Raw genomic sequence first — 124,822 nt, 5'->3', positions numbered from 1 at the left:
ACCAACTTGCTCATTGTTTACCATGGTAGCCAGAACAGTTGTAGTGAATGAACAGCCATGTTAATAGTTAGGTGAGTAAATAATGAATAATATTGTTAAACTAAGAAAAAAAATAGGCAAAACAGCCAATACAGGGGTTCCTCAGGACCAACAACCAAGACCACAGAACCAGCTGACTCAGGGGTGTCTCAATGCAGTTCTCATCCCCAGGCATGTCCTCAAGGGTTTTTTTTCCTAAACATATTGCATCCTGGACCAACTCCTCAGCTGGGATTGCAGCACTAAATTATGATTTGCACATTATGATTTTTTTCTTCTCTTGGACTGATTATTCATTCTTATGGATAGACGGGGTGGTAAAGAGACGTTTTTTTGTGGTAGTTGGCTGCCTGGCGTACAGTGCATCTTTTTCCAAACACTGCTGACCGAGGACACGATGTCCAAATCAGGTGCAAATACACTGTGATTCATTCATTTTTGTGTGTGCATGTGTGTGTGTGAGAGACGGGGGATGGATGGGAGGGGGGGGGGTTCAAATACTAAGTATTCATAGCGACAAGATTATGTACAACTCAGCTGCATTTCAATTAGTGGTGCTTAATGTCGTATAACGAGCAGTGTTTATGCTGCGTAACTGCGTCATTAGAGTAGTAGTAATGACGATTAAAGTCTACAAAGAGTCTGTACAAGTTTGGATTTTTTTATAAACCATGCAGTGTATTTTAAGTATTTCTACAGAACAATCACCATTTTGCCACATTAATAACTATAATTAGCCAGAAAATATGTGGGTTTTATTACAATATATTTAGTTTTTTTTTTTAAACACAGGTCTCAAGAGCTGAGCTAAGAGTGTAAGCAGGTTCTCTACAGCACAGTATAGTATTCACGCTGCCACTTTACAAGGTCACAAAGAAAATCCCCCTATAGAGAATTTAGTTTCTGTCAGGTTACCTGCCCAACTCCACATCCCTTGATAGCCACAACACACAGCAAGAGCGATTGAACAGCAAGCTTGTTCTTCTCAGTCCTTGTTGTGCCTTGTTACTTCGGGTGCTTTGCTCTAAGCCATGGCAGCCAGGTCCGCAAAACAACAACAATGCCAATTATGTGTTTCTTTACTTGTTTCATGTGCCAGCACGCTCACCAAGACAATACCAAACAGTATTCTTTTCCCTGTCTGTGTCTCCACCCCCAATCCAAAAACTAGATCAAGCCAAGTTTCAATCCTGTCAGCTTGCACCTCAGTCCACAAATCTCCTTAAGTCTTACAGTTTCATCCAAGATGTCACCTATATACAGGACAGCACTGTCTCCTACTTACTTACTTAGTGTTACAAATGAACTTCACATTGTGACGGGTACTGTGTGAAAGCCAGTTAATGACACAGGTGAAAAAGTAAGGCAATACTGAACATCTTTTACTCAACTCAAACGTAGGGTTGCTTGAGTAAAGCTGAATCACTACAACCACAGTTGATTCAGAGTTACAATGAGAAGTTTAGACTTAGAGCTAAAGGGGCACTGAACTGTTTGAGGAGAGTGTTAGCAGATGCCAGCCACGATACTGAATGATTTGTGATTGTTTTGTACTTTTTTTTGTCTATGCCTTTACATCTTCTTCTGTCTTGCAATTATGAATGATTTGTAGTGCCAAGATGTAAAACTTTCTGTGTTGTTTGTGTCTCGTGTGAACAATACATCCTTTAGCCAAAAAAAACAACAATAATGCCTGCAGTTTGACTACAACATGGGAGAAGTTGATGACAAAATGTGCAAAAAAAAAAAAAAGCAACGTTAAACAAAAAATCTGTTATGTTGCATTTTCTTACAATGGAATGATGAAACAGGCCCAATCTCACTTTTGAAAAACTTCACTTCCTGGTTTCTCTACCAAGCTTCCAGCATGCCTTTTAGAACTCATCGTGACGTGACCCTCCATGTTAAAGCATGTTTAGTGCTCTCAACAGCACATCAAACCCCCCTCCTACCCCTGGTTTCTGCATTAATGTGTAGCAGCGGGCCACTTGTAGTGTGTTCCACCTAAGTTTAAGTCATTAACCATCTGTGTGAGAACAGGGGCAGTATGTTCAGATGATAAAACGGTGCATTTTACTTTGAGTTTAGTTAATAACCTGGTGCTGAATAAATACATTTTAAAAGGTGCTACCACACTGTGGACTACAGAGAGTCCACTTTTTTTGGCTTTCTGAGAGCATAGCCTTCCAGTCGACTGAGAAAGCCTTGCAATCCGAGAACAGCTCGACAGCCAGCACCTCAAAACCACACAGTTTACAGCAGAAACCCAACTCACAATGGTGCCATTTTGATTTTCCAGTCTGCACAAAAACACAATAGTAACTCTGGTTTCCACACATTCAGTATATTTTGTTTACTTTTCCCGATTTTCAATCTGCACTAGGATTATTATTTTGTTAAATCTGAGAGAATGAAACTGGCAGATGATAGAAATGCATCTTTTTAGCAAAATGCACAGGAGCACAAATGTACTTCTGCTACCGGAATTTGGATATATATATATATAAAAAAAATATATAGAACGTGATTGCTGTGTTGTAAATTCCTGTCATCTAAATGTCCTTAATCTGTGTGTACCTATTTTTTTGTTGTTATTGTAGAATTTGGCTGTAATATTTTGTTTAAAAATGGATTTGATATTCCAATGAAGCGACTATGGTTGTCATATTAATTGCTGCTGATTTCTGAAATTGTTATCAAAAGGTGTTTTTGGGAGTATTGTTTTTGTTTTATATTGAGTCAATTTATAGATTGTGTTAGCTTGTTGGTGTATTTACACAAATGTATCAGGATACTCCCCTAGGCTACATGATTTATTCGGGGTATTCACAAAAAAGTTGGCACAATGTTAAGTAATCAAAAATTTGGCTACTACTATATGTAGCGTCCTTATCGGAAGCGGACTCAACATACAACCCATGTTGTGACACTGAGAACATTAATGAGGAATGATTTCTTTGTTGTTAAATATAAAATGTAAATTGTTTCACGGAAACCCCGTTCTTTCAAAAAAAACAAACAAAAAAAAAACATACAAAAAAAACAAAACAAAAAAACACAAAACTGATGTCCAGTATTGTACCTACACCCTATTTTTGGGAACAATATGAATATTATTAATAACATATGGTGCTAAAGTTCTTTTTGTATGTTTTGGTTTTTAGATGAAAAGAGAAATATTATGCTGAAAAATGTAATGTTAAGCCTTACTGTAGATTCATATATCAGACTGTTCATCCCTGAAGAGAAAAATAAATATAGTATTTGAAAGTGCAATATAACAGGAGTGTATTGACATTATGTACATCTTTTTTTTGGACTACAAATGATACTGGATGTAGAAAAAAAGTGGAAAATTAAATTAAATATTATTCATTTTACATATTCTCCGCTGATATATTTAAGCATTAGCTGCACACTCGTATTAATGTCTATATGCAAATGATTAATTCTGGTGTATTTTCATATTTGAACACAGACCTTTAAAGTATATAGTGTATACTAAAGTATATATGTTATTTGCTTTAATTAGAGTCTATTGTAATACAATTATCTTGAAAAGGGCAAGTATGTCTGGAAAAAAACAGAACAGTTAGCAACCTGATAAGTTAGCAAACAAAAAAGAAAAACTATGAAAAAGCTGTTACACTTTTAAAATATGTAGTTACCTCAAAGCCTTGTCTTGATATATCTTGTTTTTCATTCATGTCAACAGCTTTGAAGCCTGTAGTGTCACGGAAGCACAAAGCCTCCCTCCCTCCTTCATCCCTCTGCAGTGCACAGCAGCAGCAGCAGCTGCCTGCTGCCTGTTTTGGTTTTGTCCAGAGCAAAGCATGCTGGACCACAGTTCAACGCCCAAAATGGCGGCACGATTGAAAAGTTTTCACTGTTTTCTCCGAGTTTGTCTTCTCTACAGATTATTACCGTAGTCGAGTTATCTGCCTGGAAACACGCAGCTTTTACATTTGGTGCCACGTCGCCATTGTCCCCTAACAGCAAAAAAAGGAATAAATTCCAAATTAGGATGGAGTTTTGCTGTCAGCTAAAAAATCTGGCATCTCTTTACCAATGCTAAGCTGCGCTAACCTAAGCTAGCAGGCTAGCTACTGTCAAATGAGTGCTTGGCTAAAAAACAAAAAAACAAAAGCTTCGCTTGTGCGCCCGGATCGCCTGGATCTCAAAGCTGAACTGAATATGAAGAAGAGAACATTTACATAGAAATGGAGGATGATGTGAAAAAAGTTAAAAAGGTAAGTTGACACTTGTAGAGCCAGTTGGCTACATGCTAACCGACTAGCTTAACCTGTTTGCTGGCCGACCAGTCGAGCAAAGTTTAGCAGCTTTTAGCTGGGCAGCAGACAGAAGCAAGGCACGTATTAACTGTGTTTTATATTAATCAGCGTCATATATAACCTACCGAATGGATATGAGGCAAACTTACAGTTTAACAAATTGACGTTAGGAAAGTTTTCATAAGTTCCCGTCTTCATTCGATAATCGTAGTGTCATGTCTTATTTTTTAACAGCCATGTGAACTCGCCTATTAAATTAATAAAGCGTTATTTCATGTGTTTACTTTATCATTCCTGAATTGTAGTAAATGCGCTTCGGTCGTAGCTATATTATTAGCATGTCACATAATCCGAATTGGGATCTTAAACGGTGAATGTGGTGCCGTCCTGGCGTGTCCCTGCAGTATATTCAGGTTGTGACCACAGGCGTGGGTCATTAGACCTGTGTGCTCAACATCAGCTGTCATCATGTCTGCCATGCTGAAGGGAAAAATGACTTTTTCATTGTGTGCCACTAATCTCTCACACAGCTCACTGATCCAGTTTAATGTGAAGACTGATCTGTTCACAGATACTGAGCAGATGAGTGGCAGGATTTTGATCTAGTGTGTGTATCAGAACACACACCTCTGGTTTAACTCTGTGGCATATGAAGAGCTCAAGGCCTCATCTGCAAAATTAAAAGTGAAACGTCTGAGATCTGTGTTACGTTTGAGGAAAACAGACAGGCCCTGCCTGTAGATTGAAAGAAAAAAATGGATGATGCAGTGATTGTGTGAAAGGTTTATTGGGGAAAGAAAGTGTTGTTTTTTTCCCCCAGCAACTGTAATTAATTCAAAGTGAGCATTCAGTTTAATAAGTCATAACTCTAAATGTCAGATTGAGTTGCTGCTTCACTTGTTGACTTGATTTAGCAATGTTTAGCTTTAAGATGTCTAAGGTGCAATTCTCATTTGTGACACTAGGTGCTGATAGTTGATAGCATTTGGTCCAGAGGAACCTTTTTAACAAACTAAATCTTTTTACCAGGGCATTGTGGGACAGAAAAAACGTATAGAATTACCTGTGTGTGTGTGTGTGAATGAAGGCCATCCTCATTCACTCACTGATTCTTGTCATCCATGCAATATTTTACAAAATGAGTGACTCATGTAGCTTAATACTGGATGTAATAGGATCATCCTCTAGTTATCATTTAAGGTGTATGGAGTGGAAAATGTAGGTGTGGCATACATCCCTGTCAGTAGATAAAATAGGTGCTGGTCATTATTTCATTGGATTGTTCTTTTTACACCTGCTCTGTGCATCCTTGCTTTGTTCTTGAGTGTGAGAAGGTCTGTCTAGGCTTGTCAGCTTGGTCCTTCGCCACACAGGTTCTGCACTTAAGCTTGTTCACCAGAAGGCACTTCATCTCATGGCCTTTCACTGGGGTCATCTATGGTAGCTCTGGAATCACATTTCACAAGCATAAAATGTTAATGTGTTTGTCTTCAAGGAGTGGCATGGTGTTGAATAATGTACAGGTCGTACAGGTAGTCGTTTTATACGGCATAGAAGCAGGAACCAAATGATGGGTCTAGTTTTAAGAGTTGTTTTTTTTTATCTTAGTTGATATTATGATTGCCGATCAAAACCTGTTTGTGAGATGCATACCATCCTATAGAGGTACATTAGATTGCATGCCTTTATTTTATAGTCTTTGTTTAATCTGTTGTATGACTGGTTAGCAGCAAAGGAGGATGTAAAAGTTTCATTCATTCATTTCTGTGGTTTAGAAGTGATGGATTTTCAATTGTAAAGTTATGAGAGTCTAATGGAAGGAAACAGTCGTAGTTATCTGAATGTTAAGCGATGTGTGGCAGTGATGTCTGTCTTTAAAATCTGTCAGGGGGTTTTCAAAACAACGTGACAAGTCTTCTGCGCGTGTCATGGCAGGAAGTTGTGGCCAGTCCCCTTCCTGTTCTTGTGCCTGAGTTGACAGTCAGAGACACATCCCTTCCTTTGTGTTGGGCTACACCCCTCACATACACAACCTGTGTTTGATCTTGTATGTCTGTTGCCAGTTGGCAGCTGTCATCGTGTGTGTATGAGTAGAGGCAACAGGTGACCAGTTTAGACAGCGCTGCAGCATCTGTGGTCAGGCTGCTCGCTCGCTCGCTTGCTGTTGAACAGGCAGCCATTGAGGGTGTGTGGGCTCATGGAGAACGAGGTATGCTTCTCAAACGGCTTTGAATCTGAATTTCACTGCTGCTTGTTAATGTTTTCCTGTTGGTGTAGTTATTATATTATGGTGTCATACTGTATTGCAAAATGCAGAGTTTGCACTTGCTACTGTTGATATTTAAGCAACATCGTGGACTTTACTTCTGCTGTGCCACTGCCACAATGAGAGGGAACAGGGTCAGCAGAAACTACAAGCATGCACAGATGTACGTGTAGCCACAGTTATCTATCCGCACAAACTGAGAAAATGTTGACTATAAAAGCATTGGTTACTGTTGAATTGTCACACGGGCAGGCATCATCATGTTTCTCTCTTCCCTGATGCGCTCTTTGTCTTTGTTCAACAGCCTGGTATCGTGTCTCCATTCAAGAGAGTCTTCCTGAAAGGAGAGAAGGGGAGGGACAAGAAGGCCCAGGAGAAGGCCACAGAGCGCAGGGCCCTTCACACCTTCTCGCTCTCTCAGCCTGACCACCGCATCGACCCTGACATCCTGCTCAATGACTACATTGAGAAGGAAGTAAAAGTGAGTGTGACTAACGAGATGTGAAACCATACATTTGAAATATTGGGCTATTTGTAGCTATCATTACAAGTGTCATTTTGTATGACAGCAGTGCAACAGCCAGAAATAGGGAATGAAAAGTAACATCCTGCGTTAGTTGCAGCTCTGTATGTTTTGTTTGCTGCATTATCGGATGATGTTTTTTTTTTGTCTTCAATTAAAAGTATTTGGGGCAGTTGACATCAGTTCCAGGATACTTGAACCCATCAAGTAGGACTGAAGTCCTGCAGCTCATTGACAATGCAAGGGTAAGTATATGAGTAAGAGGATTTAACCTGCACCTTCCAATTCTTTCCTCTGTCCTTCCTCAGACTCTTTTTTTTTTAATTAATTAATTTAAATGGTAAATATTTGCAGAAGTCTCATCAGTTGGCTGGCCAGCTGACGTTGGAGCAGGATGCAGTGGTGAGTTTGTCGGCATACAACATCAAGCTTGTGTGGCGTGATGGAGAGGACATCATCCTGAGAGTGCCCATCCATGATATAGCTGCTGTGTCCTACATCAGGGATGACTCATTACACCTTGTAGTGATAAAAACAGGTAAGGCTAAATACATACATGCGCTCCCTAAATTGATTTTCTAGACAGAAATTAGCTGCAAGATAACACATGAATAACATCTTCGTGTGTCCTTCAGCCCAGGAGTCAGGAGGATCCCCCTGTCCCAGCTCATGTTCTGATCTCAATAAGTCCCAGACCCGGAGCTCCTTGTCGGAGAGTGGAGCTGTGCTTGTAGAGCTATGCTGTCTGCTTGTGCTGGCAGTCGATAATAAGGTAATCATTAATATGTGGCAGAGGAGCTGGAGCGGTTCCATTTAAGTTACATGGATGCATAGATAATAAGACCCAAACACTGTGATGGTAGTTGCAAACTGTATTTGTCTTCCAGGCAGCTGCAGAGGAGTTATGTCTTTTGCTTAGCCAGGTCTTTCAGATTGTTTACACCGAATCCACTATCGACTTCCTGGACAGAGCCATTTTTGACGGAGCAACAACACCTACCAGACACCTTTCTCTATATAGTGGTAAGGAAACACTGCTATATCAAAGTGTTTGTTGTTTTTCTGAAGCCATTGAGCTTTCAGCATCAGTTATGACTGTGGAAATGTTCTTAATTCTGAAGATGACTCTTCAAGCAAAGTTGATGTCAAAGACTCTTTTGAAGCAGAAGCTGGGACATTGTAAGTTACATGTCTGAGGAGTTCCACATTAAACGATTTCCATTTTTGACACTGTGATTAAAAAAAAAGTGTTATTTACAAAGAATACCCTCTCACAGTCCTTTTAAGGTTCCTATGGAGACAGAGGGAAACTCTCCATCAGATTCCACCCCAACCTCCCCTCAGACAAAAACCGCCAGTGAAGGAGAGCTCAGTACCACTGCTGCAGAGCTGCTGCAGGACTACATGACCACAGTATGATGTCATTTTTTTGTTCCATTTTTATCTGTTGTGTGAATTTGTTTTTGAAGCTGTATTGATTTTTGTTTCGATTTGTAATTATGTTTCCTCTTCTAGCTGCGGACAAAGCTATCATCACAGGAGATCCAGCAATTTGCTACTCTGCTCCACGAATATCGTAATGGTGCCTCCATTCATGAGTTCTGCATTAATCTGAGACAACTCTATGGAGACAGCAGGAAATTCCTCCTCCTTGGTAGCTAAAGCTCCATTATACCAAGCAGAACATTGGTTTAGGAGCTGCATACTGGTGATGTGTACACGGTGTAGGTTAGTGCTAATTGACTTTTCTCACCCCTGCAGGCCTGCGTCCCTTCATACCAGAAAAAGACAGCCAGCACTTTGAGAATTTCCTCGAGACTATCGGTGTGAAGGACGGCCGAGGCATCATCACAGACAGCTTCGGCCGTTACCGACGCACAGCCAGCTCCGCCTCCGATTCCACCACCAATGGCAACGGAGCAGCGGGAGGAAGCGGCGACAGTGCAGCCTCAGATGAGGGTCAGGAAACGTCAGAGGGTGATGAATGGGACCGCATGATCACCGATATCAGTAACGACATCGAGGCTCTAGGCTGTAGCATGGATCAGGAGGGAATGACGCCTTGATGTAGAAAAACAAAAAGGAGGGAGGCGGGTATACAAGAGCTGAGGAAATAAACTGATGACTGGACGGCAGGATCAGATGAAGGTGGTCCTTAGAGCTGACCTAAGATTTGGTTATAATTATTTTCCTCTAATTATCAAGAGGACGTTCCATAGTCCCCACACACTCAAGGAAAAACCTCGACTTGTTACTATCAAGTCAACAGATGCACTTATGCAGACCTTGTACATGCAGTTGGCTTGTTTTGCATTTCAGACAGATTCAAAGCCTCTGAGTTATTTTTTAAAGGGTTTTGTACTCATTTATTGGCAGTATCTGCCACTGCTATCAGCAATGTAGCGAGTATCTCCACTCTGAGAACATTTGCGTTGCGAGACTCGGGAGACTTCCTTACAGGACTGTGCACATGTTTTTGACACATGTGGCTGTCATGATCCGTGTTTTGTATTAGTATAAATCCATCAGCGTTGGTTTTCTTCATTTATTTCCCTTTTGCTGTTAGAGTGTAACATTTTGCTATATATATATATTATATTATATAATTTTGTTTCCAGTGTACTGCTTTTTTTTACACTATCATTTATCATCAGTGTTTACTCCTTTATATATTTTCACCTTACTCAAACTGACCAAGGAAATGCTGTAAACAAATCCATGTAGAGCAGCTGATGAGAGGGGGGGGGCTGTAATTGACAAAGCCAGTCGGCTGATGTAAATGTCTGATTTTTAGATGTTTGTTTGTCTCATGCAGGTCATCTTGTAATGTCGTGTGACATCACATTTATTTACCTTTACACTGCAGTACTGCTGCCAGCTTGTCTGCCACTCACAGACAGGTGATTATGAACTGTAACCACAGTTGTTCAGTAAATCATGGTTATTAAATAACAGGCAATTGACACTGACTGTAAGTTTTGTTAAAACACGGTATTGTCCCTTTACACCTGTCCGGTCTGACATACAGTTGAAAAGTGGTTCTCTGACTGCTCATTTGCTTGGATGCACCTAAGCCACAGCAGAACTTTCACTCAGAGTTTCATCAAAGCAATCAGGCTGGATGCCGCTGAAAGCCCTCAAAGTTAGGGATTAGCTTTGTGAGTCCTGTGGACGGGAAATTGGCAGGGCGGCTTGAGCCGAGCACATTCCATTCTGTAAAGTCCCTCAGCAGGCTTGCACAACATGTTCTTCATCACAGGTCTACTTTTAGTAAATATAAGTCAACTAAACAAACTGGAAGCAAAAAAGTTACCGTCTGGTGTGTGGGTCGTCTTGTAGTTGTTGTGAGATTGGAGCAGATAAAGGTAAAGAAGGGCACGGCAGTGACTGAAACACTACACCTGGGCTCGGATAGCCTCTTTGGCTCGAGTCACTGTCTTCCACAAAAGAATGAGAGAAGTACACATCTTTCTCATCACACTAACACACTGCTGTTTGGCAGGAGAGAGTAAATGATTGTTTTTGGACTTGTAATTGGGCTGTGTCTGTTTCCTAACAGTACTTGGAGGAATCCTAATTGGCCTCCTGTAAATTCTCATCTTAATCCAATTTTACACTGAACAGAGAATTACTCAGTATGGCACCTCGTTGAAATGAGTAATTATTAAGCAGATCAGTTGGTCTAATTAAGTCATTAAAAGATCCCATGCTGTTGTATAAAGAGTTTGACAATTATCTGCGCAACAACGACTGGAGCTCCCTGTAGAGCCTCCATCACCTTGCATGAGCTAAGTACGCCTCATGTAGATAAATCAGATGGGCTGATTTAACATACATGTTTCCCAAAAAAGGATCAGTGGGTAAGAAACTGTAAATTTGTACTTATTATTAAACTTATTATGATGTACTTTGCGGCTTAATAACTAGGATCTCTGCACTGAACAGCATTTATGCTTTGACTCAACTCTTATTAGTTTGAACAAAAATCTAAAAATGAATATTCCACTCAGGAAACAACAGTGTAAGCTATATTTTTTTCACTCCTGGGTGTGTTTAATATGTGTCCAGGATCTTAATCAAGTCTTCCTTTGCCCTTTATAAATCTATTTTCCACAAACCAATCAGTGTATTATCATCACTCCAGAGGTTTAATAATGTGGTCCAACTTACATGGCCCACGTCTCTGCCGTGTGCCTTGTTTCCATCCGAACTGCCTGATTCAGCTCTTATGTCCGCACTTTTCAAAAATAAAAGAAACAGTGATTTGAAGATAGGATGATAAAATGTTTTTTTTATCATCATATCATGCAAGAAGTGAGCCAGATTGCTGAGTTAACACATTAACTGAAAGACTGTTGGCGTCTCATCCTGTGATCTGTGATGTGCTAAGACACTCCTACAGAAAGGGCTCGGCGTGAGATGCAGTCTGGGATGCTCGCCAGTGTCTGTGGTTCACCTTGCTGAGGTTTCCCGTCAGCTCTTCATGCTTGCAGTCTTGGTGAGAAGCGCCTTTCTGTGGTGTCACATCTGTTATATTTGTGGAACAGGAAGGCAGCTACATTTGCAGTCGTGAAGCGTCTGGTAGAATCATTTGGTACATAATGTGAATGCGGGACAGTCTCTTTAATTCTCTGAAAGCAAATGGAGATCAGCGTGACACCTTTTCATAATTGTGGTCTGAAAAATCGCCCCAAATATAACAGATTATTTAACCCTCATTGTGGCCTAATTTTGAACATACCAATAGTGTCTGGTCTGCACACTTGAGCTGCAGATATAGTGCCTAATTTTATGCTTGTCAAGCCTGATGTTAGCCCTGTCATTTTGTCATGCAAATGAGAAGGGCTAGGTGTGAAATTAATCAAATGGCCGACTCCAGGCACAGCTGTTGGGTTAGAACTGGAATCACAAAATAGTTTTTTGTGTGGGGGAAAAAAAACTGTGTTTTTGGATTGTTTACAGTATTTTACATGAAAAGATGAGACCACCACCTCGGTCACCAGCAGCCTGTTGGAAAACGTATGTGAAGGCCCCTTTTCACTAAAACTGTGTTGTGTTTTTCAAGCAGCAATAAGCTCAAATAAAGCTGGTGCTCATGCATGAAAATTTCAGGCTCAGCAAAAGTCATTCATGACAGGCTCTCCAGATGGACACAGGGGATCTGCAAAAAAGGAGGTGGTGGGGGTAACACTGACTTTCACATGCCAAATCTCACGACCTCTGATCCCGTCTTCACACGTACCCACATCAAGCAAGCACGAGTTGTTAGGATTATGTTTACATTTTTACATTTTAACAAATTATGTTAAACACCTAAGCTCCTTTCACACAGCATAAAAATGTTGATTTATTTTAATTTTACTATTTTTTATTGTCAGTAGGCGATTCCTGTGAAGCAAAACATGCTTCTAATCTGAGATTACAGTTTAGAACCTGGGTTGCTGGATTCCCTGACAGCAGTTTCAGACAGAAGGATGCTGTCTAAGCTGCAGGTGATCCTGGAGAACAGCTTCCATCCTCTCCACAGCGTGCTGCTGAGGTGCAGGAGTACTTTCAGTGCCAGACTTGATCAGACAATCCGACCTAACACACTGTCTTGTTAATTATATCCATATTGGATTTATTGTAGACACTGTCACTCTTTACTGCACACAGTATTCAGGTTGTATGTTTTATTTTTATTCTATTTTTACTATTTTACCTTATTTTATATTTCTAACTGTTTTCTAACTCTGTTTTTGAGTATACATGGAGCACCTGGAATACAAATTGTATAATATTAGTATCAGTCATTTATTGGTCAGACTCTGATTATTTGGCTGTGTATAACATAGAAAACACTGAAGATATGAAGAGATTTATAACAGGATAGAGATAACATAGCAGCCTATAGCTAGTAAACTGTGTGTACCTCATCTACCAGATCTGTTCATGCTACAGTGACCACTTTAACACACAGTATACGATACACTCATGAGAGACTTCTGTCTTTCTCAGTGTTTGAGTGACAGGTCTGTGAGTGACAAGAACACCTAAACAGCTAGGTTGTGTTGTCAAGGCAGCAAATTAGAGGTTGAAAAAAAAATGAACCATTTGATACAGCATGTTTTGCCGAACCAGTTTTAAAGTATGTTCCAGGTGATTATAGGCTTAGTGACAGAACATCTAGCACACAGCAGTTTGTGTTCTTTGCCAGATGGCACCGTGCCTCACTGCTCAGGGGACACTGTTGGAACAATCTGTGCAGTACAAGTGGACACTGGTGTTGCTTCTCATCATTTCAAAAGTGCTAATAAGAATTACGTGTTTTAAATTTTGTGTTTTGTTGTGCTCGGCAACAGTCAAATACATTTTTCTTGTGCACTGCATGACCCTAGTTTCCTGCTTCCTATTTTCCAAAATGCAAACCCCCCCATAACCCAATTTCTGTTCCTCAAATATGTCCAATTATAATAACTCAACAGAACAACATAACATAACAAGATGGATCATAAGAGTTTCTAGTCATTAGCTTTTTACTAAGCAAGGATGCATTGAGCTCTTCGTTGAGCTTTCTGCTCTAATTTTGAGATTTAAAGGTCTGTTTGAAACAAAAGCATGGCTCAGTTTCATGGATGAACACTGGAGTATTGCTCATTTAGATCTCTGTGACATGATTACATAGATATGCTGAGACAGTAGTGCAACTGGAAAATGATCATAAAGATCATCTCCAGCATATTTTACAAAATACTTTGACACGGATTGGGTGTACAGTTTAAAACACTAAGGCATCGTTAAGATACAGGAAGTGGAACGAACAATATTGACAGCCACTGAAAGCATCATACATATCCTGTATGTTAAATATTTAAAGTAATTGATGAATCCTGCTTTGAGTCTGACAATGTACACTGATCATGATGGTCTAAAGGTCGATAATCTGCTGCAGTTTAAAGCTGCTGTATATGCAGTAGCTGCCATGTAAATATCCACTATAGTCAAACTCTTTGTGAATAATACACATTGTCTAAATCTCTGGATTCATTGTCACTAGCAGAGTGAGAAGCGGCGAGAGTTAATGTTCATCTTGGTGACGCCGATGAGCCTCAGCGGGGCCGAGAGGCCGAGGCCTGGGGTGACAGGGCATTCGCACAGCAGGTCCGCCAGCTCATCCCGTTCCTCCAGGCCGAAGGTGGCGTCGTTGAGCATCCTTCGGTGCAGGTGGCACGTCTGCTCAATCTTCAGCTTGTTGATGTCGTTCCGCAGACGCATGAGCTGCCTCGCCAGATGCTGGTCCTGCAGGCGCATATCTGTCTGCAAAAAAAAAAAAAAAAAAGGGAAGGAAACAAATGTGGGAACTGAAAATTTTGTCTTAAACTTTCAAAATAATGCTTGTTTGAGCCTTTTTTCAAAGATGTTTGAATGGTAATTTCTCTGTATTATCTTGTGCACGTCCAAATATCTGTACAAAGATCATCTTTGTGTGAAATGTTTGCAGCCACATAGTGTGCGAGCATGAGTCGACCTCTATCACTGCCTCTTTGTGAGCTCGGTGCGAGCTTATGTGCATTGTGGCTGAATGTGCAGAGTAATTGAGCAGAGCAGAAATGTTAACACTGTGTGCAACAAAGCCCTGAGTCACAGTCAATCACACTCTTCTAACATGAATGTTAAATTATAATTAGATAAGTAGCCTGCATATAGATATGTACGAATATTAATGAGATGTTTGGACGACATATAAAGAAGCCTCACCAGTTCTCTCCTGAGCCAAGTCAGAGCTTCATCCATGTTTTTAAATCCTTTCAGAACACCTGATGACAATTTGCACTGCATCACATCTGACTTCACCGCAGCCTCTTTCGCTTGTTTTCCTTCAGGCTTCACGTGAATCGGGTCTGTCCCGGCTCCTGCCGCTCTGAAGTGCTCCTTCTCCAGCCGGGCTTTCCACTCCAGGTAGGAAGGCCTCCTGGTCTCCAGTCTTAATTTTTCCGTCAATGCCTTTAAACTCATGAGATGGTCATCTGTAGGTAAATCTACCTCTTCCCTGCAGTCAGCATCCTCCTGGACACTGTCCACCACGATCTGTGGAGCTGAGGGTGCATCCATCGTGAATCTGCTAAATGTTTTAAAGTTAAATCACCATAGTTGTCTGTTTTCCTGCTTCCAGCTTCGATTTACACTTATCTCTGAAGTCCGTCTTGTGAAATTTCCAATGCAGATGAGCTTTATATCTGTAGAGAGAAAACATGCAAGCACATGAAACACATGTTTATAATACCAGGGTGGACTTTTCCCCCAATGATGAGGCACGAAACCATCGTGACAACCAACAAATTTGGCTTCATTTTATTAGAAAATTATAAAAAGGTGTGTCCCTGGGTCCCTTGTCTCGGATTTAGATGAAGCATTTGGCTTTTCAGCTGTCAGATATTAAATGATCAGCACATTGAGGGAACACACCTCTGGGATTTGTGTGTAATGGAAACAAAGTGTTTCCATAGCAACAACACAGGCACTGAATGAATGAATCAGCAATTTTCCACTCTACTGTCCACAGAGTTTATTAGTAGACCTGAAGGGACAGACGGGAGAGAGGAGGGACGATGGTGGTCGATCAGTGTCTTTCATAGGACCACAGTTGACAAAATAAACATCATGCTTTGTTGAAGCAGACTTTAAACTATGCAGAGATAATAAATCAGGGAGGATGGATGGAGGGTCATTTTGGTGGAGTCACCCCCTGCTGGCCATTCAAAAGGTTGCAAATTTAAAGCCCTTTCACACTGCTAAGTGCAAATTCTGGCATGGAGATATTTTAATTGAATCCAAATCTCAGTTTTAAGAATTACTAATAGGTTATATTTAGTATTTGTGTGTGATTGAATGAAAAAATGTCACAAACTACAGCCTTAAATACAGTGCCAACACACACACACACACACACACACACACACACACACACTGGAAACAGCAGACCTTGTGGTGCTCCGTGTCTTCTTACGAAGTCTTTAAGCACTCAGTAAGTGGCTACCACTCAGTTATTCCATAATGGGCAGAGCAGACCTGTGGTGAAGTCACTGCCCTTGTATCTAATGATAGGTTTGGCTGTTTTTGCTCTTGGACTGTGCAGACAGAGTATAGCTATCTTATGAATGCCTGCATGGGAATGGATCCCCCCCCCCTCCTCCTCTTCCTTATTCTCCACAGGAATCAATGTGTCTCTGGAGACCGCACTGTTACAGGCGAGCATTAAAGCAGGAGGCAGGCATTTTTTTTACAGAATTTGTAAACCTGGTTTAGCCGGTAAATAAGAATTGCAGAGTGAGAGGATGTTAAGAAGTGCATTGTATGCAAAATATTACATAACGAGCTGTGATCACAAAGTAGCAGCAAAAAAAAATTTGAGTAAAATAAATAAATATATTCATCACTCATACATTCCACTATAGTTTCAAACTAGCCACACCAATTTAAAATGTACTCTGTGGTTTTTGGACTGTGAAGGTGCCAAACGCTGGTCTGGCTGAAGAGCTCAGAGTGAAGTCTTGCTGCTCTTCCATCTAGAACATCCACTCAGTCATGTCTACATAACAAACACGACCGCAGTGTGACAGGCTTTACTCTGTAAGATAATACAACATACATACAGTGATCTGCATGCCTCAGAGTCATTTCCATTCACAGGGGTATATCATTTCAGTGCGGATGAGAATATGAGCATCAATAGGCTGTGTATGAAACACCCACTGCAGATTATTGGCTGGATGTTGTGGCAACACATGGTTGTGAGTGTTATGAATTCCTCATACACCACAAATATGTAGGAAAATTCACTTTTCATTGAGAAATATTTCTTGTGGATATATTTTAAAGGCATATTTTGTCTCATTTCATGAGAAGGATGATAAACAGCAGAACAATCTTTAGATTTCTGACTTTAATAATTCCCTGTACCTCTTTTTTTGCAGTGACTTTATCCATGTATGTGCAGCCAAGTGGTAAAAAAAAGTTGAACAGATCATGATGTTGCATTTTTATGCCTCAAAGGGATTAACCCCTGACATACTCCCTCAGTATAAAAGGTAACGGTAACATATGTGGCTCTATTTTCCCTGTAAGAGCGCCTGAAGTTGAACTTTACGCACGGATAAACTCAATGATAGTGCGCACAGATATTCATTTCAGCCTCCTTCTGCAGCCTGCAAGGTGACACCCGGCATCATCTGAACAAACCACGTATATGCGACTCGTTTACCTTTTACAAGAGTCTCCCAGCTGCGGTCCAACTTGCCATCCTGAATCCTGGCAGACGCATCAGTGCAGACCATCACCGACAGCCGCTCTCTCTCTCTCTCTCTCTCTCTCTCCTTCCCTCCCTGTGACGCTCCGCTGCTCCACGCTCCACTTGTTTTTGTGCAGAGAGCCACCGGAGGAGGGGCGGGAAAGTTGCGTCAGGTTCTGGTTGCTTGGCGACGTCCCAGGAATCCCTATATATCAGACTTCCCGCGCTGCATGAATATCATTACTGCGAGTGTGTGTGTGTGTGTGCGTGTGTCTGACAGCCAGGCAACAGCGTCACTCATACAAACCTTTATTTCCATCCAACAAAACACCACAGATTCTACAGCCTTTGTGTTAAAATAACAATAAGTACAAAACCACGTTTGTCATACAAAAAAAATGCATTATAAATACAAAGAGTTTCACATAACAAATATAAAGGATATACAAATTCAGTGGTACTAGCTCTGCACAACATTAAAGGTAGCTGGTAGTGATTTCCTTTGTAACATTAATAATAAATAAAATATCAAATCAACGCATCATGTAGATCCCACACGCTGATTGTGTTTTGCTTTAGTGCTGATTGTCTTTAAGAGCATGGTGTTACCATCACAATACATAAGGTGAAAAGCAGATAAGATCCTTGACATGCCATGTTTTATCACTTCCTTCATAGAGCTCTCAGTAAGCTGATGCTGGGAGACGGTGTGGGGATCATGGCTGTTTGAAAGATTGATTTAGATTGTAAAATATTGCACTCCACTCTGTTAGTGCTTTTGTTGCAGCTAAATGCTTCTGCATTTTCTAAAGTCATGCTGATCACCAGCCAGAGGAGCATCCTTAAACTGTATGAGAACCGCCTTTCAGGTCCAGATGCCTCACTTTAACCTTCTGAATGAATGTGACCCGGATGACTGACAGTGGTGGGAAGTAACTAAGTATTCGTACTTCGTTACTGTACTTAAATAGTGCATACAGTGTTTATAGGTATTTGATACATTTTATGAATACTTATCCATAGCTGGTTCTGGGTACTGAAAATGTAAATTAACTACACATGGTCCATTTTAAGATGATTTCTTTGATTATTTTAACCTGAGCATGTATCCTTTGCAATGGAAATCAAATATGTGAGTACTTTTAATACTTTAAGTACATTTAAAGGTAAGTACTTAAGACTTTTACTTAAGTAGGATTGCTGACGTAGCACTTCTACTTTTACTTGGGTATATATTTTGCTGAGTATTTGTACTTTTACTTAAGTACCAAGCTTCAGTACTTCCTCCACCACTGATGACTGATAATCTTCATCAACATATGAGAACTACCTCAAGATCAGCTCTCTGGTACTGGAAGCTGTTCTGAAAGAGAACTGGATTGTACCTGAACATCACCACAGTTCATAAACTTTAAATGCACTACATTCTAGCAACCTTAGAATGCTGTAAAATATATAAATTATATGTACATAATGTCTCTATGGGGGCTTGTTTCCTATATAATAAATGATATGTTACCTTACATTCAGAATAAAAGTGATTATTTTAAGAAAGTTTTATAAGATTGTGATATCACTGTCAGACATTCTACACACACAAAGTATGACTATAATCTATAAGGTGAGTTCCTCTATGTCATCATCAAAGGATGGGATGGCACGGATGGAAGGCCTGCTATCTGCAACATGTAGCGTGTTGACAGACGACGCTGGGGGAGTGGAAGAGCCTGAGTTGAAGCTGAGCAGTCTTCTTGAATGCACTCCGTTGGTGGTCGGAGGGCTGTTAAGGACCTCCATTTTGTTAGAGATGATTACACTGTCACCAGCAGGTATGGCCTGGACACCAAACAGCTGCTGCATGAGGTTGGACTTCTTGTCCTTCCCCCCTATTTTTTCTGTCTCGTCCTTTTCGGAGTCTACCTCTCTCAGATTAAAAACCCCAATTGCTTCTAATGCAGAGTTGTTTTCCTCTTTAGACGGAGGCGGAGAAAAACCAGAAGACACTCGAGAGGCTGAATTTCCAAAAGAAGGAGCGTAGCCTCCAAATGCCAAGTCATCGCTGGAGATTGGTGATCGTAGTGCTCTCCTTCTAATTCCTGTTGTGACAGCTCCACCCTCTATACCTGGTCTCCTCCTTCCGCCTTCTCTGTTTCCAGTCCGTGAACTGCCCAACTCCTCCGACTCTGTGAGGCTGAAAATGGAGGTGTTCTTCTGTTCAGGAGGATGTGGAGAAGAAGGGTCATCGGTACCTATTCTGGCTTCTGAAGGTCTCGACTCAAAAAAAAATAAGTCCTGGCCTTTCTTGTTTTGGTGGTCTATTTCCCGCATCTTAGCAAGCAGCAGCTCTTTTTTGCGGCGTGCTTCCTCTGCTGCATGCTGATTGGCCTGAGTTTCCTGGTTCCACCTTTGCACCTCTTCATGTACGTGACCACGCTTACTTTCATCCTTTTGATTCGAAAGGGGACTCGTCCCCTTTATGTTGTCCTTACCCTTTTGTTTGTCCAAGCCTGTGGACACTGGATGCTTAGTGTTCTCCTCAAGCACGTTCTGCTCCTGCTTAAATAGCTGTGTCTTCTTTTTCTCCTGCTCCTGCTCTCTTGCTGTCTCCCCCTCCTTTCTGACATGATTTTGAGGCTTGTCCAGCAGCTCTTCCCGTTGGTCCACTCTGTCAAGCTCCTGTTGACAGAAACAGGTTCAAGACGAGAAGAACCAAAAATAACCCAGATAGAAAGCGATTGTGTCCCACTTCTGGCATTGATACGGCACTGGTGGCCTTCATCTGTCTCTGATGAAATGGATGTGAGCCTCTAGTGGCCAACATGTAAAATAGCAAATGTGGCTCAAAATTCCCAAATTTAATGTGGGTCTGTTTTGGCTAAGATGTGTTTTTCTTTACACTGTATTTGGCCCTAAAGTGGCCCACATGATATATTTGGTTCATTTTTGGTGGAGATGTGGCTACTGGCCCGCTTGTGGCTGAGATGTGGCAAACAGATGTGCATCATTCGAGTGCCGCATAAGGCCCCGTTTACCGCTCTAGCCGGATTGATTTCCCCAGTGTGAATGGGGTCTAAGTGGGCAAGATAAGAACACAAAAGTGAGCCAGATTTGGGCCACACTAATTTTGCTATCTGGGAAGTGTGGGGGATTGAGGAGGTGTGAAAAGTATTACCTTGAGTGACAGGTATTCATCAGGTGGCTGCTCACTGTACTCATTTGCATCAGTGATAGCAGGAGGTGGCGTGGGGAAATCCAGACTTGACATCCTGTCTTCAGTCTGTACCGCTTTGGTGCTGTTCCTGCTGGGCACTATACATGAAACAACAGAAGTATTCAGTCACATTTGCTGTTATATACCCCAGATAATGTACAATATTACCTTTACGTTTTGTGCTGTTGTCAGCATCGTTCCTTTTTGAGGGTTTCACCATGCGGTTAGCGTAAATATTCTTAGCATCAAGCTCTCTCTCCTTCTCCTGATGGCAAATGAACAAAAATACAAGAGATGAAGAATTTAAAATTATGTCATGCAGAACGATAATGTTTGTTCCAGTGGATATTTTATGTCTGTGCACCTTGAGTTTATTAGTCAGTCGTTCCAGTTCCTCCTGCAGCGTCCTGATCTCCTCCTGAGCACTAACGGTCTTCTTCTTCTCTGCAACAAGCTGCCTCTGGTAACTGCTGCTGCTCAGCTCCATGCTACGCTCCAGATCCTTCACGTACACATGTACAAATGGTTTAAAGTAGCTTAATATTGTTTTGTATTCATGTGAGCCAGAAATATGAATTATAAGACCACTGGTAACGTCTTCTGCTGTCACAGAACAGCATATATTGAAAAATTGCTTAAAGGAATTAACATAATAATGATGGACATTATGAAATACTTATAAAATACTCTGTAAAATATTTACCTTAATCTTGCGCTCTGCCTCTTGTGCCCGTGCCTTTTCCCCCTCCAGCCTGCGGCTCAGCTCGCCTCGGTCACCTAGCTCCTGCTCGTCAACCAGTTTCTTTAGCCGTGCAGCTGTGGTTTTACACTTGCGCAGCTGCTCCTCACTCTCCTTCACTCGCCGCTCAGCCACTCGCTCCCGCTCCTGTGTGCGCCTCAGTCGTTCGCGGTACACCTGGATCTCGTTGGAATGGCGGGCCAGTAGCTGGGAAATCTCGTTTTCTGTGTCATCATAGCGCTGCAGGGCTTTTTCTTGACGCACCTGAAGCTGTAGCATATAAACAGGGACTCACACAATATGACAATGCTCCACTTATTGGGCCCCCAAATCCCCCGTTATGTTAAGGTACATTTTTACCCGTTTGAGGATTCGATTTTCTTTTTGCAGCTCATCAGTGCGCTGCTGTAGCTCAGCGAGGGCGTTATGCAGTTCATTGATCTTTAGGAGGCGGGCTGAAAGCATCCGCTTGGTCACTAGGTCAAGGTCTTTGGATGGTGTGGACTCTTTGCTTTGTGAACGCACTCCTTTGCGTTGCTGTTGGGTCAGAGGTTGGCCTGGTCGCAGTGGGCGAGACACACCCCAACGCCCCCCACCACCTGCAGGATTGAGAAAGACACATCAGTACAGATAACACACAGAGTTAGAGGTCATTGCTGAAACACATAAACAGATACAACAGATCCATCTAAGCTGTAACATATCTATAACAATGTCATTGCAGTAATAAAATACCAATTTCATTTTGCACAGATCATATGTTACAATCTGCGTTACACTGCCACCACCTGGACAGTTTACTTAACCTGGGAAGTTAGCTTTTCCTTATTTATCCATTCATATTTGACCTCTTTTGTGCTTTACATACCTGTTTTGTGGAAAGGGCTGCCAGGAATCCTCTTGGCCCGCACACCTCGCTGCGGGGAAGGGGATGGAGTCCTGGACCGGGAGTCGGGTGAATAGGAGCGATCTGAAGGAGAATTATTTTCATAATCCTCAGAGTAAAATGACCCCTGGCTTCTCCTTCCTTCATCATCTGATATTTGGTCCCGATCTGGATCTGAATGCCAGGTTCTGGTTTTCAATCTACTTTCGACAAGATCTTCCTTTTCGTCCTCATTGTGGATCTTTTCTTGAAAATTCTTTTTGTGCTTCTGTGAGGATGACGCTCGAGAATCTCTCTTTGTACTCTGTAGAGACTGACGGCTGCGATCCCGGTTGTCTTTATGCTGATCTGTTATATCTTCAGATTCCATGTTTAAGAAGGCATACCTGATAAAAACAGTAATAGAAACAGGAAATACTTTGAGTTATATTAGTAATTTTGCTGAGTTTGATTACCTTACCTGATGCTGCAGACCTACATTTCTATTGCACAACCAAGCAAAATTCTAATGAAACAGTTATAAGGCAGGCCAACTGGTCATGCTGACGTTTTCCCGTATTATGTGTCTTGGTCACTGAGCAACAAAAGACATGAGGTGGAATTTTCCATGAGACTAAATGAAGTATGATATCACTAATCCAAGCCACCATTTACCCCAGGGAAAACACTATACTACCCATACCTGCCCTGGCAACTTATTAAAGAGCCAGAGATTTACTTCTGACTGCAGTAGAGTGTCCATATAATTACACATATATTTAAAAAATACACAAAAGAGGAGAAATTTAACATTAAATACATCTAAGTTCTTCATGTTTTGCCACATTTTTACCATTAAGGTATATATTGTGCATTGGACAAGTGGAAACAACCATAAACAGAGCAACTTGTGCCTAATTTATTTTTGCTCTTTAGCATTTAGGGCAATGGTGAGGTTGGTAAGGTTCATGCAATCATCTGGCCCTATTATCATCCCTGACAATAGCAGAATCACTTGATAGGCAAGTATCTATGGAAACAACAGTAAACAGAGCAACATCCTCTTAAATGGAAAAGAGCATCACTGCATGTCAAGCAGAATGGACAGGTAAATAAAGAGCTGCTTCTCAAAACAGTCTCTATACTTTATACATGCATGTTTCCCCTGTAACCCTAAAATTATCAGCACTAAAATACACATTTAAAAAATTATTTTCAGAGGATAAAAACATTTGATTATAAATGATTATGTGTAATCCTATATATATAAATCAAACTAGGGTTGGGCGATATTGGCAAAAAAAATAATCACGATTAATTGTGGCATTTAGCCGATAATGATTAATTTGACGATTAATTGATGACAATTGCATGTTTTTGACTCTAAATTGGCACAGTGTTCTAGCATGATACCGACAAATCATCAGTCAAGTTAACTACTTCATTCTAACAGGTTAAGCTGGTGATTAGGCACCAACCAGCCATGGAAATATGTATTGATAATATTGAGGCACAAACTGCTTCAAAATAATAATGAAGCAAACATTTAAAGTAACTTTGTAATAATCAGTGATTATTTCAAGTTAAAAAATGTGTATGCGCAAATGAACCTGTGACTGGAATATGTCCCACACTAGTGCATGTTTTCACTCAACTCACACTAAACGTATCGCGGATTCTCGGCTGAGTGGAATTCTTTCCAATATCTGCTGGAGGAGACTTCGCTGTTGTAATGTTTCCTATGTTGCTGTGGAGTCCGTAAATAAAGATCGGAGTTCATTCATTTGATACGAGCAAAAATTCAGTTACTATGGCAACAACCAACGCGCCACGCTTCACCTAATGCATGTCGCGGCACTATATACAGCTGTAGTGTAGTGTTGTGTCCTCGTTGCGTTTTCTTCGGCTTTCTTCGTGCTCGGGCTTATGGTGACAGACGTTGAACTTATGTTAGGAACGTGCTGCTCCGCATTATTTAACTGAACACCACTGCCTTCCACCATTATTGTTATTGTGGACTCACATGTGCGCGGGTGATGGTGAGAGTACGCCGCACACAAAAATGCGTCATCATGACGAGGCACTAATCGCCGTAATCGATAAGTGGCAAATATTAATCGATTACAGTTTTTCTGACGATTAATTGCACACGATACGATTTTGCACAAGCCTAAATCAAACTAACTATAAAAATAGTAATAAATCACCCCAATTGACACCAAAAAAGACAATGTGCTTAGAATAGATATGTCAGATTAAGTGTCCCACTCACCACAAATATATGATATTATTCCAGTGGCCTCCTCAAAGCATCTTGTGCCTCATCGTGATTAGCTTTTTAAGTGAGTTCCTAAGAAAGTGTGTGCAGTAGATGAGAAGCTCTGCACCGACAACAAGTGTAAAACCAGATGCTCTGCCTTACTACAGAAGTATACTGTCCCGTTCTGTGTGACACGAACTGATTGGATTAAACTAGGCCGTGTGTTCTTGACAGCTGCTTTGTTCTTGTCAGACTGCCTGCCTTTAAAAGCCACTACACGTAGTAGCTAAAGCCAACACGTATGTCAATAGGCCTTCTGTTCGTAGAAGCATAGTGCGTATTGTCAAATATACGCTAACAAAGATAAAACAAGTGAAAACGAAAGCAAATCAAATGTACAAACAGTAGCAAAGGTTTCTAAAAAGCTAACGGTGCTACGTTAGTGACAGCTAGCTTTGCTATGGTAATGCTAGCATAACAACAGAAAACTATCAACAGGTTGGGTGTGTTATGGCGCTACCATTCGCAGCCTGTTGGTGCCTACCTGTCCGTTTTTGCCCTTATCAAAGCATTTCACTTACACACTTATTGCTTTAGCTGTATTAAAGTGAATAATCAGCTTCGTATTTAGATTCGAATGGCTAGTGTTAGCTACAAGCTAGCTTAAACTTTAGCCAATTTAGCTAATATTTCGGAAATAAACAGGCAGGATTGGCGACTTAAATTACGCTATCTTGTAATTATGTACAAGAGTTACAACAGCTAGGTTCAAACACAAAAGGTAACTTTACATACCTTATTCCAGTCCACGCCTTGAGGTTCGCTTTAGTGCAGCTAGCCGCTGACGCTGTACCATGGCAACCGCAGCATTCCCTGCAATACCAGTCAGCCGCCAGAGTGGCGCTGTCGTACCTGATGTCATCAGAAGACATCAATGATGATTAAAAGTTTGGATAAATTTCAAGCTCTACACTGATTGAAACGCTTTAAGTTTAAAACAGCATAATTAATATTAGAAATTAATTTCAAAATGTAAAACTAAATAGTCTTTTTGATCAGATACCAGAAAAACTACAATTCCCTTGTAAACAAAAAAACTAACAGAGAGTGATTGTCATTTACCTAAAGAAATCACACGTAGGAAGTACTATTCCTTTCAAAATAGTTGGTTCACTTTTGACAATAGAATTATGTATAAAATAAAACAATTCCCCTAAAATTCCCAGAACATTAAATTATTTCATTATTTAAATATTCATAGACATAAGACTACAAATTTAGATATTTAATAAAACAAGAGGTTGACTAAGGAGGTTTTATTTTTAAATGTTTACCGGAAGTTTATCGTTTTGTCCGTGGTATGTGACGTGCGTCTGTGCGCTGAGGGTGGATGAGTGTGAGAGTCAGCAGGGGCGCACGCTGTGTTATTATCATGGCTCAGTTTAAATGCAGCATGACGCGGGTCGTTTCTAATCTAAAGCGCAACTGAGTAGTTTTAACTGTTTATCCGTTCTGCGGGAAATAAAATAAACAAATCACCTGTACACGCTGCCGCCAGGACAGTTTTGGTTGGTTGTCGACTGGCTGCTGACATAAATTGTGGATTAAAATGGTCATCAGGGTTTACATCGCGTCGTCAAGCGGCTCTGTCGCGGTGAGTGTTTGAATCAGAAAACTTGCTGACAAGCTGCTGAGAAAGAATTCAAGCGTTTATAAATCTGTGTGTGTTATTATATAAGCAGCCTGTTTGTGCTTTAATCTGCATGCAGTGATTTCTAATCATTCAGCAGGTGCAGCGTTTTTGGAACTTCGCCCTCAGTTTTGCTTTTCAGGATTTATGTTTGTGTTTAAACAAGGCTGGACAAAATATCAGGAACACCCCCATATATGACGTCCTGATTGATAGACCCAAGATAATGTTGCACTTATCAGAGCATAACTCCAAAAAAAACGCTTTTATTGAATTAAATCTACAGTTGATCTTATGCTTAAACAATCTTTTAACCCCTTAACCTTTGTGCGGTTTTACGTTCTGTCAATCTGTGTAATTCTATGGAGTTCAATGGGCTTAAAATACAGATTTTTATGTCAGCATTTGATTTATTGTTGGACCGTTGTATTAAACAAATCACATTTTCTTTTATTTTCCAAGCATAGTTAACTTCTTTAAAAAGATATATTGCAGGAGTTAATATTATAATTTATAGTGTAATGTAGAGTTGTTGTCTGCAGATCTAGTCCTCGTCTCCTCGTGCCACAGTAATCCCAGCTGATATTAAGTGTGAGCAGAAAATCATCAAACAACACTCATGCATGGATGCTTAAAGACTTAGGTAACGGGGCGAATGAGTAATATATTTATTTTATCATCCTCCATGTCTGGAGGAGAACAGCCCAATCTTTGAGTGTTTACAAAAGAGGTATTTTTAACTGTATGACACATACGATCAACACACACAAACTGCCTCTTTCTCTCTCTCTCTCTCTCTCACACACACACACCATGTACAGTCCTCCACGCTTGAATAGCTCCACCATTTGGGTCAGTTATGTGAGTGTTGAGCTCATGTGAATGTAATTCGCTCTGACTGCTTTTGAATTGAGTTACAAGTGATTGAATAAAGAGGAAAGGTGAGACTGGATGCTTGGGCTGATTTAGACCGAGATATGGATGTGTGCATGTAAGTGAGAAAAGTCTGACGGGTGATATAACCTCAGACACATTTCTGTGCACAAGGGACAAGGCTGAAAGCCAGTGTTAACATGTCTGTGCAGTGGAAATCATCCTCGGCGAACACGGCTCATTGCTGCATACGCAAGTTAGGACCAAAGATTTATTCATTCATTTATGGTGTATGGTAGGGATGTGAGCAATTGATCTGTAATCTGACCAATACAAATTTTACGTTTATTTTGGAAATTAAGGATGTTGCATGAAGTAGAGAGGGACCATCCAGTTTATTATTAGTTTAGATTAGATTAGATTATGACACCTGTGATGGAATGCTGCTACCATCCATCCATCTTCTATTAACCTGCTTCATCCTGCAGTGCAGGGTCACAAGGGGCTGGAGCCTATCCCAGCTAGCTTCGGGTGAGAGGTGATGTACACCCTGGACAGGTCACCAGCCCATCACAGGGCAACACACAGACAGACAACCATTCACACACACAAGCACACCTACGGGCAATTTAGAGTCAACAATTAACCTAAGCATGTCTTGAATGTGGGAGGAAGACACTAAAAGGAATATGTAAACCAGAAAAGACGACAGCGCGTCCACATGAGCTCTCCACTGTTTAAATCAGCAGGTCAGTGGGGTGGAAATGATCAGCACAGAATGAATGAGAGAGATGCAAACTAGGTTATCCCCCAACACTTACATACAGTAGATACATGGCAGATTGATTCTCATTAAAAGAGTTGTAATTCCTTTTCTTCATGCAGATTTTGTTTAGATTTTTTTGTTTCTTAGGATTAGATTAAATTATTTTTTTGTCTTCTATGCCCGCCCCACCCACCCCGGATTAAATCTCTCTTAATCTAATCCCCACATTTCAGAAAGTGCTCTCAAACAATGCATGTGTACATCATGTGTGTGCACACACACACACACACAATCTAAATTCATCCACCCCCCCCCCCCACACACACACACACACACACACACACACACACTTTCACTCGCACTCACTGGGGGAACCTCATTGGTCATTTCACCTGCCTGTCACCTCAGAGGGCAGACGTATCATTTATACTGTGCTGTTCAGCAAAGCTGAGACAGGAAGAAGAAAAGCCGTCTAAACAGTGGTTCTTTGTGAAGTTTTAACCTTTGACCAGAACTAAACCATCATCTGTCTCTTCGGCAGTCCAGATAAAGCCTTTTTCATGACCTCACACAGAGCTTTTAGAGCGAGACAACAGATTACTTTCAGTGGAATTGTGGTGTTTATCAATAACAATCACTTTAAGATAGAACAACTGCATCACTGTGGCTGCCTAGAATCCCTATAATGTGAACATGTGGTAATATTTGCACAGTTGCTCCACTTTTTTTTAATCTTCAGCAGGATTGGATGATAGACAATACGCTTTTATTGTTTTTAGTTTTTTCACACTGTATTTCTTGCAAATAGTTTGAACTAATCAGTCTTTTGTGATGTTAATGAATGCTTAATTAAGCTGGACATGTTGGCGGGATTTCAGTCTCTATGACAGATTGTGTACATGATTAAAAATGAAAAGACTAAACCATGATTATATGATGCTCGATACTGGTGCTGGATGCTTTGTTATTGCAGTAATCTTTTACATTTATAGAAGCTGATTGCAGAGAACAGTCACAGGTCTAAAGATGTTGTTCATCATAGTGTGGGAGTTTTTTTGTGTCTCCTAAAAATATCCTTCGGTTTTCCTTTCCCACAAAATTCACAAACACTGTCATACACAGTGCAGAGGTCAGATCCACAGGGAGCTGTTGCATTATTAAGGTTTGCTCATACTTTGGGCTATCCTCTTTTTCCTTGAAAATTGTAACTCATCCCACCATTCACCTCATTTTTATTCCCTTATGGCTGCTTTCCATCAGGTGGTTGGCTTTTACTGATAAGGGCAGCCTCCATTACTGTCTGTTTACAGGCAACTGGTAGAAACAAACAGCACCAAACCATCTGTTTTGTCGTCACTTTAACAGTAGTATGATCAGTAGATATGTTTATTGATAAATAATTACCCTCGACTGCAGCCTGCAGTCCATGTACGATAACGTCATACTATAGAATAGCTTTCCATTTTTAAACCTAAGCCCCTCCACTAATCAATAATCCTTCTCAATGCCCCTACCTGCAGACCTAGTATGTACAGTACATTCTGTATGTGTGCGAGTGGGACAGAAAACCCCCTTTAGGGTCTCATAGGTGTTGGTTTATCAAACCAGCAGCAATTTAGGCACACGTATATCATTCTGTGTGTGGAGCCTTTATTTGTTTTAAGTTCACCTTTATTATTCTTTTTTTTCAATCAATTTCATTCATAAAACTCTTTTCCTTTGGTTCTGTCCAGGTGAAGAAGCACCAGCAGGCAGTGATTGGTTTCCTGGAAGCCAATCGAATCAACTTCCAGGAAGTAGACATTACCATGATGGAGGAGCAGAGGCTCTGGATGTACCGCCAAATCCCCAGGGAAAGGCAGCCAGAGAAAGGCAACCCACTGCCTCCGCAGATCTTCAATGAGGATCGATACTGCGGTGTATGATGGATGACATGCACACACAGCCTTGTACAGCTATCGTTGTGATGACATAATGCATTCCCTAGCCCCTTATCCTAACTTCAACCATCACAACTTAAAGGCCTGAACCTCTTCATCTAAAGCTCATACTAAACTTAACCCTAAAAGCACATTGAAATTTTGACCTGCTGTATGGTAAAACCTCTAAAACAACCGTTTAAATGTCTTTAATACATCGCTTTATTTATACCACTGGATTTACTTGATTTAACAACTACAACCCCCAGGCTAATACTTTACATCGGGGTTAAGTTACCTGCTGGTGAATGAGCTCCAGCATGCCAGTTTATGTCCTCAACTGAGACCGCACGCTACTCATTCTAATCCTGTCGTAATCCAGTTTCATGGATGGGGCAGATTATCTGCCCTGTCTGCCGTCACTCTCGCTGGCCAAGGTAATCCAACATTACTTTAAAATGTCATGGTCACGGAGGTGACATTACATTAAAAGTAGGACAAGGAGGTCTGTTTGGTGCAGATGTTTACAGCCATCTTTTAAAACTTGTAGAGATTATGTAACACTCAACATCCTCTTTTTTTTTTTCTCAGGACTATGAAGACTTCTTTCAGTCAAAGGAGAACAACAGTGTGTTCACATTCCTTGGGCTCAGTTCCCAGCCCTCTGTGAAAGTAAGTTCGCACCAAACATCGGTTTCTTCACACTGCTTGATCAGCAGCTCTGGTGTCTGCAGGCTGCCTCTTCTTGCACATCAGCTCTTTGGAAAGTGAGACACAGTGAGTTTGCATAAGAAGAACAGGCAGAGGAGTGATTTTTGAAAGATTACAAAATCACACGCACCACGGTGCGACCGTAACAGTTGTGAAAAGTCAAGGAGTTCTGTTTCTAATCATCACTGTAGACTTATTAGGTTTGTCTCCAGTCACATCATCTTCTGTTTCTCCTCCAGACTTTCATTAGGTTACTCTGTTAGAAGTGATTTGATTACAGTGGCAGCATGCTGCAGATACATTCAGGCTGGAAATGCTCCCGAGTTCCATGTTTAGTTTTTTATTTTATATGATACATGCTTGATCCATTTAGTTGAACCTCTGTTCTTTGTTTCTAGGATTCCGAGTCATAGATGAAATTGCTGGTGTGCTTCGTCTTGAAACTTGCATCCACTTCCTGTGCTGCGTTACCTGCTTTCCCATAATCCTTCCTCCTCTACACCGCCAGAAGCCTGCCGGAAGCCAGCCAGCGTGGATTTTCTCTGACTTTAGAACCTCCTGAAGCAACATTCCACCATCGCACAGGGCTCAGGTCAAGGTCGTGATAGGTGCTTTTCGTTTTTTTATCTTTTACTGCTTAGCTCGCAGTGACACACTCTTTCAATCCATGTAGCAACGTTTGTATCAGTCGACCTGTGGACAATCTAATCTGCAGCAGATGGGGGGAATCACTGTAGCAAAAGTCACACAGATGATGTGTGCATGCCTTACTGCGTGTCAATCAACAGCTGGTAACGACGGCTGTGTTAAGTGAGGGAACAGCGCTTAATGCAGCCTGAAACAACACCATGTGTGCGCCAGAGTGTGTCTGTATGTTGGCAATTATTTGACCACAAAACGAATGAGACCAAATGCTGAGAATTACAGATTAGCATTGCAAACATGCATAGCTTTTCTAGTATAATTTCACTGCCAGACTGCTACATGATAATTTACACACAAGTGGCACAAATGTCCACAATTCGTGATTTCAAGATGCTCATTATGATAAAAATCTAGCATTTGGACATATGATGATATTTTATAGTTTCACCTGGATTTCATGATGTGACACCGAACGACTGTTCAGTCAATTCACTGATGGTTTGTGCAAACGTGATTAAAACAGAAATAAACCTGTGTGGACTATTTTAAGCCATTGATACACATACACATGTGGTGCATTGGTGCTCTCTATAATCAATGCAATTGCAATTTCCCCATTGTGGGACTAATAAAGGTTTCTTAATCTTAATCATAGTCACCCATGTCAACAGTGGTTATTTAAGCAATGAAGACAGAGTTAGTAGGTCTTTCATATTGCTTGATATGATCGGTCCCTGTGACAGAAGATGAGGGATAATGTATTGCTCCCAGATAATCAGATGGCAGAGCTCTGCACCGACCCCCCTTTCTCTCATGCTGAATCTTCCTCCTGTGTGTTTTACACTCATATATCAGAAGTGACTCTCCTGTGCTGCCCACCCATTCCGTTCTCTCTCCTGATCACCAACACCAGCATTTTCTCCATAGGACTCTCACACCCTTGTTAAATTATCATGGATGAGTTGTTCATGAAGTGCACACACAAACACCATTGTCAGCCAAGTCCCTTTTAAATGTTGTGCCATTGAGTGAAAAGATATTTAACATTTTTTTTATCAAGTAAAGCAGGTTATAGGTGATATTTCTGTCAGTTGTAATGTTGCTATTTTTGCTGAACTGTATTTTCATGTATTGTCAAATGGTGACTATAAATTGGTAATAACAAGTCTGTTGGAGCACACAATGACGCACGCTGTGTAACACCTCTCTGCCTGTGAGTCTCTTTATAATTGTGAGATTGTCTTCTGTCTTCTGGCTTATCATAAATGTATTCTATGACACGTTACTGTATTTTTGCACAAAAATTCAGATTATAGTACTTTAATTTCATTTGCCTCTACTATTTTTTTATACACATACACAATATTGTTTCAGCTACCCTTACAAGTCACTCAGTATAAAGTAATGAAGGAACATGCATACAGTAAGATCAAGGCAAACAGGACAAAACGTACTGCAAATACAAGGTTGCATAGTGCCTGCAGATTCGAAAGCTAATGAGGGGGTAGTCAGTCAGGAAATTTGAGGTGATTGAATCATGTGAGGAAAAACATAACAGAGAGCAAGAGACAGTGGGGGGGTGATGGAAAATACAAATGCCTGCTAATGACTCAAGTACAGCAGAGACAAGGTGTTAACGCAACTTGCTGTAAAAATAGTGATGAGGCTTGTAAAACGGAGATTAACCCAACCAAGTAGCTGTGATGCCTTTAAATGAAAATAAAAATGTAAGTACCATGCCTGACAGTTAAACAGAGATTCACCGTTTGACATGAACTCCATTGTTCTATCTCGGAAGTATGAAGTATGATTTAATGTGCTGTTTACATGTGAGAATGTGTTTGCACTTAAGCCTGCCTCACATATTGATGTGGCTATTTTTGGCCTGCAATGTTCATCTAATCTAATAATTGCACACCTCTACTTATTGTATGCTGCTTCTGTATGGCACCAGGTCTTTCAGCAGTGTGCCACGGACATAAGGTCAGTGGAACAGTGTTTGTTGGGCCACCCAAATAAGTTGTAATGTCATTTCCCGACATTTCTCCGTTTGATGCATATCTCAAAGCCTGTAATGATTTACCCAGACATCAATATGTGCTTACCCTGCTGCCCTCTCTAAGCAGCTTATTCTGTCATCAGCAGAGTAATGATAGAACGTACTAAAGATTCACAAGTTTGACTGTGACACTTTAGTACCAAGAAATCTGGCAGCAGATTTTCTTGGTACATTCCAAATATTTGCTGATGTTGCATGCTTGTCATTGACTCAGAGGCCAGTACAGTTATATTTAAGAAAATTGTGGTTGCAACAGACACAAACCTATTTCACAATAGGGGGTGTTTCAGATCTGCATTCACAGTTACATAAAATTCTGGAGAAAGATCTAGTTCCATAAACGTAAGGCCAGGGAAACCAAAATTATACTTTTACCCTGATGAGCGAAAAACACACCCAGGTAAGGCATTGATATTTAAAATTAATGACTGATTGCCATGTCAAGTTAAAAGTTCAGAGTTCAATCTGGAATTATGTTTTCAAATCTAACATCAAGAAATTTGAAATGCAGCAATGGTTTTAGGATGAGGATTATGTAGTAATGACAAAAAACAGCTTAATGAGTATTATTTTGCAGTATAGTGTGTCCCTAATGCTGGGTCACATGTTCTGTGGAGGTTTTCTGTGCTGGGAGTCAGTGGTCAAGTTCAATTATTGACATCTGAAGGCAACAATAACAACAACAACCATCCCCCCCTGATCCTCCTGATCTTTTGTTACATTCGTCATGAACCATTATAAGTATTAAACTTCATGCTGTCCAGCATAATGTAAAATAAATGGTGGATTTTTGTTAAATATCTGATCCTTTTAAATGAAACAGGTATTGTGTAAAACTAGGTGAAATACCCCCTCATCCTCATGTCTTTAATGATTGATCAAAATGTCAACATGTATTCAGTTTGCAGTCCAAGTCCAGGCAGTCGTCCTTATTCATAACAATTAGCAGATCTTTACATGGGGCTCTGATCCTTTGGATTTTTTTAGATTTTATTTTAGATATGATTACATTTTTATTTTAAACTATTGCTTGTTTTTTTTAGCAGCTGATCCCAGACTGTGGATATTAAAGGTAAGAAGCCTACTTAATTTAAAAAAAAAATGGTTTCCAAAACTGCAAAGCGGAAAAGTAAGTGCAAAGAAAAAAATATCAATTTGAAAATTTATTTTATAGCTTCACACCATTTGACCTACTTTGGAGACACAATATGATCCTCATCATCTCTGAAAAACTACACGTTGTGTTTTACTTGTCCATTGGTGAGTTTTTTCTGTTTAACTTCTTGTGACTTTACTGAGTGCAAAATAAATGAAAAAAAGGGGAACTTCTTCATTTTCCTCATATGCCATTGCTTCGTCAATTTCTTTTCAGTTTTCATTGTTTTAAATGTCCATGACAACAAATGTCTTAACTAGAACAACATTTCTACTGTAGGTCTGCTGAGTGTGCTGCTGCTTACAGGTCAGTTCCATTTATGGTTTAATGTCTGATATATATGTACACGTTTACATCATTCAGTGTGATGCAGCATGCAGGGTTTTACTTTTCATTTCCAGAATGTGAAAAAATTAGGCTAGTGGGGCCGTCACGTTGCTCTGGCAGAGTGGAGATCTTTCACGAAGACTCCTGGGGAACAGTGTGTGATGATCACTGGAGCATTTCCAATGCTGACGTGGTGTGTCGAGAGATGAATTGCGGGACAGTTATCGAGGCCAAAAAGACTGCCTTCTTTGGAGAGGGGAAGGATGAAATCTGGCTGGATGACGTGCAGTGTAGTGGGCAAGAGCCCTCCATCATCAAGTGCTCTCACAGACCTTTTGGTGTAAACAACTGTGGCCATGGTGAAGACGCAGGTGTTGTCTGTGCAGGTAAGCCTGAGTTCATTCTTACTTTTCTTTACATTATGATGAAGTGTCAAGAACATCTTAATCAATATAGGTGGCCTTACAAAAAAATGGTCTCAATTTATTTACAAAGTGTATGTTAATTGTAATGAGATGCACCTATTCACCACTGCAAGCAGTGGCCAACATAATCTGTGTTAATCTCTATTTATCACTCATCATAACACATTCAATTGTATACAGCACTGATAATGACCATTCTGCATGGTTATAACTTTTAAATGTTTTAAAAACTTCGTAACAACCTCCAGGGCTGAGAAATGAACATGTAAAAAAATTCAGTTTCCTCTGCAGCCTCTTGGGGGCGGGCTCCAAAAGTGAGTCAATCCCATAGACTAGTATCTAAAAATGTAGGAGCCATATATTGTGATCGTGTACTAGTGTAGAGTTGTTTGTCTATTTGTTAGGTCTGGTTGTCGTGGTGATGGGAAATATTTGTGTCACGTGGGTGTAGGTGGTGACAGCGGGAATTTATAAAAGGAGCACTCACTCACCTGCATGGGGGTTATGAGGAGAGAAGGAAGCTGGGTGGCCACAGTTTTTGTTGACTGCACACCTTTACACATTTCATCCCTGGTCTCTTTCTCTCAGTTTACATGTTTTATCTCCGAAATGCAGTGTTATATCCCATGTTCATTTAGATAAAGCTTTATGATATTAAATAAAATAAAATATCAAGATGAAGACGGACTCAGCATCTTTTTTACCAGCTACCGCGCATCAGACAAATAGGCAGGGCCTATCCTTCTTCTCTTCTGACAACTTTTAGAGGATTTACTGGCAGTTTGATTTACAGTGTTGTTTATGCTTTATACATTTGTTTGCAGAAAATGTGCGGTTAAATAATGGAAGCCATCGTTGCGCTGGCAGAGTGGAAGTCTTCCACAATGGCCACTGGAGACAAGTGTGCAGCAGTGACTGGGGTCGTGAAGAGGCTGAGGTGGTGTGCCGAGAAATCAGTTGTGGAACTCCCATCACCCCAACTTCGCTAGTCTCTGAAGAGACACCTATCCTAAACGGAGTCAAAGCCAGCTGTTTTGGAAATGAGACCTCGATTGGACAGTGCACATTTCAAGACTTCAGAGAAAGCTGTACCCCGACTACTCTTTTCTGCGCAAGTAAGTCATGCATGAGTTCAGTAATTTGTGATAAAATTGTTTGATAGAAAGCCTCATTCTTGTGTGCTACTGAAAAGCAAACCTGGACTTTTTTGTTTTTTCACCTGACAGACAGTAAACCAATTCGTCTGGTCAATGGGACCAATCGGTGCTCCGGTCGGGTGGAAGTCTATCATGATGGACAGTGGGGAACAGTTTGTGATGACAGATGGGGCATGCAGGAAGCAGCTGTCTCGTGTCGAGAGATGAACTGTGGAACAGCTCTCTCAGTCAAGTACAAATCTTTCTTCGGCAGAGGTCATGATCAGGTCTGGCTGGATGATATCGAGTGTACTGGTCATGAAAAGTCCCTTGCTGACTGTCCTCATAGAGGTTTCGGAGAACATGACTGTGACCACAATGAAGATGCTGGTGTCATATGTTCAGGTAGAACACACTTTTTGCTGATTGACGCTCAGAGATTTATAAACACTTGGATAAAATGATGTTGGTCTAAACTACTAATAATGTGTGATTGCTTTCCAGAGTCAGTCAGATTGATCAATGGGACTGAAAGGTGCTCTGGCAGAGTAGAGGTCTTCCATAATGGCCACTGGGGGAAAATTTGCAATAATAACTGGGGCAATAAAGAGGCTACAGTAGTGTGTAAGGAACTCAGTTGTGGAGCTCCAAAAAACAACCAGGAAACTTTGAGCTTTGGCGACACCTCACTCAGAGGGTACATAAGCAGATGCTCTGGTAATGTGAGCTCTATCAGCCAGTGTGCACTTGAAGAACATGGAGGGAGATGTGAAGGGGTTTCCCTTTCATGCGCAGGTAAGATATGAGAAGTATAATATGTAACACAAAATAAGAGAATAAACTCCTTCCTGAATTGATCAAAATGAGTGTGTGTTATTAGGCACACTGTTTCTATCTAGTGAGAAGTGTCACTTACTTTGGGGGATGCTTGCATGTTAGTCCTGAATGAATGTGGTCCTATGGAGCTGTAGCCTAAAAATGAGCACTCAGTACACTTTAGAATGTTGGATGGCTCTACTAAAAATGTTCTCTTACAGAATGGGAGATTCTGATTCACATGTACATCATTTATACTTAAAGCACCAAAACCCCGACTGGAATGAGATATCTATTTCTACTCAGGTAATCCACCATTAAGGCTTGTTAATGGCACTGACCGATGCTCTGGCAGAGTGGAGATTCTACATGATGGCCAGTGGGGAACAGTGTGTGATGATGAGTGGGACATCAGAGATGCCCAGGTGGTGTGCAGATCCATGGACTGTGGAACTGCTCAGACAGTCAAAAATGGAGCTTTCTTTGGTCAAGGCCAAGGAGACATCTGGCTAGATGATGTCAACTGTTTAGGGAATGAGACATCCCTTATACACTGCGAACGTCCCAGTATTGGAGAAAATAACTGTGGCCATAGTGAAGATGCTGGTGTGATTTGTTCAGGTAGCGTTTCAGTTATCTATCTGTCATCTGATTACACATATGTATCTGTTGCTTTGGATTATTATCAAGATTGTAGAATACACCAGTCAGAACTGCACACAATATGAATTTATGCTATCCCTTTCTTTGCTTTCTAGCTGATATTAGACTGGTCAATGGGACTGGCCAGTGCTCAGGCAGGGTGGAGGTATACCACGATGGCCGCTGGTCATCAGCATTAAATGTAAACTGGGGTACAAATGAAGCTACAGTGGTGTGTAGACAGATGAACTGTGGAGATTCTGTCACACTATCAAGATCATATGGTCAAAGTGCAGACATGAGAGGGTATAAGATCAGCTGCAGTGGTAGAGAGAGCTCTCTCACCCAGTGCACATTCAGAGACTACATCAGGACTCCCCACGACCGTATTGAAGAGGCAGCTGTTGAATGTTCAGGTAAGAATTAAAATTTCAATGTGCATATTAATATTATTGTGCATATTAGACACTGTATCCAGCCCAGTCATGCAGTCTTAGAGAGATAGGAAGAGACATAAAACTCAAAAAATCAATTGTGCATGCATACCACAGATTGTATACATAGATAGTCAACAGGGCTGTTTTAAGTTAATGCATAGCTTGGCTGCTCCAATGGCTGCATTTCTTTACATGTATATTAATGTAACTATTTTATTTCCAGGGAATGTGAAGTTAGCCGGCGGGCCCAATCATTGTGCTGGAAGGGTGGAGTATTATGCGAAAGGCCAGTGGGGGACTGTATGTGGTGAATATTGGGACATAAATGATGCAACAGTGGTGTGCAGACAGCTGGACTGTGGGAGGGCTCATAAGATCACCACAATGAACGAGTACGGACTTGGTTCAGGACAGACATGGATTGATCATATTGAATGCAATGGAATGGAGTCTACACTGCCTCAGTGCCCACAGAGACCTTTTAGAGACAGAACTTGCAATGCCACCTCAGTTGCTGGTGTTGTCTGCGCTGGTAAGAAGCTCTTGTTTTTTTGCATTGCTTTTACCATGAATTATAAATGTGCTTATTGTTAAAGGTATGCATTGTTAGAGGTATTTAAATATTGTACATCACAGCTCTGTTGATTATTAGCTGTCTGCCATAACTGTGGCTACATTCCTAGTTTACTTGATTCACAGGAAGCTTGGAGGTCCGTCTGGCAAACGGTAAGGATGAGTGTTCTGGAAGAGTTGAAGTCCGTCACGGTGAGGTGTGGCAAACGGTGTGTGACACAGATTGGACCCTTAGTAAAGCTGAGGTGGTGTGTGAGATCTTGGAGTGTGGACATGCCATTGGTGCGCAAGGAGGTACCCATTTTGGCCAAGGAATCGGGACAGTGGTGGAGACTACTGGTCCATGTTTCAACAACACAGCATCTCTAAGGCAATGCTCAATCAGTGGTTTCAGAACAACAAGATGCGGGCATGAACATGATGCTGGTGCTTCATGTGCAGGTAGGTTATGTGGTCCAAATTCTCACGAATATGGGTCAGCCGATTTTACGTTAACATCTCTGTTTCTATGTAGCACAGATTCGGTTGGTGGGCGGCTCCGGTCAATGCTCTGGCAGGGTGGAGCTCTTCTATAAAGGCCAGTGGGGAACTGTGTGTGACGATGAATGGCAAATGAGCAATGCAGATGTGGTTTGCAGACAGCTGGGTTGCGGTCATGCTGTTTCAGCCCCTACGAGTGCCCATTTCGGTAGAGGCTCAGGTCCGATATGGCTGGATAATGTGGAATGTTCAGGCCAGGAGTCAGCTCTGACACACTGTACACATCCTGGTTTTGGAGAAAACAACTGTGGGCATGGTGAAGATGCAGGCGTTATCTGTTTAGGTATGAGGATGAACTCATTTAGAATCCTATTATATATTTATATTATGCTTTCTAAACATAATGAAATTGTCTGCTTCAGGTGCTCTGCAGAAGCCCCAGATCACAGTAGTTCCTGCTGCAGAGGTAAACTGGGGTGACAGAGTTGAAATCACCTGCACCGTAGTAACAGAACACTTGGGTGGAACATTCATACTGAAAAAGACCCAAGGATCATTTGAAATGGAGAGATTCTCTGAACATGAAGCAGCGACTTTTATCTTCCCTGCAGTAGACTTCAGCCAAAAGGGGTCGTACTTCTGTGAATATCACAAGAAACTGCCCAATCAAGTCATCTATTATCCTCAAGGAAATGTTGTTGATCTCTCTGTCGCAGGTTAACATTCAGTCATTTTGTGCTTATAGATTTATAGAATGTAAAATAGTTTTAAGAAGTGTTTGTGAAAATCTTTCTTTATTCTGCAGTGAAACTGGAGAAGCCAAGCATCTCCCTGACATCTCCTTATGCAATGGTGGTCTTCAGTCCTGACAAAGTGTCAGTCAACAAAGGCAACGCCTTCTCTGTCACTTGCTCTACTCACTCCAGGTACCCTGGAGGGTACTTCTTCCTGATGAAGTCCAACAAGACAGCGACTGAAACAAAGCAGGCATTTGGTCACTCTATCTTCTACTTGGCGACCTTTGAGTTTGCCGAAATAGACTATAAACACCAAGGAGACTACACCTGCATCTTTGGTGTTAACGTCTCATCATTGTCCTTTTGTTCCATCCCCTCCAAGTCACTCCAAGTCACTGTCGTCTGTAAGAACCAAAGAAGAAGAAAATGATCAGTTTTATGGTTGTTGTGGCCAGTTCAGTTCTTCAATAACTTCATGTGATCTTTAAATCCCTGCAGCTACCTCATCCTCATCAGTTGTCGGAGCTGTGGTGGGTGTGCTTGTAGTGTTGCTGGTCCTGCTCGTTGTAGGTTTCCTGATCTGGAGACGGAGATGGCGAGGTGCTGGTAAGATTGTTGTCTGCATCTTAGTGATCAGCTCAGCTGGGTTGGTTGTAGGAACTCTACCAAAAGTAAATGTATATTGAATATTTTTTTCAGCAGTTAGGGACAATTTATTACCTCCCCTTTCCTGTGGTGTGCCTCGAGGGTCCATACAGGGTCCTCTCCTTATCACTATATGCTGCCCCTCAGTCATATCCTGCACAACATTGATTTCCACTGTTATGCCGACGACATTCAACTCTATGTACCACTCAAAACCTGTAGCTCAGATGTAACACATATCCTATCCTGCTTAGCAGAAATCAAAAAAACTGGATGTCCAGCAACTTTCTGCAATTAAACAACACTAAATCAGAAATTAGCATTACACCTCCCACCCCCAACTCAAGTAATGTTGTCCACCTGTACTCCTGTCTTGGCATCTGGTCAAAATGTATGTGTTGAGGCCCACAACCTGGGTATCATCTTTGACTCCAAGCTTTTGTTTGACACACATGTAACCAAGGTTGTTCAATCGTGTCTCTCACAGCTAAGACAATTAAGAAAATCTGACCCCCCCCCCCCCCCAATTCTGTTTGAAACTGTCGTACATGCCCTCGTTTCATCCAGACATGTCAGGTATCAGTAAACATAACATAAACATAACATTCACAGATTACAGCTGATCCAGAATGCCAGGCTTTTAACTCATACCAGGAGAAGTGACCACAGAACACCAGTTCTATCTGCTCTTCACTGGCTTCCAATGAGAATTCATTTTAAGATTTTGCTTTTGGTTCTCAAAGCTGTGAATGGCCTGGCTCCCTCTTACATACAGCTCCTTTTAATTCCACATGAGCCTGAACATAGCCTGGCATCCTCTGGCAAGGCTCTCCTGTTAGTCCCCAAATCGGGTAATATATATAAAAATAAGGGTGACCGCGTCTTTGCTGTCTACACCCCCAAAATCGAGAACTCCTTGCCATCTCAGGCAAACTCTGCTTCACTTTTGCTCTAACTCTTTGTCCAGCTGGATAAACTGGAAGTTTTGATGGACTATGGTGAAATGGGTTCATTTATAGTTAAATACAATCTATGGTTCCCTACAGCCTATTTGGTAAAAGGCAGGTTTTAAAACCATCTTTAAAACCTTTTCAAGAAAGACTGATCTCATTGTGTTTACTTTTTAGGTATCATGGTTCAGTTTAGTAACAGGTTTGGAGAAGTGATAAAGCAAGGCAGGGAAGACAGAAGCAATGGAGCTCTGGATGGAAGGTAGGAAACATTTTGTGAGATCAGTCATGCCAGAGAACATTCAGTGTTAATGTGATATGTACAGTAACTGCCCTCCTCATCTCCTTCAGAAACCGCAGTACCCAGGCATATGAGCGCCAATACAGTCGCAGCCTGGAAGAGAAGAATACCGATGTTGATTCTGATAACACTGCAGAGAAGGTCCCTGAAGACCTGGCTGGGAGAGTGTGTTATGAGAATGAACCTCTTGTACTTTCGTGATATTGATATGACTTTGGCAGCCATTACAGTTGTGTATTTTTTTTAATTCACTTGAAGTTAAACACAATATGTGACCATAAAGCAGCTTTCTTAGTGCTTTCTTGGGCTTGAAATGGCATTTCCTTGTCATCTGTAACCACCCCCACAGTGATACTGACACAACCTGGGGTGCACTTCTACAATCACAGTGAGAAGCTAAGCTATTGCAGTTTAGCAAAAAATAAATAAATAAATTAAAGAGCCATTTTTTAAAAGAGTATATGGACATCAAGTAATGCATTAATTCATAAATATATAGCAGGCAGGATTACTTTAAGATGAAATAGCAATTATTTTGCAAGCATATAAGAGCCATAGGCAGGAAGTGATTATTTTTCTTGGAAATCCTTCTAATTACAAGGAAGGAATTGTAGTTCTAATCATGAATAGCATCTGTTACTTTTACTTGGTCAATGTGAGGCTGGTGGATAAATAAAATTGTATGTCATATTAGGGAGCAAATGTGTGTCATTCTTAAAATAAACTTCTGTGCTCACAGGCAGCTGTTATGACCTCAGATTGTCACTGTCCAGTGTGACTATATAGCTCAACATAGTGGCCAAAACATATTGTGATCCATTGAATGGCTAGCAAGTGCACAATTCTGACATTTCCTCACCAATTCTCTCAATATTAGGCTTCTCATTTAAAGGTAGGGTAAGAGATTTTGAAAACTCAGTTAGAGTCAGCCAGATTTTGAAAGTAAACACGCCTCCCAATCACATGGACGCGCATTACCTAAAGATGAGCTGCGGTCTGTGACTTCGGCCATCATGCACGTACCTCTCTGGAGCGCGCAGAGCAGGAAGAGAGTGACAACCAGCCAATACTCCACGCAGGGTCGTCCCGCAGGATTGGCTGATGTTTTTAGTGTTTTATAGCTTCCACAGATGATTAATATTCTTCATTTTAATGTGAAACTGCCAAACTAATTGGTTGCTATCAGATTGTAAAGAGAAGTTACACAGTAATTGCACTAAAAAAGTGCATCAGAATGAAATCTCCTACCCTACCTTTAAGACAACTAATTCTATTCTCATCAGCACAGAATATAGCAGTCCTCTGATTTGTCCACATGATCTTATCAAACCGGAAAGCAGTGACTTTCTCCTTGCTTCCTGGTGGTGGATTCCTGAAGGTAAACATTAGTCAATGTGAGAGAGGCCTTTAGCTGTTTAGCAGGTTACCCTGTGTCCCTTCGTAACCTTGCCGCCTATTACATAACTTGTTTTGGAGTAATCTTTGTTGATAGATCACTCCTGTGGAGGCAAACAATGGACATGAATATCCTCCATCTGTACACTGTGTGTCTGTCTGTCTATGGATTTGTGGAGTCCAAACTCTTTGAGATGGTTGTGTTACCTTTTCCAGGCTCATGAGGAGCAGCAACTGTTTGTATGAGGTCCTCAGAAATGTCCTTTGATCATGCCATTGTACACTCACAGAAACACCTGATGTAATTATCAGACTTTGATAGATCACTGTTGTTAAAGGGAAACAGAGCACCTGCTAACATCTTACATTGATTGACAACTCTGTACAGATGGAATTTGGAATTCAAATAAACTGCTAATCCTTCAGATTTACATGCTTTTGTCACTTACACTTATGTAGTATTGGATTGTTTTCCTGAACAAATCAATGACAAAGTGAAATATTTCTGTTTTGTTTGATTGGGTCAGGACTTGTGAAAAGGGCCTTATTTATACAGAAATATAGACAATTCTAAAGAACTTTCAAGCAACACTGTGTTTCCAGCTACAGATGTGTGACAAGCTGATATATCCGATAAAATCCTTGTACAGTGCAGTAAACGATACAATCTTTTTACCTGTTGAGGTGGAATAGAAGTATGATAAACTAAAAATACTCCAGTCAATGTGTGTGTGTGTGTGTGTGTGTGTGCCTTCACAATTGGTACAGACAGGCCACAACTGGAAAGGCAGTCAGAAAGTGGGTGTGTCCATGCATGTTGGTTAGCCGTGTCCAAACCTGCTCACCTTGTCTGCTGTTGCAGCAATCCAGCCCCACATACCTGCCCTTCTAGGAGGCTGGAACATTCTCTGTCTCTTCACTTCTCCCTGCACCTCTGCCAGTCACTTTTCCTCTCTGTAAACCTTTGCATGTGTGTTTGTTGATTGTCAGGTTATATTTCAGATTGCAGATATGCCAGTGATAGTGTATTTTACCAGCGTGAGCGGATCTCTGGAGGTACAGTATGCAGTCTTTTCTTTACTTCTTGTATTTTTTAGCTACTTGCTAATATTCTTGATCATTCTTTGCTTATCAAATTCTGTCCACTCTAGCTGAAGAAAAGGCAGGAAAAAATCTTCTCTATCCTGACCTCCAAGAAAATCCCATTTAAAGCTGTGGACATTTCTCAGGATCCTAAAGACAAGGATTTAATGAGGGGGAAGGCAGGAAGTCCCACTGCACTACCTCCACAAATATGCAACGGAGACGTCTACTGTGGAGTAAGTCTAATCCGCAAAACTGTTAGATGTATTGACAACTTATTTAAATTGAGAGGTATTATTGGATGTAAGTCATAGAAACAGGAGCAAAGCCTGTGGTAGTCTAGGGCGTCAACTCAGCGTAAGATAAATATTTACAGTAGGCTATATTATGCCTCCAGCTAGTTTGCACAGTCAGGCCTGATGCCAGAAATGAAGGCGTGCACGACTTTACTTGACTACCACACACAGGTATTGTGCAAACTCAATACAACTCACACACACACACAAATTGTTGCTGGAGACGTTTTACACAACACATTCCAGTTAGAATAGGTGTAAGAGTGTGCTGATTGAAGAGGCACATTTAATCATTTATGGTGTCATTAACATTATTTTTATGTGAACTAGCAGTGTGGCTAATAGATAGTATCAGCAAAGGAACTTGCATATCATGCCACTTCAGCCACCATCTTTGATGGGCAAGGTGGCGAAAGTCAGCTGCCAGGGAAAGATGTGAGACAGCCCACACTTGGAGATGGACCTTTTTTTTTACATATTGCACTTCTTTGTATTTGACAAAGGTTGCATGTCAAAAACTACTTAAGCAAAACGTATTGTGTTTCCAGACAGTGCTGTGTGGAATGTGGAATCTTACAACGTATAAAAACTCTCATTTGCCTCACTCACAGCAGTGTTTGCAGAACTGTTATATTAAAAATGTAAAATGTTCTGTTAACACCACAATGATAGTTCTCTGCAATATATTGTAATATTATGTTTGTAAGATGTGTAAAATATGCTCTCTTTTCTCTGTGCCCCCTCCCCAAATCCCCACACATTTTTTTTTCAGGATTACACTCAATTTGAGAATGCCATTGAGGAGGAACAACTAAATAAATTCCTCAAATTATAGACGAAAGAGTGACCAGGTTCTGCAGGACACTCGTCTTCAACACCATGCTCACCAAACAACCCTTCTGTTCAATTTGCACTCGAAATGGTCTCCATATGCTTTACAGAAACCCAGAGCCTGCCAACACTGGCAAGAAAAACAGGTTTAAAGTAAATGTTTTCTACTTTTGCATTTGTAAGAGAGAATATAATGGTGTTTCTGAAAATAAATAAAATTTATTTCATAAAAAACCCTTTGTTACCCTTTTCTGACTTGCCTGTACCAGTGGGATGGGAGGAGTCAGTTATGTGACTGTCTGGCCATTCATTTCAACCAAAGCAACAGACAAAGTTACTTTACTGTATGGTCGTGGACTGTAATCTGAGATGATGCAGTGAAATTATTTTTTTGTTTTTAAAGATCAATAATCTGCATAAACAGGAAAAGTCATGATTACATTCCATAATGTGACTTTATTCTTTCAGAAGTCTGTATAAATCTTATATAAACAGATTATTTAAATAAATATGAACTATAGAAGTCACTTAAGTCATACATTAATCACGATTTTGAGTAAACAGTTTTAAAAGGCAGCTTGTATCACTATTTTGAAGTGGAACTGGAACTGGAACAGGCAGCATGTCGGACGCCTCAGACGGGGCCCTGTGGTATTAAAGCGATGTCGCGGTCTTATGACGTCCTCTTTACCCGCTGCCCGAGAGGAGGATAGGGTGCGTTTCCTCACTTACCTGCACAATCTGTTGGATTAATCAAACATCGTACTTTATAAATTCATCGCAGTGAGTTATTTGCAATGGATAATAACTGTTTTATCATATCTCTTCTTTATTGTAGAACTTTAAGTCCACCATCCATCGTAAATCTACAATGGCCGAGGAAGGGTGAGCATGACAGTTCTTTTTACTTCTTAAGAGGTTTAACCAGCATACTTGTACAAAGATGTTACATTTATATGGAAAGATAGCTGTTGTGTGTCTACCAGCTTGGGAGCGAAGGCATTTGTTAAATTATTGGACTCTCAAACGTTATTTCATTTAAGCTAATCTGTTAGCTTAGCCGAGTAGCAGGTTTTAAGTTCTACTATGAATGTTTGCAGCATTTTGTGATTCTAGGCAACGTGGTATAAACACACAGAAGTGTAGTACCCTTACATGTGAGAATTGGTGACCTAAATTCTGGGTTTAAATCCAATTTAAAATATGAAGTGTGTTAATTCAGAGGGAAGCTTGCAATTGTGACATGTTATTACAGTTAGCATTGATCTGAAGTGTTCTGAAGTGTACTGAAGAGGCTGGTGTCTGAAGGGCTCATGTAGTTTGGTTTTGCATCACTGTCAGATGGAATGCATAAAATGCATCTAGTCCACAAATTGAGCAAAATGCAAGTTCCCTTTCTGTTATATAGTGAAAAAGTTTTATCTTCCATGTATTATGTTATTGAGGTGTGCTGGTTTCTTGAGCTCTGGTGCGTGAATGATGATTTCCATTCTTTTGTCGGATACCCCTTCACTCTACAATGAGTGAGAAAACTCATTCTGACATGCCGATTGCTCAGCCCCATCACAGTAATCCATTATGCTTGTGTTTTGTTAATGATCACATGCATTGTCCTTACTTGTCAATAGCATTGCTGCTGGAGGTGTGATGGATGTCAACACCGCTCTCCCTGAAGTGCTCAAGACCGCACTCATCCACAATGGCCTAGCCCGTGGTATCCGTGAGGCTGCCAAAGCCCTGGACAAGTAAGTTGGTTAGATGTTTTTTCTGCTGAACTGTAATATGTAGTGCTCAAGTTTTGCATAACTTCTCAAAAGGACTTAATTCGGCCTTCTTGTGCAGGCGTCAGGCCCACCTGTGCGTCCTTGCAGCCAACTGCGATGAGCCCATGTACGTCAAGTTGGTGGAGGCCCTCTGTGCCGAGCATCAGATCAACCTGATCAAGGTAATAAGTCAGCAGGAGAGGAGGGAATGCTTTATTCCTGAAGTCACATGATTTGAAGGAGGTAGCATATTGCTGTGTACTGTTGTCAGTGATGATAATTTGGCTCCCTCTACTGAACACCGTGAGGAGATTGCCAATGTCACCCTTTTTTTTGTCTGAGACACTAAAGTACAAACAGCTACTGCATAAGTACCTAATCTTAAAGCCTACACCTTCATATGCATCAATGACCCTGTTCATCAGGCAAAATGATGCCTACATTTTTATTCTATCTAGTAAAACTTGAGCATTAACAGCTGAAATGTGCCGTCTAACTCTTCAGGTCGATGACAACAAGAAGCTCGGTGAGTGGGTTGGTCTGTGCAAGATCGACCGTGAGGGAAAACCCCGCAAGGTCGTGGGCTGCAGTTGCGTTGTAGTCAAGGTAAATGATACTTCTTTTTTTTTACCTGCAGTATAGGCTGGAAAAGTTTTGATTTAGAACTAGATCTGCCAGTCAAGTGCAGGTGCTGTGCCTTGTGCCATGCAGCTGTTGTCGATGACTTCTGGCTAGATGACAGCCAGGGTACGAGCCCCGACATCCACTTGTGAGGTCTGGGGTCCCTAAGAATGGCAACATGCAGTAAAATGAATGAAAGTGTTGTGCTTTTAAAAGACATCATGTAATTGTCTGATTTGAGAAAATGTCAGACCTTCGGGTACTTTTGTTTTAAGTTTAATGGTGCCAAATAGGTGCCAATTTGAATAGTATAGCAGGGTTGGGTAAGACATTGCCTTTTTTTAATGCCCCTCCTACTTAAACATTTGACTAACCACTGTTAAGCTGGTATTTGTTATACATGTTCTTTGTGCAGCTGATTGACAATTAGATTTCAGTGGTTGCTGTCAGGTGGGTTGGTGCTAAACTCTTGTCTATTCATCAATCAACTTGAATAACTACACTAAACCAGTACTGCTGTGCCTTAATTATTTATATATCATACCTTCTGATCATGTAGGCTGTGTTCGAGGTGTCTTTCATCTGATCTGAGTGTATTCAATGAGTGTGAACTATCATTGTACCTTTCACTCAGTGCACATGTCTCATACAGATTTTTTTTTCTGCTTACAGGATTATGGCAAGGAGTCTCAAGCCAAGGATGTTATTGAGGAATACTTCAAAACCAAGAAATGAGACGTTAATAAAACGTGGAAATTAAGCAGTTTTGTCAAGTGTGGTTTTTACCTGTGAGGTGGCAGCTTTAATCTTGTTTGTGAATCGTACCATTATTTTGCTATGCTTGATGTTTGAACGGATAACACGTGAGTGATGTGGCATTTAAAAAAAAAAAAAAAACAAACACAAAATTCCATGCATTGTCATGATTGGTGGTGAAAGAACATCCCCATGTGCTTGGCGTGCTTGTGTCTGACCATTAGTGTTTTTGAGTTGTGACAAAAATGACTGTTTGAATGAGGACAAGATGGCCTAGTGCATTGCGTGTTTTTTAAAGATTAACTGGTTAAAATTACTGAATGGTGATAATGGTGTAGCCCGACTTGGATTCCATTAAAGAACATTAATAGCCTGGTTATGATTAAAAAGATGAGGCCTACTGATGAAACGTGCTGTGTTTGTCGAGCCATATGCTGCTTTGCTTTGATAAGGCATGAAGACCAGTGGTTTATCAATGTTGGTGGGCAGACAGAAATAATTAAAATCTTACAAATCAACAGATGTTGATAATATGCCAATTAGTAGGCTCTAAAGGCTTAGTTAAAGAATCTGTATTTTTTGTTAAGTTTTATGCCCTAGCTTTGCACTAGTAAGGGATAATGGACCATGTGGTTTAACCCTAACCCATATGTGGCCACAACCCAAAGTGATTGCTTCAATCCCTGCAAACGGTAAAGAATTTACATTTCAACCTTGTTTTAAAGATACTTTATCCCTGTGGAAAAACTTCTCGGTATTGGGTAAGCGCTTGGTTTAATATGGTGAACGTGTTGAAATGGGTTTTATAGATCAGAAACTGTTTTCAAGGGACTGTTGGACAGAATTGACATGTCTCGGCTGGTAGTTTTTTTGGTTTTTGGCATAGGTGAACTGGAGAGTCGCCAGGGGCAGCATCACATAGGGGAGCAGCATGAGCAGATTGGAAAAATGAAAAATCTGCACGGCTAAGCGGTTTTCTATGTTATTTATCATATCACTCTGTGGGGAAATTGGCAAATTGGTGCCCCCTGCAGCTGCAGGCGCCGCTGAGAAGGTGCTGTACACAGAAGCTGTGTGAGAAGGGGAGGGCGTGCAGGGGACGGTTCACCTCTGGTGCACAGCAGTTTTTTAGATGGACCTGGTCTAAGTATGTACTGTGTGTGTGTGGCCTAAGGTATGCTTTGGGTGTATTCTATGTGTAAATAAGTTCTTACAGCATTATAAGGTGATTAAAAAGAAGTACAGGGTGCTGCTTTGTTTGGTTTCCCCTTAACTTTCCCCTTGCTGAATTGAAAGCCAACTTCAGCATTGTAAATCTTAGGATCTTAGGCTTAACTAATTCAATGTGGTCTTTGAATTCTATTTTAATTGTAGCTAATCAATTGCATCAATCTCTATATTAGGCAGCAACTGGTGTAGTTCCTATTGTCGTAAAATTAAAGAAGATGCATAGGTCATTTGGGTGGGTTTTCGCCTTTATATCTACATACATAGCATTTTTCTGAATAAAGAGACATTGAAACACATTAAGGCACAACACATCATGACGCATATCTCCAACCCCCCCAGAAAGAAAATCAAAAATACAAAAAAATGGAAAAAAAACCCAACAAAATCCCCCAAATTTAATTTCCTCGACAAGAAATCCATTCACCAATGTCCTTTATTGTAAATAATTTACACAAAAAATCTACCACAGACTGCATTGATGTGATTATACCACCAGGAAGAAAACACTTAGAAAAAAAAGCCAATATCCCAGTATACATAATGTGGCCTGTACAGAGAAGCCTTCAAATTAATGTTTAGATGAGGATCATACATCCCATGTGACCCACTAGTCCTCTTTGTAACCCGGGTGCTGTGAAACATCCTCCTTCCAGGACTAAGGAAAGTCTTTTAGCTGTGACAGGTTGAGTCTGCTACAGCTGTGCGAACAGTAGACTGGGTTTTCACTGAGGTCTGTCCCCAGGGACCAGGAGAGCCGAGCAGGGGTTCATGGGTCGTCGACTTATTCCCCCACTTGTCCTCCACCTTCTTCAAAACCTCTTTTTTTCTTAAGACCGTTAAGTTTGTAAATCCAGACATTCAAAAAACAAGACAGGAAAAAAAAAATCACAGAAACAGGTGCAGTGTAGTATTTGTTCTTAAATAGTTATATAAAAGAAGGGGGCTGCCTGGCTGACCACGTCCATGGTAACATTGCATGAGTCCGTATTGCTATAGTAATAGTTACAGGTACTCAAACTCCAGTGCTTGGTGTAATGCCAGCAGGTCAGAGTGACTGGATATCCTCCAGAAAGGCATGTTGTGCTGTGGAGTGGACACACATGATTAAAATCAGATGTAATGCTGTCACGGTTACACACCACCACCTAAAAAAATCAACATGCAAGCTACACTACAGTAGCTTGCAGCAGTAGCTTGCTCGGCAATAGCACTGCAAACAAAATCCATGCAAATCTAAGGCTTGAGGGAAGAGTTTCACATTATGGGAAATAATCTTGTCCACTTGTGTGAATAATGTTAGATGAAGAAGAATTGAACCTGCCAGGGTGCTGAAGCTTGAGCTAGGCGATTACGAAGGGAATCCACAAAAGGCATTTCTAAAGCTCTGGTGTTTAATGCAAAGCTAAGCTATGCTAACTGCTAATCCTATGGTTGTGAGGTTGCATTTGGTTGCTTGAGACCTTCATAAAACAGTTAAAAATGGGGGCAAGTAAGCAAAGTCTTGCCTCTTCTAGTGCACCACTATAAAAGGTGGTACAATGAGGGCACGAGGTCCAATGGAGGTCTACTTAAAGGGGTCAGACTTTGCCTCTGTGAGAATCCTCTCATCTAACTGCAAGTGAACAAGAGTATGTCCCAAAATGTTGAGCCATTTTATTAAACAATCCCACCACCCTGCATCATGAATGAAAACCCAAAGCTGGAGAAGAGAGGACATTCTTAGGACATATGGACTCAGTTTACTGCGACTATATTATTATAATACAGCCAATTCATTATAGTATTGAGGTTCTTATGAGGAAAACATGACCCATGTCTGTGTCCTTAAAAAAAACATTTCAGTATATTTGACTGTTCAAAGTGCAAATTGTACATCTGCCGAGCCTCATTCTCAATTTTTCACTCTGACAGTTGCAATCAGAATTCACTCTGTAAAAAAAAAAAAAGAACAAGAAAACACAAGCTAGTAGACCAGAAAAATAAACGACCAAAAACCAAAACTGCTGCAGCAAAGAAAGGCAGGCTTCCTCCAATCAGAGCTCACACTGTGCGGCGTAGGCGGGGGGGTGGGGTCACGGTGAGGTTGCGGGTCCATTACCTTTTTGGCCGCCTGCTCCTCTTCCACACCGTCCCCAATTACAACATACACTACTTTCCTGCCAAACCTTTGCATTATGCGTTCAAAGCAACTCTCTTTTCCTGCAAAAAACAAATAAACAAGGGGAGGAAGGAAGGTCACAAGGTCAGAGGGGGTCGAAGTTCAGAAGTCGTTTGTTTACCTGGCTGGCGGCATGCTCTTCATCCTTTCCATCGCCAATCACAACATATGTAATGTTAGTGCCAAAGCGGGAGACTATACGCTCAAAACAGCTCTCTTTGCCTGGAGACAAACAAACGGCTTTCACAGGTTTTTTTTTTTCCTTTGTTGTGTAGATGGAAATAAAACACAGGAAGAGGCAGAGCTGTGCGCATCAGCCGAACACACACAAAACAACCATTTCCCTATGACAAACCACTCACTACGATTAATCCTGACACCCACATGGTGCATCCTCGGAGGTACTTCAGTATAATATAATCAATGTGGTTACCGTAGCAACCTGAGCTGCAGACATGCTTGTGAGGGCATTAACCTTTCTCCTTTCCCCTGTGTAGATGCACAATGTCTTATATGCATACAGAGACTATATGATGTGGTATCTGAACTCAAACACAAACGCCTTAATTTTCATGCGGTCGTCCCGGTTACCACGTTCAAGTCAAGGCATCCTGAGGCTGAACTGGGTGTAACGCAAGCTAACAAAGCGCCCAGGGATGGCCGCGCACACATTTGGTTTAAGTTTTCTTTCGTGAATGATTTGGCTCTCTCTGCTCCCTCCCTAATCGGAGCTGTTTTTGCTTCCTCTGTTCAAATCGATGGTTGAATATAAGTTAGTATTGGCCTCAGCTGCCAAAACCAGAATGTGGGTGTCCAGCCTGGGAGATCCCATGAGTGTTAATAGTTGTTCAATGCCAGGTGAGGAGAGATATACATGCTGAAAGCTGGTGTAAGTCTAGAGATGAACAAGACATATTAAAGGACCCTCTATTCAAGTTATTACTGTGGCTAATGAGGCTTATGCTAATGATTGGAAACTAGGTGGAATTTAGCAAAACTCAAAAAGCACTCGATCAAAGGCTCTATTCTGCAGACTGCTCCTTTTTTTCCTCATATCATTATGCTAACTTACAATACCCTGTCATTGGCTGGAAAATAAGTAGACACCCCTTAGTGCAGGATGTCTTTTTTGTCATCATTGGGTTAGTTGCTAAAGAAATATTTAAAACACACACTTTATAAAGTTTTAAGTCCTAGATTGAGTAACAGTCAGTGTAGATGTGTGAATGGGGAAAAGGTGTTTGTATCCAGCATGGCCTGTGCATTGCATTCATATCACAAAAAAGGTACGAAATGTAAGGTTAGTTAAACAAACTGTCCTGTAAATCTGTTATGATATTAATGCCAAAGCATTAATATCATAACAAAGAACAGGATATAAGTACCATATGTGATCAGTGAGGAAACACTGAGATAACAGCAACATGCCTTAAAATATACAGTCATGTTTAAAAGTGAGTACTCCCTTTTTTAATGTTTTGTTAAATCATCTCTTAGTTTTTAGGTGATCACACGAACAACAGCGTGTAACTTGTTTCACAAATATTATGCCAAAAAAATAAATAAATCATGCATACTAATACTAAGAACTAGGGGTGGAATGGTTCACAAATTCCAGGGTCATGGTTCTGAGGTCATGGTTTTCAGTTTAGTTCGGTTCACATTGTTGAGGTTTTTCTACTTTTTTTAATAGTCTGGAAAAGCCGGTGCTCCAGTGTTGCCAACTCCTCAGTAGGAAAGGTAGCTATTGGCTGTTTGAATTCAAACTACCACTGTTTTGTTTGTTTTGAATTTTTCCATTAAAATATGTTATTTACATCCCGCTCTGTAAGCTTTGACGGGACCTGCGACAGCTTTGTGCGCAATTAGACGCAGTGTGGTGTGGCTCTCCTCTCTACTCTTGACTGACTGCAGCTGAGACTGATCTATGTAGCTCCTGTTTGACTGACCGCGTGTAAGTGCTTTGGGACAGGGGAGGAGCTCACAGGACTCACAGGAGCTCCTCCTTGAGGACAGTAACTGCAGGGCGATATTTCACATCAGTCTCCAAAAGTCACCAAAGTCGCTAGATTTGTAGCTAGTCACCAGATTTAGTGAGAGAATCACCAAGTTGCAAACACTCTTTGTGCCAGTGGTAAAAAAATGCCTCCATGCGCATGTCCTGAACTGAACAGAACACATGCCCGAACCAAGACACGTCTACCAAACGATCCAGATGCCTGCTAAGTACAATACTACCTAGCTCCTTACTGCTTCCATAGGATTTATAGTGAGCTGCAGCAGGTGCTGCTGTGTGCATGTGAGATGGGTTAGTGTTACCCTACTGATGATGTGTATTTTGTGCCAACTACCCATGCTGACTTTCCTCAATTAAGGCAGACTATTGCAGACTTTGCCCAACTGTGAATTGCAGGTATATACTGGCAGAAAATCATTGTAGCTAGTGTTCAGCTTAAGAGGGCTGTGCATAAGTGAATGTGCAAAAGTCTCAATTAACTAAAATTCCTCCACAAAGATGTGAGAGACTGACGAAGTCATACAGGAAACCATTACTTCAAGCTATCAAGCTAAAGGTGGAGCTACAAGTTATTGAGTCATGGGGGTACTTAGTATTATCCATACATTTTTTTTTTACATAAAAAACAGAATTATAGGAGGAAATACTAACTTTTGAACATGACTGTAGCTTATGACAAACTTTGTCCACTAGAATATAAAATATTTATCAATATTAGATGATTGTTCAGAATGATTGGAATGCGCTTGTGTCTTTGTGTCTTACCTATTTTTGTTGCACTGTAAATGTTCTCAATGGGGAAAACTGATCCCAGACTATACAAGAGAACTTTAGCCAGTGCTGGTATGAGCTGCGTTGTGGTAACCAACACATTTACACAGTTACTCCTAAAGGGGAAACACAGAGAGAGAAGAGACGGTTATAATAATGCACAGAATCTGATTAATGAACAGAAGGTACAAAAACAGACTTTTGCTAATGAAAGGATGAATATAAAGTGGAACCTGGAGCTGATGATGGACAGGGACTTGAGTGCGTGGGTGAGCCAGGAGTCAGTCAGAGCCTCCACCTCTGCTCTGAGCTGCAGCCAGGCGTCTCTCTTAGCAGGACCCAGCAGACCTACAACACAGCAGCAGCTTTGTACACATGGGTCTTTACTGACATATCACATGTTAAAGCATCGGGTGAATGAGGTCTAGTTTACTCACATAAATTGCATTAAAACGTTAAATGGCTTTTGTATAAGATATATAAAATTACAAAATTTTATGTTGGGATCCCAGGAAAAAATATTGTTTTGTAGATATCAGAAAGAAATACAGATTTTTATTTTTATGATGAAATAACTCTTACATAACTACTTACATATATATACATATATATATATATATATATATATATATATATATATATATATATATATATATATATATTTTAGTAATGCCTGCAGAAAATATTTCCTAAATTACAAAAAAGGGGTTTAACTATATAATATATAGTATTTTTTAACCACTTTAAAAAACGGATTTTCCAGTCCTTGCTGAGAATGTACTGTACAAAAACGCACTGTACATTATTTCCCTCTTACTACCCCTACTGAGCAGTAAACTCAATTCTGATTGGCTTACCCCCCACATTGTTTTTGTATGTGCTATACAACTCTTTGACTCTTCTGTAGCGGAAGGCGAGTTTCCTCATCCAGTCGACCCCTCCACGAACACCCGTAGCCAGGCACAGGTTGGCGCTGGTTGCAGCTGCATGGAAGCCATCAGTTGCAAAACTGTAAGTACTGTCAATAATAATGATATGTTTTATTTGAAAAATCTGCTGTGGTTGAACAAAAACACATGGTTATTATTGTTGTTATTATTATTTTGTACTATGAATATAAACATTCATTTGTGGGAATGCAGTTCATTAATATCTTTCAAATGCAACAACAAACACTTTAATAATTAAATGTATTAACATGTAAACAGAAGGACAAGGTAAAACTGTATTAAAAATATGAAATGATGAAGAACATGTGACATAATCACCTTAAGTCCTGGCCATTGTCGTCTGAGGACACATCATCAATATGTACCTGATCACATTCCTGTTTACACAAATAACAGAATTACACTCAGTGCAGCACCTACTTGTCATGTTACACTATTTTGCACCACTAGAGGGCAGTAGTGACATTTACTTGACAGCCTGTCCTTAAGAAACTTAAGTAATGTGCACTTATCGTCTAATAATAAGCATAACATTTACATTTTTTTGTCTTACCTCCAGATCATTAAAGAATAAATGTGTGTCAGCCAAGTTAAAGATCATCTCCTCCATCCTCAGACCCAACGTCACTGCCATGGGAGGGTCCTGACAAAAGAGGGACATGACATCATCATGACATCACCATGACAACAACTGGCTGCTATCGGGCTTGTCCGTAGAACCCCCCCCAAAACCATTTTGTGCTCCACACAGATTTCCCAATTCACAACCCGCCCCCTCCTCATCTACAGAGTTGGTACGTTCCACCCATCACAGCAGATGCTGACAGACAAGTTGCACTTGTTCTGTCCCATCAACATTCCTCATGTTTTGGAGTGGGTGGGGGGTGTTTGAGAGGAGTGTGTCTCTTTATGTGTGTATTGGAGGGAGTAGGTACCCTCTATGAGAGAGTGTGTATGGTATTTGAATGTTGTGCATGTGTGTGTATGTGTGTGTGTGCAAGTGTGTGTGTCCTGCCAGCCTGGGGCTCAGCTGCAAAAACCATCATGTGTGATAGGTCAGCGAGGGTCGACAGCTTGCCGCACGATTCGCTGACGCTGTCAGACGACCAGAATAGAAAGAAACTAACAGGAAGGAGAGTGAAAGTGAGCGAGCGAGCCACATAGACATGGATAGAGAGAGAGAGAGAGAGAGAGAGAGAAGGCATTTCTGAGTGTGTGTGAAACAAAGCAGCTCAATTCTTCACAATGAAGTGAAGTGTCGGGCTCTTCAAAACCTAACTGTCCCTAATAGTGATAGCAGCAATTTCAGCAGCATTTCTTTTCCCTGCTCCGCTGTCACTCACAAAAGGCAACTCAAGTTTGTTTCTCAGGTAAGGATTATGTTGGCTACCAGCCAAAGAAGACTTAACCAGCATTCTTTGGGATCCATTAAAGCTGAGGTGGCTTTTATGTTGTTGTCAAGTTCAATCAATCATAATAAATTGCACCAATTTCTTTAGGCCTGGCAAGGTTCAACCTGGCAATTCCCACTCTCCACCTTTTACAGTGAAAACTCAGCGCTTCGTAATGATGTGAACATTACCCCCCCGGTTATAATGGCTCCTAACAAGCAAGAGGTGAGGAGTGGGATGGACGTATGTCTCTGTGTGTATTCGTGACAGGTCATTTGGAGCAGATGTATCCTAAAAGACGTGAGAGTGAGAGTCGGGTCTTGTGGTTTCTGTGTCAGAAGTGTAAACACTATTTTAGGAGAGGTGTGAACAGACACAGCTGCCACGATATTTCTCAGGGCAGCGGCGGCAGAAAATGAGGTGAAAAATGCTTCTGTGAATATTTTAAGGCAGATAATCAGAGGCGTATCTCATCATTTTTATTGCTAATAAGTCCATTTCCATGCATGCATTGATCCTAATTTGCCATTTTTAAATGCCAAAAACTACATTGGGAGATGTGTGCAGTAAATACAACTGGGTGTGCACACACACACACACACACACACACACACACACACACAGTGATTTACAACTCACCCGGGCCCTTCTTATACCCATTAAATCCCAATTGCCAACCATTAAATTTCACAACAGCAGAGCAACTAGGAAGCACATCAGTGCCCACAAACCCCTATCTTGTAAAAGGTCCGGGGCTCCAACGGCAAGTCTGGCTCCAAATTGTGAGTGCACTGTGCCAACTTTTGTTCGACTGCCAAACAAGAATATCAGAGCGGATTTAGGATGCAAAAAAAAGCCATACGGGCAGGGGGGGGGTGGCCACTCCGGTGCCCACAGGAAACGACATCACTCAATAAAAATCTGTAGCCTTGGCTGCATTGGATGATCCCAGATCAGAGCCAAGAACTATTAAAAAATAAAGGGAACTATAAACAGTGTATAGCTGTTATGTGGGAAGGCGAGACCACCAAATAAGTTCACAGAGAAAACTGGAATAAACAGTAATTAACACGTTAAACCATGATTAAACTGATGAAAGCAGTGACAGTTATTAATAGCTACATTTAAAGACCTGTTTTTATAATGTATGTGATCATCATCATAAATTGAGCAGAACATTCCTGATGTAACTCAGTAATCTGCTGAGGGAAATGAAGCTTGTTCACATTTTGTGACGGCATAAAAGAATGATACTTCAAATCATCTTTTGCTTATGTTGGTAAATTGCTTTCCACTGGAAATTATGTTGCATTCAATGACAAACCATTAACTTTCTGTTAGTAGTGATCTCAAAAAAGATTCTTATTATTATTACAACCTGGGTAGAATAACTGACTTTTTCAGTTTTCCTTTCACTTTATAAAAGTAGGAGAACAGGGTCAGTAAGGAGTCGATGTGGGGGCGGATGTTACAGTGTTTTTCTATTGTTTATTTCAGTCTCAAGGACGACTAAAGGATGCGGAGCACTGCTTGGATATATTACAAACTGAACAGCGTGTCCACTTGGGTGCCATCACTGCCAAACAAATACTCGTGAGTACTGCAGAATCATGAAGGCACACTTTGTGAAAAGGGCTTAATGTCCCGTACATAATATAAGGTATTGTGGTAGTCAAGTGCTTTGGCTGTTAAGCAAAGTGTGTATCCGTTGTGCTTTGGCAAACAGAAGTAGAGCAGCTTGGATATAGAAATTATACCAGAGGGTACAATAACACAGCAATACAGCACAATATTGAGAGTGACAGTGGAAAGAGTTTCTTACTTTGCCATATTTCTGTGCGTAGGAGCCCGTGAGCAGAGAATGGAAGACGATGATTGTCTCGTCCAGATCCCACACAAACACCCTCTGCAGGAAAAAAGAAAACAGAAACGTTAATATGTGCATGTATATCTCACACAAGTGATAAATCTATCAGACATCTTTCGATGTTTTGTACCTCTAGGTCACTGTCAGGGGGAGGGGAGGGGTTGTTTTTGCGGCCCCTGCCTCGAGTTTTGGACCCTCCGCTCCGGCAGGCTCTGTCATCCAGCTCTTTGATGGGCGTGGAAGGGCTCTGCACTGTATCAAAGTCCCCTAAGAGTGTGTATAAACACAACATTTCAAATTTACAGCTGATCAAATATCTGTCTTAATGCTGCACAAACTGGATTCACTGCATTATAGCAGTAGTAATGATGTGGTTTGAGTTGATCCCACAGGTGCTCTGAGGTTGTATCCACGTTAGGAAAAGCTATAATTCAGACTTTACATGGTAATCTTTTTGGGTTTAATAATTCAAGGTAATTGGCACGACAGACAAACTAAAAGAAACCTAAACGAAAGTACCATTGGTTTTCTGACAGATTTTACAATAATAATGTGCACGAATAAAGATTTAACATGAGACAGAGAGGATGGAAGTGTGCAATAAATTAAACAGGTTAGGTAATCTGACCCTTCCCGCTAAGATACTGTACAGCATACATGCACACATGTACACATTCTTGGTCACACACACACACACACACCCTCCTAACACCGAATGTTCCCACTGCTGCTACGTGGTAACTAGAACCAGACTCTAGGCTTTGTCTCTCATATTGTTATGTCTCAATCAGGGAGAGAAGGGAGAGAGAGAGAGAGTGGGAGAGGAAGGAGGGCAGCAGAGAGAGGGGGGATAAAGACACAAATAGTATGTGAGTGAAAAGAAAAAAAACACAGAAACCAGCTCTAAGAGAAAAGAGCAAATGAGAAACATTGAGAAAAGCAGCAGCCGGAGGAAAAGTACCAGTGACAGGAAGAATGATAAGCTTCTTTAATCAGACTTCCTTGAATTACAGCCAAGATAAACCAAAGAAAAAAGTTGGAAATGAAGTCATATTTATGAACACGCTTCAGCTCTTTCTTATATTCTCTTCTTTGCTTCTTCGTCTCTACATAACTGCAACAATCAGCATAACTTCTCTGTAATCAGAAAGTCTCGGAAGCTGTGTAAACACATGCTAATTGTCCAGTCAGTGTGTTAGTGTCAGGTAGCTATAGCTACAGTCTGAGGTGTGTTTCATCATCATGGCCTGATGTTCAGTTAACCCAAACTGTGGTATTTTTCTACTGGAAACAAGATTAAGGAAGCACAATCAGAAGAGAAATAAAAAACGGACATTTGTTTGCATATTTATGAGGTTAGAGCGGAGAGTAATTTGACTCGTTTATAACTAACCTGGGTGAAGTTCAGCAGCCTGTCCGGTTATGGCGGGGGCGGGATCCTGCAGCTGGTAGGCTGCTGTCGAACCTGTGCCATCCACGCTGTTGGAGGTCATATATGTCCCATAAGGGGAGCCGGAATAATACTGGGCGTACTGGTTTTGGCCAAACGTATATGAGGGATAATCCTGTAAAGAATAACATGAATCATGAGAACATGGAGACAAAGAGTGGCGACAACAAGAGGGGGAAAAAAAAGAGGCAAGAAAATTGAGATTTTTTTTTTTTTGGAAAGCTAGACTTCGGAGTAAAGAGTTTACAAGTGTTCCTCTACATTTCTCTCTAATCTTTTATCCCCTCCATTCTTTATTTTATATCTTCGAAAGAATTAAAGCCTTGTGTTGCTGCTTTTTACTGACCCAGTGGAGATGGGTGCTTTTATGAGTCAGCTCTTTTAAAACTGTCACTACATCCATCTCTAGAAGTCCTTATAAACTGGAACATGAATGCAGCACACACATGCACAGTTGGTCATGTGTAGACGGGCAGCAAAAAAAAACCTGCACACACACATTATATCACTGGACCTGCGTTAAACTTCATACTAAAATTTTAGTGAATGCCGTGATAGGGACTTGCATTTTGTCCCCATAAGGAAGGCAGGTCCCCTCTGTGTGACTGCTTAAACAGATTTATGTCCCCACAACATGAGTAACACAAGCACACACACACACACACACATGCACACACCATATTCTCCTTAATCCACCCACATGGGCCAAAAACCTTGACTTTCTTCCTGTAAACAGCCACATCTATCATAGTGAGACATTAAAATCCCTTTTAAGCATTTTACTACCACAATACAATTCATCATATGGACATAAGAGAAATATTCAGAACAAAACACTCTTTCACAAAGACTAATTGTCTGTTTCTCTCACAGGTTTTTTTCCCCCCACGTTGCAAGGTCGCAGTGTAATCAGATTTAGTTTCTTAAAGCTAGCCTGAACGAGGAAAGTTGCGTGGGAGCGTAACTGTAAAACCACTTCTGCGCTATAGCAGCTGATGTTTTTCATCTGAGCCAGAATGATGAGGAAAATGACATTTACTTACTGACCACAAAGAGCAAACACGTTAGCATGGTTTGATCCGCTTTGGCACAAAGCTTTTTTAGGAAATGAGCCTTATTATTGACCATGGGAATGTGAAATGTTTGTGGTTTAAAATGATGGACAAATCTGTTTTCATGCAGAGGCACATGTGTACCTGCTGTGTGGCAGTGTAGTTGGCGGGGTTGGACACTGAGTTGTTGGTGGCGTAGAGGCCTGAGGAAGGAGTGAAACTGGAACCTGGGTAGAAAAAAAAAGAAAAGGAACCATTAGACTACAAAATGACGCATGACACTCACTGTAAACTGTGTATGGGCGCAGATCATATTAAAAAAGCATGTTTGCTATGTTTGGTTAGAAAATCAACAGAAAATCCTGATTATGCACGCGGTGGTTTTGCAGGCTGCTCTGTGAACTGACCTGGCATCTGATAGGGCGAGTAGGCAGTCTGTCCAGGCTGAGGTGTGGTGAAGCCGGGGCTGTAGCTGAGGCCGGTCTGCAGAGGAGACTGACTCTGGGCCAAGCCGCCCTCTGTTTTAATGCCTGGAAGCATCACATTGAGGTCTGTGGAGAAAACAATAAAACATAGCGTGATGTTTGCACGTTTTGTTTTACATATGTAGATCATGGATAGATCTGTAAAGCCCTAACAAGTTTTAACTACAGTTGTTAAAGAAACCGAAAGCATAAAATGTGAATTCTTAGTAGCATAACAACCTTAGAACTCTAAATACATACATTACTTCAAACTATTAGTCCTAACACTGTGTGTGTTACCTCTATCTATCTTCATTTTCTGGATTCTTATATTAGTATATTTGTAAAATAGTGCTCTTTAAACATCCTTTGGCACACGACTTTCTTTTCGGGATTCATCTCATCTCATCTCATCTCATCTCATCTCATCTCATCTCATCTCATCTCATCTCATCTCATCTCATCTCATCTCATCTCATCTCATCTTTTAGGGCTGTTTGCACAGTATGCTGTGTAAATTAGGGAACAAATAAGCACTCATATGTGAACGTATGTTTGTTGATACCATAGGTGGACAGTCCGTAGGCCTGCCCTGTCTGGGAGTAAGCGGTATATACGGTGGACTGCTGCATGCTGCTGAACTGAGGTTGGCCGGCGTACGTCGGCATTGGAGGGGCTGCCGGCGTGGAGAGGATGTGCGGGTAAGGCCTGAGGAAAAGAGCACAGTGGAGACAGACAGCAGGTGAGGTAAGTATGATGAAGGCTTATACGTCTTTTTGTGTGTGTGTGTGTGTGTGTAAAACATTAGACTTACTTTGAGGGGTAGAGGGGAGGAGAGTACTGGTGTGCTGATCGAGGGCTGTACCCGCTGCTGGTGATTACTAAAAACAGCACAGTAATCAAAAACAACAGGGCAAAAACAGGTTACGCATGGTGTCAACTTAAATCTTCTGTTTTCTTTCACGTTTAACAAAACCACTCGTGGACAGCACAGATTCAAGGCCTCCAGCTTATTTGAGCCGTTCCAGTAAACATAATTTGAAGCACTGTGAATGGAGAGGAGCCAAGTTCCCCCTTTAGAGAGCACTGCAGTCCCTGAAACCCTTACAGCGGGCCTCACAGTACAACACAATTTCTGCTTGTGGTCAGTGAGATGTCAGAGCTCAGTAATGACAAACACCCTGCTGCTTCTTAACCCTTGTCTGTTTTGCAGAATGGCTTTGTGTGTGTGTGTGTTTGTGTGTGTGTGTCTTAATAAAATATCATCCCTCTGCCAGCCTTTGGTGATGTAATCCAAGCACAGTGGATTAAAGCTTTCAGCAGGTCTACCACTGAACTGAAATGGATGGGGGTGTTTGTGTGACTTTTGTGAGTCATTTGGATTTCCTTATAATTGTGTGTGTGTGTTTGTGTGTATAAGTGTGTGCTTTACCTGAGCCTGCGTATGTGTCCAGTGCCGTGTCGCCTGTCGTAGTGACTGTATCGCTGTTGTTCATAGGCTCTGTTTTCACTTAATGGAGAGGCAAAGGATCAGTGTTAGGTTGAGTCAGTAAAGACATTTGTTCACACACACTGACTCACTCACACACAAAGAAAACCTAAGACAAGCAGAAAAATACCATGCAGTTGCACCATGTGCACAAAGGGTGTGCAGGGTTCTCATTGCATTAACTGTTTGTGTCCAGCTGCACCACCTACCTCTCCATTATTTTAATGTTTTTATTAAATAATGTAAAAATATAATCAAGAACTCCACACAAACACTGCACAGCAAATAAAAAAAAAATCAATCACAGCAAGTCTGGCACTACTTTTTTTTTTGTAATACTGCATGAGCTCTGGTCTTGAATTCACACACATGCACCTCTGTACCATAGTCCTTGGAGCCCGGGACCGGGGGCGGGCTGCTGCAGCCCAACAGCCAATCAGCCGTGTTTAGAACTGTCATGCTTTCACCTATAAGGGCGCAAGGTGGGAGGAAGGTGATGAGGATACGGTGCACTGAGAACCAGAGGCAGGCCTTATATGGGATCACATAGTGTTATTTAGCAGACATTGTCATATAAATTATATTTGTCATGTGCTTTGTGCTGGGCTAAATAAAGTATGATGTTTAGATAGCTTAGCATGTTTAAAACATCTTCCTGGTGTGATATGATATAGAACCTGAGCAACCAAGCTCTGTGGAGTTACACTAACCATCTTCTATCACCCGATCAGCAACAAACATTTGATACGCAACAGTGTTCAATGTTTAGACTTTGTTTTGTCTTCCTCTAACTCCTGATGGCGCTAAAGCTAAATGCTAGTCTGACTTGCTAAAGCTAAGCTTGCTAAAAAGTTGTTGGTGTGCTACTTTATGGTGGTTAGAAAACTGACCTTTGCGTTATTTAACCCTTTAGCTCTGTCTTATTTTTCTGCTGGTTGTTACATTTCAAAATCTAACATAAGATGTGTACATAGCATCCAAATTGGACATTTACTGTGAAGATTCTTTGTACGACTGAGCATCCCCCCTTCATATGACACAGTATAAGTATAAAAATAGGTATAAAAATATCATAACTACTTTCACAGACTCTCCTCATGAACTCGTGTCAATTTAAACAAGTGAATTTTCCAAATAGCAGCTAATCCATCACAGATATATAAACGATGAGCACACACCTGTGAAACATCACGACACATGCTACATGCTGTTTTCTGTTGCTGTTACTTTGCTCTGAACATGATTAAAACTCATCATCAGCGGCCATCTGAAAAGTCCATTTAATCCAGGACAACTTCATTAATTCCTTTGGGGAGCAATACAACCCACTGGACAAGCTGTAATGAAGACAAATGAGTTGCTATGGAGATGGCCCGTGGGTCTGAGCGTTGGCTGATGTCAGGTGAGGGGAATGTTGGGTATGTAGTTTGTTTTGGCTGTGTGTGTGTGTAGTCCCAACTCTGCCTGCTTAAACCATTAGCTGTGAGCTCATCAAAAGTGATTTAATGTGCTCTAATATGGTCTGAATTTGCTGTCTGTCCACACTGAGCACGCCTGTTTGTGTGTGTGTGTGTGTGTGTGCGCACGCTGACACATCAATTTGACCAAAATGCGGCATCTCACTTTTTCCATTACATTACTATTAAAAGTGTTTTCCACAGCCTGTTAAATCAGCAATAGATGAAAAAATATCGCCCTCGACAAAAGCACTACATCCAGAGTCATTACTTCAAAATGCCCCGTCGAAAATGATTCCATGGGACAGAAAATAAGAGAGAGAGTGACAGAAAGGGGGGAAAAAAGGAATGAGGATGAAAAAAAAGGAAGAAAGAGTGGGACAAGGGGAAGAAAAAGAGAGGAGAGGGCTCACTGGTGTTGACATCTAAGAGAGCAGTGATGCTTTAATGCTCTTGTAGAGGAAATAGTTTCCAGTGGGATTTTGGACTCACACACACACACACACACACACACACACACACACACATGTTCATACACTTTGCCAAGCGGTTAGCAGAGGAGAGCAGAAGTGCTTCGCCGTGTGTTTACACACACATTCTCCCGTGGTTTACTCAGGAACTCGTGCCAGCGTGGACGTGTGTGTGTGTATGCGTGCGTTTGTGTGCGCACATCTATATAAATTCCTCATAAAGTGTGTATCTCTGCATGTTGAAAATCTGTCTTTGTGATGATTTTGCAATACATTTCATTACATTACACCCAAAGTGACTTTCAGGATGTGCATTCAGCCTCTGTTAAGACCATAAAAAGTTCATTTTCCCCTCTAAACAAACAGCAGAAGTTCAGTGGAGTTTGCATATTTTATAATTAAATTTAAGAAATGAGACATTATTACATTTTAACATGCGGTTTTGTTGCAGACGAAGGGTTTCCAGCAGTGACCCTGGTGCTCTGACTGATCTGTGTTGTACAGCTTTAAGAGAAACGTATCACTCGTACCAGCCAACAGACATTCACTGAGGCTGCTGAGGTCTGGAGCACTGTATTGATAATAAAAGTGCTTATAATGTACATGATTGCATAACTCAATACTTCTACTTTCTTTTGATTGCTGGTTTCAGTGCCTGTTTGGTGTTCAGAGGAGTAAATGTATCTGTTGCTAAGATGTTTGATCAGGGTGGCAAACCTGAGGATTTTTGAGTGGGCATCTATACAAGGTGTTACGGTACGGGAGCTCAGGGAAGGCAAAAAGGGCAAAGAAAGGTCCAGTCCAACTAATTATTAGCTTTGAGAAAACATGAAAAGGACTTATTAATTATGATTTTATATTTTTATATATATATATTTTAATATGAAAAAATGTCATGGTCATATGTGCAATTCATTTTATATCACTAAAATTACTATGAGAATTTTTCAAGAGTAAATACTGAACACATCTTTAAAACAAACTTTAAGGTGAAATAAATGCCTTTTTATATATGTTTTCTATTTTTTTCTATTATAGTATAGAATTTTTGGATCAGTGTAGCTCAAACTTCTGACACCAGTCAGCCCATAAAAATGTCTTACTTAAATTAAACTGTGTATATAATCCATACAAATAACACATACAGCAACTCTTTACAATCTTCACATCAAATTGAACATATTTTCCTATAATTAAGAGGTGTCCATTCATTTCCATGGGATTATTTTGGACATATATATATAAACAGATATCAGTGTCATATGATGTTTGTCAATTTCAAGATAATTTATCAAATAAAAAAGAAAAGACAATTGCCTCTACCAACATGACTCGCTATTATGATAATGTTGCTTATGTGGCATGTTTTTAAATTGTACTTCAGCAGATTGATTTAAGGATAATAATTATAGTATTTGTCTCATTCATGAATTAATCGTAATTCTTGTTGATGATTGGATACAAAATGAACACAGAAGTGGTTAGGATAAACTACCATTAAAGCCCGTTCATTAGTACAGCACCAAACTCATCCTCACCTCCTGTTCCATTGGTGGTGATTGAGGGGCTGCCAAGGTTGTTCTTGTCCAGCTTGGAGCCTGTTGAATCTCCACCTCCCACACGGTTATGAGGACTGGCTAGGTCCTGCATTTCCATAGACCTGAAAGGGAGGAGGAAAATAAAATCAGCTGCTATTTTTTTTTTGATAGACAGAAGTATGATTAGACAGTTGGAAATCTATGAGCAACTGTATGCACACACACACACACACACACACACACAGAAAGGGAGAGTCGTAAACTTCATGCCTCTCAGCACCAGTTAGCATGCATGTGTTCAGAGGTGCTAGATGTTGTCTGTGGGCCTGCTGGCTCTTTTATAGAGTGGCTGAATGTGTGTGTATATATAAATATATATATACTGTATGTGTGTGTGTCTATACACTTGTGTGCTCCAACACAAACCCACAGCCTGCCAGCGTGCTTTAGTTTTACAATGTGTTCCACATGCATGACCAGCACAAGCGGTGGTTAAGGGAAAGTATGGTATGGTTAAACAGATGATGATGAAGATGCATAAAGTCTGCTTTTTGGTACATCAGCAATTATATGTTTATTTGGAAGTCTATTAGTGTGTTACCATGGCAACAGCTACAATCTTTATAGCGTTAGTGAAGTGTTTTGAGTACATTTTCATGCATACACACTGTAAGAAAAGCAACATAAAACATGTGCTTATATGACTCTTCATCACTGTTGCCACAAAACCACAATTTGACATGTCCTCTGGTGGAAGACATAGTTTAATGTTGACTCAGACAGACCGTAGGATTGTGTGTGTGTGTGTGTGTGAGCCCTGATTCACACTGACTGCCCGCAGGTTGGTCACACTTGTGCTCTTGTGTGTGTGACATCAAAGTGAGAAATGACATGACAGATAGAAGCAGAATTAAACAAATGCGGGTTGCTGTCTCATGTGTGTGTGTCTGTGTGTGTGTGTGTGTGTGTGTGTGTGTGTGTGTGTGTGTAAAGAGAGAGAGTGTACATCTGCATGGCGGTCTGGAAGCAGGCCATCTCAATGCTATGGAGAGATAGCATCGCCACACATGACTGCAACCCACAGTCAGACTGACAGGTATAAACATACAGCTCATATAGGCTGCAAGATGGAGAATGCACAAAAGATAAACACTCTCAATCAGCTGTCTCTGTCAACTGTTCTTTTCTGTTTACAGATCAACACTTTGCTCTTCTGTACATTTTGGAATGAAAGCTCTGATCACTGTTTCAGCATCAACAGTGCTTCACTGCACACATGATATTGAGCCAACGCTTTCAACAAACAATAAGATACCTGCAGGCAGATGCTGAGAACTTTCACAGATTATGTTGCTTTTTTTCCACATTAGACTCGTTTTTCCTTTTTCTTTTGTCCATCAACAGCAGGAAATGAATCTCACTCCCCTTCTTGTTCTTTATTTTTTTCCTCTTTTTTCTCGGTTTCTCTCCTCTCAGGAAGCGATGGCAGGAGTTGGTGTTTCATAAACTCTTTTTCTGGTTTTCACATTATGTCTGCTCACTGAAAGGATATGCTGTCAGCTACTGAGATTTAAATGTACGTGTGTTACATGAAATAACCTGATTCAATTTTTTAATTAATTAATTTAATAATTTCTACTCCCTATGCTTCTATAGGCATTTCCTCCCTAAAATTAGTTTCAAAATAGCTGCACATTATTTTTTAATATTGACTCATAGGTTCAGTTTAAAATAAATGTGTGTGTAAAGCCTTTACTTATGTTTCTGCCTGTGTGTGTGTGTGTGTGGTTTTCGGACTCTGAGGTCCTGGGGAAGTGTTGATGACCTCATAGTGTCTCGCAACTGCAGTGAAACCTCACCTCTCTGCACCATGACCAAAGAACTAGGACACACACACACACACAAAACACACACACACAGCTCTTGATCATTTTTATATCATGCAAAGTGACACGTGTGAGCGTACCTGGCGTCTGAAGGGTCTGGAACATGAGATTCACTGTGTGACTTCTTCACCTGCGGAGACACCGGGGGGTTGGGGTGGGGTCGGGTGGGGGTGGGGAGGGGAAGGACGCTGTTACTAAACACCACACACATTACATGACACACATTAGAACCAGTGTTTAGTGTGTCATAAAACCCGCCTCATAAAGCAGCGTTTATGAAACACACACACACACACACACATTATATTAGTATCATGAGCTGTTGTGAACAACAACAAAGTCGATTTCTGACCTCAGCACAAATTCTTCCACAGAGGAAATAAAAAGAAAACAAAAAAATTGCAACACTTGAGATTTTTTCTTGTTAATGAATCACTATCCTCGGTCAGTAGGCGCCATCATCACAGGGTTTCCTGCAGCACTTTATAGTTAGGGCAGCCGCCTTGACAACAAATGCCCCCCCGCCTTAACATTGTCACCCCCCCCCCCCCAAAAAAATAAAATAAAAATAAATTCTGCTACATCCACACATGCATAGACAGTAAAATAAGGCTGCGTCTGTTAGTTAAATATGTCCTTGCAGGGCTGCAGCTTTCTTTTACTCCATTCCATACATTTAATTCCAAATAAACTCTCCACTAACAGGCACACAACCTCTTTTTCGTATCGCACCAACACACACACACACACACACTCATGCATGCTCACCCCCTCCCAGGTACGCACACACACTCACTGCCCAGAGACATGCCCCTCTTATAACATCTGTTTCATTAAGATAGCCTATACACAATACATTTAGGTTTTGTGTAGTGTACACTAATGGCACAGTAATCCACAACCCCCCGCCCACCCACCCCCGCACCCGCTCCCAGGGTCACCACCGGCTAACCCTGTGTCGTCATGACAGAAGTGCTAACTGGCATCTAAGTGACAGATATTAACTTTCTCTCTGTGTTACCCGTGACCCTTGCTCCATCCTGAGCTCCTGCCGTGCTCTCAACCCCGTCAGACTTGAAAGGTCATGGCAGGGTCATGTTAGGTCGCAGCGCAGGGCTCCCTGTTCACTGTTAAACGAGGCCACAGTGGACGCTAAATTGAACTTTGGTGACTTCGGTGATGGTGGTGGAATTGGGGGGGATGGGGTTGGGGGGGGCATTTGGTCATGTCAATCATTGTGTGCTGGAACTTTTTACTCCATCAAAGTCGGGGAAGGGGAAAAAAAAGATCAAGAAAACACACTTTAGCCTCAGAGCCTTTCGACCGCAGCGTCTACTCCCTGGCCTCACACACACAGGCTTGGTTTTTATGTGCATCGCTGTGTGTGTGTGTGAGGGTATGCGGAGCTAGACGGCAGACCAGTGGTTCTCTATTAAAATTCCTCTCTCTTATTTGGAACAGGAACTAATTAGAACAGTAAATGCAGGGCAGAGCGTGGGCCAATGTGTACCAGCTGCCCTATAATCACTGTGTCAACATACCGTCGAGGTGTAGGGCACGCGCAGAGTGCCAAACACACACCCGTACGTAGAAATGCACATATACACACACATGCGCCCAGGCAGCAAGTCATTTGCACATTATCGCAATCACAGGTAAGTATACAGAGAAAGAGCTTGGCTAAGCAGATGCTAAACTCCAGGTATGTGGAAAGTAGGACATTTGTGTGTGTGCGTGTGTGTTGGAAAAGTGCGTTATGATGTTATGGTTCTGATTAGAGGTTCCTGCTGAGAGTGAATAAGAAGCAGCACTTAGCTGTTTAAGACAGGGTTCAAAGGTTACCCGGTGCCCTCGTATGGATCACTTTACACACATACACATACACATACACACACACACTCACACGGACACACACTCAGTCATACACATGCACATGGGCCACTTTCATGTCACGTTTCATGCTTTACTGAAATTTAACAAGGCTGTCAGTCACGACATCAACAGCGTGGCCATGAGAAACTGCAATCCACATGTAACGCACACACACACTGGGCTACATACAAACACGCCTACAGACAGACAGCCCGCATGTGTGCGCGCGCACACACACACAGATGGAAATACACAGGTCTGGCTGTTTCTGTCTCAACATGATCTGTAAAAACACACACACACACGCAGGCTTTGATCCCGCAGAGCTTTTATCATTGTGCACACTTTCCTCTCGGTGTCGCCGCGCTCTTCTCTCAACATCTCACCGCTGTTATCTTTCTCTATGATCAATACTTATTTTCCATTTAAATCAATGCATATATATTTATTAAACTGTATATCCAAAACTGTCTTTAACTTAAAACTAAAATAACATTTTTACAGTTTGTAATTCCATTAAAACACTGTAATACTCCACTTTAGAAATACACAACAACAACAACAATAATAATAATAATAAATGTACAAAATAAAGTGAAGTTTTTCATCTTTATTCTTCCTCTATATTTACAGTAAAAAGCACCGTTGTCTACCAACTGTTTCATTCACACTGTAATTGTTTCCATGATACCTGAAGGACCCATTTGTGTCACCTGAGCCCCTGAAATCGGTGACCTTTGACCTGAATGGCCAGGTGACTGGCCTAGAACACTACCTATCTACCTACAGGCCTACATACATACCCAGCCCGAGGTCTCCCTGAGGGGTAAATACAGGTACCACGGGTAATTGGCATTAATAACGAGGACTTATTAAAGGGAATTATACAGCGCTTTGTGTGGCCACATACTAACACCATCTAATAATAACACAAGGCCTAATTTGACCCCTGAGCGTAGAAGCAGCTTCTTCTGTGCAGAAGCTCTGCGACTTTTGTTCACTTAAATAAAATAGAAATTTGACATTAAAAAATAGACCAAAGTTTGTGCGTGAAAGTAAGACGAAGTACAGGAGGAGAGAAAAGGAAGAATAATGCTGTGTGTTTCTCGTAACAACCCAACCCATCTGCAATGGGACATCCGATACTATGCATAGAGTTGCAGACACACACATACACACACAGAGCTGGTATATGATGGCTTTAAGGCAATCTGTTACGCTTGACGATAAAGAGCATTTTATTTTATAACCAGGAATTTTAAATCTTTCTTTTTGCTACAAAATTCAATTAAAAACAGATGAAACATTTTCTTAACTGTGAAATTAATATTAAAAGAAAATATATATATATTTTCTAGAATTAAATCTCAAAATAAATATAAAAAAAGCTGATAAACATGCTTCAAAATCAAATAAAAATTATATTTATTTTAATTTGAATGTAGGAAACATTTAAAATAATTTGACTAAACACACTTTATACACCTTTTCTGATCCTCAGATATTAAATAGAAATATCCATCATCCCCTTCACACACAGCATCATTCATTCATTTAAAACTGCTTTCAGCTGATGTCTGCTTGATTAGCATGATTTCACGCAGGTCCAGGAATCCGCTCTTACCTCAGCGTGCAATCAGGTCAGTTTCCTATATACTTCCACAAAGCATTACAGTGCTGTACGATCCGCCTGCTTTCCCCCCTCGAACAGAAACACAGCGCTCGTCTCTGTCTACCTGCCTCTCACTCTGTAGTCCAGGTGGCTCTAGGGAAGATCATGCATTCTTTTTCTCTTTCTCTTTGACTCTCTCTCTCTCTCTCTTTCACTCTTAACAAACATGCAGCGGCTGGTTAAAAAAAAAAAAAGGAGACACTGCATATACGCTTTTCTTTTCCTCTCTCTGCCGCTAAGGTCAATCCATGCACAGCTTCTGTCTTTTCTGACTCCAGTAATGGGGAACATTTCAGTCGTCCTGTTTCCCTCCTCCTCTGCCTCCTCCCCCTCTTTTCTCTTCTCCTCCTCCTTTCTCTCTCTCTCTCTCTCTCTCTCTCTCAGCTGTCACTCATTACAGACTCACTCAACCTTACATTTAAAGCCAAAGAACTTTTTAAAGGCAACAGATGTGTTTTTTACCTTAATGTAAACACAAATAAACTTAATCTGACAACTAGATTGTGGACAAAAATATAAATCAAAAACACTCACGGGTATGACTCAGACACTCTGACCTGATTACTTACATACCATGAAGCTAGAACTGTAAAGGGAGACATGGTGTGGATGTTGTGTCAGTGTCTTGCTGTGCAGTGGAAAGCAGATCATAAACTTCACACCATGGTACACACACACACACACACACACACACTCACTCTCCCCCACATCTACACCTGACCACGAGTGCACACATTCAATCTGTGTTAACAAAAACCACACGGACTGCACATGTGTGTCATATGTGACGTGTAGCTTAGCTGGAAAGATGGGTGTGGGTATCACACACACACACACACACAATTTCCCAGCTGCCTCGGTCTGAAGATGGCACTCTTTCACTGTGCTCATCAAGGTATTTTCTCACACACATACACACAAAATGATGACACATTAATACACACACACACACACACCTAAATCTTCACATGGTCACATTGGTTCAAACAGCCAACTATGATAGATAAAGGCTCAGAAAATATTTACGTTTTTAGCTGACTTGTTACCCTGGCAACCTTAACAACCAAGCTTCTGACGGTTAAGGGTGAAATTTAATCCAAACCGTGATCTCAACCAAACCAAGCAGCGTCTGAAAGCACTGAGTGCACAAGGGTATGAACAAAATGAAAGCAAAGACTGAATTATCATTTTAAAAAATGTACAAATAATACAACGCATAGTGCTTCCACCTCCACTTATCCTCCTAATGTGAAGGTTTGACAAATATTTAAAAATAAATATGCATTTTCCTTTCTATGATCTTAAATTACACTTAATAATTATACCCGGGAATAGTTTGGTGAACTGCTCCTTTAATGTATGTGCATTAGCAACATAGCTGAGAAGAGCCACCAAATGTACACACAGGCCTAGAGACCAATTTGGAACAGGGCCACTGTCTCCAACTGTGTACCAGCCACCTTTAGCTCGGTCACCATGGTGACAGCATGCAACCCTGTCCCACAGCATTTATCCCCAACCCTTATAAACACCCTGATTGATAGACTGTCTGTGGACCCGAGCACATATATCAGGGCAAATGTCTGCTGAAAGTGTGTTATATGTGGATGCCGACATGTGTGTGTGTGTGTGTGTGTGTGCGTGTGTGCTGGACGCGGAGGACTAGCTGTCAGAACAGATTAGGGTGTTGCCGAAGCGCTTGACAACTCAAGCACTTTATTATTAGCCAGGCAAGACCCCATCAGGAGGGGGCCGTCCAAAAACATCCCTGATGAAATATTTTCACAGCAAGTGGAAAAGGGAGCAGGGGAGGTGTCCCAAAACATGCCTGATGAAATACACACTCACAAAGAAAGAAAGTAAGGAAAGAAAGGAAAAACAAAACAGTGTGGGCACGGGCACAGCAGAGCAGTGACCTGAGCAAAGCACGAGGTCCAGGACTCGACTTTGGTTTTTGTTGACTTTAGGAGTGTTTTGAAAGTGTCTGACAAAGGTGTCTCGCTCCCCTTTAAGAGGCCCTGGAGAATAAGTTGTTTGTTCAGCAGTTTATCTTGAGATCATAAGATTCATTCATTCATTAAGGTTTTTTTTAACCTATTTTTAGTGCACTAAATGCATTTATTTGCACATTTTGTCCAAATGTTTTGACCATTTAATAGTTTTTTTTAAATAGACATAGACAGGAGAAAACTGACCATATATATATATACACTGCTGAATATATATAATATGCTTGAGAATGCAAGAAGTCCCATTTCATACCAAAGTGCTGCAGGAAGGAATCCTTCATGAGGTTGATGGGTCTTTGGTAAGATGCATGAACAAAGGCTTCATGCATACAATACCAAATATGTCAGGTTTTACTCAGCTGCTAACACGTACCAAAGTGAAACTGCAGAAATAACCCTCATTGTCTTTTTTGTCCAGGAAACCATTGTGATGGTGACATCTGTGTTGACATACAGAAATGTCCCTGTGGCACACTCTCTGCTTTTTGAGAATCATCATTTGTGTTCAGCTAATAGCAAGAACATAAAGTGCTATATTTATTATATTTATTTATTAATCTAAAGAAATTAAAACAAAAATCCAGGAGCAGACTTTAGTTGTGCCAACAGAATTCATAGAGAGAGAAAGCCTGCACACACACACGCACACACACATGCAACGTGATCGTCCAGCCATCCGTGCCTCTGACATCGGCTTCTGCATCGACCACAAAACACACTCATGAAGGATGTTACTCACCACACAAACACAAGCTTCATCTTGATCCATTCTCCACATTCTCTCTCTCTCTCTCTCTCTTGCCCGCTCGCTCACTCAATCGCGCACACACACACACACACACACACATTTACCTGTCCCCTGCTCAAAGCTCTCTGCTCTCCCCATTTGTATGAGTGGTTATCGGTGTGGTAACTCTATCCCCTTCCTTTCATGTAAAATACATTGTGCCAAGCCTCCTCCCTCTAATGCTACCTCCTCCACTCCTCCTTCTACCCCCCCCCCCAGCCTGGGGAGGTGTAAATCTATCCTTCTCTTTATGCCTCCAAAAATGCCCCTTTTTCAGGTGTAGTAGGAAGCTATAAAAGAGAAAAAAAGAAGTGAGGGAGTGAAAGAACAGGGTGAGCCTGTGGAGCAGGGAGAAGGAGAAGGTGTTTGGGTGAACTGGGTACTCTCTAAAAACATCTCTCTCTCTCTCTCTCTCTCTCTGTGTCTCTGGTTAGGCGTACCTCTGTTTACCTGTGCATGCTGACATGGATTTCCCAAGAAAGTAATGTTGCCTCATAACTTGGAGGACACAGAAATATGAGTAAAGACACACTTCATGTGATCATTTAAACCACAGAAAAAAGATTGATTTAAGATGTCTTACAGTGCATACACACATAAGGCTATAAAATAAACCCTTAAATAATAAAATATGTCAATAAATATATAACTACACATTTATTTACTTCATGCATCTTTTACTTAACCACTGATGAAATAAAAAAGCTTATATTTTTATTAACACTTGAGTCATTTTAACACCAAAATGCAGCAACTATGGCTGAAAACCATTTCATAAATTGATTAAATTTGCAATTAACCTGAACTTAGATCCAAAACCCGTAAAAAAAGCTAAATAAATGAAGACTGAGCCCATTGGGGAAAATGCAAAATCACCTTTATCAGTAGCTACAGCACAGCTACCTGAATATTATGCGTACTATAATAAACAAACCACTTTTATTTTATGATTTGTTTCTTTTTGGATTGATTTTTTGTCTGATTACTAAGTAAAATCTGGGGGTCACCAGTGAACTGTATAAATATTAGATAATAATCCAAAAGATTGTTTGGTCCGCATGTCTGAGGAGGAAGAGCAGCGGAGGAGAACTGCCGCCTCCTCTCTCTGCTGGTGGTCTTCACATGTGCTATTTAAATTGGCTCCTCGTTGTCTCAGGGAGTGAGGGGATCACAGACACGATTTAATGCAGCTTTACTCGTTGGAGGCAAATGAAAAGTCATTGATGGATGTTTGTGTGTGCGTGTGCACATGAGTGTAGCATATGTGTGTGTGTGTGGAACGGTTCTGCGCTGTTAATTGTGCGTTTGGCCTCGACTGCCCCTGCTCAGCTAATCTGATGAGAGTGATTAAAAAAACAACTGAGAGAAACCTAAACCAGTCCATGGATGACCAGACGCGCACACACACACACACGCTGGCCATCACTCTACTCAAGTGACATAGAAACACACTAAAGAACACACACAAAGTCAGTATGAGTGTTGTAAAGCTGCAGATAACTGGAGTGTGAAGAGGATGGACAAGTTCAAATATTTGGTTGATTAAACATTTCGGTCCTAAATCACTCATCATCATGGTGCATGGCCTTTTACACTGGAAACCCACTAACTAACTAATGTCTAGCTTCTTGTCTTCAGTGTGAAAAGGTACAACTGGCATTGAGACTCAAATGCAATCACAGGTAAGCTCTGATTGAGAACATGCCAATTTTTGCTTGTAAATGATCTCTACAACTCTTTGCTATCTTAGCCACAAATTCAATTATTATTTATCCAAGCAATGCTCACACACTGATATATACACTGAAAAAAATAGCCACTGTAGTAACAGTAACATGTCCTATTTACTTTTATGTACCGTATGACTGATAGAGTCCCCCTGACACCATGAGCTGCTTTGTTTTCACTTGGTGTTAAGTTTTTTTTTTTAGCTGGAATCACCGTAAAAAAATGACAGGTTAAAGCAGATGTTACAAAAACAAGATAAGGGGTTAGGCAAAGACCATTCTTAAAGTGTCCCACCATTTTCAGCTACCATCGGGACAAGTCCTCGCTCCCATGAACACACAGAGATGCAGCTAGAAAAATACACATTAAACACTTTTTAAGGACAAAAATGGGAGATGAATAGCAAAATAGTCAACATGGAAAATGTTTTAATAGTATGTCAGATAAAATATTATGAAACGTTTGTGTTTTATAATATGATTCAGAGCTAGCTTGGTGCTGTGGTATCCTGCTAAATTTACAGTATTATATGTTCACAAATGTTATTATTACATTTCCTCTGTTTGATTGCTCCAAACGGACTGTTGTAGGTTTAACAGAATACATTGACTAGACAGTGGCGGATAAGCTGGAGCGGACTCAAGCACTGAGAGCTTCTCTTCTGGTGCTCTGAGGGACCTAAAGAAACACAACACCAACCTCCTGTAAACCCCCCCTCTACCCCGCTTCATCCCCAACTCAACCGCAGCTACCGCACCCCCTGCTTGGTCCCCATACCACAGCTTTTTCCCCCTGAATCTATCACCCCCCCTCCCGTGCACCTTTACATCCCACCGTGAAATCAATGAGGTGTGTGTGTGTGTGTAAAGAGTTCAGATGTGTAAAGTGTAAAGGACTAAAAAGAGAAAAAAGGCAAGTATCTGTTTTTTTAAGGTAAAGACAGACTGAAATGTCCACAGTGGTCATAACATGAGTGTGTGTGTTTGTGAGCCTGAGTGTGTGTGTGTGTAAGTGTGTGTCAGTGGCAGCAGCAGCATCAATAATTAAAGCTAATCTCATTAGGCCTCAGATCCCTTTCAGACGCTTTTAATTAAATGATGAATGGCCTCCCAGCAGCCTGTTAAATAATGCTGCTCATGACATCACAGTGTGTGAGCACGAGGTACGGCATAAGGTAGATATCCGTAAAAAAGAATACAAGGAGACACATTCAGATGAGAGAAAGGTCTCTCTCTCTCTCTCTCTCACACACACACACACACACCATCTGCTCTCAGATTCAATATTAGCAGTAACTGCTGCCCTATGCACAAGGAGAGCGAACAGAAGTCGCAAGCTGTTCCATCATACCAGGCCTTGAAACACTTCATATCGTCTTCCTAATAAAATCACTCACACTACCATATGTCTGCGAGGGAGGAAGGCAGACTGCAGGAAAGGAGTGTTCAAAAAAGAGGGACATGCTATCCAAAAAAAAGAGACAGAAAGGAGCTCGGTAGTGTGAGAAAGATGGAGATAAAGGACGACAAAGACGGAAAGACCAAACTAGAGAATGAGAGCAACAGGTAAAGCAGAGGACAGGTACAGGGTGCCAAAGTGCCTCAGGCTCCAGACAGCATGGACATGGCTATGAGAACACCCATAATCCCTTCTCCTTGCGTCCCCCCGCTCTCCCCTCCATTACCCCCACACCTCACCTCCCCACCCTCGCTCTCGGGCTGGCTCTGTATCGGATTGCTGACTTCACAATGGGCCCTGAATCATCACTCTAGCCAGAGAGACACAGGGAGAGACGAAGAGGCGGGCAGGCCAACGGGGGAAAAGACACAGTGGGACAGACAGACAGACAGACAAAAAAAAAAAAGAAAAAACACAAAGGACCCAAAATGTGTCACTGATGCAGTTCAAACATGGTCAGAAAGAAAAATTAGGAAACCTAGCGTGCAGCATGCTGCTAACACACACTGACCCACTGTTCCACCTTTGAACTGCTACACAGCATGTGTTTCTTTAAATGTAATCAGAACTACAATGAAGGAGATCATTAAATAACATATCCTCACATACAACTGGGCAATAGTACATGTCACATGGTCACGTTAATGGTAACGGTAACATATGGACGTATTGCCCTGACACCACAAGCTGTTTCGTTTTCACTCATGGTGAAAAACTTTGTTGTGAATAATACAGTCACTGCAAAATAAAAAATAGTCATATGACAGCCACACTGTTAGTGATCAACAACAGTCATCTAACAGACTAACGCAGAGCAATCAAAATATAATGAATAATATAAAAATGTCTTAGGTCCATTCAGAAACCCTGCAGGTCACCGCCAATCTGGCCTCAGCGACCCCTCTGATGCTCCCTGATTCTGAGCTGCACAGAGAGAAATCCAATCTCCCAGCAGAGCAGCAGAGGAAGTTCTCTCTGCAGGCAGGGTGGGCAGGTTCCTCCGTAACCAAAGCACAATTGTTGCAGTTTCATTTCCTTCCCAGCAAAATGAGGAAATACACTCCTTTTTTCCCTTTTTTTGGGTAACCAATGGCAGATGAGGACTGGGTCGACACAAACGACGGACTTTATACTATGCAAGAGCTCTATTTATGGAAACTGATGGGAAACAAGGAATAAAATGTTTTACTACTTCACTAAAGACTTCTGTTCATGAAATGAAATGACAGAAAAACATCTGGCAATGATGGGAATTTCTTGAAAACTCTTTGAGTGATCAATAAAGTGAAGAATCTTGGCAGGGAACGCAGCGTCCTGATTGACTTCCATTCAACAAAGATGGCCACAATATGAGACAGCCTCCACTCAGATGACCTCAGCCATCCCACACCACAGAAAATATATGTGTATAACAGAGAACAAAACACCTACACACACTCAGCAGACACTAAAGCACACATATCATGTGGTTTCCTGTCTGCTGTGTTCCTCTAGAAAGCCCACGCCGCTTGCTGCTCCGGGTTTCTAGATGGATTCTCCAGTCTGTTTTGGGGGGGTGGGGTTTGATTCCGTCAGGCTGCGACTGGCTCGCAGGCTGTCTGTGACCCGTTGACCTCACACCTCGCTGTCTTCCCCCAGACTCTCATTCAGCTCTCATATATGAGTTATAAATTATCTGAACCAAGGCGAGAACTGAAGAGGTTTTTTGGTGAAGGACAGATGTTTTGGTTGTTTCACGCATCTTAAATAAGAGCAATGTCTTTACAGAAAGTTTGTCCATTTTTCACATGAAAGTAGGATCTGGATCAGTTGTATTGATTTTATCCAGTTTCACAAAAATACAGCACAGTCCAATCACGTTTACCCCTAACCATGGAGCCAGTTAGAGGACAGTTAGTGCCTCATTTTAAAGCAATTCTTCACATTTTGACAGCAAAAGAACAAATTTGCATCCACCAGAAATCCGATCATGGGTCCAATACAGCTGCAAAAGCCCATGTTAGAAGGTGGGATGGAGTACACGCAATGCTCTGACCTTTCGCTCAGGAATCCACGAGTCCCCCATACACCAAGTGCTGCTTTGTTTTCACCATTGACAGTAAAAACTATGGACAGAGCTTCTGTGACATCACCTGTTTGTTACTGTAGAGCAGTTTTAAAGCTCGGTGGGAGGCGCTCCGGCAAACAGTCCGCCAAAACGCCAAATACAGACTAAGAGGGGAAGCAAAAGCGGAGTTCAGGGGGGCGGGCGATCACGGAAGCAGGAAACTCGTGCTGTTATGCGGCAACCACCTGTCACTCAAGGCAGTAACGTATGCGTAATTTTAAGTCCGAATATTATTAAAACGACTGAATTATAAAAGAATTCAACCCCGTACAATTGACACTAGAAGAGAACTTATCATTTCAGAGAAAAATGCACACTTGTTCTATTTTCTAGGACTGAAATATCCACCTCATGTTACGTTTCGTGGTGAGGATGCTTCACCTGCTCTCGTTTCCACTTTGTTTGCGTCACAAGCACTGAGTTGTGTAATGCTTGTCTCTTTGACATGTTCATTCGTCACAAATTCTAGCACACCTCTTCCTAAACTAATTTTACTTTTTTATTGCTTCAATGGAAGTTGTAAGTTTCACACATTTAATGATGTATTGGAAAAAACACATTAGTGACACCACAGTCTGTCTGGCACACTCTGTACAGAAGACTCTCTCAGCTGTCAACTAAACATAAATCTTACAAGAATCACTGTACACTAAGCTGAAATTGAAGTGCACCTTGGTGCCACAGCAAGGATGCCAACTAACTAGAGGGATGCCAGGGGGGGTAGCTGTTACACTCCACACTCCTGTGATCTGTCCACATGCCATGTTGCTGGGCAGATTTTGAAAACGACCATCTATGACGCCAGTGCAATCTTAGCAATCAGGGTTGGGCCGCGCTCGTATTAAGCTACTGCTGCTGCATGTAAGTTTGTGTGAATGTGTCTGTATGGGGTTGTAGGGGTGAAAGAGGGGTGCAATCTGACCCCCTTTCCTCCTCTTACTTGGTCTCGACACACAAACACACACACACACACAGACTGGGACAGCTGCCATACTAGGGGCCTCTCCCAGCGCACCAGAGGAAAAGGCTACAGCTAAAAGAACCTTTTTTCCCTTCTTTTTTCATCCTTTTCCTCCTTCTCTCTTACTTTTTCTTCAGGTGGCTATACATTTAAATCCTGCAAGGCTCCCTGGGGTCAACAAATGCCGCTGTTCCCCCCTCATGTCTCTCGCTGCTTCCTTACTAGCCAACAGACTGGAGACTTCAATCGAGTCTCTGTTAGATCAAGAGCTGTTTGCAGGAGTGCGTGATGAACTCATGCTGGTCTATCACCACTGTGTATGCTGGATTTTTTTTTTAAACTAAATTTAATCCAAGTCTTCAACATTTCAAAAGCAAGAGCGAAAAAAAACTGTTATCACCTTTTCTGCAAAGCTAAACAAGTATGTGACAACAGGTGGAGTGTGACACTTAAACAAGCTAAAAGTAGCATTACTGTGCAAACCACTGCCTCGGGCTCCTTACAGCGCTCCCCGAGGACCCCAGACGGCAGGCTGGCCCTCGGCAGGCAGTCAGCCAGAGAGGACGCCTGACCGTAGCCCAGATGACGTGCGATGGATGCGGTGGGAAAAGGGCGGGGTGGAGGAAGTAAGGGACGGGGTATTTTAAAGGGTAAGGAGGAGGAGTGGGGTGGAGGAGGAGGGTATCAGGTATCGACAGACAACTCCCCGAAACCTTGTGTGTAAGGTCTGTGCTGTTTTGTTAGTCACCCGAGACACGCCTTTTTCAATGAAGCAGCACAGTGGGGGAAGAATTAGCCTCTTTGAGGCTAACGAGACAAATGCATTTGAGGAAATTAAATTAGTTACAGACTATTTCAATTATTCAATTATTACTTTGTGTAACTAAATAGAGACAAATCAAGACAATTGATAATAAAAATGATCAGCATTGTCTCATTTTAGCTGGCTGTACCTGTGCACGTCAGACCTTTTGTGATTCAATTAACCAATTAGCCTGCCTGTAGATCTTTCTCCAAAAAAGCAGGATGACCGTACATTTCCGTAGTTACAGATCCATAAAACCACCTCTGTGGTATGATTAAAATCTCTGCCCTTGCTCTGAGATCTCATTTCCAACCTGAACAATTAATCAATGTCTTTGAGCTGCAGCTCAAATTCACATTATAAATGATATCAGTGGCCTATTTAAAGCAGGTGAAGTAATTGTGGAATGTGGACATCAATATTTGATAGCAGCAAGACAAGATCTTTCTTTCTATCTACCTTCTTTTTCTTTCTATCTTTTTCTTCTCTCTTTCTTTTTTTCTTTCTCTCTCTCTGTATTTTTTGTTGTGTTCTCTATGTGTGAGTGACACGTACTCCGCTGGGGTCAGCCCGTAATCTAACCCAGAGCGACTCTGACAGAGCAACACAAAAAGTAGGGGAAAAACAACATACTTCATGGGCTCTGTCCCACTTTGCGCTATTATTACTGTTGAGGCTGGCAGGTCAGAGAGAGAGAGACAGAGTGAGAGCAAGAGAGAGAGAGAGAGAGAGAGACTTGATGGAGGAGGAGGAGGAGGAGGAGAAGATGAAATTACACCTGTTCTGGTGGCTGACTAACGACTTTGAAATGCGAGTGGCCCTTGCTCGCCGCCAAAATCATTTTCCCAACAATACGGCCTGATCTTTAAACAAGCAGAACTGGGACGCTGCGCTGACGTGACGCAGGGATGTGCCTGCCGTGCTGAGACGACAGCAGCCCTCAGGCACTGTGTGTGTGTGTGTATATGTGTGTGTATGTGTGCACACACCTCTAGTAGTAGAAATAAAAAATGTGTATTTTAAATTTAAACTGATTTCCTGGTATTGCCCACACACCTGTGCACAAAAGTTACCCACACACACACACTCACACACACTTGATGTGTGTGTCCTGCATTGTTTCTATTTGAGGTCTCATTCACTCTGACTGTTGCCATATGGTTACTGTACGCTCACTGAACCACATCTGCTGTGTGTTAGCGCACATACACACTTGGACACATATCTCTCAAATGCACCTAACACTTGTGTGGGCGATACAAGGTACTCACCCACTCGTCGACACACACCCACATGCATACAGTAGCCTTTAACTCACCATCTGTTCGTTGAGGTCCTGTGAGGCCTCCATGGCTTTTCTGGATTGTGATCCACCGCACTCTTTACAAATGAGAAAGAAAAAGTTTGTTAATGGGTTAAAAAAATGAGGAGATTTTTAAGATTTAATGGCCTCCTGCCTGAAGTGTTGTGCAGGTTGAAAAGTCTTAGAATCTAGAAAAATGCTTATGAGGTTTGCCAGATTTTCTCACATACATTGTGGATGAAACCACCCACATCACAGTATTCATTTCTCGTTTTGTGTCTTTTGGTGGGACCTTCTGTCAGTGTGTTTATGTGAGAGCAACAGGAGACTGAAGGAGGGAAGCAGCAGCGTTAACTTCAGCATATCATCTTCAGCTGAGGGTGAAGTGGAGAGATAATTGCAGAAGTAAATATCAACAATGAAAATGGAGAAGTGTAAGCGATACGGCTGCTTGGCTGGCTCTGGACCACAGACACAGTGGCTGGCATGAAGACAGTGAGTGACCCTATTAATACTAGACAGGAGACAGGTTGGCGCAAAGGTTTGGAAGAGATCGGCCGAGGTGATTGTCTACGACTTTAAGTGAGAGGCGAGATGTCGCGATCAAATAAAACCAACAGAAATGACATTGTGTTCTTGGTTTTTTTTTTCGTGTGTAACTACTGAGAGTGACGCAGCAAACAAAAGGGCCCAGCGGAACACAATGGAAAACAATGCCATCATCTCAACAGAACGGCACAAAATGGCTCCTCTCTGCTATATTGTGGCAAAAGGGAGGGAGGGAGGGAGGTGAGGGGGGATCAGAAAAGTTTGACAGCTGAACAAAAGAATAGGCACACACACTCACATGCAAACACAAAAGTCCTTCCCTGTCATTAGATCTGCAGTTCCCATGCAATGTGGTAAGAAGTGTGACTAAACCGTTTTGTTTTTTAAGCTGAAGCACATAAACATTTGTGTGCACCTGCATGTTGTGCCAAGCCGGGAATGTTGTTGTTTTTTTTATGTGCAAGGTTGTATGACTGTGTGTATGTGTTGACATAAAGGATATAGGAGGCAGAGAGAAACTGTTTGTCTGATCCGTGTTAAAGTTGCTGGTATGAGGATTGAATTAGGACAATGCAGGACAGCCTTTTTTCAGTGTGTGCACTGTGTGTGAGTGTGTGTGTGCGCGTGCATGTGTGTGTGTGTTTTCTGGCTCGATCCTTTAAACTAACTGGCATCCTTTTAATTTTTCATAGCGCTCAGCTCCTCCTCGCCTGAAACCGAAGACAATAATGCGTCTCTCAGGTGAATTGATTTGTGCCCAAGCCTCCCTCAGCCTCACCACCTCCCTCCTCCTCCTCCACCTCCACCACCTCCTCCCCCACCCTCCCGCCTTTCCTCTCTCACCCCTCTCTCACCTCTGTGGAGGACATAATCAGCCTTCTTGGTAGGGTTTTATTCTTCCCTTCATGATTTATAATCTGCTTTTTAATCCAAATTTACACGTAATAAGGACTTTTTGGGGGGATTAAACTAATAATGTGACACTCAGAGGAAATATTAAAGTGTGGCAAATTAAACTGGTTTTAAATTTTCATGTCAAAACTGATTCTCTTCAAACAGTCTTTTACATTTAGCTGGAGGCCTGTGTGCTACTGATGCTTCTCATGGCCCTAAAAAACCCACCCAGTAGTTACCTGACACTGAACAGGGAATCAATAATGCCTGCATGCCATTTCCTTCAGCGTCCCAGAAGAGAGAATTATATTTCTCACTATAGCTATTGACAGCGACATAAGAAACACATATGGGACGGCAGGAGGATTAGAGAGTGGACTGCACCACACTACAGCTACACTGCGGTAATTTCACGCTATAAAAGCCGCAGAGAGGAGGAGAGTGTTGTACAAACCGCAACAGTCACATTTGACGCATCATGCGTTTTTACGCATTTTTTACGCACAGTCAATCTTTCAATCACATTTAATATTATTAGTTAAAACAATTCAATGTTTCAGTATTTTGATTTTGATTTCGCATTTATTTATTTTTCCATCTGCATGTGAGGAATACATCATCTTTATTTGCGCCATAAACTGTGCGCGTAATTCTGCAATTTAAACTAAATTCCTCATGTGTATAACATTGATATTTCTCCACACTATGAATATTAAAACATATATTTTACGACAAAGAGATTGAAGAAAACATATCTCCATCTCAGGGCCAAATTTACGAGTACAATAATAATAATAAAATAAAATGAATAAAAACAGAAACAGATGATATGATATAAGGATTTAATGGATCAATATAGCCCCTTTTGAACTAATTTTAATCATATTTCCCTCTCATACCGCAAACCTGCTGCTTCAAATTAACAGCTATTTCATTTATTTGTTTAAAACGCAGAAACAATCATTCATTTGTCAGCCTGAACTTTATCTTTCTCCCCCCACCAAAAAAAAAATAAAAATAAATCTCCACACACCAAATCCCGTCCATCCACGTCCTGCGCATTAATGCGCGTTGGTTAAGTTTGAGTCCTTAATGTGAAATCTAATCTGTGTGGATTACGGCGCAGTAGGCCCTATCAGATTTTGAGTCGGCGTGTAACTTGTCATGTTGTTAGGGGCAGGCCAATAGCCAGGGGCCATTGAAGCCCTGAGAGCCCGGGCCGTGAGTATAAGATTCCCATTTCCTACATATCAAATATAAACACAAACTCCACGTGGGGACGAGATGGGGAGAAAAACCAACAGTGGACGCACGGGAGGGATGGAGGCTGACCACGGAGAAGGACCCCGAGGGGAATTAAGTTCACTGTGTGTGTCCACAAAAAAAAGAAGCCTGCAAATGGCAAATAACTATAAAACAAAAGGTAATTTTATATTTACAGAATTAATAAAAATGACCTTGATCTTAACTATGGTCAGATTAAATTAATTTACAGCTAAATTAGAGCTATAATAATAAAATAAATGTACTAATATGGACCTACACAAGTTTACTAATGAGCATATATATATGTATATATATACATATATATATATATGTTTTTAACCATACAACAATATATAACCAAAAAATAATGAATAATGCGGAGATAAATGTGAAGTCTTCAGGAAGTCAGAATGATTCAACGTTAACACAACAACTTTGACAGTTACCGTGCTCTCCTCACACTTCAGCCACCTGATCTGTCACCAAGCTGCCCGGCAGAGTTAAGACCTTTAACGGCCACACGAATGAGACTCAAACAAGTAAAATAAATACATGAAAGTTAAACATACCTGTGTTTAAAAATAAATATTGTCGTCCAAGCAAAAAAGGAAAATCAGCTCCCAGGTTTTCTTCACTTCTTGGAAGCGCTCATAATCAAATGGTCGCTACACAGCTCTCCCTGCTGTCTGCGGGCTGTCACTGACTGGATCAAAACACTTCAGCCACTGCTGCCCATTAGTCACCAGCAAGAGTCCAAAAAAAAAAAAAACACACGCAGCGAGGAGTCACTCAGACCAGCTCAAGCTCAGTCACAAACTCAAACACAAAGTCCAGGGGCTCGGCTGCGATCAGCTGGACCCTCGCGTCCGCGGGAAGCAACATTATTTTCAGTCCACGTCCAAGTTTGAGCCTCAGGCTCAGCACAGGCATTAGACATTATTGCAGAGCGCGCCGTTGCGCATGCGTCCAGCTGCCATGCGGACACTATTGGGCAAGTGTCCAAAGGAGTAATGGGGTTCAGAGCGAGAGGGAGGGGACGATGGATACCAAAATGACTTCTTATTAATAGTTTGGCCCAAATGACGTGCTCACAGTTTTATATATCCCATCAGAGCAAAAACAACATGCACCCTCTGACCAGCCATCTATCTATCTATCTATCTATCTATCTATCTATCTATCTATCTATCTATCTATCTATCTATCTATCTATCTATCTATCTATCTATCTGCATTTATTGTGAATTTTTATTAAAAATATTTCAATTTTTTGGTTTTAAAAATGAAAAATGACATAACAAATTCCACTTGTAGGAAGATATTTTTTTTTAATTTTATTATATCAATTATTTTTGTATAAATATACAAAATAAATTATTTGTTTCGGGTCTGAATAGTCAGAGAAGAATACACAAAACCTGATTTATAAATTTTGTATTGTCAAAATGTACACTAAGGACTGTATGAAAAAAACCCACCAAAAATATTTAAATGTAATTTTTAATTTCTTTGAGCATATGAAATTCCATTCATATCTACTGCACTGAGGCAGCAGCTACATTAGAGGCAGGTCTCTAATGAAGATGTGAACCTGTGCAACTGAAAATCAAGGGTGGTAAAAAAATCACAATCTGTATACAGTCATAAACAAGAAAGATACAGATACGCCTATAAAGCTGGAGATATATACCAAACTAACAAACAAACAGCACACAGCCTGGCTCAAATAAATCATCATCTGGGAGTGAAGTCAGCAAGGCGCAGCTTCACAGAGGCCCCAGAAAGACGACAGATTTGGCTGTGCAGGCTTGTTTATTTGAAAACTTGTTATGGCTTATGGATACTGTGACTGTTGAGTCCACTTGGCTTTGGATACGCATTTTTTTTAACCCATGCTGTCATTTATTTGACATTGTGATGTCAGTCCAAAGACACAATAAACACAACTGCATCATGCATTCTGTCCCTTTTCTTTCCCCGTGTTTATGTGCTTCATATAATAAAAGCTTCTCCTTGGTAATACTATGAAAAGGTCCAATGTTTCCCTGGCTTCACATACTGTACACAAACACTGAAAGCTGCTGGCAGAGAGAAAGCCACTGACACATGTGTCAGAGCTGCCAGGGAACGAGGCGAAACAACTTTAAAACTCATGTATTACACAGAACTGGACAGGATAAGTAGTACAAAGTCATGTGATGCCACACGTAGTAAGCATGGGATTGCATGATGACTGCTGTGTGTGTGTGTATGTGTGTTTTGGCGCTGCATTGACAGGGTCAAATTCAAACCCCTGGCATGGCCTGTGAGGCAAAACAGCAGCCTGATGCTAAAGGGGGAGCAGAGAGGATAACAATAACTGGATTTACCGGCCTCAGTGTGATGACGCCGAACCTGTGTAATGGGTATAATTAATTTACATGTATCCATCCATCCATGGAGGACAGATTAAGAAAGATTAAGATTAAGAAACCTTTATTAGTCCCACAATGGGGAAATTGCAGTGTACTCTGACTAATTCCACAATGATACTAATGATACAAATGTTATCACAGGAGAAACAGAAGAAAAAGTCAAAGTCGTAAGATACATTTTAATTAAGTTTTTGGAGATTTTTTTCTTCTAATCTTTCAATTTCTTGCTGAGATGTTGGATGATTTGAAGGTAGTCAGACATCTGAAATGTGAACCCAGCCACATACTGCTGTTTGTAAGACAATAGAAGCCTCCTCCAATCTGACATTCAGACATTACCATGTCTGACCTGTCAGGTGGGATTTAAAATGTATTGTTCTGTCCAACGACTAGCTCATGCTAATGCTAGAGGCCACGCCACACACTCCCTCCACAAACACAAGCTGAAACTGTAGTCAATGTTAAAAGACGTTTCTGCGAATGTTTTGACGGACTCCTTCCTGGTCCGCCTCGCCGCCTCTCTGTGCAGCAGCAGCAGCAGCCGACTCCTGAGTGCAGGGCCTATGAACCCTGCTGCTAAGTGATTGACACATTCTGGCAGAATAAATTAAAACCTCAAGCTGTGACACGGACCAAAATAGCAGGAAGCTGTCGCTGACCCGCAGTCTCTAGTGCCACATGTCAGCAAGCTTAAAAAACTTGGCAGAACATTCTGCACAAAGGAAGCATGTACAGGTGTTTGTGTGTTCCTCGTGTGAACAAGCGCTGCTGTATGTTCAAGCTTTAACTACACCACCGAAGCAACAGGTCAATCCCACAGGTGGTCTTTGAATGCTAATGTGTTTTTTTATCTTTTACAAATTGCAGCTTTTTTAATTAAACTGAAACCGTTTTGGAATTTGAAAGCAGTGGCAGATGGTTCTATTTTTTTGGCCAGCTGTTCTCTGGAGGGTGACGCTGGCACGGTGGGGCTAAGCCCCAAGATGTTTAGTGGCGTAGGACTGCGAGTGCATTTGCCAAGTCACAGAGCTCCTGGTTCCTGCCAAGCAAGAGGAGGGGGGCGGGGGGGTTGGGGGTGGGGGAGGTGGGCGAGAGAAAATGCCATTTAGCTGGCTGGTATTTATAGATATGTGAGGAACTTGTGCTAAGGCCGGGCCGAGGTGCTGACGACGTAAAACGAGAGGACGATTCCAGAAGTCGAGTGTCAGGGCACACAGATAAAAATACCCGGTGAAAGATGGGCCTGGTCATTAGTGGCGCAGTGTGGCATGTGACATGGCAGCATTTCAGAGGTGATTTATGATTATTACTACAGCTAACCTATACCTCTCCCTTTCCTGCCCCCACCCCTTCATCTCAAATTGGTTTGCCAAATGGAATGGAGTTTATTTCAGGGGCCGACTGCACAGAAACATGTCTGGGGGCATTTCAGACTTTGGCAAAGGGCCACAGTGGGGTTTCAGATTTTTAGACCACAATACTGGAAAACAACAACGATATTAAATGAATCTCTTCTGGTAATTAAGATGGCTTCTTTCTTTCATGTTTATGTCAGCAGCACAAAGGGCTGAAGCGTCACTGCTGGAAGCATTAATCAAATCACTCTGTGCTAAAACCATGCTGGATGATGAAGACGGCGTGATAGCTGGTGTGGGTAATGAGCTCACAGCAGGTCACTGCCTTCTCTAATTGCTGGATCGAGCCGCCAGAGAGAAGAACAAAGGAAACATTTAACACATCGTAAATTCCTGTGATGTCCTGCTGCAAAGCTGCTGCTCTGGTTACACTTTATTATAGAGTCCAGTGACAAAAAGAGACGTACTTAATACACTAAAAGACAGACAGGGCATGATACTAATTGGACTGCCCCAATATTATTAAAAGATTCTTTCCAGGTACACAAAATAGAGTGAAAATCAATGCAGAACAAGTAAAATCTTTTAAACATTTGAACAGAAAGCTTGTGTGGAGGTATTGAAAAATGGAATCATGAGTCAGGAGTGTGTAAAGCTTGGACCTTTACCAGTCATCCTGCAGGCAGAGAAGATAAGGGCTGATGTTTTGGTGATTGACGACCATGGCAGCAGAGTTTTGTGGACTTAGACTTAGGATTTAGAACAGACAGTATACCATACAAGCGTTACGAAGATGGCCTCAGCACGCTGCTTTTGCTCACCTTTATGTGCAGTCAGAGGTCACAGTTCAGAACTGTGGTCATCTCCTTTACCGACTCACAGGCACAACAACATAATATAATATAACATAATGTAACATAAATAACACAATATAACCTCCAATAACACAGCTGTATTGGCGCATTCAGGGCCAGATTGGACATGTCATACGTACCAGAGGCTTAAAATTCTCCTTGTAATTTGGGAAAAGTTAGTGTATGCTCAATATTTGGAGGTAAGCCCCGCCCACTGAGGACCATTGTCAGCACAGCCAGATTGGCTGAACGCATAAGGGGATGCTAGCAAAAGAATAAAGATACAATATGAGTTTTTTGGCACTATTGATCCTACTTTATATAGAAGATTAATAAGTGTGCAAATATGATCGTACCTCTGACAATACTGATTAAAGGTATAACAACTCTGTGCTAAACAAGCTGTGACAGGGGAGCATGAATGAAATTTAACTGAAAAATTAGATAAAAAGATCTGTTTCTGTTTGAATGTGTTAACACATAACTTCCTTTATGTAATGGCCCTGACTATTGTTACCTTCTACTGTCCAGCAATTGTCTTTAACACTCTGCAGCAAAGTGTTTCCCTGAATTTCTTCCCAGTTTTTTGTCCCTTAAGACGGATGATGGAGCATAATGTCTTATTCGCTGGTGATCAAGTGTGTGTGTGAGAGCATTTGAGGGAAAAATATGGAAAGAGCAAGAAGAGGGTGTGATTTTGTCCCATGGAGTGGAAGCACGGTGCAGTGTGTTTAAGCATGTGGTGTGTGTATGTGTGTGTGTGTGTTGGGGTGGAGTAAATTAGTTTACCATCAGCTGTGCTCTTGCTCTCATTCAGTCCAAGCCTCTGTCCAGTATTTCTTCCAGCTCTCTCCACCTAATGGTGGCTCAGGACGGTTTTACTGCACCACCCAGGGGAGGCTACCGTAGCCAGATCCAGAACACTTGGCTTCATGTGGATTGAATGTTTTATGGTTATGGACATAATATTTAAGTACAGAACCAGTCAGACAAAAATCCAATCCTGTACCACCGTTCCCAGTCGTAATAATTAAACAAGCCAGAGGGAGGTAAATGGGGAAAAGTTATGCAACCGGAGCTGTGTGCTGAATACCTCTGCAAAAGCTCTGATGGTGAAGGTGTTTATATGCAATGACACCAAATCAAATCAAAAAACAGCTTCATGAGAACAATTACAATTAAAAGAGCACATGCAGAAGATTGAAGAAGAAAGCACATACTTGCAATTATTGAATATTTCTCTCTGACTGTGAGAAAGTAAAGAGTGTGCTGTGTGTGCTGTCATGTTAAAACAGTTAGTCTTTGATAGCTATAGCTGCAGCGGTCAGAGAGCAAATCACTTGTGATTTTCACTGCTGAGAACCTGATGTATGCAGCTCATGTGAGGCCTTCAAATGCTAGTGCATGAGAAAGAGATGGAGTTCTATGTAGTGTGCATCTATTCGATGTTATTGATCACCAACAAACAATCAAAGGGTTGAAGCGAGGCATCTGGACTTGTAGAGTTCTCCTGGAGATGTTTCACTGCTCCTTTAAGCAGTTTTATCAGCAGATATTCCCTTCTGCTCCAATCTGCTCTGGCTCTTGCTCTGGGTCCCTCTTCCCACTTAAACTTTATTATTTTCACTTCAGATAAACAAGTGAATCTTTTGCACCTCCATTTGTAAAATTAGCAGCTCTTTGCCATCCACACGGAAACGTTGTTTTCCTTTTCAACATGTTTTCCGTGAAAAACTGCATTAAATGTTATGATAATCAGTTGTGTTTTTTATGTCAAATCCAGCCACCATTAAAAATGAAAACTTAACCGTAGGTGAAAACTAAACAGCTTGTGGTGTCAGGGGGCCTCACACCCTGGACTCCAAATCTGCCTCATGTCATATCAACATAACTTCATATATCAGGTGATATGTCAATATGTTGGAGCATAATATATAATTAACAGTTGTGTGTTATTTATATGCTATATCATGATATATGATGATAAAGTTCCCTAGCATTAAATTACACGCTGTAACTCCAGGTTCTAGATACTCCTGATACTCATGAACTATCCTGCAAAAGGTGTATTTTCTTTCCTGAAACTGTCCTTGAATAGTACTTATGGGGGAAGATTCAGCTTTAGAAGCATACACAAAGGCTGCCCTAATGATAAGTTCCAAAATATAATGTTGCTGTAAATATGGCCTGAGTGACCTCTTGAGTTTTTGGAATTAGCTCTGGTAAAAGTCCAGTCCAGGTTTTACTTGTCTTAAAGAAAGAAAGAAAAAAAAACACACAGAAACCAGCAGTTTGATTGGCTCTTTGTACATTGGCTGAGCCACATGATTCCTCTCACAGGGCAATAAGCTCCTCCCTTTTTTCACCCAGAAAACAGGAATAAGTGTTAAGAAGTCAGCAACCAATATGTGCTTGTGCTAAGTGTGTGTTTTAATTCAAAAGTAAGAAGGATCAGCCAGGAAGTAGGTTCTTTGTTTATGTGACGGAGGATTTATGAGAGTTTTTCAAACTACAAGGAACAGTAAGTAGTGAATGTGAGCTAGTCCGAGTGGATCTGTGAAAGTGAAAGTAAGAAGGCTGAGCAGGAACAAACAGGATGGCTGCTAATGTTTCCCAGTCTGAAGCGGACTTCAATTGCCCTGTTTGCTGTGATTTATTTAAGGATCCTGTTGTCTTGTTGTGCGGCCATAGCTTCTGTAAGTTCTGTCTTCAGGAGTGGTGGAGACAGAGCAGACTCCAGTCATGCCCTGTCTGTAAAGAAATATTTCCAATGCCTCAGCCGCCACGTAATCTGGCGCTGAGAAACTTATCAGACGCCCTGAGAAGGGAGCGGAGTCATCAAACTGCATCAGGGTCTGAGGAGCTGTGCAGTGTCCACGGTGAGAAGCTCAAACTCTTCTGTCTGGATGACCGACAGCTCATCTGTCTGATATGTCGGGATGCAAAACAACACAAGAAACACAACTGTGTCCCTGTTAATGAAGCAGCGGAGGACCACAGAGTAAGCATGTATTATAATTTTTTAACGTTTCAGTTGCAATCAAGCGCTCCTCTGTTTACTGTGTGAACGCACCTTTGTCTGCAGAAACAGCTCAAAATCAATCTGATGTACCTACGAAGCAAGCTGGGTGTTTTCAAACAGGAAAAACTAACCTGCGATCAAATGGCCAGCCACATTAAGGTAAAAAAAAGGTTATTATAAAGGCAGAAATTATCAAGTGTTTTCACCGTTTATCAAGATTTTATTTCTCAGCTTCAGACTCAGCAGACAGAAAAGTCCATCAGAGAGGAGTTTCAAGAGCTTTACCAGTTTCTGAGAGCAGAGGAAGCCAGTAGGATGGATGCACTGAAGAACGAGGCCATATTCAAGAGTCAAGCAGTGAATCAGAGGATTGTGAAAATAAACGCAGTGATTTCCTCACTCACAGACACAATCAAAACTATCGAGGAGGAACTAAAAGCTCAGGACATCTCCTTTATGCAGGTATTCAGGCTCACATATCCTTCTGCTCTGGAATGTCTGAGGAAGCAGACAGACAAACTCTAACTCAGCCTTCCTGTTAAACCTGCCCTGCAATGGTTGCTTAGCAACATTCACTATTTTATTCATTGTTGTCCCTCATCATTTTTGACATGGCATTAGAAAAGGTGGCATTAAAAATAGCTTTCTTGGAGTGAGAGAAGATGAGATGCTACATTGGCTTACTACCCCTGCATGTGGTAAAAACTGGTATTACACAATTACAGCTAGCTTTGTTCATTAGCATGCTAACTTCAGTATGTCTACTACCTGATACTATATAAATCAATGTGTTTCAAATTCTATAGATCATTATGTCTGTTTTTTTATCTTTCATTTACTTGTATCAATCTCACAAATTACCCCTCTTGATAATTTAATTTTATGTTTATTTTTTTATGTTTTTTGACAGCGTATGAAAACCACTTTGGAACGGTGAGTCTGCATACATCCTATTAAAATGTCTAAGGGAGGCATCCTAAGTGACAAATGAATTGTCAGCCATACAGTATAAAATGGGATCAATCAATGAGAAAAACTGTTTATTTTATTTTATTTTATTTTTAGATCCCAGAGCAAGCTGCCAGAACCAGAAACACCATCAAACACATTGATTGATGAAGCCAAACATCTTGGGAACTTACAGTACTCAGTCTGGAGAAAAATGAAGAATATCATACAGTATAGTAAGCATTAATGAGTAATACATCTCTGCCTTGTCTTATTTTGATATTTTAGCTGATGGACTAAATAGTCACAAAAACCTATTAGTGTGAATTTTCAACAGAGAAAAGAATTGTTCATTTCTGCTGTGTGCCATCTTAATTTACAAAGAGCCAGAGGCATACAAACTAATACTTACACATCCAAGTCAAATCTCCCAGGTGTTTCCTTTATTATAACACCAAAAGTATTTAAATACACCTTGTGGTTGCTGAGATATACTCTATTCATTTTGGGCATGTCATTTTCAAGCTAATGCCTTAAAAAAATAGGCTTGGGTTGGAAGAGGTTAACTTGTCTTTCTGTGTTTTTTTTGTTCTCTCTGTAGCTCCTGTAACTCTGGATCCCAACACAGGCAGTCGTGCCTTGACTGTGTCGCAGCATTTGACTTGTGTTACATTAAGTGACAAACATCACTCATTTCCTAACAATCCAGAAAGGAAGAGCCAGACAGACATTCTTGGCTATGAAGGCTTTAGCTCTGGAAAGCACAGCTGGGATGTGGAAGTGGGCAAGGTGGACCCTTACTGGGCTGTTGGTGTGGCCTCTAGAACCAATGTCTGGGCCATCTACTTGTGTCCTTGCACAAATGTTATGCGTGAAGAACCCTCCGATGGAATCTGCAAATTTTACAAAGATGTGATTCCACAGAAGGTCAGAGTGCACCTCGATTATACCCAAGGTTTATTATCATTTATTGACCTTGATCGGCAGACGCCTGTGCACACCATTCAACGCTCTTTCACTGAAACTGTCTTTCCATATTTTCGTAGGCATGCAAGAATTCTTCCAGCAGAGGTTAAGATTAGAGTACAAAAATAATAAAACCGCAAACGTGAGAACAAAACAGATCAACACACAGACAGATCCACTGCAGTTCTAAAAAAGAAAGAGTCAAAGGTGTTAGCAGCTAGTGTGCTATAGGTGACCTCAGCAACATACTTAGTTCTGTTATACAGTGTTTGTGAAAACGCTTATATATACAGTGGGTACAGAAAGTATTCAGACCCCCTTACATTTTTCCATTTTTAAGTATTTCTTTTTAATAAATATGCAAAAAAAGTCAACAATCCTGTGTTTTTCTGTCATACGGGGTTCTGTCTGTACATTAATGAGGAAAAAAGAACTTAAATGATTTTAGCAAATGGATGCAATATAACAAAGAGTAGGGTTCTGAATACTTTCCGTACCCACTGTGTGTGTATATAAATATATATATATATATTCTCTAATCAGCCAGCTTCAAGGTCTTGTGTGACAAGTTAATAAAACATACGTAAGATCACAGTCCTTTGACACACATATGTTCTGTTTTTTATTACAAGAGCTAGCAGTGGCTAGCTATTAGCACAGTGTGTGGCTACACCAACAAATACAAAACAAAACTTTTGGGAATCTAAATTGTGTAGCCAAACTTTTGACAGGCTTCCAGTCCCTCTGTGGCTGGCTGTGTCTGTCTATATGGATGGATAACACAGAGATGAATCACTGCGATATTGAATGTCTCCAGTGTATTGCCATCTCTCCCTCTCTCTCTCTCTCTCTCTCTCTGTCCGTTTTCACCACTCACTCACACACTCATACATACATGAGTCTGAACCTCCTACACTGATGCTGAATCTCAGTGGTATTACAGCTGGAATGCCTGCTATGTTTTTTCAACTAATGAAAGAATGAAGAAAAACAAACAGAGGGGCCAAATTAAAAGTGGAAAAAAAGGGATTGAGAGAGGAAAAAAAACACTGAAGAAAAGGAAATGGAGAGAGAAGGGGGCACACACTAGTACTCAGGTTTTATTCCTCTCTCTGTTTTACATGATGAGAGTGGGTTTTTTTAAGGACTAATGAAGGTTTGAGGAAATATGGTTTGAATGGAGCATTACAGCTGAATTTATATAGATAGAAACAATTAAAAAACATAAAAATGTTTCCTCTATAAAGCACTTTTTCTCCCCCCTGCTACATCCCTTCTGAGCCATCATTTGTTCGATGTTGGCCAGAGAGCACCGTGGAGTCACTGCGCAGCATACGTCACATGTTGTTACACTGGAAGAGCCATTTCTCTTCTAATCAGATGAAATAAACACATTAATCTGAGGGAATTTCAAAGCGCCTGGCATTGTTTTTGTAACTGTGTGGAAATGAGTTTGGTCTCAAAACATCACATAGAGAATCAATCACATTTAACATCAGCCATTTTATTTGCATGAACTAACAGGGACAAGAAAATAATCTGCATGTTTAAACTCGGCCGTGTATGTATGTGAGTGAGCCGCTCGTAAATCACACTGTACAGGTGAGACAGACGAAGATGAATTGAATGAATCAGGAAAAGAGAGATCAAAAAGTGGACCCAAGCTTGCTGATCAGAGCGACAACACGGCTCTGAAGTGAAGCCAAAACAGCAAGCGGATACCAAGTTAAGAGACGTGTGGAAAACAAAAGATACGACCGGAGGGTAAAAGGAGAGATGTGCCAGTTGCCCTTAAGGGTTGAGACGTACAGTAACTCTGTCTGTCTGGGTGAGATCTACGCTGGCTTAGCTTCTGAAGAGAACGTGGTGTAAATGTGTGTGTGATTATGTGGTGGGAACCCATTCGCTAATGCACATAAATAGCACTTTAAGGCCCGGACACACCAAATCAGAGAACTCGCAATGAACTGTGGCGATGACGCCCGCGTCTCGGGGGTTAAAAAGTCACGCTGTGAACACACCACAAAGACTGCAGTCACCCTCCATACCAGCAGGGGCAGTAGTCTGTACTTGTCAATAAAAAAAAGGTTATTTCCACACAATAAACCTCACTCCCTGTATAAGGTTCTGCTCATTGTGTGGGCTACACACTTACACACATATACAGAATATATAGATAAATGAGCATGAAAACACATATGTGCACTTTTCTGTGATTGTTCTTCCATCTGCTCCTTGTTTTCAGGTCCCCTTTGGTCACTTTGTACTTGTGTTATTGTGGTCTGGATATTTTCAAGGAACAGGACTCGTCGATTCTCTCTCTCTCTCTCTTTCTCTCTCTCTCTCTCTCTCTCTCGACGGGTTTAATGTTTTGTTTGGCATTTATGTTTCCTTTAGAGGCAATCATTGAAGAATTTGAGCAGCACGTGTCCTCAGCAATCATAATCATGAAATCCCTTCTGGTATGACACACACACACACACACACACACGGACGCACACACACACACACACAGGCCTGATTGCTCCTCAGTCTGGTCTGTATAATGCTGTAGATGCAGATTGAACGTGCCAGTCCGGACCTCACAGGAGGATGCTGGGTGAGACAGTGAAGTAGTGAAGAAAATGGTAAAAAGATAAAGGAAGTCAGGAGTGGAAGTCAAATGAAGTCGATATAGGAAGCTGTGTCTAAGGTGGAAGAAAGGTTGTCCACTAGCCATAAGGTTAGCAGTTTGATCCCATTAATAGTAAAAAAATGGATGAAGCTTCAGAGACATCACCCAGTGGTTTCTGTGCTGTTTTGAGTCCCTGTGGGAGACTGCAACCGTCGCTATGTTGGCACCATCACAGTCTGCCTAAACTCCAAGTGCAAATAAATAGGTGGAGTGCTAGAGAAGCTGAGGCGTGCAGCCGTGGTTGCAGGAAGTTCGAGCTGTGATGTATCACTCAAAGCAGTCACACACATAATTATGTATATTTTTAAGTACTAATATAATGCATATAAGTGAGTAAAAAAATCATAGTTTTCACAAAAATAGAGACCAGAATTGTTTTTTGTACCAGCCTGTAAATGTTTATTTCTGCCATTTTAACATTGGAGTCTATGGGGATTGGCTCTCTTTGGAGACAGCCCCTGGTGGCTGAAGTGTGAACTGCAACACATACACTTACACATTGGCTCAGCCCCAGAGGTCGCTGCTTGTTAAAACCTCTCTGTTCTTGGGCAAAACACCAAATCCTAACATGTACTCTAAGTTAATGCACCATTGGTGTGTGTGTGTGTGTGTGTGTGTGTGTCCATGACAGGGTCAATATCAATTAGTTTATACATACAAACTAATATGAAAGTGTGTGTAAGTAAATGAGACTGAAGATGGATTTAAGAGTACTTTTTCTAGTGTTTTGTCAAGTTGGCCTTTCCTTTCCCTAACACACACACACACACACACACATTGACTTACACACTTGCACTGATCGGCCTAGATGGTCAAGTGCTGTGATAAAGTGCTGTCTGGTGTTCTCTCACTCTCTAAGCCCCCCTGAGAGTAGATCAATACTCACTCAGCATCAAGTTACTGCTAATGTCTTCATGATATTAACCAGGCAGTGTGCAGTGTGTGTGTGTTAGTGTGTGTGTATCTGCACCTGATGTGCCCTGAGTTATAATTGTCATTAAATGTCAATGAAGGCGATGGGAAGGAAGAGCCAGTTAATTCCCTAAGCTCTGACTCGCAGCGCCTCCTAAGGACAGTTAATGGAAACTGCAGCTTGAGTACGGGCTGTACTACCAAGCTGTGACCTTTTTGTGTGCACTAAGTTACTTTAATGAGATGCCATATCATGGTAGTCTGGGTGGCTGTCTCCTATAAAGTGTGTTACTGTCACTGATGGTAAATATTGTTGTATAAAATAGTTTTTTTAGTGAATAGATTGCTTGTAAATGCATTCAGATGTAATTGTTATGTGACAGGATTGACCACGAAGTTCAGTTCTAGGCGATATAATAGTTTAACTTCCCATATTTTGTAGCAACAACATTTTCAGATCTCATAAATACATGATAGGAAACTGAAAAAACATGAAATATAAACACTATCATTTGCATTTATTGTAAATCGTTTAAACAAACGGAAAGAGGTGGAGGTCAGGTCTGTCCTCTACTCAATATAAGCTTACTGTATCATAAAAAAGTGTTTCAACCACCTTTCCTTTCTCTCACCTCCACCTCTCTTTATCTGCCCCCCCCCCATCTCTCCATCCCAATCAATCTCTCCCTCCCCCTCACTAATGCACTCTTTCATGTGCTCTCCTATTTCTCCCTCTCTCTCTCTCTGCTGCCCTCTCTCCCTCACCCTGATGTCTCATGGCTCTTTTGTAGGCCCTCTACATTTTTGGGGGTAATGTGATCTCCCCTATTCCTCCCCAGGGTGGTCCACTCCTCTCATTCAAACAACAAGCTCGGGCTGAAAGGAGCTGGCAAAAGGAGAATTGGAGACAGAGGGAGAAAAAGAACAAGAGTGAAAAGAGAGAATGGAGAGAGAGAGAGAGAAAGTTAGTATGTAAAACAGCCATTAAATCTCATCCTTGTTCATTCATAACTTACACTCTAGGGTGTGCATATGCAATGCATCACATCAAGCAAGTGGATGGTGTGTGTGCATGTGTGTGTGTGTGTGTAACTATCGTACCTGTGCCATCTGTTTGGTCCCATCTAGCAGCTGCCACTGTCTGTATCAAGGCTAACTTTGTTTCACCTTAAAGAAGCTTCCTATTCATCACCAAAAGGCTGTCGTAGTACAGTCAAATTTCCCTTAAATTTAACATTTAACAACTTTACCACAGATTCTTGGGCACTTGTGTCTACTTGGTACAGCAAGAAGCGGCTGAACAGTCCGCCATGGTCACCATCAGCTGCTGCTTTTCTATGGGTTTATCAGTATGTAGCAAAAACACCATATCATCATTTTTATTCATCATCATCATCATCACCATTACATAACATAACAACACATTACTTTTCCACAATTATAATTTTAATATATATATATATATATATATATATATATATATATATATATATATATATATATATATATATATATATATATATATATTTAATATAATTTTATTTAGCTTTTCCGCCTAAATAATCCTTACAAAATTATTTCGATGGCATTTCACCTCCTCCTCCTACAGTGCCTGCAGCAGCACTGTGTACCTCTGTGTTTTGGGCATATTTCACCGTATCTGCACACAAATGGCATTACCAAGCAGCTTACTATAAGACGGATCTATGTAGATGTGAGCAGATGTAATGGTAGAGCCAGCAAACAAGGCCTTGTCTAAGGAAACAGAGTCCAGACAGGAGTAAATGTTTGAACAGCAGATGCTTGATGTTTCAAAAACATGCGTTAATACCATCTTCATTAGCATGTGAATAAATTTAGGTTATCCTCAGCAGGAAACATTAACGTAATGTCCATATTTTTATGTGTTCATAGCAGCAAGATGCATTGCTGAGGTAGCTAAAAATGGTGACCAGAAAATGGTCATTGAAAATCTGTTTAATGTTATGAATGCATGTGTTTTAAGGGAAAACTATTATATTTACCTGACCCTTTAACATGTAACCTTAACCAGTCGTTTTTTAAAAACCAAACCACAACCACAAGTGAAAATGAAACTTAACAATAAATGAAAACAAAGCAGGTCGTGGCGTTTAGAGCAGGACTCCTGAGAGAAGGGCAGCCTGTAAATCTAAAGGGATGTAACAATCAACCAAGCATATGTATTACACCACACACACACAGTGCTGAGACCAATTTCCCCATTGTGTTGCTTTAATGATACGTTCTTAAGATCTTTGGGACAATTATTAAATTCCAAACCTGAGTTTGTCATTGTTTTTTATTTTAAAGTGTGGTAAAGAAGTAAAAGTTTGTGTTTCTACCGCCTGGAATTTATATTTGATTTTTTTTTTTTTTTTTTGGTCAGCTGCTCTCCAATCTATCCTCTGTTTTTATTTCAGCACCTTTTTGTTCTTCATTTCTTCTGTTCTTTCTTTTCTAGCCGTCTTTGTCTCCCCGTCACACATCATGCACTCACTCTTTCATTTCACTTCCCCTCTTGTTCTGCCTCAGGCTGCCATCCACCTTTCCTCATCCATGAACCATCACGTTTCCTTGCCAGGGGGACGCACACACACACACACACACACCTATACATACCACTGAGGTGCCCCAGACAACCCTCCACAATGTGGACGCCCCAAGGGACCTTGGGTAACTCGGTCCTTTCTATCTGCCAACTGCTGTGTCACAAAGAAGCTCACGTTACACACACACACACACACAAAAACACTAGTTCACATAATTAAACACATGGGCTCATTTAGCTACACAAGCACATGGCCATTATATTAGCTTGCAGATATTCTAATTGTCATGATACACACTGCAAACCTATGAGCGCTTTCAGCCAAACTTCTTTCACTGCTGCTCAGAGCTGAAGCTCATAATGAAAGAGGATTAAGAGAAGGGAAAAAAAAGTGAAACTGAGCTAATGTCCTTACTGAGCTTTACGGCCTCTCACACATTCACCGCTACACACAATCCAACAATGCAACGCTGACAAAGTTATTTCAAGGACACAGTAGTTTTGCCACCCTGTATTAATTGATATTATCAAAAGAAACGTTTAAGTGTGTTTAAATAAAAAAGCATTTTCAGCCTCACTTGTCACCTTTCAGAGTGCAAATGTGTTTAACCAAGTTTGTGTTTATGTGTGTGTGCATGTGTGTGTGCGCTTGAGTTAAAACTTGTTGTTATTGGCTGCAGGACTGAAGTTCAGCTCCAGTTTGGCTATGAGCTACAAACCTCAGACTCACACACACACACACACAGTGGTCTGTTGAAGTGTATGGAGGGAATGCTGTGGTCACACCTGGGAATGCTCTTTCAGCTAACCTGCCTAAATTTTCTCTCTCCATCATTTCCTTTCTCCACAGCAGCAAAGTAACAAATGACATTTACTTAGCTCATGTTTACTTCAAGCTTTTAAGCAGGATTTAGTTGAATGTGAATTAACATACAGAGGAAGATTAGTCACTTACAATAAGGCTGTTTCTCTTAGAAAGGAAAACATAAATCATTTATCACTCTGAGAGGTTCAAACCCATTCTATAAAGCAAAGCACATTCAGAATTAATATTTTGAAGTGGTATATTTGATTGAATAGGTGCATGTAAAGGTGCAATGGATGAGAAACTTGCCAATAAAATGACTTATAAGCGTATTGCCTGCTAGCATTTCTTCATCTGTTTTACCCTAGACCACTGTTTTAAACAGTACACAAACCAGGGCCATGTTTCCACCCACGCCTCCTTTCTTTTTTGGACTTTTGACAGTCTTTTGACAACCACAGCTATTAATGTTGTGTTGGGGATCATTGGCTTGTTCTGTCGTTGTTGGGGATACATTGGGCTTCAGAATGTTAAAACTAAAAGCTTGTGCTCACCAGGAAAACTGGCCACATCTCTACATGTTAACCCTGTTTTTAACCAGTATGTTTTTTTTCAAATCCAGCAGCAAAAAACTTAACTTCAGGCAAAAATGAAATTTAACAGTGGGTGAAAACAAAGCAGCTGACAGTGTCAGAGGGAATTGAACCTCAGACATATGAGTAAAAGTCCACCATGTCGCCACCATCCCCAACCGGTATCTTTACTCAAGCTTTTGCTGCTGTATCGGCCCCACGTTTGGGTGAGTTGGCCAATATGATCATATGTTCCTATTAGCATTAACGTACCTATGTGTTGTATCTGTCATACACACATGTATATGTCACACCTGAAGTTGTTACTCAGACTGCAATCAGTGCACAGAGCCGTCCTCTTAATCTTAAACATCTGATATCTGATCACCAGACAACAGCTGATTGGTTTCCAGACTGATATATATGGCTACACACAGCAGGCAGTTAGCTTAAGACGTAAACTATGGTTGCATGTTTCCTACATCTATTCTCTAATTTGACTAATCTCTTTCTGTCCTCTAACATTTAAGGAACAATCTTTAAGAGTACTTCAGAGCACACACACAAGCACACATGGAGAGTTAAGCACACCACAGGCTGTTGTCACAACGTATAGGATGCACACAGTCTCACAGTGTGAATTTTAATTCTGATTTGATTGGAATTAAAGTGGTTTTAAGCCAGAGTTAATGGATTTAGGCTGCCTCTAATCCCGGTTTAATGAAGGCCAGTTTAGTGGGCTGCTTGCCTTTTTCATCATCCTGGACTTTAGCCCATCACAATCCGAGTAGTGAATTAATCAACCACTTTATGGTAATTGGAGAACGCCTGTGTGTGTGCGTGTGTGTGTGTGTATGAGTGTGTGTAGAGTATGTGTGCACCCTGTGTTCTGTAAAAAGCACACAAAAAAGAAATGCATCATCCATTAGTGATGTCTATATGAATGTTTAGAAACATATCTGGTCTTTATGAGCATAGCTGGATCATTTTTGACTCTCTTTCTCAGTTGTGTGTGTATATGTGTGTGTGTGTGCGTGCTGTGTGTGTGTGAGTGCTGTGTGTGTGTGCATTCTTCCCCATGCTCGCTCGGGTGCATGGCTGCCCGCTCACTCCCCATCCCTATGTAACTGGAGCCCACCCTCCCCTGTCAAAAATAAAAATCATTTGTCCGTTGCACGAGTGTGTCCATTAAAAATGCATGGTGAAGGGAGCTGGGGGCCACTGGGGAAAGAAAACTGATACTTGGCTCTCCGGAAGGGCATCAGAGTACCACGCTGGACAAATGGCATCTAGATAGAAAGAACGGGATGAAGAGGGAGAGTGAGGGTGAGGTGAATGTGTGAGGATGTGTGTTCGTCCCCTGGACAGCTCGGCTAAGTTGTGGGCGTTAGACAAAGTGGTTTCTTCTCTCTTTATGCAGACACATTGCACATTGCATGGTATATTGTAGCATGGATTGACATAAGGGCTCGCAGGTTTGTCTTTTATTTGTTAGATTATAGTACAACTGCAGGGAAAAAAGTTATTTTCTTGTTCACTCTCATATTACATGTTTCAGTTTAATGTCAGTTCACCCCACAAAACAACAGAAAAAATGAACACCACCATCTTTACAGGCTGTTTCAGAGGCTTGTTCATTCACACTGGCGAGGTGGGAACATGTCATCTGTTATATTTTTTTCCTGGGTTGTCAGTTATGCCAAATTTCTGTGATTGACTTACAATATTCACAGTTATGACACATTTTTCAGGTACATAATCATTCCTTAAGTCTGTTCATTTTACTTTACTTTATGATTTTTGTAAATTCAATTCAATTCAATTAGATTTTTGATAGATTAATTATTAATTATTACATTAAAAAAGCAGCAAAATTCATTTGTAATTAAATATTTGTATTTTTAAATATTAAATAAAGACAAAATAATCAGTTGATAAAGCCATAACGAGAATAATCCGTTGTTTTGATTTGATACAAAAAAAAACATCTACAACAGTAAAATGATGTTTTTATATAAATGCACTAGAAATAATGAAATCTGTATATAAAACCTTTATAGTCACAGGGGACACTTTTCTCTCCTCCTGTGTTAAATGTTCACATTTCCTGCCTCAGTGCTCTCGCTGAGCTGTCAGCACGTGCTGCTGCGTCCCTGTATTCAGTAGATAACTCAGGTGAAATACAGGTGTTTAACTGACTTGACTGTGTGTGTGTGTTTGTGTGTGTGGATGGTATAAGACTGCTAAACTCATTAACAATGATCCAGCTTTCATATCGCTGTCCTTCTCACACATTGCTTGCTCTTGTTGTGTTAACTTCATCTGCTCTCCAACCTTGTGGGACTCTCTCTTATGGGACTCAGTGTTTTATTTGCTTGGTCCTGTCCATCTGCTTCATATAACACTGGAGCTGTCCCATCTGGTTTATCAGAAAGACCCGCTACAAAATCAGACATTTATTCACGTACAACCAAAATACTACCCAACAAAATAACACCACCACACCACACTCTGCTTCAATAGGGTGGTCGAATCTGGACCCAATTAAAACAGGGACCCCCTAAATTTCCTTCACACCCAGCTTGAGGAAGACCCCAGATTAGAGGAATATTTTCCTTATTGCCGACTTTTACTTTTTGCAGAATTCCATGGGATAATAATTGGGCCCATGTGTGCTTGGTATTGCGAGGTGTTCCTGTTTTAGTGGATAAAAATGGCACGTTGTTTCAGCCATGAGGGCGGTCACAGTTTTGATAAATCTGTTTTTTCTTCCTCTTCTTCTTCTTCTGGGTTTTAACCACAATCCTTGGAATGCTGTTTGGAATTAATAGAAAAAGGGGATTTTTCTTTTCTTCCCTTTTTTTTTTTTTTTTTTTTAATATAAGTCCCGGTCAGCCTTCCTTCCATGTGGGAAGAGGCGGAGGCTTAAATGAGATCAAATAAACAATGTCACCTGTGAGTGATTTCAGCTTATAATGAGACACAAGTTCACTTGTTCCACACACACACACATGGCTGTGTGTTCCAGTTTGATAAGCGTTAAAGCAGGTGTTTGTATCAATGAAATCCTGCTCATGCCATATGCATCCACACCAACATGGCTAGCATTGGCTTCTTGTTCAAATACACACACACACACTGTGAGGATTAGACACAGCTTCTCATAAACTCCGTGACTCAACAGTGAGAGCTTGTGTTCTGCTCCCCCCATGCATTGACCCATCATCTTCCCACTCCCTCTGGCTTTGTGAGCGCTCTGCTCTAACCTCCAATGAATAGCCACTTGTTAAATAAACCCAAGACGCTGCTTAGCTATCATAGTTGTCCGCACTGTATTATTCTAAGTGGTAATAATAAGAGACGCATCAGGCCCGACTCTCTGCTGCTGTACAACTGACTCTCCGCCTATGAGTGGTCACAGTCAGGCTTTGACTCATGTCTTCCTAATTGTAATAGACCTGAATCCTCTTAAAACAACATGTGGGATAATTCTTATGCACACACATGCAGAGGCTTATGTGCACGGGTACGCACTGAATCATACACACACACAGTCCAAACACAGGTAATTGTGCCCACCTGGGAAAACATAATTTAGCCAGGCGCCCCTTCCTTCTGCTAACACTCCTCTTACAGCATGGATGTGTGTGTGAGTGTGTGTCTAAGAGTGACCTGCTTTACCCTTTCCTTGCTCTTTGATCCTGAAATACGCCGGACCATCAACACTCCCATAAGACCTAAACATCCACTTTCAATACAGTATTCTGGAGCCTTAGCAGCTCAGAGGATTGGAAGAAAATCAGATTGTTCTTAATTAGGAGCACTGAGTGGTGCCAAGGCCTACTGTATCTGAAGGAACTGTATATATCTGCTTCTTATTCTTCACTGTGCCTAAAAAACGGCTAATTGGAGTGTCCCCAGTCCACAGTTTCTGCCCAAAATTGACCTCTGTGAATATTCTTGTTTGACACGTTTGTTGTTTGCCAAGAGTTGGCAAATATGAAAATATTCCCTGAGCTACTGACATGAATTGGTACACAGATGTATCTGTATCTGTAGCTGCGATACAAGAAAAAAAGTCTCTTAGAGGAAAATTTGAGTAGCATTAGTTTTTAACGAACTTGTCTTTGTCCAATCCAGCTGAGAATTTGTCAGATTGCTCCTAATATATGAAGGACAAAAAGCTTTGGTCTGGGTCACATGGTCTGTCTGTGGTGTTGCCACGAATTTAACCCTTCACGCAGGAAATAGATGTACATACTTCATCCAGTGTGGAAAAACATCAGGCACGATGAGCATCTAAGTCTGAACAGATATGATGATACAGACATAGCGCCTCCTTCTGGTAGGAGGAAATGCCTTTGTAGATGTGTATTTTTCAATGGAGCGGAGACCAGAGGAGATGAGGGGAACTGAAGAAAGAGGAGAAGGGAGGACAGGAGAGGGGATGGCTGCAGCTCAGGGGGACTGCAAGGTTGAGAGGTATCGCTGCATCATTGCTGTTCCACCCACTTAAGCCATGAGCGCACCCCCCCCCCCCCTCATCTTTTTGAGTACCTTAACTCCTCCATTCTTTCTTGCTGCAGTCACAGCCTTATGACACAGACTGCAGAGAGAAAAGGCTCATTAAAACTAAAGGTAAATATGGCTACTAACCATGCCACACCTCTTTAGCCCCCATTAACATGGGGGAAGCAGGGTTTATGACCTGTTCTGCAGCCAGCATGTCGTCCATCTTTATATACAGTCTACGTCTTATTAAAAAATCCTACTGTAGACATCAGAGGTCACCATCGTACTGTGTTTGTCTACATACATGATGACCTTCAGGCCTACACGTAGGCCAACAGGGTCCTTTCTAATGTGCAGGACTGAATCAGTCAAGAAGCATGTTCTTGTTTTCTTGTCTTGTACACTGTAAAAATAACAGCCTATTGTTTCACCATTGTAACATAAGCACCGAAGCACAAGCTGACAACCACCATGTTTAGGTCAAATTCCTTCACAGTCTGCTGAATGCAAAGTACTTAAGGCTACATAAATCTGTGTGTGCAAGCCAGTACTTCAAGACTGGAGACAGCACTGATGTGACTGTATGTTTGGGTTTCAGTGGGAGATCTATTACTTCACTGTTATGTTCTCTATAGTGGGTTTGGGAGGATGAGGATGGCTGAAGGCACCCGAGCAGGATGGGTGTATGTGTGATCAAAGTCAAATCACACTACAGTGTTTATCCACATACCCTTTGGTACTACTGAAAATGGGACAGCAGCTGAGGAGTGAACTGATAAACACGTTATTAAATCAGTGTTTTTTTTGACATTGCTGCACAGGCATGTGAAGCATGACTTCTCAGGGGGTCTTCTTCCTATGGGAGCAGCTCTTTCTCCCGTGAAAGACATTTAATTATGTCCTTATGTCTTACAATATTAAAGAGACATCTCCTCTGTTTGCTCCTGGTGTGATTGAAACCATTTGTAAATTTATTTAATATAATAATTCCCACCCAAATAAAATTTGTTTTTCTTTTGTGATTCATTTTTCATATTGATGGGCTTTCAAGAGTGACACATTGGGAAATGTGTATTATAAAGGATGATTGATGAGTGAGTGGCATAATGAAGGAGAAGACAAATTCTTGTTTCATGCATGTGCAGAAAGTTTTCACTAAGATAACATGTGTTGTTTTAGATATATAAAAACTGCTAGTCAGCAAAATGACCACTGACCTATCAATCATAACAAGAAACAGATGGGAGATGAACACAAACACCATAGATGACTCCAGCATTGACATAAAGGCCAAAAAGTCACCTGCTGCGCTCTCCTTTTAATAATCATAAACTGATGCCAACACTGACAAACACACACACACACACACACACACACACACACACACACACACACAGGAGTGTGAGCATGAGTTGGTGATCTGGGCAGGCCCCAGCTATCTTTGGCATCTCCTCTGCTTCCGTGGCTGCAGTGCCAGTCTGGCCCAGCACTTGATGCCATCTGATACAAATTGACACCACTACCAGCTGTTGTCCAGCCTTGACCATGTTAGTGTATCTGGCATTTTTTTTCTTTTTTAATGAGCATGGAGCTATACATAATTTAAAGCAGTGCATGGACGTTCAGCACGAATTACTGCTGTATCTAATGTATCTAATCCTATTCATGTACTAAATGGAGATCTAACTGATGCAGTCCAGACATAGGAATCTGACTCCAGACTGTTGCACACTACACATGCTTAGAAACTTCCAATCACAACTGGCTCTTTGTGACAGTAAAAAGCTTTAATGCATAAATAAAGCTGAACAACCTCAGCTCTACCCTGACCAGTTTGATGGGTCATTTAATTGCTGTTGTACTATTATGCTGATCTCTTTCAATCCTCTGATACCTTCACTGCTTTTCTTTATATGCCAAACTTTTTTTTTTCCATAGGAGCTCCTCTGCTGCCCCCTGCTGGTGTAAATCTGTACTACTGACAACCAAACTCAGTACGCCACAACAAAGCCGCATCAGTCCGGCTTTTGAATCATTTCCAAAAGGAACATGCCTTGTGAGACACACACCCAGCATCTCCACGTATAGTTAGTATAGAGACTTTTATGAAATTTGTCCCCTAAATAACACAAAAAGGAGAAGTATAGTATGTTGTCGTCTTCAGCTAACTTGACACTTGATTGACAGCTATGCAGGATTAACCCTTATACAGTACATTGATGGATGATGTTCAGACTCAGAATGACAGCACTGCTGGGCCCAGTGAAGGTATCTAAAGAGTGTAAAGGGGGCACTTTGTGGCATGTTACTCAATGTTGCTAAAGTCAACTGTTCAAATTCTCTACTGAGGAGTGTACATGTTCAGATTTGAGTGATTTTGTGTGTGTTCTCTTGTCTTAGATTACACATGAAAATCGGAAGATAATGAGCATTTTTCTCAAACCAGAGCGATGCAATTAAAACTAAAATGGGTAGTTTGTGGTATAGTTGCTGCAGTTTTTAGTGTGTCTTTTAAATCATCCAGCTGATTAAATGTTCTTCATCTTTTATTTAAAAAAAAGCTAGTGTTGCTTTTGTTCTCTGTATCTTGCAGAGCATTTGATTGACCAGAAGGTGGCAGTCTGAGGATACTGCATGCACAGACAGATGTGTTGCAGCCTGAGGCCTGTGTGACAGAGTCTGGAGTGATATAGGTGCAGATGTGTGCTGTTGTATTTATCCATAATGTTTGATGAGATCCTCAGGATATTCAGATTAAAAAGTAAAAGTGCCTTTTATTAACCAGTCTATCCTGTCGGTCAAACTGTTGCTACAGAAACTGATAGGTGTTGGAAAGTGAAGACTAAACTGTTGATTATAGCCTAATATCCTTTGACAGTCATCTCAGTGTGTTTCAGCTAACAAAGAGGGTCATACAGATGTGAAACATGATGGAATCAGCTGGAACAAAATGTTGATTTCTTTCCTCCCTTCAGTGCGTAGACCCTTTTTCACATCACAGTTTGGGCAGCCGTCCAACAAAACAATTAGCAAGTATGGGAATCCCAGGCCTGCTCTCATGCAGACCCCCCCTTTAACATCGCTCCCTCCTTCCTTCCCTCCCTCCTTCTCTCCCTCTATCTCTCTTCTCCGCTCGCTCTTTGCAGCTGGCCTCAGGAGAGAGGCAGCCAAGTTTATTTTCTCCACGGTGGTCCCTTTGGGGTGGCGGCGAGGCCCCTGCCACGTTGCTGCTGATGTATTAGGTGAGGGTCCTTGAAGAGATGTCGGTGGGGCTCTTTTATTACTGCAGCACTTAATCTTATTGTTGCTGTGTAAAGATACTGGGTCGCTGTCTGCTTTGCATGGCATAAAAAAGAAGGAATCATTCAGTCAGTCCGCTTCATCCCTGAGAAGTTACCTTAATAATGATTAAAACAACAACAGGAATCAGAACATAAGCCTCAGTGATAACGTAAAAATCTCCATGACGACTAAGAAAACATCATCTGCTGGTGATGAGAGGCTCTTGAAGCTAAAAAACACCCTAGAAATGATTATTTGTGAACTCACTATTCAACTGAAAACTGAAGAAAAACTCTCAGATTTTTCTTTTTTAAATATTTTTAACCTTTTAAAGAGAAGAAAACAACCCTAAAAATAAAAAAAACAAAGAAATGCAGTAAAATGGTTTTGTTTTTCCAGGCTATTAATGGACTTTAAAAGAAAAGCTTCTCATTTAAAAAGGAGTACAGTTCATGTTCAATTATTTTTGTTGCTTTATCAGAACTGTCTGAAAGCACCACTTTAATGTGTTTTATTTGGAAAGGAGTTCACCAGATGACCTGATGTGTTATCGTAGGCAGCTTCCAGTGGGGATGAAATAGATTTAAATCAGACTGTTTTGGTGCAAATAAATAAACAGATGCATTCTTAGTGTCATTTTGTAAATCTTTCCAATACAGTACTTTGGCTGCAATTGAACAGACATGAGCGTGCCATGTGTAAGCTCTTTATAAATGAATGCAATGATAACAGAAAATGATAACTCAGAGTTTCATACCTTCTGCAGACCATTGTGCATATTAGGCCACAAATATGTTTTATCTGAGCATGGCCCCTGGATGCTGTAGTAGCAGCTATTTGTTGTTTTTATTTAGCGTTTCTGCAGGAAGAGACGGATTGTGAGGCCTAGATTCAGGGTGAAGAAGGCAAAACAACATTATAATCTATGTGGACACTTGTTTGAAGGTATCTTTCTTTTTTATCCCAGTAAAACACACACACACACACACACACAGAGAGAGAGAGAGAGGCCGCGTGTCAGTCTGCATAAATAACTGTCTGCGTGATGTAAACACAGCGGTCATAACCCGAGCAAATTAAAACAACTGGCCTGGGCGGGATTAAAGCTCAGGGCGCACAGTTTTTTTTCTACAACTTTCAAAATATCCTAAACGTCCTCTGACCTCCGCTAACTCAGGCCGCTCCGCATCTCCATTCTGATTGGCTGAAGTCTTAATAGCCTGTCCAATCAGTGCACATGTGTGTGTGATGCCTCAGAAATAAAAGAATAAAAGAACACAATTTTGTCCATTCTATGAATAAAATGAAAGCAGATGAAGCTGATTTGGTTTGTTTAAAGTGTAGGTCCATCTTCAGGCTCCTGTTGTTTGTTTATAAAGTCACTCACGTCCACTGTTATCTTTTAGAAACAACAGAGAGAGAGAGAGAGAGAGAGAGGTGAGGAGGCTTATCTGTGATGGCGCTTTGTTGCTCCTCAGGTTCTCTTATTCTGAAGGAGAGCAGCGATAAGAAGAGTAACCAGGTCAAAACTTGGGAGGTAAATAAAAATGGTATTAACTGTAAAAAGTGATACAAATATATTTTTATGTATTCTGTACAATCATTTTCAGACAATGGAAGCTTGAGATTTCCATGTGCATATCCATCTATCATAATGCAGGCCTGCGCGCGTAAAAAAAAGATGCAGAATATTTATATATATTTATATAAAAAGCAGTACAGAGTTCATCTTTGAACCAGCAAAGACAACAGATGGAAAATGTATTTAAATATTTTGTTTCTATACGGGAACGATCAGAGAGATTCTCTCCATTATTCCCACTCAAAGTCTGCAGAGATGAGACTTGTCTTTTGTATTTTTTTTCAGTCTTTGAATGAAAAAAACCTTTGTTCCCTTAAAAAAATAGTGTGTAAGTGTCCATTTGCGTTGTATCAAGACGCTGTAGTTCCGCACAACCTTGTTGTGTTCAGCATCTCCTTCAAGTCGTTCTCAGGTTTACCTGCCACCATGAAAGGCCACGTCTGCGGAGGAAAGCGCATTTCATTAGGAAACAAGTGGAATATTACACAATTAAATCCGATCCAAACATACACTTATTATTCACATGTTAACGTAATATATTTTACACCAAAACAGGACAATTTATGACCTGACGTCACCTTTCTGTCAAAAATTATTTTAAGTTCATTCAGAGGGATTTTTCTTTGGATATTTGGTGCTGCGTAACTATCTTTTTACGCACCAATATTGCCTCTGGTCTGTATTATAGGCTCAGGATTTTGGAAATAATCAGATATTAATCAGATGCTTCATTTCTTGCAAGAGGCCTTTTTTAGAATCAGTAGAACATGCTGCACCTGCTTCTGAAAGCCACTCCTGTCAGTTTAGTGCCGTGACTGAGGCCTAAAATATGGCATCTGCAGGTCAGGTAGAATGCTGTTATATTACGCTAAAGTAAAATAACTTTAAAAAAATAATACAACAATATTAAGGAACTCCAAAATGTTTCCCCTCCTCCCCAGTCTCACCAGGTTAACAGGGTGGATATATCCGTTTTCGTATTTGTCGTTGGCCAGTATCTGCCGGAGGTGCGCTATGTAGCTTGATGCCAGACGCAGCGTGTCCAGTTTGGAGAGCTTGGTATCCGGGGGTACCCAGGGCAGGGAGGTCTTCAGCCGGGAGAAGGCTTTGGACAGTACGCGCATCCTGGCTCTTTCTCTGGCGTTTGCAGCGTTCCTTTGCACCTGCTTGCCCTCCTGCTGTGCCACACCCTTGGGTGCCGTTTTCCTGGACGCCGTCTTCCGTTTTTTGCCAGACGCATCCCTCCGTTCCTCGTTTGCGCAAGTACCCTCGCAGTTGGAGCTCTCCTCCGTGCTGTCGTTGGAGTCTTTCCCGGAGGAGCCAAACTTGAGGATGCCGTCCAGGAGCTCGTCGTCGACATCGCTGAGAGACCCGGTGGACATGGTGGACTGTCTTCGACTGGAGCGGACTCAAAACATTAAGGGGCAGGAAGCACAGACGTACGTCTGGATGTTCATGGACAAGAAACTGTGTGTGTGAAGGGAGCAGAAAGGAAGACTTTTTATCTGAATGACCAGAGAGGGCGTTACCTCCTGCTGGGAGGAGACACTGGTGCTGGTTCCCCAAGCTTTCCAGGACCCCGAGGGACCCTGAATGGATCCTCAGCTGAATGCAAAATTAATAGTTTATTTTAACCACTATGTAACACACCAAATACTCATTTTAAAACAAGCCAGGCAATGTCTAAAGTCCTTTTTAATTATTTTAAGCTTAAAAAAAAACACTATTTATGTGAAATATAAATGATTTTAGTATCTTTAATAAATCATGCTGCTTTTTTCTGGTTTTATTATTAACAGAGTTATATTTTTTCTAATGAATAAATTATAAATAAACACACTTTGATTATTTCATTTTGGCCATCCCGCTCTGCTCACAGCATCCACATAACTTTCAGCACATCTTGCCAGTTAACGGAATAAAGTGCACGGATGGGGGAGGGGGGGGTGTCACGTCTCAAATGGCAAACTGGCGCCTTGTTCCCCTCTATTGTAATAGATACCCAGCACCCACAATCCTCTGTTTGGCCTTCCACATCATTCCACACTGATGCTCTATGCACCGGTCCTCTCATGGCCAAGTCCAAACAACACAACTGGAAAACCTTTAGTGCATAAAACAGTGATGGTGGCCTCACTTCTGATTTGTACAAAATGTTGGTGAGTTTGCTGTGCTGTTGTGTTTCTGAGATGCAGGATTGTGTGTATGTTTTGTGTGTGTTAACACAGCGCTTGTGCCGGCACAGCTGAAGTGTGCATGGATAAGAGGTGTGTCTCCTGAGATCTGACCTTTTAGCCCCTTTTGCTTCCGGTGTCACAGTGCGTCTAAACAGGCATTATCTACTTTATCACACCACCAAATATGACGATTTCAGTCAAGCTTCTTCTTCTTTTACAAATCTGGAGAGAGATTAAAAGGACTGTTAGCACAAAGGAAATGATACACAGCAGAAGAGAGGAGATAGGTGAGGGAGGGGGCTTAATCTTCTGGGTGGGCTGAGGAATCAAAGCACTTAGTGGAAAAGCAATAATAGAGTCCGTTAGATTGATGATCACCTCTGAGATACATGGATCCACCAAACAGAGAGAGTGAGGGAGACGGAGATGAAAATAGCTCATGAAAAAGGACTCACACAGTTCTTTTTCCTCCCCCATTGTGCGCTGATAAAACACAGACCCTGATGTAATACAGTCACAGGTATATCATTGGCTTTGATTCGTATGTGGTGAGAAAGCTGTAACAGCCGTGCTCGGTGTCATCTTGTTGTGTCACATGAATGATAAAACAAAGTCCTGCAAATGTTTTCCAGGGACCATTTTTCCCCCCTCTCTCTCTTAGAGCCTCGGGTCACACTTACAGTGACATGAGGCAACAGGTGGAGTGGGGGGGGGGGTGGAGAAAAAAAAAGAGAAGGGAGAAGGGACCCCGGCAGTTATGGAGGGACATGCTGCTAATTAGCCGGTGTGGGGCCAAAGGTTAGGCTGGTTGTGTGATGTCACCACGAAGGGACGGGTTCCAGATGTTATTCACAGGGCCACCGAGGGGGACACCTGATGCCACTGGTCATTATCATTTCTCTCACTTAAGCACACGCATTATTCTTCCATTTTTAAGGTTTAAAGGTTAGCTTTACTTTAATAAAACATGTTCTTTCTTTGCCCTTTAAACCTATGTTGAGCAAGTGACTAATATGCCCCGAAAACTGTATTTTGCTTCACACCATTTATGGTATGAAGCAAAATACAGTTTTATTTTCTGGAAAAACATCCCACGTCTCATTGGTGACTAAAAAGAATGAAGAAACAACAACACAAAAAGGAAATTAAAGATTTGTTCTCCTGTTTGGTAGCTATGAAAACCAGAAGAAAAAAAACTGGAGTGAGGCTTAGGGTGAGAAAAACATCATCCATCTGTGTCTAAGCACTCCAGTTCCCTGTCCCTTATCACAGCCATACTCCCCCAGCAGACACACACACACACACACACACAAATTGCTTTTCACCTCAGTTCAAGTGCCTTTAAAAAAAAAGAAAGAAGAAAAATCAAAGCAAAATAACTAAAGGAGAGGTTGCAGAGAGTGCAGCGATACAGCAGGGAGTGGAGAAAGCCCGGGCAAAAAGGATGTGCCGGACAATAAGAGAGAATTATGAACATGTTTATGGGAGTGGAAATATCATATTATATTTCAAAAAGACTACAGTGCTTTGATATTTTGTGACAGGAACATCCGGCGGGAAGGCAAACAGTGATCCTCCAGAACATGACCGATTTTCTGTCACAGCGGGGGTTAATGACCTGGAAGTCTTGTCCTGACAGTGTGAGGGAGCTGGACTGGAATGTGAACACACACTTATCCGTGCAAGTGTGTACATCTGTAACCGGGTTTTTCACAATGTGAGCGACAGATACATATGGATGTAAAGGAAAGGTTTTCCGCCTTCATCCTCTCACGGACCAATCAGGCAGCAGGGACGGTGTCCTGTGTGTGAGGATGTTATAGGACAATTGCACAACTCATTTGTGTTCGTTCTTTGTGGCAATTCCCATGTTTAGGGTGCAATGATGTAGTCGCCAGATGGAGATTTAAAAAATTTAAACAAATCAGCATGTCAGCGTGCTGTTCGGCTCCCTTAAAGGTCAGTTGTTTGCAGCTGCTTGTTAAGAAAAGATGTCGAATCAGATCCAGACAGATGGAGGTCAACAACAAATAAACCCTTGGAGAGAAGCAGAAGCTTGTGAAACGCTGTATGCTTCAGAGAAACGCGTTTACATTCACATTTACAGTGTTGGTCAATGAAATGTCCAACAGGTATCTACCCACACACACACACACAGCTTGTGAAAATGTATGAGTATGATGTTAAACTGGCAGGGTGCCCGGAGCGGCCCGTCGGAAGTAAGTTAGATGTGATGCAGCTGCAGTTCGAGTGTGTGTGTGTGTGTTTTCTACAGTATATGTGACACTTTCTAACCTCTGCTGCAACCTCTGATGTGGCCTGGTGATTGGATGAACAGATAAAAGTGTGTGTGTGTGTGTGTGTGGTTTTCTATGCCGGACCAGGCAGTATAGGACCATGCTGGGTTTCAGAGGTCTGGTCTCTGTCACTCTGATTGAGGTTACAGTTTATAAACATGGACAGAGAAGAAGAGCAGGATTCTGCTCAGTTTTTTTTTTTAATATAATCTCACACCGTGGTACCATTTGGACGAGTGTGTGTGGTTTGATCTTCTGACAGGCCTACTAAATCCTTCAGAGCAGAGCCGTTCCTCCTCTGTCCTCACTTCGGACTCCGTGTTGTGTTGTTGTTTCATGGATGATCAGTTAAGAACAGCCAAAACGAAAACAGTCAAAGAGTCAAAACAAAAAAAGAACCAAACCCAAAGGCTTAATCCTGTGTAAAAAGCCTTTTATTCATCAGGAATGTAGATGTCCAATCAGTGCTGATGCAGGCCATATATCTAGGTAAACAATAAGTATAATAATGCAAACATCTTGATAAAACTGAAGCCCCAGCCTATAATACAGTATATTATTCAATCCATGGTCATATATGTTAGAGACATTTTTTTATATGTTTTAACTGAAAATGCATATTTGTATTGTAGGAACTCAGAGGTCCGAGGCTAGTGAGTGAGCACGCTGCACCCACAACGTGTCTTTTCAGACCCTCCTGTTATTCCGGTTATTGTCTTATTCAACTTTGGGATGAAGAACGTCTCCAGCACTCTAATGACAAGGAGAGAAGTTTAGCAAAAAAATGAGAACATCACATTTGTGGCAGCAGAAGGAATCGGTGTCTTTCCCTGTCTTTGTTCGTCTCAGCAGTTCGGTTTCAGGATGGCCCCCATAGGCTATAACCCTTTGTATAGTTAAAGTGAAGTGAAAGGAAAACTACAAATTAATATATGTGGTGTAAAATTGTATATATTGATCTCCACCTTTATGTTATATAAAATGTCAGATTTAGAGGAATAATTTTGCATGATCAGTGCATATATACAAGCAGATTAAGACACAGCTTCTTCCCCAGAGCTGTTAAATCAATCACTCCCCCTGCTCACACACACACACACACACACCTCCCCCCTACAGACACTCACACCAGCTCCATGCGGACAGACAGTCACACCCTGTGCTAAACTCTGTGATATCCACGACGCTGCGCTTTATAACATCCTGCTGGACTTGACAGTATATCTCTATTTTTTTGTATATATTGCCCGTTCTGAGAGCTACCGCACAAAATGTTGTTGTGTTATGCATAATGATAATAATGATTCTTTATTCTTCTTACATATCAGTGAATCTGTCTAATCTTTGGTTTATCTCTGTAAAAGGAAGGTCAGTTAATGTCAGAATTATCATTACACACACCTAATTTGGGGTGTAATGCTGGGCCATCCCTGATATTATTCACACCTGATTAGTCAGACTGTGTTGTTAACATAGAGGGTGATGATGGAGCTGGATGATAAACATTGCCGCACTCTTATTGGCCAGATCAGATTGTGCGCTTTGATCTTCTTCCTCCTCATTAGTCAAGAGGGAAGTGGCAGGTGTGTATGAGTGTGTGTATCTGTTGATATATGTGAACATTTCTCTAACATGTTAAGGTGCACAAATTCCACACATGTTGCAGAAGGGAAATATTCTGTTTATCAAGCTGTCTGGTTTGTATTTATTATCAATAGTGTTACTCCTCGCGAATGCCTGAAGTGCAGCATCTTTATTTTATTTTGAAAAATGAACGTCTGTTTTTCTCCTCTTGTAAATGAAATGATCTCACCGCATCATATCTCTACGTCTGTTTCAGCAGTCCTGGTTAGCTCATAACTGCACTGCAGATACAGACACATACACATGGATTATCTGCAAGTTTCTATGGCATTCAGCACTCAGAGGGAGACGGAGCGCTATCAGAGCCCAGGAAGGGAGATAGTACCGGTCCCTAAAGACACTACACAATCAGACTGGCAGAACACATCAAATCTGCACTGTGAACGGTGTGTGTTTGCGTTTATGTATTTCTTTGCTGTGGAGGGGCTGTCAGCCTGCTCATGTCTGAATGAACAAACTCCAGGCTCGAGTGAGATACACCCACATAACCTGCTCATATCTCTGGATAAACCTTCCAGAAACGCTGATAGTTGGGATGTGCTGACTGGCTTAAATGCAGGAAAACCTCTGCCTTCCTGGGTGAAGACATTACGCATATCCCTGTCCTCCCTGGCTCCCTGCTTCCCCCACCCCGGCCTATAATCTCCCCTCTCCAGGATCCACAAGGGAACGGTCACCCCCACCAGGTCCAGGATACGGGCTCCTCCGTGGGCTGCTGATACACCCCTTGGAGTGAATCAGATGCACAGGGAGGGAACTTGTGCAAACATTGCACATTTGACTTATATGTAGGATCTCTAACACACACCCTCTCTGAAGAGAAATCCAGGCATTGAATACACAAATACAAATCTTCAACACTCTTGAAGTATAAACATGAAAACCCATCAGTTGTATTCATGACAGAAAAATGGGATCGGAAGGAAGGAAAATGTGTTTTTTTCCCAGTTATTTGTAATATAATTGTCCTGATTGTGTGTGTGTGTTTGTGTGTGTGTGTGTGACCTTTGCAGCACCACTTCACACCAGTTCAGCCCATTTTTTTTTTTTTTTTTTTTGCGAGTGTGTCTATCAGTTGTCCCACGAGACACGGACATAAAGCTACCGGAGGCTAACAGGAGGTGACTAAGAGGTGAGATGTGAGGTTGTGATAAACTGACAACATTAAACCCCCAAGAGACCCCCAAGATCCTCTGAACCCCAAGTCCCCAAGGCAGGAAGCGGACAAGTGTGCGTTAGCTCATTAGTGTGCGCATGTGTTTGTTTGTGTGTGTGTGTGCCCCAAACTCTGGTGCCGCTCAGCCCCACTTAGAAGCTGAAGACAGACACAACAGCACCGTTACCTTTACAGCGTAATCACAAACAGATGTGTGTGTGTGTGTCTCTGTGGAATAAATTTATTTGATTATTATCTGAGCATGCTCTTACATACTTCTCTGATGACACCAATGCAGGAAGTTGTGTGAAATCTCAGCATAAAATTAGTTGCCAAAATACAGCAAATCTTGCCAAAACTGTTAGTTAGTGGTGTCTTCTTAGACGTAGAGGAGCCTCTTTCAAAAGAGATGTGTTGGCTACTTGATAAATTTCCCATCAAGTAATGCATTTATTTTTTATTTAAAGAATGGAGATTACGGGGCAGAAATCGTAAAGGTAGGGTAGGAGATTTTGAAAACTCAGTGAGAGTCAGCCAGATTTTGAAAGTAAACACACGCCCCTTTCTCTTGGAGCTCACCCTGAAGCCACGCCTCCCAATCACATAGACACGCATTACCTGAAGACGAGCTGCGGTCTGTGACTTTGGCCATCATGCACGTACCTCTCTGGAGCACGCAGAGCAGGAGAAGAGTGACAACCAGCGAATACTCCGTGCAGGGTCCACCCGGAGGATTGGCTGATGTTTTTAGCGTTTTATAGCTTCCACAGATGATTCATATTCTTCATTTTAATGCGAAACTGCCGAACTAATTGGTTGCTATCGGATTGTAAAGAGAAGTTACACTAATTTAACAAAAAGTGCATCAGAATGAAATCTCCTACCCTACTTTGAATGCATTTTGTGTTTTAATAAGTGCAGAACCACCTGTAACTGCTATTGTTGTATTAGCATTGGCTACAAACGTCAAAGAGGGACGTTTGTAGTTAGTTACTATTGAAGAGGATTTCTGTGGCTTTCAATCTGCAACCTAACCACTAGATGCCACTAAATCTTTAATATTGGTCCTTTAACAAAATAAAAAATAAACAAAACTGAATTAGTGTAATTATGAATGCAAATACCTTTAGTGTCATTTGTATAAAATAATGATAGGAACTAAATCTGATCATTCTAGTGAATGTATAAAGCTGTCATATCATAGGTCATCCTATACTCCCCGGATGAAGATATTGCATATTAATAGGCATATTAATATTCACAATTTTAGAGTAGGATCATTATTATTTAGTGATATATTTTATAGGAATATTACTCTATATATTAAAGTCAAAAGGTATTTTAGGTACTATTTTAGGTACTTTTGAATTTAGAATGCTTCCTGTCCAGAGTTGTGACCTATGAATTTATGATGCTGAAAATATGTGTTGGATTGCAACTTTAGTTCCTCTGGTTCCCTCGGTAAGCTGCTATTTTGGGCATCCTTGAAAAATGTCTGTTTTTTCCCATAGGAAATGTAAGGTGACTCACACTTGGAGAGCTTCTAAGGCTTGGATCAGCATGTAGTACTCCCATTTAATTCAGACTATGTGATTAACAGCCATGCTACAAAATATCAGGGTTTTAGGGGGTCAAAGGAACAACCGGTTCGAATCACTACAGTGCTTAACTAACACTTACATTCTTGGAATTTAACAGCAGTGGATCGGAGAAATAATGGCTGATTATTAAAATGTCTTAAGCTGCTTTGTTTGTATCTCTTTACCAGGAAACCCTGAAGACAGATCTGCCATTTTTGTTGGACTCCTTTTTTTCTCTGAGCTAATGTTCAGGATTCTAGCCTCTTTTTGGGTAATTTATGTTGTATGACGACTTTGGCAATAAAAAAAAAAGTAACATTGAATCCTCTCCCTCTCTGCTGCTTCTCATACAGAAGTGTTGTTTTTCTGCCACACTTACACACACACACACACGGTTACGCAAAAGGTCTGTGACACTGCAGTTTATCAGCTGTTGTCCAGCTGTTTGATGTGTATTTACATTTTAGCTTATTTATTTGACAGCAGCAGCATGCATCTTCAGGAGGTCAGAAATGTGTGCGTCTGAATTTGTGATTTCACATTTGCTGGCAAGAAGGACGTTTGAGACCTAAGTCGGAAGGAGATAAACGCTTGTTGTTATGCAAGTGCGGTATCTTTTTTGGTATTTTTGTGTTTAAATTTAAAACACATCTTTTACATCCATGTCAACCAATCATCATCCACCATACAGCATGGTGAAGTTGAGGAATTCAAACCTCCTTAGGTCTGATAATATGACACGACATATTCTGATCATTTTAGGGTAGATTAGACTTGGGTACATGGGCGCAATGGTGGAAACTTTCAACCAAATTATGGTGATCTGCAGGCAGGGTGATGGCAACCTGAACAACTGGGTGGTCACATGGCTGTTCACCTGCTTTATAGCCTATCACATGGAGCAGTTCTGCTATGACTTGGCTTCGATAGGGAACAGATCATTGGCTGCAGGGCTGTAAGTTAGCCTGTGCATGTTATGTTAAAGTCATAAAGTCATAACTGGAGGCGTGTGGGCTCTTCCAGGACTGATGATACCTCAGTCCACTTTTCCCTGCAATGTTTTTTTTTCTTACTCTGGGAATCAACACAGAGCAGATCCATCAGCTAAATGGTGGTCCTTATCTATTTCTTTCCCCCCACTGGATGCTAATTAAAGATAATAAACCTTACAGATCATTTCTCTGCTGCTCCAAACTCACCGTCACCTCTGCTCCTCTCACACTCACACACACATGGCCAGATGGGGTGAGAAATCACACACACTCGATTTTTTTTTTACACGCAATCACTGGCATTTTCCCCCAAGGCGGCAGGTGTGTGTGTAAACTCGCTAAGGATTGAATAAGAATTAAATAATAAAAAAGTGTCTTTTTATATACAACATCTTTCAAACATATGACGGCATACGCACACACACACATACACACAGATGAATTTCTTTGTATGTCTAAGTTTAAACCCCTCGTTTATCTTCACTCCACGCCTTAAACACAGGTGTTTGGAGAGCGTACAGATGAGACTGATGCCAGATATCATGATATCATGTAACTATGTTCAACTTCTCTTTCTCTCCCTTTCTGTAATACACACAATCATTTCCCACAGAAAATTCCCCTCTACCTCATTATCACAAACAAACACTCTCTTAAAACGCTTCCTTTTTTTCTTCTCCCCACATACACAGATATTTATTTAGCTCAGAGACAGAAAGTCGCATGAGTGGACTTGGATTTTTTTTTTTTTTATTGAGCAAGACGATAAGAAGTCGAGTTCTGCTCTGTGTCCATTAGAGCTAAAATGGCTAGAAGAGCGTCTGATGAAATGGAATAAACTGTTGTGGTTATCTTCTCTCTCTTTCCAGGCTGCTGCTGCTGCAGTGGAGGTGAGCCAGAGTCTCAAGATGAGACTATACGTAAGCTCATGAAACAACACAATATACTACACAGACTCAAAATCATTCACACACACAAATCTTCCACTCCTTGGTATTGCCCATGTCTGTATTTATTCCAAACCATAACAAAGCAGGCAGATAATGGCTGATGGGACAGTCGTAAAAATAACCTGGCACAGGTCTGTTTGGATTAGCTCCTTCCACCTCCTCCTTCTATCCCTCCATCAGGTTTTATTGCGCTCTCATCTCATGCTCTCTCTTTCTCTTTCTCCCCATCTCTATCTATCTATTTATCGATCTATCTGTAACATACAAAACACATTCTGTTCCTGCTGAATAACATGTTGCTTATTTATTTTGGAAGAGCACGAACTGTCTTATCAGCCTGAAAAAAAGCAAGAGGGGCTGCTTATCTCTCCCTCCAAACTAGCATCTTTGTTTGCATAAGATACAAAATACTTGTCCAAATATGCTACAAACTGAGCATGAGAGAAAAGCAAGACAAACAGGGAACAAAGGCGTACAATAACCATGTATCATCATAAGCACTTCCCTTGTGATGGAGATTGAACTCACAGTGCAATTAAGAGATTTCTAGACTGATATATTTAGAGTTAAGATTTGGGATTGAGCCCTGCGATGGATTGGCGACCTGTCCAGGGTGTGTACCACGCCTCTAGCCCATAGATGGCTGGGACAGACTCCAGGATCCCCATGATCCTGCACAGGACAAGCCAGCTGATGGATTTATTAGTATTTATTACCATGTATTGGTATAAGGTCAGGATTTGATCAAAGGACTTAAAATTTTAAGTTAAATTTAAGAACTTTATTAATAATTTATACAACCACTGTTTACATGTCTAGTGCCATCCTGTGGTTGTGCCTGTTAGAGCATGCCAATCTGTAGTATCGCAAGTTGAGGTGGGATTTGTTTTTACCATGATAGCAAAGAAAATAGCTTGAGATGTGATAAAATGTGTTTTACTTTATAACTTAAATCTAACCAAGTTGTGCCTCCACCCTCCCACCCACCAACATATAGCTCCTGTTGCGTGGTTGCTTTTTTGGGCTGCAAACACGACAAGTCCTCGTCTCCATGAACATGAAGAGATAGGAAGGATACCTAAATAATACCTAAATATGGCCGTTTTTCAGGGACCTAAACATTGACCTCATGTTACCTTTTCTTGAAGAGGACTGGCTACATTTGTGCCTGCTTATACACAAAACAATCTGGGATCTGGTGTTATTAGCTTGCATCCTTTGATCTTTCTTTGTCCCTCTGTCACTGCAGAAGTCCAATTCTGCAGTGACATTTAAAACTTGTTTGTTACCCAGGATGCCACTTTTCTCATGAGTCACGTTCAATAAAACCGGAAATCCAACAATGAGACAGTCGATTACTTCAGTAAACTCCCTGAACTCCAAAGGAGGACAGTGTGGGCCTGTAAAATGCTGATCCTCATGTCTGATGAGAATGGGAGGCCAATATTTTCTATCTCTGTGGA

The 124,822-nt window shown here is 41.2% G+C and overlaps 10 protein-coding genes and 2 non-coding genes across 21 annotated transcripts; 8 read left to right on the top strand and 4 right to left on the bottom strand.

Moving 5' to 3' along the window:
• Positions 1-3,876: 3,876 nt before the first annotated feature.
• On the top strand, positions 3,877-10,083 carry ccm2 (CCM2 scaffold protein). 2 transcript variants are annotated; one of them, XM_028398106.1, is made up of 10 exons: positions 3,877-4,289; positions 6,902-7,078; positions 7,282-7,365; positions 7,475-7,658; positions 7,756-7,892; positions 8,008-8,143; positions 8,242-8,299; positions 8,398-8,533; positions 8,636-8,774; positions 8,882-10,083. In XM_028398106.1, exons 1-10 carry the CDS (start codon positions 4,260-4,262, stop codon positions 9,184-9,186), a joined length of 1,386 nt encoding a protein of 461 aa, XP_028253907.1. In that variant the 5' UTR covers positions 3,877-4,259; the 3' UTR covers positions 9,187-10,083. The 2 variants fall into 2 exon arrangements, with proteins under 2 accessions (XP_028253907.1, XP_028253908.1); XM_028398107.1 differs by lacking the exon at positions 3,877-4,289 and adding an exon at positions 6,374-6,540.
• Positions 10,084-12,912: 2,829 nt separating this feature from the next.
• On the bottom strand, positions 12,913-17,484 carry fam167ab (family with sequence similarity 167 member Ab). Its single transcript, XM_028397518.1, has 3 exons — positions 17,361-17,484; positions 14,858-15,336; positions 12,913-14,416 (listed from the first exon to the last, which is right to left on the bottom strand). The coding sequence occupies exons 2-3, from the start codon at positions 15,209-15,211 to the stop codon at positions 14,153-14,155; spliced, it is 618 nt and encodes a 205-aa protein (XP_028253319.1). The 5' UTR covers positions 15,212-15,336; positions 17,361-17,484; the 3' UTR covers positions 12,913-14,152.
• A 1,134-nt stretch (positions 17,485-18,618) lies between these two features.
• Positions 18,619-25,335, bottom strand: lca5 (lebercilin LCA5). 3 transcript variants are annotated; one of them, XM_028397357.1, is made up of 9 exons: positions 25,258-25,330; positions 24,475-24,552; positions 22,206-22,609; positions 21,698-21,936; positions 21,302-21,607; positions 20,963-21,100; positions 20,767-20,863; positions 20,560-20,696; positions 18,619-20,063 (listed from the first exon to the last, which is right to left on the bottom strand). In XM_028397357.1, the coding sequence occupies exons 3-9, from the start codon at positions 22,591-22,593 to the stop codon at positions 19,002-19,004; spliced, it is 2,367 nt and encodes a 788-aa protein (XP_028253158.1). In that variant the 5' UTR covers positions 22,594-22,609; positions 24,475-24,552; positions 25,258-25,330; the 3' UTR covers positions 18,619-19,001. The 3 variants fall into 3 exon arrangements, with proteins under 3 accessions (XP_028253158.1, XP_028253157.1, XP_028253161.1); XM_028397356.1 differs by lacking the exon at positions 24,475-24,552 and having other exon boundaries at positions 25,258-25,335; XM_028397360.1 differs by lacking the exon at positions 24,475-24,552 and having other exon boundaries at positions 20,773-20,863; positions 25,258-25,335.
• Positions 25,336-25,870: 535 nt separating this feature from the next.
• sh3bgrl2 (SH3 domain binding glutamate-rich protein like 2) lies at positions 25,871-32,796 on the top strand. Its single transcript, XM_028398096.1, has 4 exons — positions 25,871-26,116; positions 29,525-29,710; positions 30,302-30,382; positions 30,820-32,796. The coding sequence occupies exons 1-4, from the start codon at positions 26,072-26,074 to the stop codon at positions 30,832-30,834; spliced, it is 327 nt and encodes a 108-aa protein (XP_028253897.1). The 5' UTR covers positions 25,871-26,071; the 3' UTR covers positions 30,835-32,796.
• Positions 32,797-33,396: 600 nt separating this feature from the next.
• Positions 33,397-42,447, top strand: LOC114428656 (deleted in malignant brain tumors 1 protein-like). 4 transcript variants are annotated; one of them, XM_028397258.1, is made up of 18 exons: positions 33,397-33,525; positions 34,172-34,197; positions 34,300-34,385; positions 34,561-34,587; positions 34,683-34,994; positions 35,858-36,148; positions 36,260-36,574; positions 36,674-36,964; positions 37,292-37,606; positions 37,744-38,043; positions 38,288-38,596; positions 38,764-39,078; positions 39,152-39,460; positions 39,540-39,833; positions 39,923-40,258; positions 40,353-40,460; positions 41,627-41,711; positions 41,801-42,447. In XM_028397258.1, the coding sequence occupies exons 3-18, from the start codon at positions 34,334-34,336 to the stop codon at positions 41,949-41,951; spliced, it is 3,810 nt and encodes a 1,269-aa protein (XP_028253059.1). In that variant the 5' UTR covers positions 33,397-33,525; positions 34,172-34,197; positions 34,300-34,333; the 3' UTR covers positions 41,952-42,447. The 4 variants fall into 4 exon arrangements, with proteins under 4 accessions (XP_028253059.1, XP_028253058.1, XP_028253060.1 ...); XM_028397257.1 differs by having other exon boundaries at positions 33,398-33,525; positions 34,169-34,197; XM_028397259.1 differs by lacking the exon at positions 33,397-33,525 and having other exon boundaries at positions 34,036-34,197; positions 41,810-42,447.
• A 1,547-nt stretch (positions 42,448-43,994) lies between these two features.
• LOC114428758 (SH3 domain-binding glutamic acid-rich-like protein 3) lies at positions 43,995-45,589 on the top strand. Its single transcript, XM_028397435.1, has 3 exons — positions 43,995-44,201; positions 44,297-44,464; positions 45,297-45,589. The coding sequence occupies exons 1-3, from the start codon at positions 44,157-44,159 to the stop codon at positions 45,357-45,359; spliced, it is 276 nt and encodes a 91-aa protein (XP_028253236.1). The 5' UTR covers positions 43,995-44,156; the 3' UTR covers positions 45,360-45,589.
• Positions 45,590-45,985: 396 nt separating this feature from the next.
• Positions 45,986-48,499, top strand: rps12 (ribosomal protein S12). The gene is made up of 6 exons (XM_028397254.1): positions 45,986-46,069; positions 46,194-46,240; positions 46,984-47,100; positions 47,198-47,300; positions 47,623-47,724; positions 48,412-48,499. Exons 1-6 carry the CDS (start codon positions 46,031-46,033, stop codon positions 48,472-48,474), a joined length of 471 nt encoding a protein of 156 aa, XP_028253055.1. The 5' UTR covers positions 45,986-46,030; the 3' UTR covers positions 48,475-48,499.
• LOC114429289 (small nucleolar RNA SNORD101) lies at positions 46,826-46,902 on the top strand. Its single transcript, XR_003669662.1, has one exon. It is a non-coding gene; the product is annotated as a small nucleolar RNA SNORD101 (small nucleolar RNA).
• Positions 47,382-47,465, top strand: LOC114429293 (small nucleolar RNA SNORD100). The gene has a single exon (XR_003669666.1). It is a non-coding gene; the product is annotated as a small nucleolar RNA SNORD100 (small nucleolar RNA).
• Positions 48,500-50,106: 1,607 nt separating the features above from the next.
• Positions 50,107-87,067, bottom strand: eya4 (EYA transcriptional coactivator and phosphatase 4). Of its 3 annotated transcripts, none has more exons than XM_028397186.1 (20): positions 86,666-87,067; positions 83,403-83,464; positions 68,766-68,815; positions 66,800-66,921; positions 63,718-63,801; positions 63,278-63,355; positions 62,660-62,726; positions 62,411-62,553; positions 61,789-61,932; positions 61,526-61,608; positions 60,273-60,444; positions 59,010-59,146; positions 58,835-58,918; positions 56,175-56,264; positions 55,940-55,998; positions 55,529-55,689; positions 54,905-55,019; positions 54,666-54,787; positions 52,005-52,105; positions 50,107-50,808 (listed from the first exon to the last, which is right to left on the bottom strand). In XM_028397186.1, exons 2-20 carry the CDS (start codon positions 83,433-83,435, stop codon positions 50,728-50,730), a joined length of 1,926 nt encoding a protein of 641 aa, XP_028252987.1. In that variant the 5' UTR covers positions 83,436-83,464; positions 86,666-87,067; the 3' UTR covers positions 50,107-50,727. The 3 variants fall into 3 exon arrangements, with proteins under 3 accessions (XP_028252987.1, XP_028252986.1, XP_028252988.1); XM_028397185.1 differs by lacking the exon at positions 52,005-52,105 and adding an exon at positions 51,824-51,924 and having other exon boundaries at positions 86,666-87,065; XM_028397187.1 differs by lacking the exons at positions 52,005-52,105; positions 83,403-83,464; positions 86,666-87,067 and adding exons at positions 51,824-51,924; positions 72,182-72,329.
• Positions 87,068-93,090: 6,023 nt separating this feature from the next.
• On the top strand, positions 93,091-96,028 carry LOC114428727 (zinc-binding protein A33-like). Of its 2 annotated transcripts, none has more exons than XM_028397394.1 (6): positions 93,091-93,720; positions 93,805-93,900; positions 93,979-94,203; positions 94,652-94,674; positions 94,807-94,925; positions 95,291-96,028. In XM_028397394.1, exons 1-6 carry the CDS (start codon positions 93,316-93,318, stop codon positions 95,782-95,784), a joined length of 1,362 nt encoding a protein of 453 aa, XP_028253195.1. In that variant the 5' UTR covers positions 93,091-93,315; the 3' UTR covers positions 95,785-96,028. The 2 variants fall into 2 exon arrangements, with proteins under 2 accessions (XP_028253195.1, XP_028253194.1); XM_028397393.1 differs by having other exon boundaries at positions 93,973-94,203; positions 95,291-96,027.
• A 15,645-nt stretch (positions 96,029-111,673) lies between these two features.
• On the bottom strand, positions 111,674-114,025 carry tcf21 (transcription factor 21). The gene is made up of 2 exons (XM_028397598.1): positions 113,511-114,025; positions 111,674-113,003 (listed from the first exon to the last, which is right to left on the bottom strand). The coding sequence occupies exons 1-2, from the start codon at positions 113,943-113,945 to the stop codon at positions 112,914-112,916; spliced, it is 525 nt and encodes a 174-aa protein (XP_028253399.1). The 5' UTR covers positions 113,946-114,025; the 3' UTR covers positions 111,674-112,913.
• Positions 114,026-124,822: the final 10,797 nt, after the last annotated feature.

This window comes from Parambassis ranga, chromosome 24 (assembly GCF_900634625.1).
Source record: "Parambassis ranga chromosome 24, fParRan2.1, whole genome shotgun sequence".
NCBI classification, from domain to species: Eukaryota; Metazoa; Chordata; class Actinopteri; family Ambassidae; genus Parambassis; species Parambassis ranga.
Note: the sequence above shows the minus strand (reverse complement) of the source record. Positions and strands in the feature narration are given on the sequence as shown.

Excerpts from the sequence above, each read along its gene's own strand:
- rps12 (XM_028397254.1), top strand. The coding sequence starts at position 46,031 with ATGACGTCCTCTTTACCCGCTGCCCGAGAGGAGGATAGG. Across the intron at positions 46,070-46,193 it reads CTGCCCGAGAGGAGGATAGG|AACTTTAAGTCCACCATCCA; the intron begins GTGCGTTTCCTC and ends TCTTTATTGTAG. Across the intron at positions 47,301-47,622 it reads ATCAGATCAACCTGATCAAG|GTCGATGACAACAAGAAGCT; the intron begins GTAATAAGTCAG and ends CTAACTCTTCAG.
- LOC114428656 (XM_028397258.1), top strand. The coding sequence starts at position 34,334 with ATGATCCTCATCATCTCTGAAAAACTACACGTTGTGTTTTACTTGTCC. Across the intron at positions 36,149-36,259 it reads GACTACTCTTTTCTGCGCAA|ACAGTAAACCAATTCGTCTG; the intron begins GTAAGTCATGCA and ends TTCACCTGACAG. Across the intron at positions 38,044-38,287 it reads GGCAGCTGTTGAATGTTCAG|GGAATGTGAAGTTAGCCGGC; the intron begins GTAAGAATTAAA and ends TTTTATTTCCAG.
- tcf21 (XM_028397598.1), bottom strand. The coding sequence starts at position 113,945 with ATGTCCACCGGGTCTCTCAGCGATGTCGACGACGAGCTCCTGGACGGC. Across the intron at positions 113,004-113,510 it reads ATATCCACCCTGTTAACCTG|ACGTGGCCTTTCATGGTGGC; the intron begins GTGAGACTGGGG and ends TTTCCTCCGCAG.
- LOC114428758 (XM_028397435.1), top strand. The coding sequence starts at position 44,157 with ATGCCAGTGATAGTGTATTTTACCAGCGTGAGCGGATCTCTGGAG. Across the intron at positions 44,202-44,296 it reads GCGTGAGCGGATCTCTGGAG|CTGAAGAAAAGGCAGGAAAA; the intron begins GTACAGTATGCA and ends TGTCCACTCTAG. Across the intron at positions 44,465-45,296 it reads ACGGAGACGTCTACTGTGGA|GATTACACTCAATTTGAGAA; the intron begins GTAAGTCTAATC and ends TTTTTTTTTCAG.
- sh3bgrl2 (XM_028398096.1), top strand. The coding sequence starts at position 26,072 with ATGGTCATCAGGGTTTACATCGCGTCGTCAAGCGGCTCTGTCGCG. Across the intron at positions 26,117-29,524 it reads CGTCAAGCGGCTCTGTCGCG|GTGAAGAAGCACCAGCAGGC; the intron begins GTGAGTGTTTGA and ends GGTTCTGTCCAG. Across the intron at positions 29,711-30,301 it reads ATGAGGATCGATACTGCGGT|GACTATGAAGACTTCTTTCA; the intron begins GTATGATGGATG and ends TTTTTTTCTCAG.
- fam167ab (XM_028397518.1), bottom strand. The coding sequence starts at position 15,211 with ATGGATGCACCCTCAGCTCCACAGATCGTGGTGGACAGTGTCCAGGAG. Across the intron at positions 14,417-14,857 it reads CTTGGCTCAGGAGAGAACTG|ACAGATATGCGCCTGCAGGA; the intron begins GTGAGGCTTCTT and ends TTTTTTTTGCAG.
- LOC114428727 (XM_028397393.1), top strand. The coding sequence starts at position 93,316 with ATGGCTGCTAATGTTTCCCAGTCTGAAGCGGACTTCAATTGCCCTGTT. Across the intron at positions 93,721-93,804 it reads AAGCAGCGGAGGACCACAGA|AAACAGCTCAAAATCAATCT; the intron begins GTAAGCATGTAT and ends CTTTGTCTGCAG. Across the intron at positions 93,901-93,972 it reads AAATGGCCAGCCACATTAAG|CTTCAGACTCAGCAGACAGA; the intron begins GTAAAAAAAAGG and ends TTTATTTCTCAG.
- ccm2 (XM_028398106.1), top strand. The coding sequence starts at position 4,260 with ATGGAGGATGATGTGAAAAAAGTTAAAAAG. Across the intron at positions 7,366-7,474 it reads AGCTCATTGACAATGCAAGG|AAGTCTCATCAGTTGGCTGG; the intron begins GTAAGTATATGA and ends AAATATTTGCAG. Across the intron at positions 8,300-8,397 it reads GAAGCAGAAGCTGGGACATT|TCCTTTTAAGGTTCCTATGG; the intron begins GTAAGTTACATG and ends ACCCTCTCACAG.
- lca5 (XM_028397356.1), bottom strand. The coding sequence starts at position 22,593 with ATGGAATCTGAAGATATAACAGATCAGCATAAAGACAACCGGGATCGC. Across the intron at positions 21,608-21,697 it reads AAAATCGAATCCTCAAACGG|CTTCAGGTGCGTCAAGAAAA; the intron begins GTAAAAATGTAC and ends TATATGCTACAG. Across the intron at positions 20,064-20,559 it reads ATGAATACCTGTCACTCAAG|GAGCTTGACAGAGTGGACCA; the intron begins GTAATACTTTTC and ends TTCTGTCAACAG.
- eya4 (XM_028397186.1), bottom strand. The coding sequence starts at position 83,435 with ATGGAGGCCTCACAGGACCTCAACGAACAGATG. Across the intron at positions 63,802-66,799 it reads CACCACCAATGGAACAGGAG|GTGAAAGCATGACAGTTCTA; the intron begins GTGAGGATGAGT and ends GCGCCCTTATAG. Across the intron at positions 55,020-55,528 it reads ATACAAAAACAATGTGGGGG|GTCTGCTGGGTCCTGCTAAG; the intron begins GTAAGCCAATCA and ends GCTGTGTTGTAG.